Raw genomic sequence first — 144,179 nt, 5'->3', positions numbered from 1 at the left:
TGATTAACTAACCAAATCAGATTCTGTCAGTGAGGTTTCAGGGAAGGAGAAAGGACAAGGGAGAGAAGGAGGAGGAAAGAAAAGAAAAAAAGGTAGTAGTGGAATGGATGACAAACAAGGAAGAGGCAAGCAACAGATCACAGATGCAGACTGGGGCAGATCCCCCAGGCATAAGGTAAGGACACTTGGGCCCACTCTTCTCTTACTTTCAGACTAAACACACCAGCTTTTTCATACACAAGGGCTTGGGTTACGACTTAAATTAGCCAATGGTAAAGTGAATTTACTGCTGGTATGTGGCAGGATGCCACATCAGCATTTTCTAAGGTGCACCATAGGCATTTTGAAAGTAACAATCACAACTAGCACACTAAGTATCTGATACCATCAAAGAACAGGAGCAGTTATCAATACCATAAAGAACAGGGCAGTTTACTACAACGTGATTCGACCTATGACAGAGTTGTTCTTAAAGGAACGGGGGAACAGAGAACAAAGGATTAGACAGAGGCTGATTTGGGACCTTGAGCATCCCCAAGACATGCTCTCTCATTCTAAAAGTTTTCTTAATATATTCCTTTTCTCTTTTTAGTCTTTGGTTTTGCTGATGTTTTTTGTCAATTCATGGTTTCTTTTTGAATTTGAGAATCCTTTCATTTCCTCCTTTCCCCTGATCAAACCATCTCAGAGACCTGAAGTCTCTGCAGATAACGGGACGACAACAGCTGCTGAGTTCAGTTCACAATTAGCCTCAAAACCTACACACCACACTTTCTGAGCCCTCTCCCTATCTACTCCAAAACAAAGTCAAAGCTGAATATCAAAACAAGTCTGGGAACCTAAATCACAAAGGGAAATGAAGTAAGTGAAAAATTGCTTCCCACAGTTATCACAGTTTCAGAAAAGACAAACATTGCATTTTTCCAAGAAACTTGATTTCAGAGAGAATGAAGAACAACCACAGTTATCAAAGGTATGAGGAAGGGTCAAGGAAGAGAGAAAAACACATGTGTTCCCTTTCCCTTGAGAACAAGGAAGAGATGGAGAAACATACTGTCCACATAGGAGTGGGATGCTAAGCATCCTCTAAAAATAACAATGCAGTCATACTCTTGCCACAGGGAAAGGTCAGTGATAGGCTGTACATATGCACTCTTCAGCTGAAAATTAAAAAAAAAACAGGCTACACCAGATACAATGTGATTCTATTTAGACAAAGTTACTCACACATACACAAATACTCCCATCCCCCCATCACTGTATCTAGACGTGTAGAAAACGTACCTACAGAGCCAGTACCTGTGGCTCATACCTGTAATCCTAACTCAGGAGGCAAAGATCTGAGGATCACCATTTGAAGGCAGTTGGAGCAGAAAAGTCTGTAAGACTCTTATCTCCAATTATCAAGCAAAAAGCTGGAACTGTAGGCATGGCTCAGCCATGAGAAAGGGAGGCCTTGAGTTCAAGCCCCAAACTAACCAAACAAACAAACAAACAAAAAGAAATAAACTTACAAGAAAACAACTTAGGCTTTTCTTATACCATTTTGGTTTGTTTGCACCTCTATAATTATTTTTCATATATACTGTGTGTGCACACACGCACATGCATGTGCTGCACACCAGTCCTAGGGCTTGAAGTCAGGTTGGATACTGTCCCTTAGTGTTTTCTGCTAAAGGATTGCACTCTACTATTTGAGCCACAGCTCCACTTCCAGCGTTTTTGGTGCTTAATTGACGATAAGAATCTCATGAACTTTCCTGCCCAGGATAGCTTTGAACCATGGCCCTCTAATCTCAGCCTCCAAAGTAGCAAGCATTACAGGCATGAGCCACTGGTGCCCAGATATTTACATACTTTTAAAAATATTTTTTATGACAGGCACTGGTAATTCACACATGTAATCCTAACTTCAGGAGGCTGAGATTTGAGGATCATAGTTCTAAGCCAGGCCAGGCAGGAAAGTCTGTGAGACTCTTATCTCAGATAAACTACTCAGAAAAAGCCAGAAGTGGTGTTGTGGCTCAAGTGGTAGAGTGCTAGCCTTGAGCACAAAGAGGCTCAAAGACAGTGCCCAGGCCGAGTTCAAGTCCCAGGATTGCAAAAAAATTAAAATAAAAAAATTAAAATACATACATTTTATACCATCAATTAGTTGTAGAAGGAGGTTACACTCTGATATATCCATATACTGACCTTGATCATATTCAGCCCCTCCATCACTCTCCCTCAATTCTCTCTCCACTTCCCAAACCAATCTCAACAAGCTTCATAGCTCCATTTTTGTCATGTATCTCAACTATTTTTTGACCCCCACTAGTATGCCCATCTGACAGGAACTATTTCATATTTCTATCCATTATTTTTAGTGTATGCTAATTGTAAAAAGATGTTTTTTGGGGGGGGGTCAGTTGTGGGGCCTGAACTCTGGGCCTGGGTGCTGTCCCTCAGCTCTTCAGCTCAAGGCTAGTACTCTACCACAGCACCACTTCTGACCTTTTCTGTTTATGTGGTGCTGAGGAATCGAACCCAGGGCCTCATGCATGCAAGCACTTTACCACTGAGCCACCTTCCCAGCCCTGTTTGTTTTTTTGTTGGTTGTGGGGCTTGAACTCTGGGCCTGGGCACTGTCCCTGAGCTCTTCAGCTCAAGGTGAACGCTCTACCACTTGAGCCACAGCGCCACTTCTGGCTATTTCTGAGTAGTTATCTGAGATAAGAGTCTCACAGACTTTCCTGCCTGGGCTGACTTTGAACATGATACTCACATCTCAGCCTCCTAAGTAGCTAGGATTACAGGCGTGAGCCACCAGTGCCCAGCTATAAAAAGGGGTTTTACCCATAGAGTTTCACATGTGCACATACAGCTTTTTGCTGTTGTTTCTTCTGTGCCAGTCTTGGGGCTTAAACTCGGGATTTAGGTGCTGTCCTTGAGCTTTTATGCTCAAGGTTAGCATTTTATCACTTAAGCTATAGCTCTACTTCAGCTTTTTGGTGATTAATTAGAGATAAAGAATCTCATGACTTTTCCTGCCTGGACTGGCTTTGAACCACAATCTTCAGATCTCAGCCTCCAGTGTAGCTAGGATTACAGGTACGAGCCACCAGTGCTCAGCCTTATACAGTATTTTAATAAGATTAACTCCCTGGCTTATCTTCACCTTCCTCATCCCCTATACCTAATATTCAACAGGTCTCAGTAAGTTTCATTTTGCCATCTTTGCTCAGATTCAATATACTGTTCACTCTCTAACATTTTCTCCTTACCTTGTACTACCCTCAAATGGTCCCACAATTACAAAACATGTTCTATATATCATATACCTTTTAATATAATTTTAAAATTCCTTACATTATTTCATTTTTGGTGCTAGAAACTGAACCCAGGGCTTCACAGATCCCAAGCACACATTCCACTACTCAGCTATAACCCCATTCCCATTTAGACATTTGTATAATCATGTTAAAATCGTACTATTAAACAGCAGGACTAAGGATGAACTCATGCAACAATGATACTCACTTGACACTATGTTGGAAATGAACTATACAACTCAGGGGGGAAGGGAGTAGAAAGGGGTAAGCAAGAGAAAATGAAAAGGGGGTGGCAGTGTTTAAAAAGAAATGATTCATTACCTTACTTATCTAACTGCAACCTCTCAGCTCATCACTTTTATTTTAAAAAAATCGTACTTTTGTGATACTTCAAATAATTACTTTATAGTCATTTTGTTTCCTTTTATGTCTTTTGTTCTTGATGCTAGAGATGGAACCCAGGCCCTCTCACACATGCTAGGCACATGTCCTACCATAGTTGGTGCCCTTTTCTTCATGCTCCAAAAGTATTTGGGAAGCACCTTCAGAATTCTACTCATCATCGTATATCATCAGTTTCTCTTGCTGGACAAATTCTTGCACACTAGACATATCCTTTAGTTGACAAGTGCCCTGCTCTGAGATGAGTTGTAGGATTACTGTGGCAACTACTATTTATCAAGACCCAGAAAGTCAAAGGCATTGAATGTCTTGAATGTCTTGAATGTCTTGAATGTTCCTGAATGTCTTGCCAATCTACGAACTGAACAGATTCTACGAGGAACATAAGTGATTGCTCAATATAATTTATTGTACAAAGAGCACAGAAACAAAACTACTTAGGTAACGTATTTCCAGAATCTAATGATGCTAAGAAGTTGATAAAAATAGGCTAAAATAATAGCATTACTAGGATGAAGAGATTACTTAACCCAGGAGGTTCAGAAAAGCCTCCAAAGAGGCAGACATTCAAAGAAGGAATTTTATATACTATGGATATTATATATAATACACACTGTATAATTTTTATAACATCACTGCCCATTTTCTCAGAGTCTCCCTACATAGTCCCAGTTGGCCTTGAACTCTTATTCCTGCCTCTGCCTCCTAAGGAAAAGGGTTACAGGCATGAACCACTAACTACCATATCTAGCTCATAATACTCCTTCTAAGTAGTTTTCAGTAAAGGAAAATAAAATTTACTCTGATGATCCACTAGGGTTACAAGCTTCAGAAACAGCTGGGATTAAAATCTAGGTCTGCCTGAATCTAAGCTGAGATTTTCTACAAGTGGACTTCCCTATCTCCCAAATGCTAGCCTTGGCTCATTCCATTCCCTTTAGCTAGAACTCTTTTTGAGGAAATTTCTCCACCTTTCTCTACAATTCACAGGTAAATTCTCTGATAAACCCAAGTAGAAAGAGGGTTTCACTCTGAATAGTTACCAATTTGCTTTTGATCATGACAACTATCACCTGGTAGAAAGAAATACATGCAATTCTGCCTGGCTAGGGCAGTGTCCATTTACTAGGCCTGACATATCCCAACCCATCTCCCACTCCCTAAGCCTACATAAACACATGTTCTCAATACCTACCGGAGGAGTTAAAAGCAAATAAAGAATTACAGGAAGTTCAGTGGGCATAATGAGATGCCTGAGACCCTTTGAAGTTTTGTCAGGACTCTAGGACCGAAGAATGATGCCACTGTTGGATTATTTTTGAACAACAGGCCCACGGACAGCCAAGAAAAGGGGGTAGAACAAATGCTAATCATGAGAAAGTGGAATGCACACTGACCTGCTTTAAGCTGGCTTTTCATAAGCTGTGTCTGTGTCCCCTCCCCACAGTCAAAGAGCCAGCATTCTCCCTCACACCGAAGGACCACAGCAGAGGCACCCCGGGTTGGGGATGGATATGCTGCTCCCGTCCCAAGAAATGTCACATCCATAGACATCTTCCACCCTGAAACAGAAAAATCATTGGGGATTATTTCAAGTCACTGTACCAAACACAAAATGCTCAAGATTTGCTGTTATCAGTTTTTGTGTGTGTGTGCTAAGGACTGACTCTACTGCCTTATCCCTGCTGAACATATATACGTTCCACCACTCAAACCTTACTTTCCAGTTTTAACATTGAAAGGGTGAGGAGGGTGAGAAAGGGGGGCTTTAGGGTTTGAACCTAGGACCTCACATATGCTAGGCATGTACTCAACCACCACACTGCATCTCAAGCTTAAATAAAGCTAAAACAGTATGTCACGAAGCCTTACATAACTGCTCACATTTACACACACACACACACACACACACACACACACACACACACAGAAACAGAAACAGCTAAATCTAATCCATTAAAAATTACAGTTGGCAACAGTGGCTGATGCCTATAATCCTTACTCCTTACTCAAGAGGCTGAGATCTGTTGGCTTAAGGTTCAAAGCTAGCCCAGGCAGAAGAGAGACTCCATCTCCAAAATAATCGGTCAAAAGCTGGAGGACTGGGAATGTGGCTTAGTGGTAGAGTGCTTGCATGCACAAAGCCCTGGGTTCTATTCCTCAGCACTAAATAAACAGAAAAACTGGAAGTGGTGCTGTGGCTCAAGTGGCAGAGTGCTATCTTTGAGCAAAAAGAAGCTCAGGGACAGTGCTCAGGCCGAGTTCAAGCTCCAGGACTGGCAAAAACAAAACATCTAGTTATCCCCAATGAACTTCCTGTAATTCCTTATTTGCTTTTCACTCCTCTGATAAGTATTGAGAACATGTGTTTATGTAGGCTTAGGGAGTGGCAGATGGGTTGAGTCAAGGGGTAAAGCACTAGTTAAGCAAGTAAACTGAGCATTAGGAGGCTCTGAGTTCAAACCCGGTACTGGGGAAAAACACAGCAAGAGAGGCTGGGGGCTTAGTATTAGAGCACTTTCTGGCAGGCTCAAAACCACAGATTCAATCCCTAGCACTGCAAACAAACTATACTTGAATTCCAACCATCTGACACTCTCAGAAAGGTAAACCATGGAGACAGTTTTTAGATCAGTATTTGTCAATGATATGGAAGACAAGACCAAACTGGTGGAGAACAGGAGGTTTTCAGGGAAGCAAAACCACTGTGTACAGACATAAACATAATTACACATTGGTTAATTGTACAACACAATGACATAAGCTTTAATTAGTGTGTCGATATTGGCTTGTCAACTTTTACCCCACTAATCCAAGATGTTCACAATGTCATTCAGTGGTAGAGGACTTGCCTAGCATTCACAAGCCCCTGGATTCTATCCTCAGCACTGGGGAAAAAATCAGAATGTCTCTCTCTATATAATATATATATGTGTATTATATATATATATATAATACATTGGAGATGGGAAACCCTTGTGAAGGCAAAAGGGCCATTTATATAAAAGTCGAAGGACAAAAACATAACAGTGGACTGGGCATTGGTATATTCCTAGCAATTTAGGAGACTGAGATCTGAGGATCAGGTTCAAAGCCAGCCTGAGCAAAAAAGTCAATGAGATTTTCATCTCTAACCAGCAAAAAGCCAGAAGTACAGCAGTGCCCCAAGTGGTAGAGTGCTAGCTTTGAGTGAAAAGGCCAAGCAAATGCACAAAGCCCAGAATTCAAGTTCCAGTATTGGCACATGCACACAAAAACATAATAGCAGGAAAAATTATTTGTACTCCTTATGACAAGGAACTAATATTCCTTAAAAAGTTTATGCAAAAGGGATTGGAACTGTGGCTCAGAGCACTAGCCAATGAGCAAATGCTTCAAGTACTGAGTCAAGTCCCAGTCTTGGACCAAAAAAAGTTTATGCAAAGGCATTCAGGAAACAACAAAAAAAGCCAGTTTGCTGACAACTATAATCCTAGCTATTATGGATGCTGAGATCTGAGTACTCATTGAGGTTTGGAGCCACCCTGGGGACAGCAGACAAATCTATGAGACTCCAATCTGCAATTAACCAGCAAAGTTAGAACTAGAGGCATGGCTCAAGTGGTAAAGGGCCTAGAGCAAAAAATGCCAAAGAATGAGGATCTGAGTCCAAGTCCTACTACCAGCATTAAAGAAATGATGTAAGCCAGGCACCGGTGGCTCACACCTATAATCTTAGCTACTCAAGAGGATCACAGTTCAAAGCCAGCCCAGGCAGGAAAGTCTATGAGACTCTTATCTCCAGTTCACCACCGGAAAACCGGAAGTGGTACTATGGCTCAGGTGGTAGAGTGCTCACCTTGAGCTGAAGAGCTCAGCGACAGTGCCCAGGCCCAGAGTTCAAGTCTCACATCTGACAAAAACACAAACAAAAAAAAATGATGTAAAAAGAAAATAGAAAATTTGTCAAATGACAGAAGAAATCAAATGGCCAATAATTATAAAAAGTGGTCAGTTCTTAGGTATTTAGAAGAGACACCATTTCTTACACACGAGCTGGCAAATGTAAATGAAGTACTATTAGCCAGTACTACCCACCTTGAAGAGAAATCAGCAAATGTATGCTCTCAAAAGCTACTAATGGGGGAGGTGTGACTATGTCCTGGGAGAATAATTTGGTATTAAGTATCACTAATGTAGCCAGGCACCAGTGGTTCATATCTGTAATCCTAGCTACTTAGGAGGCTGAAATCTTAGGATCCAGGTTTGAAGCCAGCCTGGGCTTGGCTCTGCAAGACTCTTATCTCCACTAATCTACCAAAAAAAACCTGAAGTGGAGAGCTGTGGCTTAAGTGGTAGACTCACAGTCTTGAGCAAAAGCAGCTTAGGGACAGCTTCCAGGCCCTGAGTAAAAGCCCCAAGACTAGCACCAAAAAAAAAAAAAAAAAAGTTAATGATGCTATTGCTAACAAAGCCAGCAATCTCATTTTTGGGAACCTGCTCTGCAGAAATGAAAGAATCTATACACAATAATGTCTAACCGTTCTCTTATGTGTATTAAAATATAGGAGTAATCTAAACAGATGCCAACAGGGAAATGGTATCGTACATTTCTAGTATTATTTATTTCATTAACTACCCTGCAGTTAATACATATTCAGGTTTGCAATTATGAGTGGGAAAAGCTACAGATGTCTATGATATAATCTCATTTTTCTAACAGTGCCTCAACCCCTTCACTTATGTAAAAGATAAAGTCTGATATGAAAAATGGATATACCCCATATTCTTAATACCTGGCATCTCCCAGCTGATTAGGATGATAAGGAAGCAGGCAGGAGAGGAACTATTAACTTTTTGAGATATTTAACTTTTTTCCTAGGTAATACTGATGGTATTTTTTTAATTTGCCATAGGACAAACACGCTTTCTCTAAAAGGACCTCTAGTTCTTTTGCTCTGGTTATTTTTCAAATAGGGTCTAGGGTCTTACTTTTTGCCTGGGTGGGCCTGAATCACGATCCTATTTATATTTCCTGGTCTCTGGGATGACAACTATATGCTAAGCTCAAGAAGGAGTCTACTATGAACTTTATGGGCCTGGAGTTGTGATCCTCCTGATCTCGATCTCCTCAAGCAGCTAGAACTAGACCTGTGAGCCACCATCAGTTCAAACACGAATTTCTAACTACATGTCACCTAGCCTTTGTTCCCATTTTGGGAAACAATAAGCTTCCTACACACTTTGCCCCACGCACTCCTCACAAACCCCATGGCACATCTTAACCTGAACCAAGCTCTGAGGTTATTGCTGTTGTCCTTCCTGTGTTACTCTGCTTTCACTCTCAGATCAACATCCTCTGACAATTAAGTAGTTTAAAGTGCAAAGGCTTTAGAGGCTTCCTTACTGAGTGAGAATGAACAGAATGAGGAATAAAATGTATAACACTAACACTTGTAAATACTAAAACAGAATCACTTTGCAAGATCAGTGGTGGGGAACACTGGAGCCTATCAGAATTACCTGGAGAGCTTTTAAAACTCGTGATTAGGCCCCATCCAGCCTAGAACAATTCTCATCCCAGAACATACCAGAAATGTTTTGATCATTTCAAAAAGTGGTAAGGAGGCCCTTCCCCTGTAACTCTAACATGGAGTATGATTTAACAACTAGAGACAGGCCAATGGAGAGAGATAATCTCTGAATAAAGCAACCTAAACTCACTAGTCCATCATACAGAAGAAATCAGATTTTTCCATTGCCACACACTCATCACTGAACTTCAACTCATGAGTTACCAACTCTTGAGCAATCTTGATTCACTGATACCCCAACACTACCCCAATTCTTGGAGCCAAGAATACTTGGTGAGTGGGAGGAGATACTTCAATGAAGAACACATTGTTTGGCTGTGTTTTTTTGATAGTACCATCTAATAGTAGTCATGGCAAGATCCATTATTTCACTAGGCACTGCCAAAAGATGTTGTTTTACAGGTATTAGCTGGCATCCTTGTCTGATTCCCTGACCAGTTATTAGGTTACCCCGCAGAATTTGTACATAAAAGGTCCACTAAGAGAGATGTTAATGCCTGATGATACCCCCCCCCCCAAAAAATTCACAGTAAGCTTCCATGAACTTTTCTTTGCAAAAAGAACAACCAGACCCTGAGAAAGCCTCTGTTAGTTTATTAAAAGAATTCACAAGGGTGGAAAAAGCAATTTATCTAGGCTGTAGGAAACCACAGGATGGCTTAGTTTTTCAACAAGGTCAAGGGAAAAGATTATCATCCAAATATTGTATATGTAGCTTGTCTGGATCCTGATTTGGACGAAATGATGAGAAGCAGGGAAGAAACAACTGGGCAAATGTAAATGCTGACTGGATATACCTGTAAACGCTGACTAGACAATCATGTGTGATGACTTTATGTCTTAGAAACATTACTTAATGGATGAAATGGCATATATTTGATTTGCTTTAGAGTAACAGTGGGGGTGAAGATTTGGGAATTCAATATACTATTCTTTTACCATATGTTTGAAAGTTTCCATGATCAAAGGTTTAAAAAAAAACCCAATAAAATAACAAACCTTTCCACCAGGTTGGGAAAGAAGTAGAAATTAATCACTGGGTGCATGTTTTGTGACATGCACCATTCTACGTAGAGCAATTACAAATGAGCTAACCAGATCAGGTTAGGTCGCTGGGTTTAGGGATTAAAGAAAAAACAAACAAAAACACCACCACCAAGACCCTGCTGCTGGCTTTCTCCAGACCGTGCTACGAAGTGCACATTCGTGGTCACGGTCCTGTCGTTTGCCATCGGGGTCCGCGATTCTCGGTCCTGGGTGCAGCAGAACTGGTAGCCCGGTGGCCGGGGCGCTGCAGCCTTTGGAAGGCTCCCCGGGGGCTCGCGTGGCCGTCGGGTGGAGAAGCGGCACGGAGTTCGCGGCCAGGCCGCGTCGGCCCCGCAATCACCCGCTAGCGGAGGGAAGGCAGACGCTGCCGTCCTCCATTTTAGAGCGGAAAGACCCGTGGCCTGCAGGAGGGAGAAGGAGGGAACCGAGGCGGAGCTCGGCCTCCGGCCGCCGGCGAGCCCGGGCTCCGGGGAGGCCGTGCAGCGTCCGCCTGAGGCGGGATGGGAGGCCGAGGCCTAGGGCGGCGGGCCAGGCGCATCCTCGCTCCCGCGCTCCCCGGGCCTGGCTCCTCCGCGTCCGGGCCCCGCCGACCGGCGAGTCTCGCCGAAGCGCGCCCGCCCCCCGCCAGCGCCCGGCTCCACTCACCCTCTCCCCGAGGCCCGGGCAGGAGCCGAGGGAGGAGCAGGCCCGTTCCGAGGCCCGGCAGTCCGCGGGGTGGCGTCGCGCGCGACCGGAAGTGCGCCGCCGGCGGCCCATACGGCCGCTCTAGGAGACGCGGGAGGTCCGCACTCTATGGTGCCCACCTGGGGAGAGGGAAGGCGCTCCCAGGAGGAGTCCCGCAGAGGCCTGCAGGTGCGCTCCTGCTTCCCGGCTCGCTGCCTGGTGGTGGCTTGAACCTGTGATGGCCAAAGTGGCTGCACCAGGAAGGAGAGCGCTTACTCTTCCGCATTTTGTTTTCCAGATGAGACTGTTTTGCTCCTACAGGTGTTCCTGTAATTTGGGGTTGAGATGAGTCTTTCAGTCACTACATCTGAAAGTGTGAGCTGGTCGTGTCTATAAAGGAAAGTGCCCTGGATTTTGAGGGAGAGTTCATTACCAGCATGACCTCTATGAGCCGCTGCCCTCTTTGCACTTACATTAGCATTTGGCTGAAACGTGAAGCTGGCATCGGTCAAGATGCACTGAACTCATTAACTGACATGTGGAATTGCAATCTCATTGTACAACTACATCATCATCATCATCATCATACAGCTGATAGTGCTGTATTCACTCATAGCCTTGCAAACACATAGTAATAGAAACCTGTGTGAAAAGTCGTGTATTGTGTAGGCACATGGGGTTCAAACCACAAAGGAAAGAAAGAACTTTGCTTTGTTTTTTGGAAGTAGGGTCTCCAGGTATAGCCCCAGCCTAACTTCAAACTGACGATCCTCTTGCCTTAGCTTTCCAGGTGTTGGGATTCCAGGTGTATACCACCACACTGTTTAGGTGTGGGATAATTTTTTAAAAATTGTTTGTGGAGGTTATTGAAATTATCAGAAAGGAGCCAGGCACCAGTGACTCACGCCTATAATTCTAGCTACTCAGGAGGGTGAGATCTGAGGATCAAGGTTCAAAGCCAGCCTGGCAGAAAAGTCCCCATGAGACTCTTATCTCCAATTAACCACTCAAAAACCGGAAATGGTGCTTGGCTCAGAGTGGTAGAGAGCTAGCCTTGAGCAAAAGAGCTCAGGGACAGCGCCCAGGTCCTGAGTTCAAGCCCCATGACTGACAGGAAAAAGAAAAAAAAGAAAACAACCCCCCCTAAACAAAAACAAAACAAAACAAAAACCCAGGAATTACTAGAAGGGAAGGATAAGAACTCCTATGCCTTCACCCCAACTTCATTAAAACAAACACTGTAATTGTTCTACTTATTGGGTTCTTCAAAGCCTTGTTTATTAAAGTATTGATTGAGTTTCAACTTTGTGGATATTATTGTTTTAGTTATTTTTGTTGGTCCTGGGACTTGAACTCAGTGCCTAGCCACTGTCCCTCTTTTTTTCTTCTTCTCCTCAAGGCTTGTGCTCTACCATTTGAGCCAAAGCTCCACTTCTGGCTTTTTTGGTGGTTTATTGGAGACAAAAGTCCCACAAACTTTGCTGCAAATCTCAGCCTCCTGAATAATTAGGATGACAGGCATGAGCCACCAGTGCCCAGCAGTAGTATTATTTTTGGTGCTGAGAAATTTGCACACTTAATCTGGGAAAGGATGTATTCAGAAACAACAATTAACAAATGGGAAAGCTAAAGGAATGCCTAAGAATTCAGGTGATGATGTCCCTAATCTCAGTACTCCAAGAGGTGATGCAGGAGGATGTTAAGTTTGAAGCCAGCCTCAAGTAAATAGTGATATCTGGTCTCAAAAAGATAGAGAAGAGAAAGAGAGAGAGAGAGAGAGAGACAGACAGACAGACAGAGACAGAGACAGAGAGACAGAGACAGAGAGAGACAGAGACACAGAGACAGAGAGACAGAGACTGAGACAGACAGAGACAGACAGACAGACAATGACAGAGAGACAGGGAGAAAGAATATGAGTTATGGCTTTAAAGCTCCCAGATTATTGAAAAGTAATCATTTCCACATGTAGAAACTCAACCCATTCCCAACAGGATAAACACAGGAAAATCCACAGACAGACCACAGCAAAATGCTGAACTCCAAAGGCAAGGGGAAAAACCTTGAAAGTATTAAATGGAGAATCATTTACCACGTACTAGTGAAACAGTGAAATAAACAGGTAATGTCTCAAAGAAACAGTGTAAACTAGAAAGCAGTAGATATGCTCAAAGGAAACAAAAAATCTCCATAGCCTGTAGCTAACAAAACTATCTTTCAAATATGAAGGCAAAAAATGAAGCCTTTTCAGCTAAAGAGAAAAAGCAAGACTTAGTTAACAAACCTGCTTTACAAGAAATATAAAAGGAAGTTCTTTCCGCTAAAAGGAAGTGGTCCCAGATGGTAATTCAAACCCACATCAAAACAAAAGGCAGCTAGCTGTAAAGGTGCATCCCTAGCAGCAGAAAGAACAAGTGTTTTTTTTTGAAAGAAGTTTCAAGCAGTGCACAGCTTTCCTGGGCTGACATAACCTACTACCAGTGTACAAAGGTCTTCCTCCTTCTAGCTGTCTAGTTTTTTGTTGTTGTTGTTGTTTTATGCCAGTCCTGGGGCTTGAACTCAAGGTCTAGGCACTATTCTTGGGTTTTTTGCTCAAAATAAGGTTTGAGTGGTGGAACATACATATGTTCAGCAGGTACAAGGCAGGTAGAGTCAGTCCTTAGCACACACAAAAAAATTGATAACAGCAAATCTTGAGCAATTTGTTTTTGATGCAGTGATTTGAAATAATCTCCAGTGGTTTTTCTGTTTCCGGGTGGAAGCTATCTATGGATGTCACCTATTACCTCCTTTACAGGAGTAGCTGACTTGGAATTAAGGAGGATGGACAATGCCTAAGACTATATGGGAAAATTGTCAATGCCAATGAAGTGCTAACATGGCAAATTTCATAACTTTATTTTCCTCTTTCAAATCATATTTGGAAATTGTTGATCATTTGATTATAAGAAATCAAGCACTTCCTATATCTGAAAAGAGTCACACACTGGGTGAGAGATTCTAAGATAATAAAAGCTAAGATATAACTCATCTTCATTTTGCATAAAATTTAGTTGAATGGACTACTATGTTAATATGTGCATTTACATAAATGAATAGCTGGCACCTTCATTAGAAATCAGTCAGAATTTTTGGTTATTGGATAGAAATTAATCTTGACTAAAGAGATTGAAAGAAGGTTAGATAGCACACAGAACTTCCAGAAAACAGGACTAGGGGCTAGGAAGGTGGCTCAGTGGTAGAGCGCTTGCCTTGCATGCATGAGGCCCTGGGTTCCATTCCTCAGTACCACATAAGCAAATAGAAAAGAGCCGGAAGTGGCACTGTGGCTCAAGTGGTAGAGCGCTAGCCTTGAGCTGAAGAGCTGAGGGACAACACCCAGGCCCAGAGTTCAGGCCCCATGACCCCCCCCCCAAAAAAAAGAAAATATGGACTAACCTAATCTTTGATAAAGGAGCCAGAAACACAGGATGGAAGAGAGCTTCAACAAATGATGCTGGCAGAATTGGCTATACATGTAGAAAACTTAAGCTAGATCCTTATATATCACCTTGTACCAGAATCAATTCCAAATGGATCAAAGACCTCAATGTAAGACCAAATGCCCTGAAAGTATTATAGGAATGGAAAGAAGAAAAACTAGGGCTCCTTGGCACAGGTCAAAACTTCCTAAGATCCAGAACCATAACAATCAAAGAAAGACTAGATAAATGGGATCGCATCGAACTGATGAGTTTCTGCATGGCAAAAGACATAGCTAGCAATATAAAAAGAAAGTCCACAGAACAGGAGATCTTTACTAGCTATGCATCAGACAAGGGCCTCATATCTAAACTAGAGCTAAAAAATTAACCTCCCCTGATAACAAATCCTCAAAGAAACAATAACCGCATTATCCCATTCCATTGTTAAGTGGGTTAAAGACCTAAAGAGAGACTTCTCTGAAGAAGAAATAAAAATGGCCAATAGACAGATGAAGAAATGCTCAACATCTCTGTCCATAAAAGAAATGCAAATCAAAATAACATTGAGATTCCACCTTACCCCAGTTAGAATGGCCATTATTAAGAAAACTAATTGAAAGGATCCGTTACATCCATGCTAGGGGACCACTCGGAGGCAGGAGAAAGATTATTACAAGGTTTATTAGAGAAGCCATATTTGCCCCAGAGAGGAGCTCATGGCAGCCTCCACTATATAGGTAGCAGCAGGGTCTGGGGGGTAGGAAGTGAGGTAGATGGGAGTTCAGGTGGGTCTGGGTGGAGAGAGGGAGGGGCCAGCTGTATGGCCTGAACTCTAGGGCAGGGAGGAGCTCAGGTCTGGGTGGAGCTGAGGACCAAAGGTGGGCATAATGCTTACACTAATAATAACAGATGATGGTGGGGATGTGGCCAAAAGGGAATGTTACTACACTGTTGGTGGGAATGTAAACTTGTTTAAGCACTCTGGAAAGCAGTATGGAGATTCCTCAAAAGACTAAACATAGAGCTTCCCTATGATCCAGCAATCCCAAATGAACACAAAACCAGCCTGTACTAAAGGCACCAGCACCACCATGTTCATTGCAACATTATTTACCATAGCTAAGATATGGAATCTACCCAGTTGGCCCTCAGTGGATGAATGGAATTGCTTCCATCAGAAAGAGTGGCTTTATCTCCTTCATAAAGATATGAAAAGGCTTGGAAAAAAGTATTAAATGAAATAAACTAGACCCAAAGAAACATTGGCTTGCATGCTTTACTTTGATTGTAATAATATGTCTATAAATCTACAACTTAATACAATAGAAAAAGACAACTACACTTGGACATGATTAATGAAACAGCACCCTAAGCATTTTCACAGTGAGAACAAAGGAGGATATTTTTAGGAGAGGATCACAATGGCTCAATAGCTATGTGCATATGAACATGTAAAATGATGCTTATTGCTGGGTGCCTATAATCCTATCTACTCAGGAGGTTGAGATCTGATGATCATGGTTTGAAGCCAGACTGGGCAGGTAAGTCCATGAAACTCTTATCTCTAATAAACTACTTAGAAAAAGCCAGAAGTGGCACTGTGGATCAAATGGTAGAGTGCTAGCCTTGAGCACAAAGAAGCTCAAGGACAGCACCCTGGCCCTGAGTTCAAATCCCAGGACCAGGAGGAAAAAAACTTATTGAAATGAACTCCAAGAAATGGAAATTTGGTGTTTTTTAAAAAATTGTACTGTTTGCAGTATTTCCTTTTTCTTTCCTGTCCTTTAGTTTATTTTTTGCCACTTTTTTATTTCTGTACCCTTTGTCTTACATATAAATTTATCTGATTTGGGGAGGGGAAGGGGAATCACAGAAATAGTGGGACAAAGGGTGAACCAATTCAGCAGTGATAGACACTGTTGGAAATGCATTTTACAACTTGGGGAAGTGGGGAGGGAGATAGGGTGGGAAAAAATGGGAGAAAATGAGGGCAGAGGCAATACTTCAAAAAGAAAGGTACTCATTAACTGAATTATAGAACTGTAACCCTTCTATACATCACCATTATAATAAAATTTAAACTTAATTGAACAAAATAAACACAAAAATATTTCATGATAACTATACCCATTTTGAACATTAAATAAAAACAAAACATGGACTAATGGAGACTATAGAAACCATAGCTAAGGCATTATCCTGGAGCCTCTTTAGGATGGTGGATACCATTCAATACTTGCCATCATTATCGGCTGCCATGAGGTTGTGAGGAGGAGGCTCTTCCTTCTATCTGCTCTGACTCCTACAGTGAAAGACAGCACATCCCAGACTCTGTAACACCATACATACAGGGGAGTCACTACAGAATTTGAATGCTGAAGGCCATGGTGGGAATGTGTCCTGATGTGTTGCAGATTTAATCCCTAATGCACAGTGTTTACAGTGGGTCTTTAAGAAATCTTGGGTCATAAATGCTTTTCACTCCTGAATATATTAGTATCTCAAGCATTGAGATTAGTGGGTCCCTGGTAAAAGGATGAGTGAAGTCCCCTTTCCTTCTCTCTTGCCCTCTGCCCTCTCCCATGGGATGGTTGATGTGGCAGGTTGCATGATTCCACGGCAAGACTAAAACTAGACTTGGATTGTTTATAAATTATCCACTGTGTGGTATTCTGTCGCAACAATGAAAATGAATGAAGGCACTTCCTGTTACTCCTTTGCATCTGCCTTAACCTATGCCTGGTCATCTTAGTAAACGATAGAAAATGCAGCCAACAGTGAGGCTAGAACTATAGGTTATAACAAACTGGTGTTTTGCTCACTTGTGTGACAATGGCTACATTTTAGCTATGTTCAAATTGTTTCTATCTGGATCTGTTCTGGTCAGAGTGTGGCCTTGTGTAAAATGCTGTACATTCAACAGCATGCCAAGGCTGGGCTGAGCCCAAGCTCCGAGGCTTCGGCTGCTGCTTCTCACCTTCTTGTCAAGGCACCTGGCAGGATGTGGGGGAAGAGCCCCAGGATGTTCTCTTCTGATTTCCTTTCTCTGTGAAATTGGAAATGAGGCAGCTGCTAAATGTGAGGATGCAGAAGGATGTCAGAAATTTGACAAGAGACATATGAGATTCAGCGGAGGAGGAATGCCAAACAGCAGGGCTTCTTAAAGTCAAGTGATTGCTGAGACAGCCAGCCTGTGGTTCTGCAGCCATACTCTGCTGCACAGGCTCTAGGTTCAGAGTTATGGAGAGTAGTTTAAACAGGATCAAGGTGTTGTCCAAGTATAGCAAGAAAGGTTTAAATACTGGCTTTGCCATTAATACCACCCTAATAACTTTTCTTTTCTTTTCTTTTTTTTGGGGGGTCCGGTCGTGGGGCCTGAACTCTGGGCCTGGGCGCTGTCCCTCAGCTCTTCAGCTCAAGGCTAGCGCTTTACCACTTGAGCCACAGCGCCACTTCCGGCTTTTTTCTTTTTGCTTACGTGGTGCTGAGGAATGGAACCCAGGGCCTCATGCATGCAAGGCAAGCACTCTACCACTAAGCCACCTTCCCAGCCCCTAATAACTTTTCAAAGTGTTGTGAGGTTTAAATGAGTAAAATAACTTGTTAAATGTCTACAACAGTGACCAACATGGGTAAGCACTCTATATTATTATATCACATCCCGCATGAAAAAAATCAAGTATTTCCTGATCTTTAAGTTTAGAGTTTTGGTATGATAGTGAAGCAAGAAGAGAGAAAAGGGGAAAGAATTCCTTTACTATTTTAATTAAAGGAGAGAACTAGACCAGGAAGTTGAACACAAGGAAATAACGGAAAAAAAAGAACACAAGGCTAAAATCTAACAATACTCCAGTTGCAGTAGCTCACACCTGTAACCTTAGCTATTCAGGAGGTTGAGATCTGAGGATTGTGGTTATAAGCCAGATGGAGCAGGAAAGTCCATTAGACTCTTACCTCCAATTGACCACCCAAACCATAAGTGGTGCTGTGGCACAAGTGGTAGAGAGCTAGCCTTGAGCACAAAAGCTCAAGAGCAGTACTCAGGCTGTGAGTTTGAGCTCCTGGACTAGCATGCACACATGCGCACCCCTCCCTCCCAACAATGCATTCCAAGAGGTCAAGCATTCTGGAGTGTGTGTGTGTGTGTGTGTTTTAAGGTTTATGGGAATATCAAGTTTTAAGTGTCCTTATACAGAGTACCTCTTAAAAATAAGGTCACCAAGCATTTTTTTATACATAGGAAAATTTTACTAAGAAAATATAAGAACACACATCTCATTACAAGTGATATATCGCAAAAAGTGAAAAAAGACGTCACACGTTTGTAGACTGGTTCTTGATTCTCGGAACCATCTGTAAGAAGGCAGTCTAGTACAATACACTCTACACAAGGTGAATGTTAGTTCCTGAACCTATTCCCACGGGCAATGACAAGACTGGTCCTTCCACCACTGTACTCAGAACATAAGGGAGAGTAAGCAAGGAGCTGCAATGCGGGGCCTCCCTGAAGTGAGGAACTCATGTTGGGATATTACACAGAGAACACAAAACTATTAGTTGTAAAAATACTGTTTTAACTTCTATTAGTTTTAAAGCTCATTAGGTAAAGTGTACATAAAACACACAGCAGGAATTTTTCCTCAATTATTTAGCTAAAATATAAGACTCTAGGAATGTATTTTCTATCATTACTTTCTAATTATTTTTACCTTCTTAAAAGGAGATGAATATGCATACACGCAATATCATTTAGAATAGACCTTAAAATACAGATGGCCATTAACACACAAGGAACCACAGTGAAAATAGCATGATATAGAGGTGTTATTGAAATTGATTTGAACAAAAATGTAAGTTATTGGTTCCAGACATATTACTTGCATTAAAAGATGGCTGTTGAGAATCTTTGGTGTAATTTACCAAGTTTAAACCCAATTCTTAATGGATACATCAAATAATGTTGGAGATGAACAAATATAAAAGGTCAATAATGTATTTATCAATGAAACACAATAAAAATCAATGAGCTGACAAAGTGCATTGAACAGGACTAAAGACGAATATTCTAAGAACTGGTGGAAAACAGGTTTTCAAATGTTCAATTGAAACCATGCTTGAAGTTCCATATAAAACTGCCTCAGAGGCTTTCCTCACTGACAGGCGTGTGAGTTAAGTAGCCTGATGCTACTCATCAGACATATTTGGTAAGTCATTAACCTCTCTGTCCTTGTCTGTGAAACAGGGTAATGGCTAAGAAAAAGAGATTATCATAATTAGATACTCCAGATACTTACAATACCTGGTACAGAGCAGGCAATACCCACACAATCTAGTTTGTTATCACTTGTCAACTCTATATGCCAAATGTATTGGTGATAATTCAATGACTATAGGGGAACAATGGTTTAGTAGAACACACACTTAACATGAGGGAAAGGAAAATGATTTTTCTAGAACATAAAGAAAACCTAATCCCAGCACTCAGGAAGCTGTGGCAGGAAGATTGTGAATTTGAGTTTAGGGTGAGCTACTATGTAAGACACTGTCTTGTGCCCCTTTCCTAAGGAAAAAAATCCACAAACCAACCAAAAACAGAAACTCCTAAGCAAAGCAAACAATAAGACAGGTGTGCACACATACATGCGCAGGCACCCAGACACAGGTGTGCGCGCGCACGCACACAGACACACACAGAAGAAATACTTTCAAAACTGCAGAGTACTTCCCTGAGTCTACAAACTTAGATGATATTTAATATATCCTTTCCAAGTAGCAACCTCAACTATTACTTGAACACAAGATTACATAGCTATGTGAAATTTATTTCTTGGCAAATCCTGTTTATTCAGAGATACTAAAGTGATTTGACTAGTGAAGACATTCTATACAATGGAACTATGAATACTGCCATACTTTTCTCTGAAGGACACAACTGTCCAAAATCTAAGAAAGGAAAACAATGTTTTAAAATCTAAGTATTCAGTGATTAGACAATCATGCAATAAGTCATGTTCTCTTTTTTAGATTCTCCTGAATTTACTTAAAAAAATTTGTTGTTGTTGTTGTTGTGGGGCCTGAACTTTAGGCCTGGGCAATGTCCCTCAGCTCTTCAGCTCAATGTGAGCACTCTATCACTTGAGCCACAGCACCACTTCCAGCTTTTTCTGCTCATGTGGTGCTGAGGAATTGAACTCAGGGCCTCATGCATGCAAGGCAAGCACTCTACCACTGAGCCACCTTCCCAGCCCCATGCATTTACTTAAATTTGAAAAGGGCATTGTTGGGATTTCTTTTTTTTCTGGGCTAACATTAAAATGTCTTATGGTAACCTCAAATGAGAAGGAAGATTTCTGTAGCAGAATTATCTTGAATATTTAAAACATTGTCACTTTAGCTTGTCGGTAGAGTGCTTCGTTTTAACATTTACATGCATTAAGAGCAAATCATCAGCTGACAATGACATTGCAGTCAGCAATGTCTGCAATAGGATACAGGTAGCCTTGTTTTGGATGGAAATATGGAATCAGTGTAAGCAAAATTCTAGTAAAGAGCTTTGAGATTTATATGAATGTTCTCAAGCATTACATATGCCCCAAAGAGCCCATTTTGGAGCTATTGGAGTGTGACAGTTATCCATAAGGGTTATCAAATAGCTTGAGAAATAAGGTACATGGCATTTGGATGAGGTATTTTTCCAAGGTAAAGCTTTTGCTATTCCATCAGTAGCTCCTTTGGGCTTTCTCAGTTCTGGGAGGAGTAACTAATGTTTCACATTCCTTAACAATCATATTTGAGTCTCAATTCATTTAGCAATTCTGCAAAAATTTCAAATCCAGAGGATGATAATTTAGGGAAAATATCAAGGATAAGCTTAGTCTTATCATTAGAAAATAACAAAATTAAAATTACACACACATACACACACACACACACACACACACACACACACACTCATTCTTTTGCAAATGAAAACTGCTAAGCTCACTTAAGCATGCTACAAATCTAAAATATGGAATTAAGTAGTACTCCATATTTTATGTATTTACACAAAGGTAGCATATTAATTTTTCTTATAACTAGCCTGAAAAAACTCAATGTAATGAAACTAGATGAGAGACCTAATTTCAGGCCTTTTCCATAGAAATGGAAACATGTATTTAAGCATTACAGTTAAAAAGTACATACCAGGGGCTGGGAAGGTGGCTCAGTGGTATAATGCTTGCCTTGCATGCATGAGGCCCTGGGTTCGATTCCTCAGCACCATATAAGCAAAAAGAAAAAAGCTGAAGAGGCTCTGTGGTTCAAGTGGTAGAGTGCTAGCCTTGAGCTGAAGAGCTGAGGGACAGCGCCCAGGCCCAGAGTTCAGGCCCCACGACTGGACCCCCCCCCCCCCCCAAAAAAGTGCATACCACATGCAGAATGCCTTTCAACTTGTTCTCTGTACTTGCCCCAAAGGCATCAGCTGGGAGTTTGTTGAAAAGAAAGCAAAAAAGAGAGGAAGGAAAGGAAGAAGGAAGGAAAGAAGGAAAGGGAGGAAGGGAGGAAGGAAGGAAATGCAGAGTTTCAAGCCAGTCTCACCCTAGCCCTGACCCTCTGTATATGAACAACATGGGTTAGGTGTCCAGATGATCTAACTTTAAAGGCCCACTCTAAGACAGTGACTGTGAGTGCAAAGAACTTGTGTGCAGAATTCCAGGGGATTCAGCTGAAAACACACATGCCAGGGCTGGGACCGTTAGAAGAGCAGTCATCTCTACTGAAAAGAAGGTTCACAGTGATTCTGAACAGCCTCCTGGTTAAGAAACCATCCTTTGAGGCAGGGTGCTAGTAATTCATACCTATAATCCTAGATACTCAAGAAGCTGAGATATGAAGATCATGGTGTAAAGCTAGCTAGTTTAGCAAAGTCTGACTCTTATCTCCAATTCACCAGCAAAATAGCTGGGGAAAGTGTAAGGCCCTTAGTTTGAGACCCAGTAACCAGCACACACACATACCCACACAGAAAATATCCTTACGCCTGATGTGGTGGTCCTATCTGGGTAATTCCAGCACTAAGGAGTCTGTGGCAGGAGGCTCACTCCTTTGAGGTTATCCTGAGTTACAGAGTGAAACCCTAACTAAAAAAAAAAAAAAAAAAGGAAAAAAATTTAAAATCCATCCTAACCAAAATCTCAAGTATATTTTTCCTTAATGTCTATTGCCTATAACCTTAACCTCATTGGTGGTCCACTTTGTTTCACAACCCAGACAGATGAGAAAAACAGGTGTGCTCACTTCCTCTCACTAAAAATCAAATGACTCCTGATTGACAGAATTCTTTTCCATCCAAAAGAGAGCTTCTGCTAGGTCAAAGTTTTCAAGAGCAGCCCAATTGGAAGTCACGGTGGTCTCTTTCTACCTTCTCAAGTTAACAGCTCCTGTCTGTACTCTTAATTAAAAACTTTAAATTCAACTTACATCCAGTTATTTATACTTGTTACATAATGTTCAGGAAAGAACATAATAAAAATAGGTAACTTTTTTAAAAAGCTAAGGAAATATAAGATTCATGTCTTACGTAAGCTGGTTACAATTAGCCTATTTTTTCACTTAAACATTTAATGACATTCATGATTACTCATACATAGTTCATAAACAAGCATCTTAGTAAAATTACTTTCAGTATATGTCCCTGACTTCAATAAGCTAAGTAAAAACAAAAACAAAAACAGGTTTCTAACCATATGCTTGTCATGTTTAACTAAAGTCAAGATTTCACAGACTATTTTCAGAGGTGATTTTGTTCTGACAAAAACATGAAAAATTAAGCTGGATGCTGGTGGCTCATGCCTGTAATCCTAGCTACTCAGGAAGCTGAGATCTGAGGTTCATGGTTCAAAGCCAGCCCAGACAGGAAAAGTCCATGAGACTCTTATCTCCAGTTAACCACCAGAAACTTGGAAGTGGCACTGTGGCTCAAGTGGTAGAGCACTAGCCTTGAGCTGAAGAGCTGAGGGACAGTGCCCAGCCCATGAGTTCAAACCCTACAACCAAACCAAACTAAACCAAACAACAAAAAAACCCATGTGTGGGGGGGGACTTTTATTTAATCAAATTTTAAATTCATTATTTTATGAAACAGATTTTTGACTTACTCATTTGTTAGATGAACTAACCCACTATGTATTCCCATACTCCAAATGGCAGTCATTTCAAGCATTCTTTGCTTAAAAAAATTATGTTCAAAATTGAAAATCAATCACTATAGGCATAAGGGAAGACAAACAACAAAAAGGAGATTTTCCCATGGAGAAGTATCAAATATGTATACTGATAGGTAACCATATTTTATTGTTGTTACTAGTCTACAATGAGCATTTAGAAATTTTGTCCACTCCAAGCATACACAGTAAGCAAACACTATCACAGTAGGCCAAACTATCAATTGTTTGGATACTTTTGAATCCTCCTTTAGATTAAGAGTGGCATTTCCTTGTCTGAAAACCTACCGTATGCAAATTAGCTCTGAAAAGTAGTAGACACAGAAAGTGCTGTCACTTTTAGTAATAATGAAGGATGGCCCCAAATGAACCCCAACATTATTTCAAGTAACAAAGATCATCACTGTTGCAATAAGGGTATAGTCTCTTTAGTTAAATACAACTCATTCACATGTGAAACAAGACTATCATTTATTTTCAAAAAGTCACATGATGTTAGACATGATATATGCATGAAGTATCATATACTCCATCAACTGGAAGGAAGTTCAAAGAATGAAACTGTGTTTTGATCATAAACAGAACTAAATTTCTAGTTGGGCAATAAGATAGTATATGTAAAACTATTAAATTTATGGTATTATTAAATAAAAGTGATATTTATACATTGTTCTTTCAAATGACTTTTATTTGCCTACAGGCAACAGTAGTAGTTCCTAAGTTCCTATTACCCTCTCATAATGTTGGTTAAACCTTGATTCAGATCTAGAAAATAAGCAAGGATTTTTTTTTTTGTATTTTTTTTCCCAGATCTGTCTACTAGAAAGGAATTTCAGCGCCTGAAGATAAAATACACACATACACACACACACACACACATATACACGTGTGTGTGTGTGTGTGTGTATTTAGATAGTGACAAATTTTCTTTACTGGCTTCTCAAAATTCTCATGCCCATGGAAGTTTCTATTTTAGTGCCCCCAAAATAAGTGAGTGAAAGATAATTACTGCAAAGAACAAATACCTTGGCAAGCATGAAGAAGAAGAGTACAAGTGAAGACAGCCACAAATACATTTTTAACATCTCTTGTAGGGGCAAACACTGAAACCAAAGCATTCCGATTATTTGACTGTAGGGTAATTCCTTGCCATCAACACATCTACCTCCAACACACATGTAATTTGTGGGGGGAAAAGTCAAGAACTTCATATGAGGAAAAATAAAACATGACATCATAAATATGAGAACATTATCTTTGCCTTAACAAAAAAAGGCAGAGTTCCCTGAAGCATGGACAGTATTGGTAGAGCGCTTCTATTCTGTTATCAGGGGAGGGCGGGATGCAGCTTCTGGCCAGGCATACACATCTGGCAGCAGGGAATCATATTCACTTCGCCATATTCTCTCTCTGATATATTTGGCCTTGTCTTCAGGTTCTGGGTATCGGAAAGCCATTTTATTAGCATACAGGTATTCTGTAACCTGTTAAAAAAAAAAAGGAAGATTACTGTGAAGGTCCTGTGTGTGATCCTATCAGAAAAGTATGTGCCATTAGAACACATGCAAATGAACTTTGAACAACGGTATTTTTATCTCTCAAGACAAAAAAATACTATTTTGACTTATTTTAAAACATTTGAAAACTTTTAAGCTTAAAAGATAAAACAAAAATCAACTGCCGTCTCATACATTTAATGTGCTTTACTCACTTCCCCTGACCCAGAGAAGAACTATTAGCATTTCTTTGATACATTTATTTCATGGATTTCAGTTCTACTGTAGGTCAGTCCAGCAGACACTTGGGTGATTTGCCCAGCCTGCCCTTCTCCACAGCCCTACTGGAAAGGTAGTCTTGGGGGACTTCTGTGTATAGGGAACTCCACTACCTAGTCAGAACCACCTGATAGGGAGAAAACCTAACCTGCATTGAACCAGATGTTTTCATTCTAGGATTCAGATTTAGAATCAGAAAACATATTATGAATCAAAGATTGGAGGCTCAAGGCAAGGTGGCTTGAGTGGATTTCTGATCTCTTCAACAAAGTCATGAGTGTCTTAGTCTTACGTCAACTGAGGAGTATAAAAAGCTTCTTCCCAGGTAGTTGTTTCATATAGTTAAGTTCTCAAAAAGAAAAACCAGTTTTAATTTTCTCCTTTGCTTCTAATTGTTACTACTCTTTTCTTTTCTTTCTTTTTTTTGGTTGGTTATGGGGCTTGAACTCAGGTCCTGAACACTATCCCTCAGCTCTTCAGCTCAAGGTAAGCGCTCTATCACTTGAGCTACAGCAGTCACTGCTGTTTTTTTGGGTGGTTTACTGGAGATAAGAGTCTCACAGACCTTCTTGCTCAGGCTGGCTTTGAACTGTGATCCTCATATCTCAGCCTCTTGAGTGGCTAGGATTACAGGTGTGAGCCACTGGTGCCCAGCTTGTTACTACTCTTAAAGTTCCTCTTCCTCCTCTTCTTTTTCTTCTTCTGGCTGTATAGAGTTTGAACTCTATACTCCAGCTTGCTAAGCAGGCACTTTAGCCACACCCCCAATCTTTTTGTATTATTTATTTTGAATAAACTCACTTTTTTTGGGAGGAGGGGTCAGTCATGGGGCTTGAACTCTGGGCCTGGATACTGTCACTGAGCTCTTCAGCTTAAGGCTAGCACTCTACCACTTAAGCCACAGGGCCATTTCCAGTTTTCTGGTGCTTAATTGGAAATAAGTCTCACAGACTCTCCTGCCTGGTCTGGCTTTGAACTGTGATCCTCAGATCTCAGTCTCCTGAGTAGCTAGGATTATAGGCATTGGCCACTGGTGCCTGGCTTCACATTTTTTAATCTAGGTGGGTCCTGGACTACAATCCCTCTAATATGCTTCTCAAGAGTTGAGATGGCAGGCACATACCACCATACCCAGCTTTTATTGGTTGAGATGGAGGGTCTCAAGGAAGTCTTGTACTGGTTGCTCTCTAACTGCTATCCTCCGGGTCTCTGCCTCCTACGTAGCTAGGATTACGTAGCTAGGATTACCACAAAGCTGCTCAGGAGGCTGAGATCTGAGGATCACGATTTGAAGCCAGTCTAGGCATGAAAATACAAGAGATTCTTATCTCCAATTAATCAACAGAAAACCTTTACTGGTGCTGTGGCTCATGGTAGTAGAGCACTAGCCTTGAGTGAAAAAGCTTGGGGACAGTGTTCAGGCTGAGTTCAAGTGCCATGGCTAACCAAATAACAAACAAACAAATAAACAGAGTCCAGGGAGAGTGCCCAGGCCCAGAGTTCAAGCTCCAGGACTAGCAAGAATAAATAAAAATTTAAAAAAATTAAAAAATATATAGTTTTCTTCCCAAGCTATAAAGATGTCCAATTTAATAAAGCAAAATATTTAGATTTGTTGAAAGGTGGCATGTCTTTAACACAAGTCAGACAGTGTTAGGGGAAAAACAAATTAAGCTTTCTCATCACAATACTGAACTTTATACATCCTGAACACTTGTGTATTTTCCTGAATGTACTATTACTCAGTGTACTATGTACATACAAATACTAAGGGTTTACTATAAAACTAAAATCTCAGGGTAGTATATTTCTTGGCAACAATCACAAGACCACTCTAAAAGGAGGAGAGAAGGCAGACTAGCAGAGGACTATGGGATGAGAACTACATGGTAGGAAATTCTTTGGGTTTTCTTTTGGCTTCTTACATCCCATACATTTAGAGCAGAGTCTCAAACATCAACAGAAACAAACAAAAGAAGCCTCAACAAATGACTTTTCTTTTGAAGTCATATGACAAAAAAGAAGTTAGCCTAACAGGACAGAATTTTTTTTTTTTTTTTTTTTTTTTTGCTGGAGAGAACAGTCTCATGGACTTTTCTGCCCAGGCTGCCTTTGAACTTATCTTCAGATCTAAGTTTCCTGAGTGGCTTAGATTAAAATTCATAAGCTACTGACTAGCACCCAGTTTGATGTTCATGATTATGAAGTAACAGGCAAAAAAAAAGGTTAATTAAAGAAATACTGATATCTAACAGTATATTATAAATTAATGCTATTTTTCCCTGTGGAAATATTTGATAACATTAAAGCATACCTTTTGTTCTTATAATTAGAATTTCTTTTTTGGGGGTGGGGGTTGGTGGGGTACTAGAACTGAACTGAGAGCCTGCACCATATCCCGTAACTAGAATTTAACTTAAAGAAAAACCATTACAGGCATGGGGATGTAGCTAAGTGATAGAGCACCTGCTTAGCATGCAGTCCCTAGGTCTGATCACCAGCATTGTGATCAACGTTAAAAAACAGAGAAGTGGCCACGTGCTGGTGGCTCATGCCTGTAATCCCAGCTCCTCAGGAGACTGAGATCTAAGGATTGTGGTTTGAAGCCAGCCCAAGCACAAAAGTCTCTGTGAGATTCTTATCTCCAATTAAATACTCAAAAACTGAAGTGGAGCTGTGGTAGAGTGCTAGCCTTGAGCAGAAGAGCTCAGGGATAGTGCCCAGGCCCTGAGTTCAAGCCCCATGACCCACCAACAAACAAAACAACAACAAAAAAAACCCCAGAGAAATAATTACAATACACCATAATATAAATGAAGCACTAATGGCCAGATATGAAAATAATTACTGACTGACATAGAAAAGTTTATTATTAAATGCAAAAGTTCAGTTAGTGTTTAAATGCATTGCAAAACTAGGCACAAGTTACTGCATGTGACACATACTTGATTACAAACAAGAAAAGAGTGAGGCTAGCCATTCTCTGCACACTTTGAAATGTTTCAAATTTATTTCTAATGACTTGTATTATTTGTGAAAGAAGATGCTATTAACATATATGTGAAGACATATAAGTCACTTACTTTAATAGCAATGTTAACAGAAACTTCCTGAATATTACCAAGTGGTGGGTAAAGTCTCCCCTGGGCTAACTCTTCATCTGTTAATTGACTTGTCAATGCCTGAAGAGAAGACAGAATTTTACTAGTGTTTAACAGAAGCATGTAGTAAAATGGAAAATTTTTAAAAATTAGAAAAAAAGATAATTAAATGCTTGTTTCTTACAGGAATATACTGGACCACTACAGGAATTAGAATTATTCACCACTAAACAATAAAGAAATTTAAAGGCTTACTGATACATTCTGCTTGGTACCCACAGAGCCTGGCATAATACCAACAGCCAATAAGAAAACAGACATTAGTATTAGTATTAACTGGAATGTTTCATAATTCCTATTGTGAAGTCTGAGGTCAGTACTCCAAACTTCAGTATTACCCATTAAATACAGAGAAAGAATTCTAGTTTACTTGTGTAATCACAACGCTACCTTCATATACATGTGTATGTGCACATGTATGCACCCACACAGGCAGATATGGATGTCTATAAAATACAGATACAGTCTAAATGCTGTGAATACAAAAGGATTCATGGTTTATAAACATCTGTTAAAATAGACAAAGTAATGGACAGTTAACTTCCTTTCCATTAATAAAGCAAATCTAACCTATTCTCTCTACTTTGAAGATCCATTCATCTTTGTAATTCATCCTTTACAAAATAAACAATATTTGAAACATTTACCTTTGCAGCTTCTAAGAAAACACTGTCACTGATATGTCGGGTTTCACAGAGAATAACAGCTAAAGCCACACCTGAAATACATTTTAAGAAATTTAGTAAAGCTACTTTACAAATGCAGAAAGGTAGCAGTGGTACTCCTTGGACACTAGGGTAAAAATGAACTATGTAACTTGTAGGTAGGAAGGGAGGAAAAAACTGGGAGAAAGCTAAGGAAGGGGTGATACTATCTAAAAAAGAAATGTACTCATTACCTGAATTATGAAACAGTTACCCCTCTGCACATCACCTTCATAATAACAATACAAATATTTCTTTAAAAAAGAGATCTTAGAAGAAAAAAAATTACAAATGGTGCCAAACTACTATTACAGCAAATAAATGCCTATTCACCAAATCACAATCTCAGAAGAAAACATAATCTGAGTTAAATTCACATTAAATTATCTGTATTAACTTACAATTCTTATCCACTAAAGAAATAACTTTAGTTTGTGTATGTGTATGAAAAACCCCCCACAAGTTTCCACAGACTATTCCTAACCCTCCATTACTTGTTCAATAGAGGCGACTACTTCAAATTCTTTTAGCTTATTATTTTAAGATTTCTCACCCTTAACTAACTTGGTTATATTGTGGGGTTGGAGGTGGGGGCTAGAGACCATCACTTTTTTTTTGTGATATTTAGTTTTCTTTCCTATTTCCAGCCTTTTCTTTCTTCCCAATACAATAGGTTCAGTCTATGTTCAATGTTTATATTATGATCTCATATGTGATTCACAACTGAGCCATGTGTTAACATTGTATCATGATTATTGCCTTCTTTTTCAAAACTTGTTTCCCCTGACGTTAATTATTGCCCTCTTACTCCATTTACTTTGACTTTTTTTGTGCTTAGCATTTTATTTCATTCTTCAGTTTTCTAAACCATCTTCTATCTTGGATAGCTGGTATTCCCTCTTCTGTTAGAGCTCCAATTTGGTCAGGTGATCCTCCATTCCAACTGGGGATTGTCATTTTGGAAACTCTTTTAGCAGCATGGGAACTGTTTCTTTCAGAATCATTTCCGAATTCCCCTTCTTCCTCTCAGTGTTTTGTTACTCTCTGGCAGGGCAGGCTCTTTGGTGTTTGTCTAAAAATCTGCTTGTGGGAGATGTATTATTTGAAACCTTGCCTTTCTGGTATGTCTATTTACATCTTTCTACTTAGTCCATATTCTGGGTTTGGAACTCTGGTTTGAAAATTTCCTGCAGGACTTTGAGGTGGTACCTAGCGTCCAGTGCTAGTGACAAATCCAATGTTCATCTGAGCCTAAAGCCTCATCAGACAACTGTGTTTTGTTTTTACATCTACAAGTATGCAGGAGCTTGACTTTTGTATCTGATGTTCCAGGATTTCATAGTACCGTTCCTTGAGGTGTATTTCAACTATATTTGATACTCAGTGGTGGGTCCTTCCAATGTAATTTCCTCTTGAGTAGCTGAGATTATAGGCATGAGCCATCAGTACCTAACACCATTCATTAGTTTTTCTTGTGTTTTCCTGCTAGTTCACACACCCTCTCATAATAGTTTAATTCCACATAATGGAAAAAGCTTTGTTGTGCATTTAATCTCTACGTTTTTAAAAAAAACTACCTCATCACTGTTCTGTTCTCTGTAAACCACATGGGTTCTGATTTGCCACACATTCTCAAGTTCCTGTGTTCATGACTTCTTATATCTCAGAGCTTCTATCTGGGATGATATTCTTTCTGCCTAAGTAGCATGATTTCTTTGCCTTTCATACAAGTCTGGAGGTGGTGAATTCTGTTTTTTATTTTTCTGAATATGTCTTCAATTTGCCTTAATTTTTGAGAAACGCTGTCACTGAGCAATGAATTCTGGGCTGGCATGTATTTCCTGTAAGCAAGCCACAACAGACCATCCCACCGCCTTTTGGCAGCTTACTGCTGTAGGGGATAATGTCCATCTCACAGCTGCCCCTTTGGAGGAAATGCTTCTACTCTGGGAGCTCATGCTATGATTTTTATAAGCCTCACAATGAGATTCAGAAGTGTTGATTGCTTGCAGAGGTTTCTGTAAGTTTCTTGGATAGCTACGATCATTTATCAGTTCTGACATACTCTCAGCTAGGAGGTATGCATTGTTTTTGACTCACTGTCACTTTCTTCTACGATTTTAATTAAAAAATACAATTAAAGATGTATTCTTATCTGTTTTTCTGTACTTCCCTTTTTATCTGCTTCATTCTGCCTTCGTTTTTTTTCTAACATAACCTCCTCCACTTGATTCTCTTTGATCCAATCTGCTATAAACCTCAGTCACTCAATTCTTGATCTATATTAGTATTCTTTTTCAATTCTACAACTGTGACTTTTTTTTCTTAACCCAGGGCGGTCTGGAACTCACCTTCCTTATTAATAACAAGCATGTGCCGTGCACCGCTGACCATTTTTGACTTTTGACTGAAGTTTTCAAGTTTGGCTTTTATTGACATGAACACAATAAAGATAGTTGTTTTATAGCACTTACATGTAAAGTTTCAACATAGTTGTTTTTATTGTGGTTTCTACTGGGTTTGGTTTATATCGTCATGTCTCTTCAAATGACTTATTAGTCTTTTATGTTTAACAGGGGTTGTATTTGCAGATTTCCTTTTTGAAAATTTTAGAATAGATTTAATTTAGGATAACAGGGTTAAAAGTAAAGAGAAATAGAAGAGAACCATTTCCTGTTCCCTATGCAGGAAATGGGAATTCAAACTCTGCAACTTTATTAATACAAATCGTTCAAGAACTAAGATAGTGTGTTTCAGAGATTTTTGTTGGTTTCTGCTGGGCACTGGCAATCCAGAAGCTTTGGGTTTTCTGGATGAGCCTCTGTTGCTGTCAAGCACACCTGCATTCCAAAGTGCTGGGTTTTTGTTTTGTTTTGGTTTTAGTTGGTTGTGGGGCTTGAACTCTGGGCCTGGGTGCTGTCCCTCAGCTCTTCAGCTCAAGGTGAGTGCTCTACCATTTGAGCCACATCGCCACTTCTGGTTTTCTGAGTGGTTTACTGGAAAAAAGAGTTCTCACAGACTTTACTGTGGGGGTGCCTTTGAACTGCAATCCTCAGATCTCAGCCTCCTGAGTAGCTAGGATTACAGGCTTGAGCCACCAGTGTCCAGCTCAAAGTGCTGTTTTGTAGGCTTTCAGCCAACGTTGGGAGAATGTTCTCCAGAATCTTCTTTGACAGGTGTCAGATTTGGATGAGGTGCCAGTATTTTCCATGACAATAGTTTTGCCTCCAGGCCACTTAACTTCCTAACCAATGAATATGTAATACAAAACTGCTTCAAATGCTGGCTCACTTAACTAGAGTTCTCTCCCTAATCCTTTTTCTTCAATTCACTCTAAACAGCAAGTGGGCATGTGTTCTAAGCTAGGAGACATTATGCAAGTCAACAAGTCATTCTTTATCAATCGTAATATTTCAGGACACAAGTCCCCCCCCTAATCTTTTATTAAGAGTCAACTTATAATTTCCTTCCTTCCTTCCTTCCTTCCTTCCTTCCTTCCTTCCTTCCTTCCTTCCTTCCTTCCTTCCTTCCTTCCTTCCTTCCTTCCTTCCTTCCTTCCTTCCTTCCTTCCTTCCTTCCTTCCTTCCTTCCTTCCTTCCTTCCATCAGTCCTGGGGCTTGAACTCAGACTGGGTGCTATCCTTAAGCTTTGTTGCTCAAGCTTACTGCTCTACCATTTGGAGCCACAGCTCCACCTCTAACTTTCTGGTGATTAACTGGAGATAAGAGTCTCATGTGGGGCTGGGAAGGTGGCTCAGTGGTAGAGCGCTTGCCTTGCATGCCTGAGGCCCTGGGTTCGATTCCTCAGCACCACATAAGCAAAAAGAAAAAAGCCGGAAATGGCGCTGTGGCTCAAGTGGTAGAGCGCTAGCCTTGAGCTGAAGGACAGCGCCCAGGCCCAGAGTTCAGGCCCCATGACCGCCCCCCCCCCCCAAAAAAAAAGAGTCTCATGGACATTCCTGCCTGGACTGAGTTCAAATTATGATTCTCAGATCTCAGCCTCCTGGGTAGTAAGGATTACAGGTGTGAGCCACCAGTGCCGGGAACCTTTTGACTTTTTAAAGGTTGTTCTTGTTTTTCACTTGATTCAGTTGTTACCAGTAACTAGATGGGCAATTCCAACATTATCAGAGCTGAGGTTTTAAATTTCTTCATATAAAGACCCAAAGCCAAGTCTCCTACTTGTAGGTCTATTTTTAGCTGCACTACCAGATGACTTTTCATATTGGTATTTGTAATGCTAATAATTTTAATAAAGTTAGGATTTTAAAAATATTGTATAGAAATAATCAGATGCCAGATTTTATGACACAAAAATGGCATGCTAAAAATCAACCTTCATACCATGGAAATCCTATTAAGTACAATCAGATTGCTTTTGTCATTTCTAGACAGAAATCATTGATGATGAAAGAGTTTCTATTGTAGATGTCAGGTGCCAACAGAAAATCATAGCTACAGAGGGAGAAGGTAATATACAAAAGCACAAGGATATTCACAAGCTAAATAGCTTATTGATTTACAAATACTAGAAGTACTTTAAAAAAAAAAAAAAGAACAGCTATGGATGAAAGGAAGAAATGCCATAGAAGTCTCTAACATTATCAGATAAAAAAGATTAGACAAGGCAGCCAGCCACTGGTGGCTCATGCCTGTAATCCTAGCTACTCAGGAGGCTGACATCTGAGGATCACAGTTCAAATCCAGCCTGGGTAAGAAAGTTGGTGAGACTCGTATCTCCATTAAGTGGCACTGTGGCTCAAAGTGGTAGAGCACTAGCCTTCAGAAAAAGAGCTGGGTCCTGGAGTTCAGAACAAAAAAGACAAGGCAACAATGTGAATTAACATTTAAAAGTTAAGCTGGGTGCTTGTGGCTCATCTCCATATTACTGGCTACTCAGAAGGCTGCCATCTGAGGATCTCAGTTTGAAGCCAGCCTGGGGCAGGAAAATCCATGAGATATTTATCTCCAATTAACCAGAAAAAAAGCAGGAAGTAGAGCTAGGTTAAATGGTAGAGTACCAGCCTGAAGCAAAAAACTAAAGAGGGTGCCCAGGCCCTGAGTTCAAACCCCACTAGTAGCACCAAATAAATAAATAATGTCAATATAGTAGCAGAGAACTCCAAATGCAACCATGGTTTGACATAAATTCCATAGGAAAAGATGAAGAGATGTTTCTATAGTGAAATTATTCTGTCATAGACATGTATGATAATGGCAATAAACTCAAACTTAGATGCATCCCACAATGATTTTAGAAATTTAAAAAGAAAGATTATGGGAAAGGAAAAACCCTTAGACATGTAAAGGAAGAAGAATCTCATTGGCTAGATTTCCCATCATCTCTGCTGGACTTAACTAAAAGTGAAACCAAAGGAAAGTCACCAAGAGTGTGAGGACACTGACTGTGACTTTACAAATCTCTGCTTAAACTGTCAAGTCAGAGGACAAAATAACATCATTTTCAGACTTGTAGAAATTCAGAAAGTGTTTGTGTTTTTCAAGCTTGTTCAAAGATATACACATTGCATTCACAGAAGACAGAGAATGGAGTAGCATAGTCCACCATGTAGAAGAGAGAAGAAGGGATAGAAGAAATAGTTAGCTGCAGACTAAAATCAGTAAGAAAGGAAGAGAGCTGACAAGAAATGAAAGTTCCTTACATTTCATACACTTGAAAGAGTTTAAGTCTCAGAAACTTAGTGATACAGAATTATGTGTTAGTATATTTATCAAATTACCAGTCTAATTGGAGATTATATTAGTATTATTATGAAATTTTCTGTTCTTATAAATCATGATTTTGAATAATCACAATCCATAGGCAAAGCACAAAAAACAGTAAAACACAAAGTCAAAACCTTTGTCCCCATCACTAGGGAGGTGGAGGCAGGAAGACTGGGAGTTTGAAACGAACCGAGACTAACGAAGATGGGTGAGACTCTTGACTCAAAAAAATATTAGCTACCAATGAGAAGAACGCTAAACAACAGATTTTATTTTGCATTTTGCAAACTGTGAAAACTGCTATCATAATCTCTAAGTAGGTTATATAAAGATAAAAGTAAATAGAGTCTAGAGAGCTCAAAGTAGTAAGACAAAGTGAGCAGACAGGGAAGAGAGGCAATAGAAGGTCTGTGTGCACTGTGACCTATAGTTCAGAGGCAAGTTCCTATGTACGGTGGATTTAGAAGAATCTGGACAAAGGGAATTAAGTGGATGTGACTGATTTTTTTCCGACCAGAAAAAGTCAGAGCAAACCACTGACAGGAGTTTCCTGTGAGAACTGTGATAAGGAGGTAGCAAAGGAAACACAGAGGGGTAAGCAATTTTATGCCATTCTGTTCCTCTGCATTTAATGAACCATGTACCATTTCAATTCTATAATAAAAACAAGTTTGGTTAATGCTATGAATGAATATCCTGAGAAAAAAGAACAAGCCGACTTGCTAAATTGAGTTTCCCTGTATAGTCATAATAAAATTCTTTGAACACTGTGGCTCATTTGAACCTTAAGTGCCAAAAAAATTCCATTAAGCACTTTCATGTAATTGACTACTGACTTGTAACATAAATAATGGGGGCATTTACCTGGAAAAATATATACATTGTTCCCTTGGCCTGGTGTGAAGACTCTTCCATCTTGGAGTTTTACTGGCCCAAATGGACTGCCACTGGCAAACAAACATCTTCCCTGTTGATGACGTTAAATAGTATCAGCTTTGTTACTTAAAATAATATCAGCTTTGCTACTAATGAAATCAAACCATTTCAACTTTGTTCCTTTACATGCATGAGAAAACTAAGGTGAATTCAGAGCTAAATCCTGTTGTCAATTACACAAATAGTTACCCAGAAACAGGTATCATTTATTATATAACATATCTTCCTATCAAAATCCTTCTATTGGAATGAGGCTGGTTTTATGCAGAGAATGCATTCAAATAAAATTGAATGATGCTCATTAATCAACTTTTAAAACCCTGAAACTTCTATTTTCTTTGTAAAATTAAAATGATTAGTAAAATTAAAATGGTGTATAAATATAATTCCAAATAATAAAGATTGATACAAACACCTGTAAAGGAAGGGGGAAATTTCAAAATTAATTACTATCATGTATGCTACATCTGTTATTTTGGGTTCTGTACCAAGAGCTTTACAGGTGTTACCCAAGTTAATTTAACTCTCATGGAAGATCTTCTGTGCTTGTTATTATTTTCATTTCATTGATTAAAAGTTGGGCACCAATGGCTCAAATATGTAATTCTAGCTGCTCAGAAAACTGAAATCTGAGGACAGTGATTCAAAGCCAGCCTCAGTCGACTCTTATTTCCAATTAGCCACCAAAAAGCCAGAAGTAGAGGAGCGGCTCAAGTGGTAGAGTACCTGGTCTGAGTGAAAAAGCTAAGAAAGAACACGAGGCCTAGAGTCCCAGTTCAAGCACATAAAATAATATAAAATCAGAAACTAAGGCTGAAATATTTTTAGATACTTCATGAATGTTACACTACAAAGATATAGCTCCCCTCAGGAATCAGTTTATATATGAGGCATGTGGTGTCATCACACCACAGGAAAAGAGTAGCATAGGCCTGTACTGCAGCACTCAAGAAGCTGGGGCAAGCAGATCCCAAATACCAGGCTGCAGTGAGACCTGTTGCAAAAACAAAAACAAAAAACCAGGAGAAAAGAACAAAGAAAAGGCTTTCAACTTCTTATATTCATCTGATCTTAGTACTAGGATTTATAATGGCATATAATAAATGTTATTTGCATCTTCATGATTCCTAAATGCCCCCAAAATCTTTTATGTATTAAATATTTCCTCTCCCCCCAAATAAGTCAGAGCCAGGAAAAATAACATTGCTCAAACAGTATAATTTTATCTTAGAATGATAAAGAGTAACTGAAATAACTACTATCACTTAAGAATTTACTAAAATAACAATATCTACAGGTTAGGCTAAAAGATCATGTATAGAAAATTGAAGTATCTCCAAACAACACTATAGAACCAACTGCCACAATACCTGATCATGTAACATTTTCAGTGTTTATATATTGCTTTGTTTTCTCCTTTTCTCAAACCTGAAAATTAACATTATACCTTAAGACTAATGAGTATTCTTTGTTGTATAGCCTGGACAACAAAGCAGTATCTGCAAAATGTTAAAAACAAAGTATCTCAGGAGGACCCATTGCAACAATGAGAGATGTACAAGTCCTTATGTCGAAAAACGAGCTTTACAACTTTGGGGGGGAGGGACGGGGGGGAGGGGGGGAAGGATACGAAGGGACGGGAAGGGGAAACAAAGCAGGAGGCTACAATGCTTGATAAGAAATGTGCTCATTATCTTACCCATGTAATTGTAACCCCTCTGTACAGTATTTTCACAATAAAAATATATTAAAAAAAATAAAGATGTAAAAACACACAAAAAAAAACCAAAATATCTGCCAAATTTTACTTCTAAGCAAAGTGAAAATATACTTTGAAGTGAAGGTAAAATAAGAAAAAATTCAGGAGAATTCAGACTTAAGAAGTTCTGGTAGGAACTTGTAGGAGGAAAATTGATCTTAGAGACATAGATAGAAGGAATATATATCAAGAGATTTAAATATAGGTGAGTCTAAATGAAAATTTTCTCTATAAAAATAAGTGTCTTTTGACTTTAAAACACACAGAGAAGCAACAGTAATACAGACAGCCTGGGGGCATTAAGATGGAGTTGTAAAGTAGCAGCTTTCCAGAATCAGTTCAAGCAATCAATATCAGACTTTGGTGACCCAAGGATGCATGTGGCACTCTCTAGCAAAACCACTAAGTGCAAGAACGTGTAAGTAATAATCTAATAGAAAATAACAGATTCAATGAGTCATATGATTATCATTGACTAATACCTCTGTAAGTGTATAGGCCTCTTCAGGTGTGCACTCAGCCTTAGTGGTAGGATTACTTAATGCAAATATTACAGGTCTTTCATTAATAGACGCCATGGCTTTGATTACATCAGGAGTAAAAAGCCTGCCAGCACCTGCAACTCCTGTAACATATAGGAAAAATCAAGCTCAGCACAAGTGTAAGAAAGCAATTCTTACCAACAACATTTCTACAATACCTTCACCATTACAAAGCCATAGAAACTCTCATCATAAAAGATAGCGATTTTTGAGGGCTGGGAAGTTGGCTAGGGGTAGAGTGTTTGCCCTCGCATTCATGAAGCCCTGGGCTCGATTCCTCAGGTACCACAAAAGCCAGAAGTGGCACTGTGGCTCAAGTGGTAGGGCACTAGCCTTGAGCTGAAGAGCTGTAGGACAGTGCCCAGGCCCCCACAACTGACGAAAAATAAAATAAAATAGTAGATTTTTGAATACAAAATTGGAGTGAATACTATGGGAAAACAATCAAAAATCTGAAAAGAAAAGTAATGAAATACTGAAATGTTCACTTAGATATCTGGGTACCACACGCACAGTATATCAAGGGAAATTAAAAGGAAAAAGAGGATTAGATTATTTCCCTCATTTTCTCTGGATAAAACCTGTCACAATATGCATGAGCCTTTAGGACATTGAGCCAAGTAAAATGGTCCACTTATCGGAAGTACCAAGAACTGTCATATTCTCAGAGGAAGAAAGAGCGATGGTGGCTGGCGCGGCTGGGACATGCAATTACTGTCTAATGAGTATAGAAGTACATGTTTATAAGATGCAAAGAGTTCTGGAGACTGGCTGTCCAATAGTGGGAACATACTTAACACTGCTGAACAACACATTTAAGAAAGGTTAGAATGACAAAATTTGTGTTATTTTAAAACAGAAGATAAAAATAAAATGTCTTAAAATCTTTTTTTTCTTTTTGTGTGTATCAACACTGGGGCTTAAACTCAGCCTGGGTTCTGCCCCTTAGCTTTTTTGTTTAAAGATAGTGCTCTACCACTTGAGCGACAGCTCGATTTCTGGATTTTTGGTACTTAATTGGAAATAAGTCTTAGGGACTTTGCTACCAAGGCTGGCTTTAAACTGCAATCCTCAGATCTCAGCCTCCTTAAATAGCTAGGATTATAGTCATGAGTCACTAGCATTACAGGTTTTAAAATCTTAAAACTGTTAAATTATGTAGCACTCATTACAGATCATCTCGAGTAATCAATTTCTGATACAGTTGTGTTTACCTTTTAGCAATCCCCTATAAATCTGAGTCACAATACCAAACCATGAGGATACAAGTGAATATAATGTAGCTGGGTGAATCCAGTCATACTAATAAACCTATTTACTTCAAAGTCCAAGATCAGGAGGATCATGGGCCTGGTGATGCACATTTGTGATCCTAGCTACATGTGAGGCCATAGATAGGGATATAATGGTCTAAGGCCAGCTGAAGCAAAACACAAAGCACTACTTGAAAATGAACTACAATAAAAAAGGACTGAGACAAGACTTCAGTGGTAGACTACTTTGCAAGCACAAGGCCCTGAGTTCAAACCCCAATACTAATCCCCTAAGGAGAAAAATACAGGCAGATTATAGATTTTTGTTTTTGTTTTTTTTTAGGTCCGGTTGTGGGGCCTGAACTCTGGGCCTGGCTGCTGTCCCTCAGCATTTCAGCTCAAGGCTAGCGCTTTACCACTTGAGCCACGGTGCCACTTCCGGCTTTTTTCTTTTTGCTTATGTGGTGCTGAGGAATCGAGCTCAGGGTCTCATGCATACAAGGCAAGCACTCTACCACTGAGCCACCTTCCCAGCCCCTATAGTTTGTTTTTTAAAGCAATAGAAAAATCAAAGAACCTTCAACAGGTGCTCTGATAAGGGCAGAAAGGAAAAACACCTAGGCCATGGTGAGAGTCTAGAGATAAGCAGATGCCTTAACTGAGCACGTTTTCCCCCCCAAAATTTTCTTTTCATTTTCTTGACCCTGCAGAAACAATGACTAGATTTATGGGTTTCCACACTGAGTTTGGAGAGGAATGTGACTAGAGGACTGTTAGATGCCTTCTCACTATACAATGCAAGTGTCCTTTTTAGTGAAGAAACTTTTCCCAATGTCAGGAACTTATTGTTGATGACTGTGTGTTACTGTTTGATGTTCAGCAGGGCTCCTCCATAAAAAGCATTAAAATCGGGCTGGGAAGGTGGCTCAGTGGTAGAGTGCTTGCCTTGCATGCATGAGGCCCTGGGTTCGATTCCTCAGCACCACATAAGCAAAAAGAAAAAAGCCGGAAGTAGCACTGTGGCTCAAGTGGTAGAGCGCTAGCCTTGAGCTGAAGAGCTGAGGGACAGAGCCCAGACCCAGAGTTCAGGCCTCCACGACCGGACCCAAAAAAAAAAAAAAAAAAGCATTAAAATCATAAGCAAGATTGTCCAGTCAAACTTATAGCTAACCCAGGAAATCAAATAACCATATCTTTTGCTGCTGAGAACTTAAGTGCTATGTTGATAAGAGTCCAAAGCCAACAATTCCATTCCTATCTCAAAACACACTCAATGTTTTCAAGTTTTGTCACAAACACAAAGCTGACACTGCACTGTATTTTCATGGTAAGGTTGGACAAATAATCTTGGTCTGTTTAAGATTTTCAAGCCTGACAGTCATAATAACTTTAAAAGCAAAGCAGTAGGAGAAGTGGGAAAACATGTATATATCCATAATCCCAGCTACCTGGGAAGCTGAGGCAGTGGATCACTTAAGCCCAGGATGTAGAGGCCAGTCTGAGCAACATTAAAAGAGACCCTTCAATCCTCACTCTCCCCTATTCTCTCAATGCAGGGCTTCATTATGTAACTCAGGTTGGCCTGGAACTCATAATCCTCTTGCCTCAGTCTCCTGAGTGCTGGGTTATCTCTTAAGAGATAAAGAGAGAATATACATGCAACTCATGGTTAACTATATAGCTTTTAACACTTAAAAGTATAAATACTATTTTCTTTCTTCCCCTACTCAGTCTTGGGGCTTGAACACTGATCCTGTGTGCTATCTCTGAGCTTTGAGCCACAGCAGCACTTGCAGATTTTTCTGAGTAGTTTATTGGAGATAAGAGTCTTGCAGATTTTCCTGCCTGGGCTGGCTTTGAACCATGATTCTCAGATCTCAGCTTCCTGAGTAGCTAGGATTACAGGCATGAGCCAAAGGTGCCCAGCAAATGACATCTCTTGAAAAGAGTTTTCATGCATGGCAACAAAACTCTCTCTCTCTCTCTCTCTCTCACACACACACACACACACACAATACATTGTCAGTTCTCTGTATCCATGGGGTTCTACATATGTGGAATATTGGAGGAGAAAAATTGTCTGTAACAACATGTGCAGACCTTTTCTTGTCACTTTTCCTAAGCAATACGGTCCAACAGCTATTTGCAGAGCAGTTACATTGAATAAAGTATGGTAAGTAATCTAGAGAGAAGTGACACGTGAGGACGAGTGCAGAGATTGTATGCAGATACTGCACCATTCAAGATCAGGCTTTGGAATCTGCAGTGGGCCCTGGAACAAGCCCTCACAAACACTGAGAGACAACTGTATGTGCCAAAGGCTAGGTGAAATGTCAACTGATTTTTATTTATCCTATATAGCAGTTATAACCAGTAACAGAATTAGCAACAGTGTTACTTATCAGCAACTTTACTTACCAATTATAGCTGAAGGTTTCAGTACATTTACTGCATCTTCAAAAGTATCAGGGACGTACTCTGGGACTGGGTGAGCAAATGGTTCCTGATGGGAATCTATGTTAGCACTTCGCCCCTAAAGTTTTTGAATTAAACAAAAAACAGTATTTTATAATAAGTACATCTTAAAGATTAAGTGAAAAGACACACGCATTTTAGAAAAGCAAATGATAATATAACAAATATACAATCACTTTCTGCCAAATGGATGAACGAACTTCTGAAGTGAAGCGGTAAGTGGGTTGGCTGGCTGACTGCAGCTCTATGTTGAAGATTGAACCCTGGGCCTTGTGTGTACTAGGTGAAAGCTCTACCACTGGCATACTTCTCTAGCTTCTCTACTTTTTCTAAAGTAAGGCCTCTCAGTAGCTCAGATCACATTTTTCTACCAGATAAATTCAGGTCAATTAGATCTGTCACCAAATGAATTTCAGGAAAAATCCTTTGGGATTTCAGAGCTTCAGATAGATATCCTGGACTACTACTGCCAAGAGTTTATAGAAATAGGAACAGAGCATTCTGGCACCAGATGGCTAAATTAAAAAGTAGTGCCTTTCTACCTAAATCCCAGCTTTAAAACAAAAGCACCATCAGGCTAAAACAATGAAAAAATTCTCAAAGATTTAAAGCAGAAAAAAATCCACAGGGATGGGGGGATGGGGTGGGGGCAGGAATTCAGAATGAGAAACCCATCATCCTTACCACAGTCAAAGAAAAGCTCCCCTTAAATGTGAACTTTTCAACCAGAACTCCAAATATCCCCAGAACGAGAAAATGCTGGGAAAACAGCAGACCATGACTACTTGGCTGAGAAGTTAATTAAAGGCTTAAATACAACCTCAAAGGATCCAGTGACCCAAACACTGGCCTCTTTGGCCTGCCCCAGGATTACCAAAACTTCTCTACATGGAGACTTAACGGAAAACACTCCAAGTCTCAAAATGGTTGGCAGTGATCAGGACCATCAGCAGGGATGAGAAGCCAAGCCCACAGGTCAAGGTACTTGCACATCCCAAAGGAAATACAAACTCCAAACCTACAGATGAACAGAGAATCCTCCCACTAGTACCAGAGAAACCCACTGTAGTTACCAATTCTGCATTCATTCTACATTACAACGAAGACTGCAAGACATTTCATGAAACCTACCATGGCAGAATGAAGCATGAAACTGCATACTAATAAATACCTCTTCCTCTAACAACTTCCTTAAAACGTGAGGCCTTAAAATCTTCTCGTTTTGGTGCTGATCCTGGGGCTAAAACTGAGGGCCTGGGCACTGTCCCTAGGCTTTCCTTTTGCTATCATTTGAGCCACAATTCCACATGCAGCTTTTTGATGGTTAATTTTTTTGGTGATAAAAGTCTCACAGACTTTCCTATCCAAGCTGGCTTTGACCCATGATGCTCAGATCTCAGTTACTCAGTAATCTCAGGATTACAGGCATGAGCTACTGGTACTCTTCAAATGTTAACATTTTATACACCAGCAAGTTTGGAAGTCACAGCTGTCCTGGAAAATAGCATTTTCAGGGGGTTAGAGAACAAGATTCAAAAAGTAGACTGCCATTTGAATTCTATCTCCATTGCATACCAGCTGATCACTTTGGAAAAGTTCCTGACCATTTTCAAATTCAGTTTCTATGACTGCTGCTAAGCTTCACAGGAAGCAAGCCAGCAAACAAACAAAGCTCCAGGATTTTCAGAAGGACTCATGGAGAAAATGCATATAAAGTCCTTGACCAGTATACTTCAAACTACTGTTACTTCCAATTATGAGTAATTTAAGTCTCAAGTTCCATCATTTGTATACTATGATTTCTTTGTTTCTTGTTTTAATAGATTACTGGGAATGAAGAAGAAGAAATTTCAGCACTGGCCCAAAGTACACTGAGATAGCTTGCTTTGTAATATGAATGGCAAGTAACACTAGGGTCATTATAATGTGGACAAGTGAAAATAGAACTTTGTGTACTGGACAGTCTAACCTCTCAAAACAGTTTTATTTCAGTATGTCACCCAGTTCAAGCTAATGAAAATAATCTAGGGACTCCTCTCTAGTCCCCTCTCCAAGTAAAGGTTTTTCTATTTTCTTTCCATTTTCCTTCCACTTTCAAATAAAGTTGTTTTGTTTACCTTAAAAAAATAAGCCAATAAGCTGGGCACTGGTGGCTCACACCTATAATCCTAGCTACTCAGGAGGCTGAGATCTGAGGATCATGGTTCAAAGCCAGCTTGGGCAGGAAAGTCTGTGAGACTCATATACAGTTAACCACCAGAAAACCAGAAGTAGAACTGTGGCTCATAGTGGTAGAGCACTAGTCTTGCGTAGAAAAGTGCTCAAGACCAGTCCTAAGGCCCTGAGTTCAAGACTCATGACAAAAAAAAAAAGCTAATAAAAGGTGGTGAGGTAATTGATGGGGAGAGCTCTTTACTACCCATAAACTGATTTCAGGAATACATGCCTTACTTTCTGGGAGAGTGTGCACTGAGTTTTATTATATTGCTATAGGGGATTATGATGCCCAAAGTGTTCAATAATTTCTGCTCAAAAGCCAGAACTGGCTTATGTCTGTAATCTCAGCTATTCAGGAGGCTGAGATCTGAGGATCAGTTTGAAGCCAGCCAGGCTATGAAAGTCCGTGAAGACTCTTATCTCCAAATAACCTCAAAAAGCCAGAAGTCGGGCTGGGAAAGTGGCTCAGTGGTAGAGCGCTTGCCTTGCATGCCTGAGGCCCTGGGTTCGATTCCCCAGCACCACATAAGCAAAAAGGAAAAAAGCCAGAAGTGGCGTTGTGGCTCAAGTAGTAGAGCGCTAGCCTTGAGCTGAAGAGCTGAGGGACAGCGCCCAGGCAGAGAGTTCAGGCCCCACGACCGCACCCCGCTTCCCCCCCCACCCCAAAAAAAGCCAGGAGTGGACCTATGGCTCAAGTGATGAGTGCCTTGAGGAGAAAAGCCCAGGACAGTGCCCATGCCCAGAGTTCAAGCCCTAGGACCGCCCATTCCTCCCCTCCCCCCACCTGCCAAAACCCCCCAATAATTCCTGCCCAACTATTAGCTGGAACACTAAGATGTTCTACGTTCCTTGAGGGCTCAGTGAGTAACTAAGAAGTAGAGCTTGTGCCTAGCACACATGTACAAGGCCTTGGGCTGAAACCCAATCATTATCTTCACATGCAATTTAGTTTTAGAGCAGCCAAATACAATCATATATAATACATGTAAAGTCATACTACAATGTCTGGCACATTTCAACCTACTGTTACTTTAAACCATGTTACTTTAAACTTTAAGCCTGAAGATTTTTCATCTTTGTTTTCTCAAGACCTAGAGGACAAGCTGGGCACTTTTGTCTCACCCACCATCACACATGCATGTGTGCACGCACGTGCATGTGCACACACACACACATACATACACACACACACGCGCGCACACACACACGCACACACACACACACACACACACAGAACCTGGGGACAAAGCAAGAATGATTAAGTCTTCTGCCAACACAGATGATATGATTTGCATATGAAACAAGAGTCCTTATGAAAGACAATGAGACTTGAGGATCGGTGTCAGGAAGGTCCACAGAGTATGCACATGCAGTTTGGATAGTCCAGTGAGATACATGATTTGAAGAAATGGTAATATTTTTAAAAATCCAACTAAAATATCAGAATGATACTCTTTTGAGTTTTTAAGTCTGGAACTTTACCTTAACCAATAGACCACTCTTGTCAAACATCCAGATTTTCTTTTGTGCCTCTTCTTCGGAGAGGCCATTTTCCACCATAGACATTACGATCAGATTTGCAATTCCAAGAGCAGCCTGCCCAACAAAACACAGGGTTAAAAACAAAAGACTAGCATCCAATGTAAATGTTTGATTAATTTATATATGAAAGATTAGAGGGCTGAGAATGTGGCTTAGTGGTACAGTGCTTGCCTTGCATGCGTGAGGCCCTGGGTTTGATTCCTCAGTACCACATAAAACAGAGGAAAAAAAAAAGCTGAAGTGGTACTATGGCAAATGGTACAGTGCACAATGGTACCTTGCAGAAAAGAAGCTCAGAGACAGTGCCCAGGTACTGATTTCAAGCCCCACAACAGGCAAAAAAAAAAAAAGATTAAGTAATATTTGGTTTATTCTTCTTTATAAAGTACACAAAAATTAAGTCATGATTATTCTCTCTAAACATTTTAAATTACATATTTTGTAAAAGGTGCTGAAGTCTGGCATTGGTGGCTCACATCTGTAATCCTAGCTCCTCAGGAGGCTGAGAGCTGAGGATCATGGTTCAAAGCCAGCCCTGAGACTGTGAGCTTTATTGCTCAGGACAGTGCTCTACCATGTGAACTACCGCTCCACTTTCCATGAGACTCTTATCTCCAATTAGTCACTTCCCTCCCAAAAAAGGTGGAAGTGGAAGCTGTGGCTCAGGTGGTAGAGTATTAGCAATGGGCCAAAAAGCTAAAGAACAGTACCCAGCTGATGAATTCATGCCCTTGTATCGGCACAAAACAAAAAGCCAACAAAATGAAAAAGAGGTACTGAATTCATACCCCCAACTTCTTTATTATAAACATCAATTCTGAAGAACATTAGTTTTAAGTTTTAACAAGCTTACAACACTCACCTCTCCTGCTCCAAGAAATAGGATTTTATGCTCTGAGATTGGCTTATTGATAACTTTTTGGGCTGCAAGAAGACCTGCAAGAGCAACTGCAGCTGTCCCTATAAAGAAAAACAAATTTAATTTTTTAACGTATATTATAAATGTTTAAAATGTAAGAATCAGAAACTTAGCTTCCCTTTTTTACCTTGAATATCATCATTGAAGGTACAATATTTTTCTCGATATTTTCTTAAGAACCTGAATGCATTGTGATTTCCAAAGTCTTCAAACTGAATGAGTATGTTCCGTCCATATCTAAAAACAAGAAAACTCATAATGGTAAGTATTGAAAATACTACTGTTAAACAGATTTTCTAATATGTTCTTTCTTCTCTCTCTCTCTCTCATTCTTTCTCTTCCAATGCCTCCCCTTCACACACTTTCCTTCCTTCCCCCTCCCTCTCTCTCCTCCCTTTTCCTTTCTTGTGGTAGCACTAGGGTTTGATTCAGAGACTTGTTTTCTAGGCTGGCTAGACACTGCTGAGCCACACCTTTAGCCCTGTTTTTCACTATCATTAGTTTTAGAAAGAATCTAGTTTCCCATCCAGGCTCCTAGGCTTATGTCTGAGCCACAATGTGCCTATTGGAGGCTTCTTTTGTGGCTGGAATTACAGGCATGTGCCCCACAGCCAGTTTTCTTCCAAGGACATGGGGTGTCATCAACTTTTCTGCCCACGTTGGCCTTCCAGTCTCCACTCATAAGTGGGCAACAAGTTAAACAGAGACTTCTTAAGAGGATGAAGTAAAACTGACCAATAGAATAGACACATGAAAAAATGCTCAACATCTCTGGCCATAAAGGAAACACAAACCAAAACAACACTGTTTGTGGGTAGGGATGGTAGGGAAAAACTGGGAGAGAACAAGTGAAGGGGTGATATTGTTCAAAAAGAAATGCACTCTTTACCTGACCTATGTGACCATAACCCCACTGTATATCACCTTTATAGTAACAATAAAAAGTTAAAAAAGAAAAACCACTGAGATTCCATCTCATCCCAGTCAGAATACAAATGACAACAGAGGCTGGGACACATGTGGGAGAAAAGGAGCCCTTACTGCTGGTGGGAAGGTAAACTGATACAACCACTGTGGAAAACAGCTTGAAGATTTCTAAAGAAAACTAAACACAGAACTACCCAGTGATCCAGCAACACCATTTATCCAAAAGATTACAAATCCAGGATACAGTAAAGCTATTTACACATTTGCACAACCATGCTCATTGCTGTACTCTTCCCTATAACCAAAATATGGATAGCCCAAATGCTCCTTACTGGATGAATGGACCAAAAATGTGGTATGTATATATGTATATATATATATATTATATATTTATATATAATGAAATTTTACCCATCCATTAGAAAGAATATGACATCATTTGCAAAGAAATGGATAGTGCCAACTAGATTTGAGCAATCTCTGAATACATGTGTGGTTGGTGGAGAAGAGTCAAAGACAGCACCAATATCAAAAGTTTGTCTATAGGGTGAATATAAGCACTATTGACAGTGGTGGGGAATATGGAAGTAGGGTGTTTGGAAAGGGGAAGAATCCAGTTTAAGACACGAAAATGTATATATAAGATGTAGGGCACCAGAATCAAATACAGTGAAAACAGGGGTTATACTACAGGGGAAGAACATACAAAAGTAACAAAAAGAACAAAAATCACATAGTACATTAAAAACAACAGCAACAAAGATAAAACCTCATGTGTCCCTATCTTGGGGTTCATTTCACTTAGCATCATCTTATATGGTCATATATACATAGCTTTTGACCTTTTCTGCTTGTCCTAGATGTATACTAGTTATTGCAAATAAGGGAAACCATGGGACCTATGTTTCTTTGGGCCTGGCTTACTTCACTTAATATAATTTTTTTCTAAGTCTTTCCATTTCCTAACAAATGGGGCAGTGCCATTCTATATATCATATTTTCTTGATCAATTAATCTACTGAGGGGCATCTGGTTGGTTCCATATCTTGGCTATGGTGAATAATGCTGCGATAAACATATTGTGCTGGTAGCTTTAGTATGGCCTTGTTTGTGATCGTTTGGGTAAATGCCCCAAAGTGGGATTGCTGGGTCACAGGGGAGCTCTATGTGGAATCTTTTGATTCTCGTACCCGGCACCCTATATATACATTTTTCTAATTTGGAGAGGGGAAGGGAAATAACAAAATGCTGAAACAAGAATATAGGTGGACCTATTATAACAATGATATATACAAGACACTATGTTGAAAACGAACTTTACAACTGGGCGGGGGGGAGGCAGAGGTTGGGGAGGTAGAAGGGAAGGTTATGGTAGGGAAAAAACAAAGGAGGGGGTAACAATGCTCGATAGGAAATGTACTCATTACCTTACTCATGTAACTGTAACCCCATTGTAAGTATCTTTACAATAAAAAATTTATATTAAAAAAAAAGACATGAAAATAGAGTAGCAACAGAATATCTCAACTGAAGATTCCAGATGTTAAGAGATGCAGAACTATGGAAGTGAGCTGACATGGGTTTGGAAGTCCCATGTCTAGAGGTCCTAACAAATATGTGTCAAGTGTGTGTGTGTGTCAAGTGTGTGTATGTGTGTGTGTGTGTGTTTGCAGTTCAGGCATATAGCTCTTGCCTAGCAAGTATGCAGCCCTGGGATTTAATCCCTAGCAAGATATTCAGTTTACATAGCTCAAAAACAAGACTATGTATTCATCCAGTCTGAATGAAAAAGAGTAAGAAAAGCCAGTGAAAATGGCAGAAGAAAAGAGAAAGTTAGAAGAGCAAGTAAAGATTTCCTAGTAGTCAAGGGGAAAAAGTGAGAACACAGGAGGCAAGATAAACTGGTTGGACACTACAAAGAGGTTGAAAGGAGCACTAAACGGTCTGAGAATTTACAACACAAAAATGCAGGAGAGCCTGAGTAGTGGACTCAACTGGTAGTCCTAGGCCAACAAAGGATGCAGATGTGAGTGTCTGCCAGGAGAGGTGAGTGTAGGTTCTTCAGATGTCTGAAAAAACTCCAGAAGGCAAGGCAGAACAGAACTACTACCGACTACTGGCCCATCTCATTGAATGGTTAAAAATCCAAGTCCTTGAATTTTGAATCTTGATCTGCTTATCTTCATAGGACATAAAGAAATATAAAACAAATTATAGCCCCTCTCCACAGTTAAAGGTGCCTTTATATCTATGACATACTTACAACTTTTAAACTTACCTATCAGTAATTGCTTTCATAAACTCATCAATCAGATCATCATAAAGCTGCGAACGATCTCGTTTCTGATATAAGCCCATGTAAAATGGATCTTTTAATAGTGCCTATAAAAGAAACCAGTGGAAAATAAATCATTTTAGGGGCTGGGAAGGTGGCTCAGTGGTAGAGCGCTTGCCTTGCATGCATGAGGCCCTGGGTTCGATTCTTCAGCACCACATAAGCAAAAAGAAAAAAAAGCCGGAAGTGGCGCTGTGGCTCAAGTAGTAGAGCACTAGCCTTGAGCTGAAGAGCTGAGGGACAGCGCCCAGGCCCAGAGTTCAGGCCCCACGACAGGACCTCCCCCCCCACAAAAAAAAGAAAGAAAAAGAAAACATTTTATTACATTATTAAACATACAAAACTTGTAATCCTTCTAGAAAGTACAAATAGCTTAATTTTCTATTGTTTGTATGAATATTGGTGTGTGTTCTGGACTTGAACTGAGGGCCTCACACTCTTGCTTGGCTTATTTGCTCAGAGCTGGTACTCTACTATTTAAATCATAGTTCTACTCCTGGCTTTTTACAGGTTAATTAGAAATAAAGTCTCATAGACTTCTACTTGGGCTCTAAACTGTGATGATTAGACCTCAGACTAATGAGAGGAGTTAGGAATACAGTCATGAGTCACCAGCACCCAGCCAGAATGTAATTTTTAAGAATTCCAAGAGGAAGATCAAAGATATGTATGACTCACTTTGTTGTCAGTCCCCACGTCAATACACACAGGCAAGCATCTCTCAGGACGTATTCCTGCGCAAGCGGTATAGAGGCAAAGCTTTCCTACTGGAATTCCCATTCCATAGACACCCAAATCTCCAAGACCCAGAATTCTCTCGCCATCAGTCACCACAACAGCCTTAATTACAAATAAGACAAAATAAAACACAGCAAATTACATTTACTCAATAATGAGGCATTAAAGAAATGCATTTTTATTTTTTCATGTATTTTCACTCTCACTTTTAAAAATAGTTCTCAGTTAACTTCCAATGTAAACCTATGAAGCACACTTAATCTAGGATATCTGCCTATTTTGATATATTAATTTAAAAAAGTTATGCTAAATGCAATGGCTCACACCTATAATCCTAACTAGTAGGGAAGTAGAGATGGAGAATTGTGGTCTGACGCCAGCTTGGGTAAAAGATTTTTTTTTAATTTTAATTTTTTTCTCTTATTAATTGGATTTATTTTTTATTTATGTGGTACTGAGGAATGCATTGTGCATACTAGGCAACAATTCTACCACTAAGTCACATTTCTTGCTCCAAAGGTAAAAGGTTTTCAAGACTCCACATCAACCAACAAAAAGCTGGATGTGGTGGAGCATGCCTGTCACCCCAACTACATGGGAAGCATAAATAGGATTATAGTCCAGGCCCCCAGACATAAATATGAATCCCTTTCTCAAAATATAACCAAAAGCAAAATAGGACTGGAGGCATGGCTCAAGTGGCAGAGCATCTGCATATAAAGCTCTCCAGAGTATGGGGATGGAGAGGAGGTGGTATTAACTAGATTTGACTTCCCTGGCTTTGGCTTGTAAACAGAATGATTCTGACTGAAGGATCAATATTTAAATACCAAAGACTTTCAGGAAGATTAATATGAGAGAAGTGAACAAAATTCTCTCAAAGAAGAGATTACCATAATAAAAAATTAAGTTTAGAAACTAATAGTGTCCTACAACAATATAATAACAACACAAATAAGAAAAGCACTATTAAGAGTAAAGGAGAAAAAGATGTAGGATTAAAAACTACATACCTACATATAAAAATTTAAGACAATATCCTGAGTTCATTTATTTTATCAATTTTTTCTAGATTATCTGAACTAATGATTCTCCATCTGTATCTACTTGGTAAGGAAGGCAGAGGCAATAAAAGCAAGTAAGATTACTGCCTATAATAAACACAAAAGCCTACCAAAAGGTAGCAGGTAGTGTGTGTGTGTGTGTGTGTGTGTGTGTACAAGTGTGCACGTGCACTGGTACTGGGACTTGAACTCAAAGCAGGTAGTGTGTGTGTGTACAAGTGTGCACGTGCACTGGTACTGGGACTTGAACTCAAAGCCTTGGCCTTTCTTTCCCTTAGCTAATTTTGCTTAAGACTGTCACTCTACAACTTAAGCCACACTTCTACGTTCAGCTTTTTGCTGGCTAATTGAAGATAAAAGTCTTGGATTTATCTGCTTGGGCAGAATTCGAACTATGCAGATTCTCAGATCTGTTTTCTGAGCAGCTACGATTATAGGCATGAGCCACCAGTACCCCACCAAAGATCTTGAAGTACGCTATTATATTTTATTCCATGAAAAACAGCCATATTGACCAGGGGTTTTATATTGCTACATTTAACTCTTGCTTTAAAAAGTATTTATTGCAGAATAACAGTTTTCATGGCATTTTAATCTATTTTTCTTTACCTAAAGTAATTAGTGAGGAGTAGGATACTGGAGTGTTAGTGACTGTTCAGGTTTGCCTTTTGAAAAGCTTCAATTTTATTCTTAGAGTGACATCAAACACCAGTAAAACATTTTACAACTATTACTATTACCCATCTCTGCCTGTCACAAAGTATAAGTCTGCATGTACAAGTGCATATATCAGAGCAACAATGAAAAGCTGTTCTTGGATATTTAGAGGTAACTTACAAGGACAAAGAAAACATTGTGAAAAGGAGGGTTGTGCTATTAGTACCTTAACATGATTTTCTGGCCAGTTATCCACAATTGATCTAACATGACCTCTGTCTGAGATTGAAATAAATAATCCCCTGCAACAGAACAAAAACACCTTTGCATTTCATGACAGTTTTGTTTGTTTCTAAGTTCTTGTCCATAACTGGAATTCTTAGATATTTTAATAAAACAAGACATAGTATATTTCCCAAACAGATTTAACTATGTCACATTGCTTTGTTTCCAACACTTTTCAACTACTTCAAATTGTAATTATATTGTTTACATAGTAGCTAAAACAAAGACTATTATTAAATGATGGAATCATTTTACCAAGAATTGTATCTGTATCACATGGACAAATAAACTTAATACTCTTCCAGTAAAAAATAATAAAGGCAGACCACCAAATATAAGGAAGCAGAATATTGTGAAGCAAACTACTACTAAAACTCACTGAAACTGAAAAGTGAAAAAGATGACACAGTTGAAGCATCAGGAAGAAGTGAAAAATTGTTTAAATTTATTACTATTACAATTTAACAAATCAAAAGTATATGTTTATCATCTTTAACACACTGTTTTGAAGTATACATTGTTAAGGACAGGTAAGGAAAGTTAAAACATAGCATACTGTTCTGAGATCATCTAGATTTCAAAAAGGGCAGAGGAAGAGGAAGAAAAAGAAGGGCAGAGAGAAAACGTAGGATCCAGAGTTGTCAGGCAGCAATGGTCCCCGTGGACTCCACCGCTTCTGAACTAATCCTTGTATTTACTTTGTTCAGTGGCATCGGAACTGTGGCATCATTACTGTAGCCCAAATCAGTATTGTCTCAGCAGTTGTTCTCAGGGTATATAATCATCTGATGAGCTTTTAAAAAAAAGTCAAGTCCAGCTGGAGTGGAGCTGTGACTCAGTGATAGAAAGCAACCCTTGAGCACAAAATCTCAGGGACAGTGCCTAGGCCTTAAGTTCAAGCCCCAGGATTGGCTCAGATAAAAGATCTTAATGATAATGATGGGAAATCTGCCACCAGAATTAAGATCCTTTTGTGGGGAAAGTAAAGATATTAAAAAAAGACACAATTCCTTAAAGAAGAATAGGCATAAACTGCTAATTTTTTCCAATTTGTAAAACTTTTTTTGAATTGTGTTGCTTGCACAAAAATAAAAGATATGAACATACAGGGTTTTTACCAATCTCTTTTAACCCACATTAAGCTTTTGTAAAATATATATAGCTGAGATAAAACTATTAACCCAGAAAAATCTAGGTGCTACCGAATTATTGTTCTTACACATTCATATATTTATATATTTATACATATATATGTATATATTTTTAATAAGCCTTACTTAGGTCTTCTAAAGATGTGCCCATACTGGGAACAGGCAAGACCAACTGTGGGTGTGTATACAATTGGCATTAGACTTTCAATATCATCCTGTAGTATTCGGTAAAACAGTTTCTCGTTTCTTTCTTGTATTCCCATTATATAAATGTATCTGAAATTAAGAACAAAAATGAGTCAGCCTTCATCACATTAAAAAAAAAACTGGCTTTCAAAAGTTAACCTTAGGGCTGGGAAGTTGGCTCAGTGGTAGAGCGCTTGCCTTGCATGCCTGAGGCCCTGGGTTTGATTCCTCAGAACCACATAAGCAAAAAAGAAAAAACCCGGAAGTGGTGCTGTGACTCAAGTGGTAGAGCGCTAGCCTTGAGCTAAAGAGCTGAGGGACAGCGCCCAGACCCAGAGTTCAGGCCCCACGACCGGACCCCCCCAAAAGTTAACCTTAATGTCTAAAAGTAAGCTTACCTCCCCATCTACGTACCCACCAAAGTATACCCAAACTATAAATTTATAACTACTTTGTACTTAACTATAAATTAGCAAAAATATATGCACTTAAATGGTAGATGACAATGAAGAAAACAAGAGACACACAGCTCAAGTTTGCCAACCCTTGCAGAGAGTAAGGCTCTGTACAACACTCTTTAAAAATGCAAAGAGCACCATGGGGCCTTACCCTTACAGAAGGAACCATCAAGAAGGCTGATATGTGAATCAGGAAGCAAAATGAAGTAAAACTTATCCAAATATTGACTAAACATTAACTGTGCCAGGCACTATTCTGAATTCCAACGACATAAAAAGTTATCCCTTCTGAGAAGCTTACAATCCAGTGGAGTTTTAAGCATTGTAAGAGCTACACGGAGTACATAGGTACGGATATATAATCAACTTCTTTTACAAAATAAAGTTCTATAATGAAGAACAGTTAATACTGGCTTGAAAACCAGTTCTGATTTTGAATTAAGTGTGTCTAAAACAGTCTTATTATCTTTCCTTCCATATTTTTTGTTCTATCTTCAGATCAGTGGGAAACCTAAAGTCAGTCTCAGATCAGTGGGAAACCTAAAGTCAGTCTATTCTTCATTTCTTCCCCTCTTATCCTCCCCTTCCCTAATCCAGCAAATCACCAGGGCCTACAGAGTATCTACCTACCCAGTATCTCTCAAATACATTCATTTCCTTCTACCACATTCATTTGAAGCCACCATCATTTCTCATCTGCACTTCCACAAGAATCTTCTAACCAGTCTTCTTCCCTAGTTGAATCCACTCTGTCCCAGGCATCAGTAGCTCATTAGGAGGCTGAGATCTGAGGATCACATTTCAAAGTCAGCCCTGGCAAGAAAGTCCATGAGACTCCTATCTCCAATTAACCACCAAAAAATTGGGAGGGAAGCTGTGGTTCGAATGGTAGAGAGCTAGCTTTAGCCACAAAAGATCAGGGACAGTGTGCAGGCCCTAAATTCAAGCCTAAGGGCTAGTGCAGTCACACACAAAAACATTTACTGTCATCATTTCTATTCTCCTTAAGTGGTTTTCAGTACAGTAAAATAAAATATAGTAAATAAAATCAAGCTGCTATAACACTTAGTAAGATCTCTGTTTACATCCCAGCCTCACTTTTTTCTGTATTGGTTTGAGTCTTCATTTCCTCAACTATACCACAACTCTGACCCTGGAGATGCTGTACCTGATGATCACCTCTGCAGGTGTAATCCCATTGTCATGTCTTCTAATGCAGCCACTCGCAATACATACATACACACATGCATACATGCATACATACATGTCAGACTTTCCTATGTTCAGGTTGCACAATACCCTACTCTCTTCTTCATTCAACTTTGCATTAATTTTACACTATCATGAAGTTAAAAAAATCATACTCTGAGCCATCATGAGGGCTATGTATACATTGGAAGGTGTATGTAAATTACATGCAAATATGACGCCATTTTATACAAAGAACTGGAGCATATATTGATTTTAGTATGGGGAGAGGAAAGGGGAATCCGGGATCCAATCCCCTGTGGAGAGAGGCGTGACTGCACTCTGAATTAAAAATGTTCCTGTAGCATCATATCTGGATGCTGGGCAGCTGTAGAGAGCCACAGCTGTCACTCATGCAATCAGGAGGGTCAATAATCAGTACTCTACAGTGGACTGTGATGCTAGGCTATGATATGTGATAGGTTGAGCGCACTGAATACATCTTCAAATTGTAATACTTTCAATTCATGATCAGTTTATGTAACTCCATCATAAGCTGACTTACAATGACTTACATTGTAAGTTATACTTGTATTATTTCCCAGAGCTAGCAAAGTGACATCTGACTAGTATGAAAAGATTCAGTGAATAAATAAGAAGAGAACCATTCAACCATAAATTGTATGTTCTACATAGCTCCTGGGGGGCAGAAATGACTTCAAAAGATAGTAATTAAAGGGAAGAAGATTCCTGCCAACTATAGGGAACTAATGAACTGGGCTATTAAGATGGAAGCGATAGCAGAAGTGTTAAGGAAAGAACACATGGCCCATCAGGCATGTGACAGAGAGAAGTTGTACAATTTTTGGACTTCCTTGCTGTTATCACTTTTACACACTCACACACATTCTCTCCCTCTTCCAGCTTTTCCTTTCCTTTTTATTTTGTACTAGTGCTGGTGCTTGAACTAATGTCCTCACACTCTTGCTTCTTTTTTTCCCCACTTAAAGCTAGCACTCAATCATTTGAGCCACATCCTCAATTCTAGCTTTTTGCTGGTTAATTGGAGATAAGAGTCTTTCGGATTTGTCTGGCCAGGCTGGTTTCGAACTTGGATCCTTAGATCTCGGCCTCTTGAGCGGCTAGGATTATTGGTGCGAGCCTCTGGCACTGGTTCCTGCTCAAGATTATGAAAGCTCAGAAATGACAAAAAGCCTTTATTCAACTCTGTGATCACAACCCTTCATCAGTTAGCTGGTGCTATGATACCTTTACTTTCTAGTTGTTGAGGGATCTGGATTTCTAGCTCTTTAATCACTTTGTTTCTTTCTGGTCAATCACATCCCTTCCAGCTCATCTTCACTCCCCACTCTGGATCTTAGGACCAGTTTTCTCATTCGGTCTGTCACTGCTGTTATCATTTACAAACTTTCACATCTTTGTATTACTGCGTTATTCTTCCACAGTGTCTTTCTCTCCCAACAGAGAGTGAACACCCTGATGGAAGTACTCAACTGTATCCCCTAGCACAGAAGTGCCCGGAATGAATTAGAGAGTAAATAAAACAATATAGCTCTTGTTCCAGCCCAGCAAACTCTTAAGCCCAAATCAACGTCGTATTTCTACTCATCTAACCATGCTCAGCTTCACATCATATCCTGGTAGTTCTTCCTAACCCCTTGCCAACTCTATCCAGCCACAGTCATTCTAAATCTTAGCTGACTTTCATATCTGTGTCAAAAAAAAATCAAGGTATCAGGTACGATGAGACCTCATAAACTCCAGTTCAAGCATCACTTCCCCAGAGATTCTGATTTCCTGACTTGGGCCAGGTTCCCTCTGAATGTGCATTTGTCTCAAGGTATTTCACACTAAAAACAGAGTGTAACTGTTTTGAGCATCTAGAATGCAAGGTTATACATTACTGGATTTGAATGTGTTTGCCACATATCACGTGCTAGAACCTGAATCCCCAAATGTCCGCAGTATTTGGAGATGGAGCCTTTGGGAGGTAATTGGGTCATGAGGATTTTGCCTTTGTGAATGGATCAATCCTTTCATAGATTAGTGGGTTATGATAGTGTAGATTTGTTATCAGGAGTGGGTCTAGTTAAAAAGCCAGCTTGTGAAGCATCATGGCTCAAGTGGCAGAGTACTTGCCTAGCAAGCACGAGTCCCCAAGTTCAAATTCCTTTACTGACATAGAATAACAAATAAATTAAAATTAATAGAATTTTAAAAAGCCAGTTTGGCCATCTTTTGTGAGCCCACTCCGTGATGTCCCATATCACCTGAACGCTTTGCAGTCTCCACAAAGAAGGCCCTCAGCAGTTGCAGCCCCTCATCCTTTGTCTTCTCAGTCTCCAGAACTCTATCACCCACTTTACACACACAGAGATCACTTTGTGATATACAAGATCACTTCTTATACACATGCAAATGATACAAGTCATGAAATAAAATGGTGTAAATTGGATGCTGTTTCTTGCTTTTATTGTTATCATAAAAACTGACTCCTATTAAGTTTTATAATAGTGAACATGAGGGAATAACTCACTAAAGTAGCAGTCACGCCAGGTGCTAGTGGTAGAGCACTCGCCCTGAGCTGAATCGCTGAGGGACAGAGCCCAAGCCGAGTTCAAGCCCATAACCGACAAAAAAAAAAAAAGAAAGAAAGCAGAGATCAAGAGGTTCCTGGTTTGAATCCAGGGCAGAAAAGTCTGTAAGATTCCATCTCCAAATCAGTAAAAAGCCAGGCTGGAGGTGTGGCTCAAATGGTAGAGTGCCAGCCGAGCAAGTTAGGAAGGAAAAGGAAAAGGAAAAGAAGGAAGAGAGGGAGAGAAAGGAAAAAAGGACTAGTCAACTGGACTAGAGATGTGGCCCAAATAATAGTGTTTACCTAGCAAGATGGGGCCCTAAGTTCAAACCTTAGTCCTGCCACACAAAAAAAGTAGTCAACTGATTAAAAAAATCAAACATTATTAGATTATATATTTTTCATGCCCTATCAGCAATATTAGTCCCAAATTTTCTCATCAGAATAACAATAAAAAAACCAAAAATATCAATCAACTCTTACTTTTCCAAAGGGCTGGTCATTTTTTTCAAGTTTTTATGAAATCGTAAGGCTTGGATATCTTGTGTCTCTATTTTAGGAGGTAAAAGTCCTTGAAGACCAAGCATTTGTCGTTCCTGTAATGTAAATGCCATTCCCTAAAAGAAAAAAAATGCAAGGATGAAGGTTATTTACTCTAGTACCAATAGCATTGTCCTTTAAAATGTCATCTAACTGCAAATTTAAAAATCAACAAAATCCATTTGCTAAGATTTTCAGAATTTATAAGATCCGTAATATCCAGGATTGATGAAACTGGAAAAAATTACTCTCATAAATACAATTACTGGAAATCTAACCTAGGCTTTTGGAAGACAGTTTTGAAGTGCTCTTCAAATTTTAATGAAGATTTTCTTCTGTTAAACAATATGATCACTAGTCATCTCAGACAAATAGACACAGGACAAAAAAGCACATATAGAAGTTAGTGACACTGTGTCTAGTTCTCTTGGCTGTTACAAATTTACTACAAGTACACCAATTATGCTGTAAGGAACCTATGATATATTCATACCATGAAATACCATTATAATAGCTAATGTGTATGTGTGTATATATATATATATGTACAGTATTAGATCTTCGAGACACACTGTTAAGAAAAAAGCTGTAAATCAAAGTACACTCCTGTTAACCCATTTTATGTTCAGAAAAACTCACACAAAACTATATATTCTACACAGATGCAGGTAACATATTATAAATTAAACCAATAAAATATAATTAAAATCAATAATGTCAGAAGAAAATCTTCTATTTCCATTTTTCAACTGCGGAGCAAATTCTTTCGTTAAAAAAAATGGTGTCAGCAATTGCTGTTGTATAAATTCCTGGAAATCCTTTCCTCCATAAGGGGAAAGACACACTGGCCAAATGATCAGGGTCAACTGCTTTTCAGAACCCTGGAAATTAACCAAAGGCTATACCTTTCCTATTCCAAAGTAGCCTTGAAAACCAATGACCATTGAAAATGAACAGCCTGGGAATGAGTCAATGCAGTAGGAAGAAAGGACTGGAGCTTTTGCAAAGTCCTATGCCCAGGGCAATGTTATGATTTGACCTGTCTGATGTTTTCTTGTAGATCGCTTCTATAGTGCTGCTTTACCTTGCCTGTCTCATAGCTCACTGGGTGCTAACAGGGTTCTAATCTCCAAAGAGCTTGGAAAATAATCACAGGCAATATGTCAGTATGGCAGCTGCATGGATGACACAGGAAGTAGACAATAAACTAACCAAAAAGCTGAGCAGGAAAAGCTTATGGAACCGGATGCCCGTAGGGTGGGGCTTTGAAAAGCTGGAAGGTATTCTGGGCAATCCATATGGCACGAGCTATGGCCCTGTCCAGGAAATACTGGAGAGGCCTAAGCTCCCACCTCTGGCTAAGCCTCAGGCTCTGTGCAAGGAGGATGTGAAGGCTGATATGTCATCACAAATTTAGGCAGCTAAGTGCTAGAGGTATATCTGAACACATACATACACACAGACTGTGGAAGACTGACTGGTTCTAGTTCAGGTTCTAGACATTTAACTCTCTAATCACAAGCTGACCACCAAACTAACCACAGAGAGACTTCACCATATACACATAGTAGGCATAAAGACTTAAAAGAAATAGTTCAGGGGCTGGGAAGGTGGCTCAGTGGTAGGCACTTGCATGCCTGAGGCCCTGGGTTCAATTCCTCAGCACCACATAAGCAAAAAGAAAAAAGCCGGAAGTGGTGCTGTGGCTCAAGTGGTAGAGTGCTAGCCTTGAGCTGAAGAGCTGAGGGACAGTGCCCAGGCCCAGAGTTCAGGCCTCATGACCGGACACCCCACCCTCAAAAAAAAAGAAATAGTTCAGGAATACCACTGTAGGAAGCCAGAAATTATAGTGCTTGCCTGTAATCCCAGCACTTGGGAGGATGAGGCAGGATCGTAAGTATCAAGTTCCTATTAAAAAAAAAAAAGAGGGAGGCCCTGCAGGGATTTAAGGGAGCAGGGCAGAAGAGGAGGAAGGGGGAAAAAAAACTCCCACAACTTACTTGCACTTAGTATCTGCAAGGCCTTGGAGCTCCCTGCATAATGCTGGGTTTGCAGGCTTGTAAGTTACAGGACCATGGGGGCTTCCTGTCGCATTAGCAGTGTCCTGCAAGGACCCCTGACAGGCCAGAATGTGGATCTGAAGGTGAAGCTAAAGCTGCAATGAAGATGCCAGCAAGTACTATCTTCTGAAGAAAGCTGCAGGCAGCATGCAAGGCCACAGGGGAGGGGGAGGGGAGACACCCAGGCCCCCCGGGATGCCACATCATACCCAGTGTGCACTGGATGAAGGGTTTGCTATCTGTCTTGTTGAGTCTTGCTTTGGTCCAAGCCCTCCTTTTTATCTTCTATTTCTGTCTTTTGAAACAGTTAGATTCGTTTGCCATTGTATACTTTGGGAGTATGTGACTTTCAGAGAAGCTCACAGCTGTGTTTGTTCTGGGTCCTAAAGGAGGCTTTGGACATGGACTTTGAAGCAATGTTAGGATAAGTAAAACTTCAGACTCTTGGAGACAGAATGCACCTTGCACTGTGAGATAAACTTATGAGGTTTTTGAGATCAGGGCAGAATGCTTTAGCTTAGACCTTACGTGACCCTCAAAGGCCCAGGTGCTGAAGGTTTATTCCCTGGAGTGATGCTAGTGGGTGGCAGAGTGCTAGAGAGACAGGGCCTTTTGGAAGGTCTTCAAGTCACTGGGTAAATGGCCATGACAGACAATGGCACATTGGCATCTTTTTCCTGACCCATGAAGAGAACAGCTTTGCTCCATTCTGTGCTCTCTGCCATGATGTGGTCCCAAAGCAGGACCTGAGTGTTCATGAGTGTGTGTGTGTGTGTGTGTGTGTGTGTGTGTGTGTGTGTGTGTGTGTGTGTGTGTGTGTGTGTGTGTGTGTGTGTGTGTGTGTGTGTGTGTGTGTGTGTGTGTGTGTGTGTGTGTGTGTGTGTGTGTGTGTGTGTGTGTGTGCACGTGCTGTTCCTAGGACTTGAACTTAGGACCTGAGCACTGTTCCTGAAACTTCTGGAACTATGAGCCAAAATATAGCTTTTCTTATTTAGGTTGATCATCTCAGGTGTTTTTGAAGCATGCTAGTGGGTAATTAAGAGGCCTTTCTTTTCCTTCTATGTGAAGTTAGAATAATCTGTCTGGGACCAGGAAATTGCCAAATACTTACAAAACTGCTAACATGACTTACAGTGCCAAAATTGGAACTAGTACTCCTCAATAGTAGAGTAATGACTTATTAAAATACAACATCACCTAAAGAGAATACTAGGGCATAGTGCATCTTTACAGTTTCCCTTTTTATATGTAACAATATAGAGGAAGACCTGAGGTCTGCCCTAGTCCATTAGGCTGGTATAACAAACATAATATTGGGAAGTTTAGAAACAAAATTTTACTCCTTACAATTTCAAAGACAGGAAAGTAGTAGAGCTGTGGCTCAAAGTGGTAGAGCACTATCCTTGAAGAAAAGAGCTCAGGACAGCAACCAGGCCCTGAGTTCAAGCCCCCTGACTGACAGAAAAAACAAACACAATTCACATTATCCAAGATAGGGAAGTGTCAATGAGTCAGTAGATTTAGTGACTGGGGAGGAACCATTCCTCAGGGAAGACATCTTGTTTTCTCCATGCACTGGAAGGATAACTCTCTTGGGATGTGTGTGTGTGTGCACATGCACACGTGCATGTGGCACATGCGTTATTCCTAGGACTTGAACTTAGGACCTGAGCACTGTTCCTGTGTGTGTATGTGTGTGTACGCATGCACATGCTGTTCCTAGGATTTGAACTTAGGACCTGAGCACTGTTCCTGAGTGTGTGTGTGTGTGTGTGCACGTGCTGTTCCTAGGACTTGAACTTAGGACCTGAGCGCTGTTCCTGAGTGTGTGTGTGTGTGTGTGTGTGTGTGTGTGCGTGCGTGCGCACGTGCTGTTCCTAGGACTTGAACTTAGGCCCTGAGCATGGCTGCTGACCATTTTGTTCAAAGATAGCACTCCACCATTTGAGTTTTACTTCCAGCTTCTTGGTGCTTAATTGGAGATAGGAGTCTCACAGACTTTTCTGCCTGGGCTGGCTTCAAACTGAGATCCTCAGATCTCCACCGTATGACTAGTTTGCAATATTGGCATGAACCACCGGCATCTGGATGGGTCACTTTCTGAAGGACATTAAAATCCCATGTGGAACCTCCATGAACTAGCTACTATATACAAATATAGAACTGCCAATACCATCAGTTTCAGGGGATAAAATTTTCAATGTATGAATTTTGAAGGGACAACATTTACACCATTAGCTATAGGTTCAAAGAGATTATCACTAGAGTCATGATTATAAAGCCAGCAAAGGGTCAAAGACTGGTGGGACTCCCAATAGTCTCTCTAGTTCCAAATCTATCTACTAAACTAATATGCAGCCATAATATTACATTAAGCATCATGGAAATATATTCCTATTTTTCCTAGTGGTAAAATGGCATATGAAATTATACACTACAATTTAAATCCTGAATTTTATGGAGATGATACTAAAATGAAAACAGATGATGATATACTGAAGCGATAGTCATATTTACTAATCATATTATTTGTGTAAGTAAACTAACTCAAATTTTTCTTCTGCTTTGTAACTATTAGAGAAGTTGAACAAACAAAACAAAACACCCACAGAGGTGGGAATTAGAAAACAAAAGCTCTAGACAAGATACAAAAGGAGCAAGTCCTTAAATATCCTGGGGCTGACTTTCCCTAATCCACAGAGCACTTAACACTTCTCCAATTAAATTAATGATTTGAATACTGAGTGCTTTTAGTTCTAGCAATCTACAGTTTTGTTATTCCAAATGAAGTCCTTTAAGATACAAAGCTCTGGCTAAAATAAACTAGAACCTGTAGTAGGATCCCTTCACAGCCTTACATCTTTTTTTTGTGTGTGTGTGTGTGTGTATGTGTGTGTTTACATTTATATTTTTCCCCATTCAATCCTTTTGGCTGAAATACATTCATATATTATTTGGCTTTTTTTTTTGGGGGGGGGGTCCGGTCGTGGGGCCTGAAGTCTAGGCTTGGGTACTGTCCCTCAGCTCTTCAGCTCAAGGCTAGCGCTTTACCACTTGAGCCACAGCGCCACTTCTGGCTTTTTTCTTTTTGCTTATGTGGTGCTGAGGAATCGAACCCAGGGCCTCAGGCATGCAAGGAAAGCACTCTACCACTGAGCTACCTTCCCAGCCCTTATTTGGCCTTCTTTATCCTCCCCTCTTATTATGAAACCTTCCTGTCATTCAAGTCAAACTTCTACTCCTTTACTAATACCCCACCTCCAGTTGTCATTTTGCTGTGGAATTTTATCTTCTTCATTAGAGTTCTCTTTTAAAATTTCATTTCATCATAAATCTGGCATGTGAGATTTTAATTGCTCTGTCACAGTTTTCTCTTCTTCAGTCAATGGTGACAACTCCAGGTCTGTATGCTTTTGTAGTTCTTTTTTTTTTGGGTCCGGTCGTGGGGCCTGAACTCTGCGCCTGGGTACTGTCCCTCAGCTCTGCAGCTCAAGGCTAGTGCTCTACCACTTGAGCCACAGCACCACTTCCGGCTTTTTGCTTATGTGGTGCTGAGGAATTGAACCCAGGGCCTTGAGCATGCAAAGCAAGCGCTCTACCACTGAGCCACCTTCCCAGCCCGCTTTTGTAGTTCTTGTATCATGGTCATGGTCTTATTCAAAGTAGTACAAATGCGGCTCTTAGTCTCTTTCTGCTCAACAACGACTGGCTTAAAACGTGCATACAAGGTTTGATATCAAGACTTTAAGGCTGTCAATTCCTTTAAAAGGGTAACTGGATTTTTCTTGCCTGCTGAATCAGGGTGATTAGCCTTGATTTCATAGTCCAGCCTGTACTGAATGTAATCCAGGTCAGAATCAGCTTTCTGGAACATCAGTTCCAGCTTACTGACCTCCACCTCCATGTTTAATAGTTCCACAGCCTTACATCTTGACAATGATATTTTGCTTAAAAGAAATGTTTATTATTATTATGGGAGCAACTGGAAAAATAAAGAATTTAAATGGCAGGAGAAATTTGAGAATTACTGACTGTTGTTAATAGTGTTCCATTTCTTTCTTAATTTCAGAAGGACTCCTACAGAACCAACACATAACATTATCAACCAAAACTCTGGCTTCTCTCTTGCAGCCAATTCAAAGAATAGAGGAGTTGAAAGAAAATGAAGAACATTTGGGGTGGGAGGGGGGAGAGGGAGGAGCGGGAGGCGTTGGGGAGGCTATGTACATAACTGGAGCTGGCCCATCCTGTCATCACACAAATAGTTTTACAGTTGTAATCATAATAGCCTCCATTTAAAATGCCTAGGATTTCCTGTCTGATGGAGGGATCATTAATGCACAAAATAAGATGTCACTTAGTACCTTTACAAGCTTTAAGTCTGTGCTAAAAATGATATTAAATTATTATATATTTGCTGCACTAGGTTTCCATTAAGGGCTATAAAGCAGTTCTAGAACTCCACAACAGGGGTGGTTATACAACAGTGAATGTAATGTAAATGAATGACACATTTTTAATGCTAAACAGTTATTACAAGCATTATCACAAGTATACCTTTAATACAGAGGGATTACAGACACATCAAAAAGGTTCAGAATTCAATCTTGCCTTTTTACTAATTATAGTAGCAACAAACTCTTTAAAATAAGACACATAAATACCTAAGAAGTTATTAATTCAGTTTACAGTCTGTGAAGCACAAACCTGATTTCTTAACATGGTATGTCTCCAAGGAATCCTTGACCTGTAAATTGAAAATCCTTTTATAGAAGTACTATATAATGCATTTAGGTTATCCTCCTAGAAATTTCTCACTTAATATACTTTATATATTCCTTATAGCCACTAAATCCCTGCAATAGGTTTTAAGTAAAATAAGTAAACAATAAATAAAAACAGCACATTTAAGAAATGTCTACTAAACCCAAGATATTGACAAAGACATAAAGTATTTGAACTGTACTACCTCCAATGGAACCTAAATCAAGAAGAGATAAATTCATGGAAACATAAATAACAGCTAAATACAAAATAACCATATAGATTACTTGCCATAGAAACAGGAAGATAAAATTAGTTAAGAGTTTCAGAGCAGCGAGCAACCATTGCAGTCTACTGCAGTGTGAAATACCCCTACTAGTTGTGAGTATATGTTGATGGGATTGAATGCAGGGTCTCAAGCATTGTAAGAAAATGGGCCACCACTGAATTCCATTCTCAGGCCTGGATTTGGAATGAACTGCATGTTGAAGAGCAAGCAAAATCTGTAAAGTGAGGCAAAAACAAGAGGGGGATAAAGATACCGTTGATTAAGCTTCATGTAAGTCACTAGGTATATGCTGAGTCTGTGCAAAGTACCAGAAATGCAAAGATGTAGTCTTCGGTGTGATCTCTGGACACATTTCCTCTTGTTGGCCTAAACTATGCTAACTAAGCATGTCAAAGACTTTATTTTACTCAGTACCCAGAAAATATCATTAAGGGGGAACTAATTATTCTTGTCAATTTTCAGATGACTTCAGGTAAGTTAAGAGAACGTATATAGATGCCCAGTCACATAGCAAAAAAGAGCTGGAACCAGAAGCCGGCTGTAAAGATGAAAAACCAACCCTCTTAACTATTCTATTTAACAACTTAGCATGGCAGTTCATACCTGTAATCCTACCACATAGGATGCTAAGGCAGGAGGATCACAAATTCAAGGCCAGTCTGGGCTACATGGTAAAACACTGTTTCAGAAAAAAAAAAAAAAAAAGAAACTACTCACAGTCATTATATTTACTACCTAATATTGCCATTAAAAATAGAGAAATCTGCTGCTGAGTCCAACTAAAAAAAAATAAAAAATAGATAAACTCATGACTGGGTCTTAACATTTCCTATCACTTCTATCCTAGGAATGGTAATAGAGTTAAGCCAGGCACTGGTGGTTCGTGCCTATAATCCTAAAAGCTGAAATCTGAGGATCATAGTGCAAAGTCAGCCTAGTCAGGAAAGTCCACGAGACTCTTATCTCTAATAAACTACCAAAAACCCAGAAGTGGAGCTGGGCTCAAGTGTCAGAGACTAGTCTTGAGTACAAAAGCTCAAGGACAGTGCTCCCTGGACCAGCACAACGAAATAAAAATAAAAAAAAAAGTCAAAGGACTTTTGTCTTTGAAGCCATTACCCATTCATTGAGCAAAATTGTTATGTGAGAGGATTTTTGTTTAGTAAGCTGGGTGGAGGCTCCTTTCATAATTTTGACCCCACCCTTCAAAGACCTAACTGGTTGGCCCATACTGAGTATGCTACAAGCTCAGTAAATGTAAAAATACTTTATCTTGCCCAAGAAAAACAACCAGAAAAACCCAGCACAAAACCTGGTTGCAGTGCTATTCATAGTTGGTGGTATTTTGCTTCGCAGTTGAGTCTTTTCTGTTAGCTAAAGTTGTGAGTATGAAATTTAGGAGACATAAAGTAGCTATGTTTTTTTTCAAAGGGAATATGAAAAGTTTATGTAAAGAAAGCAAATGGCGCTGAAAACTTTCAGTATAAAGCTATCAAATACCTATCAGTTTTCCTTATCAAACCTTTATCAGAAGGAAGGAAAGTCTGCGCTGGCATGGATGTTACCAACCTTGTTCGTTCTTGGGTTCAACATGAGTGGCTTGCCTTTCTCTTTCCGGTGCAGACGACGGCATGCCAAAGTACACGGAGAGGTGGCTACTCTTAACCGGGAAAACATGTTTTCTTTCACCTTCAGAGAAAGCAAATAAACCAGTGAGGAAACAAAGAACTGCATGTGCATTGGCTCTCCGTTTTCAAAAGCAAGTTTAGAATGCTCATCTTTCCCTGAGAGACCATGCTGTTTCAGAACACATTTATACTTCCACAGACTGTAGCAATTGTATCAAGGCAGGGATGGTGGAGGCAAGCTCAATTTTCTTCATAACACTCTTAAGTTCCTGGGCCATTAACCACAGCTACTATTTACACCTATCATATGCCAGAATCTGTGCCAAACATATAACTTCTTTTTTAACATGTAACTTCTTATTGCACCCGTGTGGTGAGGTATATGTCTTCATGTGAGAAAATATATAAATATAAATAGAGATGTTAAGAAACAAATGAACATTTAATGAACGTCAAGGAGAGTGTATTTTGGTTTTGTTTTTTTCCTTTTTTGGTCCTGGGGCTTGCCTAGATGCTGGCCTTGAGCTTCTTTTACTTAGGGCTAACACTCTACTACTTGAGCCACAGCACCACTTCCATTTTTATTTCTGAGTAGTTTATTGGAGGTAAGAATCTCACAGATTTTTCTGCCCAAGCTGGCTTCAAACCAGGATCTTCAGATCACAGCCTCCTGAGTAGCTAGGATTATAGGAGTAAGCCACCAGCACCAGGCAGGAGTTTTAATGAGTCCTGGCTCCACTTGAGCAAAAAAGCTGAACAAGAACTCAAACCCCCGAGTTCAGGCCCCAGTACTGGACAAAACAAAACAGTGTGGGAGTTCAGTTTGGAAGTAGGAAAAAAATGACAGGAAAACTAAAATACACACATTTTGGGCCAAAAAGCTATCAAAAAATCTTAATCTAGACATTTGTTTATTGGTGCCAGTACTGGGGCTTGAACTCAGGACTTTGGGCTTTTCTTTGCATTTTTGCTCTACTATTTGAGCCACTGCCCTACTTTTGTCATTTTGCTGGATATAGAGTCTCGTGGATTTTCCTTCCTGGGCTGGCTTCAAACTACCTGAGACTATCTCCAATCAACCACCAGAAAACCAGAAGTGGCGCTGTGGCTAAAGTGGTAGAGTGCTAGCCTTGAGCTGAAGAGCTCAGGGACAGAGCCCAGGCACAGAGTTCAAGACCCATGACCAACAAGAAAAAGAAAAAGAAAAAAAAAAAGAAGAAGAAAATTCATGTATTTTAAAATCAACTGTTTTAAAGGAAATGATTCACAGACATTGATATTTTTATTGAGGTGAGGTTTCACTATATATTCTAGACTGGCATTGAACTCAAGATCCTCCTGTTTCAGCTTCCTTGGCTACCAGGCCTGGCTTCAAAGCTCTTAACATTTCACTGTTGCCACTTCTATCTACTTCCAAAATACCTTCATAACACAAAAGGAAACATATTTCCATTACAGATATTCCTCATGCCTCCTTCCCAACTGTATTTATGGATTTGCCTCTTCTAGATATTTCATATAAATGCATTGCTTAATACAACCACTTACAGTATCAAGAATCAAGACATGAGCCAGGAGCTGGTGGCTTGCACCTACAATCCTAGCTACTCATGAGGCTGAGCTCTGAGATAAGAGTTTGAAACCAGCCAGGGCAGAAAAGTCTGTGAGTCTCTCATTTTCAACTAACTAGATAAAACAAACAGGAAAAAACAGGAGCAGAGGTGTGGCTCAAGCAGCAGAACCCCAACCTGAGTAAAAACAGTAAGGAAGAGCATAAGGCCTGGAGTTCAAGCCTCATATTGGCATATCCTGTCCCCTCTCCCCCAAATCTAGAAATACTACAAAACAAGTGACCTATTTTGTCAAAAATATTAATGCCACAAAAGACAAAGAACTATTGCAATTCATCAAAATTTATTTTTTTTATTTTATTTTTTTTGTGAACACACTGTACAGAGGGGTTACAATTACATGGGCAGGATAATGCATACATTTCTTATCGAGCATTGCAGCCTCCTCCTTTGTTTACCCTTCACATCCCTTCCCAGCCTCCCCCCTCCCCCCCCCCCCAATCCTCCCCGCCTCCCCCCGCCCAATTCACCAAAATTTAATAGATGATAACTAAGTACAAAACTTGACCATGGACTAGACTACATTATTGGGGAAAAATTGTTTTTTAATAAAGAGTATGACTGAGAAAATTTAAATGTTGAAGACAGTAGAGATTATATTGTATGTAATTTAAAATTTTCTGAATTTGATAATCATATAAAATATATTCTTGCTCTCAATGTACACTACAGGGTAGTATACATCATATCTCATATATGTTATATAATATATATTATATATAATTTGAAATGTTACATATTATATTATACATTATATCATATATCTGTTACATATTACATATTATATACATAATATATATAACATATATGTGCATATGTAACCTGTCTTTCAAAGTGATTTGGAAATAGACTTTAAGAGAGAAATAAATACAATCAAATACACATATTAAATGGAAGGACAAAGGGTGAACAAATTCAGCAATGGTACTCATTGGACATTATGTTGTAGATGAATTATACAACTTATGGGTGGGGATGGAAGGGAAAAACTGGGAGAGAGTGAGGGAAGGGGTGACACTGTCCAATAAGAAATGTACTCTTTAATTAACTGTAACCCTTCTGTACATTACTTTTATAATAACAATAAAAATTTAAAATAACATCCCATAAAAAAGAAATGTTCTCTTTTTTTTTTTGTCTTTTCTTTTTTGGTACTGGGGATCGAACCCAGGATGTTGCACTTGCTAGGCAAGCACTTTGCCACTGAGCTACATCCCAGCCCAAGAAATGTTCTCTTTACCTGACATATAACTATAACCCCTCTGTATATCACCTTTATAGTAAAAATTAAAATAAAAAATACGTATATTAGACTATGTTTATAAAACCAAATCCAAAATATAGTTTAACCAACTGAAGGAAATCCCTAAGCCTGTAGGTACTGTGGCTTACAGACATAATCCCATTTACTCCCAGCTACTCAGACACAAAGACTAAAAGGATAGCGGGTCAATAAAGTTAGGAAGAACCACCCCAACAAATAAGCTAGGTATGCCGGCCAATGATCTCAGCTGTACAGGATGCATTAAGTATGCTGGCCAATGATCTCAGCTGTACAGGATGCATTAAGTATGCTGGCCAATGATCTCAGCTGTACAGGATGCATTAAGTATGCTGGCCAATGATCTCAGCTGTAAAGGATGCATTAAGTATGCTGGCCAATGATCTCAGCTGTACAGGATGCATTAAGTATGCTGGCCAATGATCTCAGCTGTACAGGATGCATTAAGTATGCTGGCCAATGATCTCAGCTGTACAGGATGCATTAAGTATGCTGGCCAATGATCTCAGCTGTACAGGAGGCAAAATCTTGATTTGAGGTCAGCAAAAAAAAAAAAAAAAAAGACTATCAAAATAATTAACTTAAAAGCAAAAGAGCTAGAGGTGTAATTCAAGTGGTAGAGCATCTATCTAGCAGATAAGAAATCAAAGTCCTCCACCAAAAATATCTCTGAAGAGCAGTCTTTTAAAGATTTTTTTTTTTTGGGTCCGGTCAGGGGGCCTGAACTCTGGGCCTGGGCACTGTCCCTCAGCTCTTCAGCTTAAGGCTAGCACTCTACCACTTGAGCCACAGCGCCAGTTCAGGCTTTTTTTTCCTTTTTGCTTATGTGGTGCTGGGGAATCGAACCCAGGGCCTCATGCATGCAAGGCAAGCACTCTACCACTGAGCCACCTTCCCAGCCCAAGAGCAGTCTTTTAAAGGAAGATTTTAAAATAAGCTTTTTTAAATTTCCCCATGTCCAGATTTATACAAAAGTTACAAAAATAGTATAGAATTGTTATATAGTTTCCCCCCTTCTCATGTTTCCATAGGAGAATCTGACACAATAGGTTTTCTAATGAAGAAAAATGTTCACTATACTTTAGATATCATCCTCAGACAAGTCCTTGGCTTCAAAGCGGCTCAGCTGTATTGTTTTATGAAAAAAACAATATTGTGTTATGGGAGTGGCATTTGGCACTCAACGATGGGCTTGTGGCTTGTTTTTGTTCAGTCCTTGACCCAAGAAAGGTCTTTACATTTTTATATGGTTGCATGCACAAACATCCATGCCCAGAGATGCTTGTGGCACACAATGATAAAGTAGTGACTCACTAGTCATCACCAAAAAATGTTGCTGCCCAGAATAATAAAGGCTACAGATTCCTGTGATCTGAAAAGCACAATGTCTGCTACCTGTGTTTTACACGCACATGCACGCATGCACACATGCACATAACACCCACATACCACACCCAGGTCTGGATGATAGTGGCATTATTTCCGAATTAGTTCTATAAGTATATCAATTCATAGATCAGCAACCAAGCGATGTTTTGTGTATGTGGTGGTACTGGGATTGAACTCATGGTTTTGTTCTCTTGATTAGCTTTTTCACTGAAGGCTAGTGCTCTTCCACTTAAGCCACACCTCCACTTCCAGCTTTTCTCTATTCACTTGAGATACAACTGTTCTGTTTGGGTTGCTCTGGAACCTCAGATCACAGCCTCCTGAGGAGACAGGAATTCAGGCATGTGCTCAAATAAACAACTCAAAAAAATTTTTTTTCATCAAGGTCTTTTTAGCAGCCCAGTCTGGCAGCAAATTCAAGATCCTAGCAAACTGTCAGATGCTTATCAGTAATTTTCTCTTTCTTTGAGTCCATGGTGATTATAAAGTGACTGCAACAGAAAACAAGTCAGATCTAAAAAGGGTAATAAGGAGGTAAGGTGGGAGACTTTTTATCAATTTGCAAAATTCAGTAAAAGTACCTCTTAGATTGCCTCTTACATATTCATACAAACACTTCAGACAATAATTCTGTGAGGCCTCTCTCCTACTATCCTGCCCATTTCTGTGACCAGACAGAAATGCAAGGGTTTAGGATTAAGCAATTCTCCAGCAGAGAGCAATGGAGTGTCTTATAATTGAATTCAATTCTGATCCTGTCTCCAATGAACACAGGGTTGAGGGCTCGGCCTCACAAAGCTGCCTGTACTTCAGCTGTCACCCATACTTCTAACCAACCAGCTTATGTATCTGGGTTCCACCAAGGGGTCTGACCATTTGCTGGGACAGTTCACAAAACTCAAGGAAAAATACGACTATGCCTATGATTTTTATTATAAAGTATATATAGAAAGGATACTGATCAATAGCTAGATGATGAGATACACGGGGCAAAGTCTATGGGAGGGAGTAGAGCACACCAGCGCTTTCGTGTGTTTGGAGAGGAGAAGCTCAAGAAATCCTGTTCTAGAGTGTACTAACAATGCCCTTTCCTGAAGTCAAGGGTGAGGCTGAGCCTTCACTAAGACCTTCACAGAGATTAGCCCTGTGAACTTCCCAAGGGGAACTACCCCCAACTGACCTCTTTTGCATTAACTGAGACGGTCAAAAGGAGTCATCATGAATAATAAAGGACACTCCTGCCACTCACAAAACTCTTAAAAGAGGTTTAGCTTTGTGCCAGAACAGGAACAAAACCCAAACTTTTCATCCAATACTTCAATATATAATTATGACCCAAATAGCCTTTATAGAACTTCCTTCCCAAAACAGAACAGCAATACACACACACACACACACACACAATCAAGTATATAAACCTTAAATTTAGTGGTACTTTCCTCTGAGTGGCTTTACATATATATACAGTCTGATCTTGAATCACAACTACAGCTACTACAAATATTAGACATTATCTACTTTAATCCTCTGGTCTTTTCTCCCTACTACTTTAAAGCTCTTAAATGAGAGAAGGAAAGGGTCAGAGGCAGAAAATGACATGTCCGATTTCACTTACCTGTCCCAAATTTTTCAGCCCTTGAGATTGTGTTGTGCTTCTTTATTCCATGTGTCTCCTCCCTTCCCTTCCTTCCTTTCAACGTTCCATTTTTCAAGGCAACATTTCAATGATTACCTAATTTCCCAAACTTAAATTCTGGGTTTGGTTTTTTTTTTGGAGGGGGGAGGGTGGTACTTAAGGTTTGTTGTTTTTGTTTTGTTCCATTCCTAGGCCTTGTCTGGGCACTGTCCCTGAGTTGTTCTGCTCAAGGCTTGTACTCTACCACTTGAGCACAGCTCCACTTCCAGTTTTTCTGGTAGTGAGTTGGAGATAAGTATCTTTCCTGGGCTAGCTTGGAACCTCAATCCTCAGATCTCAGCCTCCTGAGTAGCTAGAACTACAGGCATGAGCCACCAGCACCCAGCTCACTTCAATTTTTCTATCTACATTTCTACTGGACTTAAAACAATCACCTGTACATGTTTTGTAACTTAAAATTCCAATTTTGGCTAGACGTTCTGCTCAAGGCTTGTACTCTACCACTTGAGCACAGCTCCACTTCCAGTTTTTCTGGTAGTGAGTTGGAGATAAGTATCTTTCCTGGGCTAGCTTGGAACCTCAATCCTCAGATCTCAGCCTCCTGAGTAGCTAGAACTACAGGCATGAGCCACCAGCACCCAGCTCACTTCAATTTTTCTATCTACATTTCTACTGGACTTAAAACAATCACCTGTACATGTTTTGTAACTTAAAATTCCAATTTTGGCTAGACAAAGGTGTCTTATGTCTGTAATCCTAGCTATTCAAGAGACTAAAATCTGAGGATTGTGGTTTGAAGCCAGACAGCCAGAGGCAGACAAATCCTTGAGATTCTTACTCCTAATGAACCAAAAAGCCAGAAGTGGGAGGGCTGCTCAAGTGGTAGAAAGCACAAGGCCCTGATTTCAACTTCTAGTACTAGTACATGCATGCACATGTGCACACACAACACCCATACACACACACACACACACACACACACACACACACACACACACACACACACACCCGTTTCACTAAACAGATTTTTTTCAAGACTCTTCCATGACTTCAGTATCGTAGTTTTAAGTCTGCCTAGATCTACAGGCTGTAGCCTAAAAGCAATTTTTTCCATTAGTGTCTGCTCTAAATGGGCGGAATTCTAAACCGAACTTCAAGGGTTTAGGATTCTACTTACTGTGTGGTTTCCCAGTTCATCTAATATTGGTTGCTAAAGATGAACAGGACCTGGGGAATCAGTTTCTATCTCCTGTAGAGCAATAAACACTTTGGACCCTAGGTGGAATTTATTGTTCTCTAGCTACCCAAGGGTTATCTGTCTTCAGCTCCAACTCATTGCTAGAGGCTCTTTATTTCCTGCATGAAGTTATTTCCCTTCGGTGCTTTCAAAGTTGGCTCTGTGTTCCTATTTCACTTCTATTATGCTTGAAGAGAAGGAAAGGGGTTTTGTTTTGATTTGTTTTTGTGCTAGTCCTGGGGCTTGAACTTAGGGCCTGGGCTTGAGCCTAGCTGCTGTTAGCTTTTCCTGCTCAAGACTGATCTTCTACTACAGCTCTACTTCAAGTTTTTTTGGTGATTAAAGATGAGTCTCATAGACTTTCCTACTTGGGCTGGCTTAAAAAAAAAATTAATAGGAATCACTGAACAAGGAAGGGTTTCACTATGCTATTTCCATACATGTCAACTATGTATTTTGCTCAACCTCACCCACTCTCTCCAACTCCACTCCCTCTTAATACAATTTTAATAGATTTCATTGTACTATTTTCATACATGTGAGTAAACTAAGCAACCACATTCATCCTCATTCACCTTCTTGGTTAGCCTTACTCAACCCCAAGGGTGCTCAACTCCTCACAAAAGCCTGTTTTACAGAAAGGAAGATTCTAATATATGACTAATCACCTACCTGAAAGTGGAAGTTGATTCACTCCTCTCTATGTTGTAATTCTTTAGTCATCTACAGTGCACATGCCAGGATCAGAATGAGAACTACAGTACTGCTCTCAAACTCCTACTTAAACCTGTAGCCATCCATGCCTGGATCGCACTTGCAGAATGTACATTGAACAGAATTTATCATATCTATTACCATGAAAGTCCTTTGGCTTTTTTTTTTTTTTTTTTTGGTCCAGTCATGGGGCCTGAACTCTGGGCCTAGGTGCTGTCCCTCAGCTCTTCAGCTCAAGGCTAGCGCTCTACCACTTGAGTCACAGCGCCACTTCTGGCTTTTTTTTTCTTTTTGCTTATGTGGTGCTGAGGAATCGAACCCAGGACCTCAGGCATGCAAGGCAAGCGCTCTACCACTGAGCCACCTTCCCAGCCCCTTTGGCTTCTTTTGTAGAAGTTTTTTAAAAAATAAAACCTATGAACATAAACAAAAAAACTCCAAACAACCTGATATCCTTTTCATTCTTGTTTTTAAATTCAAAAATATACATCACCATAGGCTTCCTAAGATATTTAAATTTTTGTTGTTTTTTTTTGAGACAGGTGCTAGCTATATAACAAAGGTTTGCCTTGAACTTTGTTGGTGGTGGTCATGGGGCTTGAAATCGGGGCCTGAGATTTTTGGCTCAATGCTAGCACTCTACTACTTTGAGCCATGGCTCCAGTTCCAGTTTTCTGATGGTTAATTGCAGATAAATGCTCATAGACTTTCTTTCCTGGGCTGGCTTCAAACTAATTCTCAGGTTTCAGCCTCCTGAGTAGTTAGGCTTACAGGCAGGTGCCACCAGTGCCCAGCTTGGCCTTAACAAGGGTTGAATTCAGAGGCCTGATACTAGCTTGGCTTGCTTGCTTACCTCTGGTACTCTACCATTTGAACCATGTCTCTAGCCTGTATTTTTGCTGTTTTATAAAAAATAGTCCTGAGGACTTTCTGCAATCAAATTTCAATCTTCCATATCTCTGAGAAGCTAGAATTACAGATGTGAGGCAACAGCAGCTCCCAAGCTGCTCTTGAACTCAAGCTCTTGCTGCTTCTACCTCCTGAGGGTTAGGACTGCAGGTGTTGACAAGCAAGGTCCCAGCTACCCCCAAGGTTTTTCACAATTTCTTTGTGCCTAGGACTCTTTTTTAATTAATTAATTTGTACATGTGGTACCAAGGAATTGAACCTAGGGCCTCAGGCATGCTAGGCAAGCACTTTACCAATAACCACATTCCTGGCCCTGGTGCCTAGGAATCTACACTACCTCAATCTAACAGTAATTTGATGTCAATTGATTACATATAATTCAGAAGAAAAAACAGGGATAGAGGCGCTGCTTTGAGCAAACTCTAGTGATTCTATTTAGACAGGGAGTTTGCTTTATAAGAGATTCCTCACTGATGTGTTCAAATAGTGAGTGCTGCAGCACAGTTTTAGATTTCAAGTAATTCAAATTTGGCTTCGGTAGCTGTTTTTAGGGTGGTATTGCATGGAAGATCTCTATCCTTTCCTTTTCAGTTATTAAGGTACCACAGAAGGTATGAGCGGCTGGTTCTAGGCATAGGAATTCTGTATATGCCAAGTTTCTACAACTAGAAAAATAATAATTAGCCCAATAACACATTACTAATAATACTAGTTACAGCAAAGTAGTAAAAAAAATGTACTAAACTTTCTTTCTGCCCACACCCCAAAAGATGGCTACAATAGTATTAACAGGAGAAGTCAGGTGCAAGTGGCTCATGCTTATAATCCTAGCTGCTCAGAAGGCTGAGATCCTAGGATCACAGCTCAAAGCCAGCCTGGGCAGGAAAGCCCACGACTTTTATCTCCAATTAACCAGCACAAAACAAAACAAAAACACACACACAAAATCCCTAACCCCCCTCCAAAAAAAACCCACAAAAAACAGAAACAGAATGGCAGCTCAAGTGGTAGCATGCTAACTTTGAGCAAAAAAGCTCAGGGAAAGCCATTGCCCAAGGCTGTAAGTTCAAGACCCAGGACAGGCACACACACACACACACACAAAACAACAACAACAAAAATAAAACAGAAGAGATGACACTTGGTTGAGTGGAAAAAAAAACCCCTAAATGATTCTACCATTTTAAAAACATGTTAAAAAAGAATGATATGTGCGGTTCTACCATGAAAAGTGAGCATTGTTTACCACAATAAAAACTTTGGCACCAAAAAAATTAGATTAGCACTACCACAATATACTGGTGAGGTAAGCAAACCTAAAACAATGTGGAATACATCATAAATAAAAGAGGATCTGAAAAAAAAAAACCAACTCATATTTTGATGAAATGAGAATGGGTCTAACAATGTCTTGATAATAGAGGACTTTCTTTGAGTTCAAGTTCCAGAAAAGTCTTACTTCCCTTAGATAATTGGTCCTTGATTTCCCTTGATTGTGCTCATATTTGATTTGTTTTTGCTTATATTTAATACCTTTATTAGGTTTATGTGTTTTCTGCTACTTTTGTTAGGATAAATTCCACACATCTAACATGGTTTTGGGTCTATATAAGCTTTGTGTTAGCTGTATTCAGGGCTGCTGGTCTTTGAGAAGAGTCCACCAGCAGTCCCTCCAACTCTCCAATAAAGACTGGCAATTTGGCCTTTTAAGTGGTGGCTTCTCTGTTTCTCACAACTGAATTCCTCTACAACACTGCAATTAGAAATTAAGATCAGTATTTATTTTGATACATGAAACTTTTACTTTCAGTTCTTGGTTAAAAATCTTTCTCTTATCAAATGCTGAATTTCATCTTTCTAACCTTTGACTGAGACACCTATGATGCCCAAATTAGAGAATTTAGGTAAAAGCACCATAATTAACGAGTTGAGGTGGTAAAACCATTCAAATTAATAGAGAACTTGATTGTATTATTGATAGATATTAAAATATTTTAGATAGATATTAAAATAATTCTCACAGCATCTTTAAAACAGATATAATTCTAAAAGAAAACGTAAGGAAAACAGTCTGTTAAGATTAAAACTCAGGACAGTTACAAACAGTGGTGGTCTCATGGAAGCACAATAGAAAGGGAGGCACCTAACACCCCACTTTTTTTTACAGATAAAACTAAAACAAATGAGCAAAGCAGAAACAGAAAACAAAAGAAGGTGAGCACTCTAATTTTGGTAAGTATGCAAAATAAAATTGCTTACTATGATTTATGGGACACACCTCATTTCTCACCCAGTAAGGCCACTGCCCTTCACCCTGCCTGGCGCTTTACAACTGTGAGCACTGATAACAGGAGGGCTCTTGAACTGAGAGCCATGGAACTGCCTCTCAGTGGTGTTTACAAGCAGGATTGTTAGGACTGAAACTGTTAGGCCACTGGCTGATACAGACTACTCTATTCTCCCAGAGTGTCTGGGGGATGTAGGGACAGACAGGTGGCCAATCCCTCGAGGGGAGAGAGAGGCACTGTTCACTAAGGTGAAGTCATGAGTTGGGTAACTGCACAAGCTTTGCAGTTAGATAAGACTTGAATGTGAATCTTAACTCAGCTAATTACTACTTTAGAATCAGCTGTCACCCACATGTTCCCAAATGATCTGAGTTGGTGTTGCTCTGGGAAAGGTTTTCACCAACGTATGACCAAATGAGGAGAAACTAGTCCTATTCATCATACTAAACTTATTCTTTGTTTTTATGGGGTTTGTTGTTTGTCTTGTTTCTGTTTGTTGGTTATAGGGCTTGAACTCAGGGCCTAGGTGCAGTCCTGAGCTTTTTGCTTAAGACCAGCATTCTACCACTTTGATCCACAGAGCCACCTCCAGTTTTCTGGTGGTTAACTGGAGTTAAAGAGTCTCACAGACTTTCCTGCTTTGAACCACGATCCTCAGATCTCAGCTGCCTAAATAGCTAGGATTACACTCATGAGCTACCAGTGCCTGTTGTTTTTATGTTTGTTAGGACTCTTTTTCCTTTTTGTTGTTAAAAAGAAAAGTGAGTGAGTGTGTGAGTATGTGTGTGTGTATGTGCTGGTTCTGGAGCTTGAACTCAGGGCCTGAGTGCTGTTCCTGAGTTTTGTTTGTGTAAGGTCCATTCCTGGATGGTGAACAGACCCCGTCCAATACCTGCGTTACCTAGGCGACTGGCACACCTGGAAGAGGTCACATCTGCATCCGCTGAGATCACATCTGAATTTGATATGGCCACACCTTTCTCTGCCCATACCCTAGATAAGGCCTAGCCCAGGCCCAGATGCTCTCTTTTCTAGCTCTTTCCCAGCTCTCTCTCTTTCTCAGGTCTTTCCCAGGCCTTTTCCAGCCACGTGGAGTGCCAACCTGGCCTGGTCCCAGCAGGTCTACTGAATAAACCTACCCCTTACCTGAATACCATGTGCGTGGTGCTGTTCTTGCTCAGCTACCTCTTTTTAAAAACCTAACAGTTTGCTCAAAGCTAGCACTTTACTACTTGAGCCACAGCTCCACTTCTAGCTTTTTTGGTAGTTCATTAGGGATAAGAGTCTTATGGACTTTTCTGCCTGGGCTGGGTTTGAACTGCCATCCTCAGATTTCAGCCTCCCAAGTAGCTATAATAAGAGGTATGAGGTATATGTGTGTGTGTGTGTGTGTGTGTGTGTGTGTGTGTGTGTGTGTGTGTGTGTGTGTGTGTGTGTGTGTTTGGGGGGGCAGTCTTGGAGCTTGAACTCAAGGCCTGGGTACTGTCCCTGAGCTTCTTTTGCTCAAGGCTAGCATTCTACCACCTGAGGTACAGCACCACTTTGGGCTTTTTCTGTGTATGTGGTACTGATGAATTGAACCCAGGGCTTCATGCATGCTAGGCAAGTACTCTACCACTTAGCCACATTCCCAATCCTAAAGTATCTTATCTTTTAAGAAAGGATGGGGCAACAGATTGCAGTAGTCCTTACAGTCATTAATCTTCACAGAATTAAAAGTTGGCAATCTCCCATCTGGTCCCAATGTCCTTCTACACACACACTTCAAAAGCTTGTCCATGGAGGATAGGGGAAAACAGTCCTAATAGTCAGTGTCATAAGTGAAAATGGAACTAAGATATTGAGGGGATGAGTGGGGTTGGGAGAGATGGGGAGAAGGATGAGGGGGAGGTACTCTGTACTCGTACACTGACATGTTGAACTGAAAACCCTCTAAACTAAAAATAAAATTATAATTAAAAAAAACTTGTCTGCAAAGTGCAATCTGAGATCCACTCCATTGTCTCATTTTCTCCACCAAAGAGAGAGGGGACTTTTAAAGACTTTTGTATAGCGCTAACATACAAAATTACCAAGTACCTCTGAAACTTGCCAGCAAGTTCAAGTTAGAATTTTAAGTTAACATAAAACTTAGTATGAGGGAGAAGAGATGACTTTGCATAAGATACACTATACATATAAGTGAGTGTGTTAAACTGAAACCCACTCATACAACCATTTGAAGATAATATTAGTAATATAAAAATGGAATCTCATGAAATTAAATACAAATTATGCATGAACATCATGACAGTGAGGTTTTAGCCTTAAAATACCCTCTGAGAAAGCAATAGAGAGGGTTATCTGAGTAAAATATAATATATGCATACTTATAATAATACCTATATTTATATATGGTGAAAACCCTTTGTGCAATTAAAATACACACACAGAGAAAGTAAAATAAGGCTCTGTTGAAGGTGTGGTGGTACCAGCCTGAGCACTAAGGGCTAATGAAGAGGGTGAATGTCAAAGTAGTTTGTTTGCATGCATGAAAACAGCACAATGAAACCTGTCAAAACTGGTTTAAGAAGGGGAAGAGGGAGGTTTGCAAATGAGGTTGATCAAGATACATTATATACACTTGTGAAAATGTTGCAATGAACTCCCTTTGTACAAGTAATGTATGCTAATGATTTTTAAACCCTCTGGAATGAATTTTTTCTTATGATTTTTAAAAGTTTTCTATCAGTATGCCAAAAAAAAAAAAAAACACAAGCAAGCTTTTTCTCAGTAACATCTACTGAGCAGGAATGTGTTGTTCATCTCAAGAGGATGAAGAACTTCTACAAAAACATTACCCAGCATTTCCTACAAATGCATGAGACAGCATTATGTCTGCATTTTCAGGCCTCTATGTTTAACTTTCAAGGCTTTCTAACTACCACAAAAGATTCAGGTACAGGTGACAAATCCGTGCTCAACGGTGACTAATTAAAGGCCTAATATTTGAACTTTTTCCCCCTGAATTTATTTCTTCTGCAAGCCATGTAACACATTTGTGGTATATAATCAGCTATCTAGATTTATTATTTGATTTCTAGGGAAATGACTTGCTCTAACTTCCAGAATATTTTGAAAACAAAAATTTGTTACATGACTATTACTCTGCAATTAGCTGAAGGACTGGTATGATGCTTTTAAGGAACATAGATGGTTTATAAAGAGAAAGGGCAGCGCTATAAAGTTAATATTGTCTGAGTTTGAATCCAGGCTCTCACTTGAAAAAAAAAAAATGTGGTCTTGGGCAAATTACTAAGTCTTCCAAAGCCTCCGTTTCTTCGGTTGCATACTGAGAGATAAGAACAGTACAATCTCAAAAAGGTTATCCAGACATAATCCATTTAGGGAACACTGCCCAGCCCATCACCAACAACAGCTGCCCAATGACTGCCAACACTAACAGAAATAACAATGCTCTTCACTGCCTTGCTCACAAGTGACTGGCACAGACACTAATAAAGCAATCCACAGATGAAGATGATAAGACGTGCTGTATAGGCACACTTCGGTTGTTGTGATCACGTTTCTAAACCACAAGGAACCTCAATTTTCTAGAATTATCTTTGGAACCACCCCCCCCCCCCAAAGAAACTAAGTCTCAAGTCACAACACCAGGCAGAGTTGGTTACTAAGAAACACCTGTCAATCCTGATCCCCACATGCCATTTCATAAGAATGGACAGGACCCTGCCCATCCTGGAAGTTTCCAGCCTGCGGCAACTCTTTCTTTTCAAATGAGGAACACACGCGCCCTCACCTCGGCCGAACACCAGATGCTTCCAAAGGGGATAACGAGCCACAAAATGTCTTTAACTGGCACGAGCGGAAAGCAGGATGCTCGTGACTTGGAAGGCACCAGGCTCTGGACTCCGGGTCGGGGTGGCAGGGGCGCCCCGGCGCCAGCGCGCGGGGGAACCGAGAATGCGCGTCCCAAAAGCATGCATCGGGCAGAGCCCGGGGCGCTGGCACCCAGGACCGAGGGGGGTTGGGGGGACCCCTGTCCTTCCCCCCACCCCGGTGCCCATCCGCACGCGTGGAGGCCGCACGGGGCTCGCGGGGCCGGTGTGGGAAGGCCGGCGCGCACTCTGCGCCCCGCGCCCCGCGCCCGGAGCCCCGCGCGCCGCCGTGCCTGGAGGCCCGCACTGCGCGCCGCACCCCAGCCTTACCGCGTCTCACCCGCGACAGGTGGTGGTGCACCCGGAGAGGTCCGCGGCCCTGCCTGCCGCCCGCCCGCCCGCCCGCCCGTCCGTCCGTCCGTCCCGCGATGTTCAGCCTCGGCGCCGCCCGGCCTTGCTCCCTCCGCCGAGCTTCCCGAAGCCGGCGCCAGCTCAGGCTCGCTGTGGCGAGGGCGGCCCCACACTCGCCGAGGTAGCCAGGAAAGCAGCGCAGCCCGGCGCGGCCATGGGCGGACGGACGGGCGCACGGGCCAATGGGAGGCGGGCGGGCCGGGGTGGGCGGGGCTCCGCCTCAGGCCGCGCGGCCTGGCGGCCCAGGCTCGGGCTTCCTCGGCATCACCTTCCTCCGCCCGGTTCCTGGAGGTTAACTGTCTTGGGGCCGCCTGCGCGCCCGTGCGGACGTGACCCCGAGGGCAGGTGAAGTGCCGAACAGAGCAAGAGCAGCTCTGATGTGCACAGCTCCATTAAAGAACGGAAGGCCGGCTTTACTGCAGACCCCCGCCCCGAACTTGCCCGCGTCCACCCGCGTGGGGAGAGGGGGGGGGGGGGAATGGGGAAGCGCAGAGTGGTGCGTTCGCGCGAGAAGACGTTCTGCGCATGCGCGGACCGGGCTGTCCCGGGTACCAATCTCGAGTCCCGGGAAGAAAGCCGTGAACCAGGATGTGGGTCTGACCTGGACCACCCACGGATGGAGAGCAGGCAGGCGACAAAGGCCAGAGCTGGACCTCAGGCTGGAGAATGGAAAGGAGGCAGAGGGAACACCCAGGAAATGCGAGGACTTCTGTTTCGGAGCGGCTTTTATGGTCGTGGGCACGACTCTCTGTTCTACAAAATTCGATGCCGTTCTCCACGGCTCCTGGCAGAGTTACTGACGCACAGGGAGTTAGCTGACCATCCATGCCTTCACCACCGCTATAAATAGATATTATATGTCCTCCCCGAGAAAAAGCACTGCAACAGTAAGTCATATTCCTAAAGGGAGCAGGACCCATACCTTCCCACATCTGTGCCCAACTACGATCAGGGCTGTGCAGGGCATTTCTTCATTCTTATTTCAGAAACATTATCACCAGAAGTTTTTTACTGCCATCGAATTTGTATCCTTTTTTAGTGCTGTTAGTATACATCAGCTGGACAAAGAGGGTCTCATTGTAACATTTCCACTATGTATACAATGTACCCTGAGCAATCTCTCTTGTCCATTACTCTTCCTCTCTTCCTTCCCCTTTCCTAAAACAATGTCAAGGTTTCACCGTGCTATTTCCATACATGCAAATAAACTATTTCTAAAATAACCATCCTAATCCGCCCTATTAGGCTTCCTAATTTTGTATACCTTAAAAGCAACGGATGACAATTGCTTTTTTTTTTTTTTTTTTTTAAATAAAGGCCTATGTAGTAAGCAAGAGGCAAGACTTTGAATAAGGAAACTAAAACTGATACAAGTGTAGGATAGAGAAAACTAAAGTAGAGAAAAGTGAATTGTCTGACAATTATGTAAATCCTAGAACAACTACATTAGGGAACATGGAAAGGTGGAGCAAGTGAGGGAACCCTGCAGTTAGATGATAAATGATAGGTATGGCTGCTATAGTAACCACTGCAGTAGAAAAGGAGCTATAAATATGCATGACCTAAAATAACCCTACTTACCAGAAACTTTCAAGATCTGGCAAACTTCAAAAATTCAAGTCTTTATAAATGCTTTCTTTAGAAGAAGTGAAGTTCTTTTGTCTTTTAAGAGGCAGTTTGTCCTGTATTTAGACATATACCAGGTTGAAGGACTGCAGAGCGCTGTTATGGTTGAGACTTATTTCGATTAAATTAGGTGAGTTTAATCTTTGTTAAATGAAGTTTCTGCTAATGTCGAGGAGATAGACACCTGTTTGCCTGATCTACTCTGATTCACAGATTCCTTCTCCATACCTGCAGTGATTAGTCAAAGGGTTTCCAGTGAGAAATCACTGCTGAAGGGGAAAGGATAAAGGAAAGCAGAGGGTGAATAATTTTTAAATGCATTTTGGAAGAGAACGACTAAGGTTGAAATGGACTACAACTATAAAAATAAACAATGAAACCTGTTGAAATTGTTTTCACAAGAGCTAAGAGGAAGGAGAGGTGATAGAGGGTATGATTAATTGGGATGTATTATAAATGTGTGGAAATGTAATATTGAAAAACCCCTTGTGTAATTAAGATCAGCTGATACTAAAATGCTAAAAAGAAAATAAAACAGTTTGTTACTAGAAACAATATGACCTAGTTTTTCTGCCACTATTAAACATACACATAGTCACCATAAATACAGTACTTTGCCTTTGATCTCAAAGTGTAGGTGGGGAGCTGGGCGTGCCTATACACTGGGAGGCTAAAGTAGGAGGATCTGTTGAGCCCGGAAGTTCAAAGCCAGCTGGGCAACATAGCAAGAACTCATCTTAAAAAGGGGGTCAGAGGAGCATGGGTTTTCCCCACCCGGAGAAAACCAATTCACCAGTGGGAACTAACTGGTGTTCTATAATTTAACTTAGTTAAGAGGATGTATTCCTAAAGATAGTATCAGACCCCACAGTTTGAAGGCTCAGTCCAGCAAGACTATCCCTCTGAAGAGGGGAGTTGTAGGGAAGGAAAGAGAGAAAATTATATATATTGCCTTCATTTGTGGCTTTCATAAACAGTGCTGTTCCTGCAGATCCTGTTATAACCGCACAGATGAAAGCTACTGGGTGGGTCTTGAAGGACAGTCTCAAATTTAGTTGACATTTTGTTCCATCCCACTTTTTTTTTTGTCACAAAGTTTTAGAGCCATGACATCCTTCAAGGGGCCATAAGATAACAAGCAAGTGTGGTCCTGCTCTTTAATAGTATTGGAAGATAGAAGGGCCAAGGTTTCTTGTTAATGCCCCTGCACTCAGGAAGAGTTAATATAACAACATATTCATTTTAGGTAACAAGTATGACTGACACTCTCTGTCTCTCTCTTTCCCTCCCTCCACATATTATTATATATAATGTATATATTATTATATGGTATATAATATATGTAGTATATGTGTAACAATATAATATATGCTATAGTATATACAACATATTATATGTTATGTTGAGGATCTAAGAATGAGAGGATTAAAAAAAATTGTAACTAGCCCAATGCCAGTGGTTTACACCTGTAATCCTCAGGAGGCTGAGCTCTGAAGATCATAGTTCAAAGCCAGTCCACGCAGAAAAATCCCTGAGACTCTTATCTCTAATTAACCACTCAAAAACTGGAAGTGGAACTGTAGCTCAAAGTGCTGGAGCACTAGCCTTGAGCAAAAAAGAGCTCAGGGACAGTACCCAGGCCCTGAGTTCAATCCCCACATCTGACAAAAAAAAAATTATGACTAGTCAATATGATTAATTAGTGGCAATACAATGCCTAAAACTCTTTTGCTGGTTTCTATAGGCAAGAATTACACTGAGGAATAGAACTTCTGGGATAAGGAAAATGGCCATTATTTTGCAAGTGATGACAAATTTTCTCGATGATTGAAAACAGATGTGTGGAAAGTAACACATATTTTACACACAATGACTATCCCAAGCTTAAAAAACACAAACACACACAGACACAGACACAGACACACACACACACACACACACACACACACACACGTACTGCACACTATTGAATCATGCCTGTAATTCTAGCTACTCAGGAGGCGGGGATCTAAGGATTGAGTTCCAAAATCAGCCCTGGCAGGAAAGGCCATGGAACTTTTTTTTTTTTTCAATTGTGCGGTTTGGACTCAGGGAATACACACTTTGTGCTCAAGGCTAGCACTATACCACTTGAGCCACAGCTCCACTTCTGGATTTCTGCCCCAGCTGGTTTCAAACCGCGATCCTCAGAACTCAGCCTCCCTAGTAGCTAGGATTACAGGCATGAGACACCAGTGCCCAGCCATGAGACTCTTCTCTCCAATTAACAAAAGAGCTCAGGGACAGTGCTCATGCCACAAGTTCAAGCCCATGAGCACCAAAAAATAAATAACACATACATATAAGTAGATATATGTATAGATATTTTGTGCCAGTACTGAGGGTTAAGATTCAAAGGCAGCCCAACCAGGCAGAAAAGTCTGTGAGATTCTTTTCTCCAATTAACCAGCAAAAAGCTGGAAGTGAAAGTGTGGCTATAAGCCAAGCAAAAGCAGAGCCCTGAGTTCAGGCCCCTGTACCAGCACAAATAAAATAATAACATAAAGCAGTATATATGACATTTATCTCAAGAGTGACACCTCTTTGCCAGCCTTTCTCAAGCTTAAAGAAAGATGTTTATATCAGTCAGCATGAAATCAGAGCAGCTTTATTTTATCCAAATACTGCAATGCATTTCCTTCAGGAAAATCCGTACTGTTGTGGTTGAGGGGATGATGGAAGTCGTTCTCTGTAATGAGGGAGTGTATGAATGGAATTGTGCATTACCTGTATCAGTAGCAAGTGCAGATAGACTGTGCTAACTGCATCTTTAGATTTCCCCTATTCGATTTGCCTTAGCCCAGAAAGCATTAATAATGAATTCTGACTGTACCACTGGGAATTATCCTGTAATAAATTAAGATCATTAAAAATTCAAACTCTTTAAAAATAGAAGAGAAAGTAAACAAGATAGTTGAGGGTATTGCTGTTAGATACACTGCAGAAACAAACCTCCTGACAGTCTAGTCTGGAAGCGAGACACCAAAGCTTTTGGTATAGGTAAGTAGTATCATTAAGAAACAGTAATGTTTTCTAAAAATACAATGAAGCACTGTGGGTGGTAATTATCTCAAAAGGGGGAAAAACAACTAACAATTCCCTGTGTAATTAAAATAAATTTAACATTGCTGGCTGCCTGAAAAGTATATAATACTATAATAAGCAGTGTCTTTTTTATAAAAGATATTTTCAGGAAAGTTCTAGAAATTTCTGTGAAGAACAAAAAAGTGAATATCTTAGGCTATGTGTGTGTATGTGTGTGTGTGTACATGCTAGGTTTGAACCTAGAACCTGGCTTCTGTTAAATATACATTCTACAGCTTCTGTAGACTCATTAGTAATAGAAAAATCTTAATTCTTTAAGAAAATTAGTGCTTTGATGTTTATGGATAATATTGTAATACAATTATCCCCCATCACCACACACCCAGGACTCATTAGATCAGCTTAAAGCAAAAGTTGACTGGTCACCCTAGCACTGTGGAGTAACCTCTTTACTTTATGAAAGTACCTCAATCTTCTAAGCTTGCCCCCCCTCCAATCTTCCCGAGCTGTTGTCTACCTGGTATTACTTATTCTAACATGCAGTCCTGGCTTCCTCGTTACATGTGTGTCCTGAGTACAATCACTGCCCTGCTACCACCCGGGCTTGTTAGAAAACCTAACCAGACTCCTGCATCAGGACTCACACTGTACTATTACACCCAGATGGTTTAACATGCATTAAAACGTTGAGAAGCATGGAGAGCCTCTTACGGTCTGAATTCTGGAAATGCACATTGCTATGAATACTTTCACGTACAGGATAGCAGAATTTTAGGATACTTCCTTTGCCTCCAGGAACATCCGGGGCCAGGGCTGATGGACATGGCTCAGAAGTAGAGCATTTGACTGGCATGCACAAAACCCTAGTTTCAATTTCTGGCACTGGAATAAAAATCCTCATGCCAACATGCAGTTGTTCTTTTTACCTATGCCAAAAAGTATGTTAGTTAGGTTTGAATCACAAGCAGTACTTCATTATTCATTCACAAAATGTATCATACATTGAATCAGGCACCAGTGAGAATGTTTACACCACATTGGATGGGTTCAAATCCTCTGGTGATGTATTTTTTTGGAGGGAAGATCCAGAGAATGCTTACCTTGATGATCAAAATAGTGTTTCTGGAATAACTCCCCACAGATACTTCCAGATACTGGGGGTCATTTGAACTCAGGGCTTTACTCATATTAGTTAAGCACTCTACCACTTGCATGATGCCAATAGCCCTGTAGAGTTCCTGGGATCTTGAAAGAATCTCTAATTGACCACACAGGCTTTGGGATGTTTAAGCTTGAATATCTACTTCTGAGATCATGTCCCTTGGAGCTGGTGAGGGATATCTTTCTATAAAGACTTCAAAATTCCCTGACCAAGAGACATGCTATAACAGATAGTAATTTTTTGTGTGTGTGTGTAGATCGTGGAGCTTGAACTCTGGGCTTGGGCGCTATCCCTCAGCTCTTCAGCTCTCTTCAGCTCAAGGCGAGCGCTCTACCGCTTGAGCCACAGCGCCACTTCTGGTTTTCTAGTGGTTTATTAGAGATAAGAGTCTCACGGACTTTCCTTGCCCGGGCTGGCTTTGAACCATGATCCTCAGATCTCAGCCTCCTGAGTAGCTAGGATTACAGATGTGAGCCACCGGCGCCCAGCTAACAGATAGTAATTTAATGGCACCAAAATGGATGGCTTTGGTTCATTATATATTTTCCTACTCAGCAGCAAATGGTGAGTCCACTGGCCCATGAAAATTAAAACTCTAAAAATGATTGACAACATTGTATTGAATAAATCATCCGTTTCACAAACCACCTCCAAAGTACCTTTTGATTTTAGACTTACTAGAGCTCTGAAGTGCTTTCTGAAACAAATTGCCTCCCACACCAAAGTGCAAAGGCCTAAGAATTCTTTCTGATGTTCTTCCTACTGACAGTGGTTTCCTCAAGAATGTCTGAGGGACCCCAGGACCTCCCTGGAGGCTTGGTTCAATTCCAGTAGCTCACTTTAGGACTTAGTCATCATGAGATCTGTGCCAGCCAGTCCCAGCAATTAGCAGGCATCCAAAGAAAGGGATAGCCTTCTTCTTTCATCTCCTTTTTTCACCGCATCCTCCTCTCCTCCTCCTCTTCCTCCTCTTCCTCTTTTTCCTCCTCCTTCTCCTCCTTCTTCTTCTTCCTCTTTTTGCACGTTAGCTGAAATTATACTTGTAGAGTATACAGAACACAAGTTAAGTGATTATTTATAAAAAAGACTACTTTGCAAAAAGAATGAATTCCAACTTATGAAGATCACAAAATGGTGTGAATAGAATCTGTTGTTTATATCTTTGTGTCAGCAATAAAAGTAACAGACATAAGCAGCTTTACTCATATAATGCAGATCACAGATTCTGTGTGCTGTGCTATCTGTGTGTGTGTGTGAGGGGTATGTGTGTGTGTGCTGCATACACATGCACACGTGCATTTGTGTGTGTGCATGCGTATGTGTTGGGGGCTGGCCCAAGTTCTCCCAGATCTGTCTCCCTAGTAGCTAGATTTATAGATCTGCGCCACCATTCCCTGGGCCTACATGACTTTTTGTGCTGGCATTTATTTATTTGTTTGTTTGCTTGTTTATTTGTTTTGATGCCAGTACTAGGGCTTGAACTGAGGATCTCACATACTTGCTTAACTTTTTCCACTCAAGACTGGTGCTCTACCATTTGAAACACACCTCCACTTCTGGCATTTTTCTGGTTAATTGGAGAAAAGAATCACTCAGATTTGTCTGTCTGGGCTGACTTAGAACCTCAACCCTCAGATCTCAGCCCCTTGAGTGGCTAGGATTACAGGCATGAGTATTACTGGCATCCCAGTTCAGAGATTCTTAACCTCTTGTGTGAAGATACCATTGGCATCCTAGATGTACCACTGATGATACCTGGATGTACCTGGAAGATATCATTGGCGTCTACGATGTACTCAGGATGGTTTTGAAAATGCATGCAACAAGTTATGTAGAATAACCACAAAATCCAGTTACAATGAAATCAAGTTACCAGCGTAATTTTTAAATCCCAAATTTGTGGTATAATAATCTATATGCAATATTACAATGCATTAAATAAAAATCTAATGGCAGGTCTAAAAGCTGGCCTTCGACTTATTTTGAAATATTTGTAACAACTGCCAAGTGATTTGAAAACTCTCTGATTTCTACTCATTCTGGTGGTTTGTTTGCCCATATTTATAACTGAAGAAATATTAAATGACAGGTAGAAACTAGTTGGGTTTTTTTTTAAGTGTCTTGTTCCCAATCATGGTTCATACAATCCTGGTGATAAGGAACCCTTGTACTAAGTGGTTATCCGTTTTTATCTAAGTTCAGCTAAGAACCTTGTTTTTACCTGTCAGCAATTTGTGCATTCCACTTGTGTTGCTGAAAACATTTCCTGTAGTAATTTCTTTAGTCTTTCTTCAATATGAAGGTTATGTGGAGACATTCTCCCCCAAGAGGTAGAGGTTGTGACTTTCATTAGATGATTTCAGTTTATTGAGTGAGCTTCTCCTGGAGCAGCATTTCCTGGTTGTCCAGTCGTTGGAGGACCCATATCATGACACAAAGTATTAACTGATTAACATGGTTGCTTTAGGTGGAAAACTGACTGAAGTTCTCACCCTGGATGGCTTGGAAATTTGTCTGACTCGCCTTCTGTTCCTTGTAAAGAGGAATTTAGTCACATCTCCTACACCAAGAGCACATGTTGTTAGCCAGGTAAAGAAAGTGATTTATAGCTGCGTGTCTGTGGCTGACACCTGTAATCATAGCTGCTCAGGAGGCTGAGATCTGAGGATCATGGTTTGAAGCCCAGGCAGGAAAGTCTGTGAGATCCTTATCTTTAATTAAGTACCAAAAAGCTGGAAATGGAACTGTAGCTCAGAATGGTAGAATGCCAGCACAAGACTTGAGTGAAAAAGCTAAGGGACAGGTTCCTGAGTTCAAGTCCTAGTATCAGAACAAACAAACAAAGCATTATGTTCATTGTGAGGAAATAAAAAAAGGAAACAAAACTATTTTCTAGGTATAGATTCCATAACTCTTGCCCCATTGTGTACTGAATAGAGTAGAAAGAAGAAGTGAAAGGAACATGCAAGTTCATCTTTATCCAAATGGCAAAGCCTGACTTGCCTTCATATTGTCAAGCATTTCCACTTCCTCCTGTGAACTCAGCCTCCTGCATCTCAGGCAAATTGACTCTACTAAATTGCTTGTAACTTGGGCACCAGTAGCTCATGCCTGTAATCCTAAGTACTCAGGAGCCTGAGTTCTAAGAAGCACCAGCAGAACAGTCCATGAGACTTTTTTTCTTTTTGCCACTGCTGGCCAAAAAACTCATGGCCTGGGCACTGTCCCTGAGATTCTTTTGCTCAAGGTTAGCACTCTACCACTTGAGCCACAGCACCACTTCTAGCTTTTCCCATTTATGTTCTGAGGAATCAAACCTAGGGCTTCATGCATTGCATACTAGGCAAGTGCTCTACCACAAAGCCACATTCCCAGCCCCCATAAGACTCTGGAAAGAACTGGAAGACTCTGAAAGAACTGGAAACCCAGAGAGTTGGAGACAAAGAGCAAATGTGTAGTGGTGGTGGTGGGGGGAGTGGGCAGGCAGAACTCAGTGTGATACAGTGTCCTAGTGAAGATGACCTTATTTATTTAGTGTGCCCATACTGGGGTCTGAACTCAGGGCGGGGATGCAAGACACTCCTCTGACTGAGCTACAGCTCCACTTCCTACTTTTTGATGGTTCACTGGAGATGAGTTTTAGGGACTTATCTCGAATTAACCACCAAGAAACTGGAAGTAGAGGTGTGGCTCAAGTGGCAGAGTGCCAGCCTTGAGCAGAAAAAAAGTCACTTGAAAGCAATGAAGCCCTGGGTTCAAGCTGCAATATTGGCATATAAACAACAACAACAAAATCAGCCAAAAATACTGCAAAAGTTTCTCCTCCCAAATACCCATCAGAGAGTGATTGAATAAACAAAATCTAGTCATTTAATACCATTAAATATGATTTAGCTTTAGAAAGGAAAGATATTCAGACACATCCACAACATGGATGAACTTTTTTTGTTTTTTGTTTTGCACTCTGGGCCTAGGCACTGTCCCTGAGCTCTTCAGCTCAAGGCTAGTGCTCTACCACTTGAGCCACAGCACAATTTCTGGTTTTCTGGTGGTTTATTGGCGATCAGAGTCTCATGGACTTTCCTGCCCAGGCTGGCTTTGAACCGAGATCCTCAGATCCCAGCCTCCTAAGTAGCTAGGATTACAGGCATGAGCTATCAGTGCCCAGATTGGATGAACTTTGGAAACATTGTGATAAGTGAAATCAGCCAGCCACAAAAGACAAAAAAAGGGTAAGTTAATGATTCTATTTCTATGGGGCTTCTGGGATGGTCAGATTCACAGAGGCAGAAAGGAGGAGGATGGTCGCCAGAGGTTGTTGCTTTATGGGAATAGTTTATGTTTTGCCAAAATGATTGTACAACAATGTGAATGTACTTCACACTAACGAAATGTACACCTAAAACTAGCTAAAATAGTGAATTTTATATATGTAGGTTTTACTGTAATTAATAATTATTTTAATGGAGTAAAAAGGCTCAGGGGAAAAAATAGATGTGTCAATTAGGAAAACATTTAAGCTCTTAGGGTGTAATTTCAAAAGCTACTTGGAGGCTGTGTGCCTGTGGCTCATGCTTATAATACTAGCTACTCAGGAGGCTGAAATCTGAGGATCACAGTTTGAGCTCATCCCAGGTAGACAAGCCTGAGAAGCTCTTATCTCCAATCAATCACCAAAAAGCTGGAAGTGGAGGTATTGCTCAATTGGTAGAATGTCAGTCTTTTTTTTTAAGTTGTATAAACAGATTTTATTCAGGAATAATTGCAACAAGGGAAAAGTGAAATAATCTCAGTTCTGAAGACAGCAAGGAAAAATAGGGTAAATAGTCATCTTATATTTTTAAGTGGTGGTACTGGGATTTGAACTCAGGGCCTCTTGCTTATTAGGCAAGCACTCGACCACTAAGCCATAGTCCCAGCCTAGAGTGTTGGTCTTAAGCAAAAATGTCAATCGAGAGTTCACTCCCTGAATTCGAATCCCACTATTACCCCCCACCCCATACAGTAAAAGCAATTAGCTAGAGGGAAAAGTCAGATTGCAGCAGGTTGAGAAGCAAGTATGTGGTAAGGCGGCTGAGGAAGACTCTCCTGAGAACTTTGGAGAAGCAGGAGACAAGGCAGGTCCTGTAAAGGGGCTTGTGGGACCAGGGGGATTAGGAAGGGGTGGCTGAAGAGGATTGAAGCTAGAAAGAAGTAAGATGGGACAGATCAAAGTCCTGAGGGAGGGGAGCCGGGAATGTGTCTTAGTGATAGAGTGCTTGCCTAGCATGCATGCAGCCCTGGGTTCCATTCCTCAGTACCTCACACTCAGAAAAAGCTGGAAGTGGTGCTGTGGCTCATGTGGTAGAGTGCTAGCCTTGAGCAAAAGGAGCTCAGGGACAGTGCCCAGGTTCTGAGTTTAAGCCCCAGGACTGGCAAAAAAAAAAAAAGTCCTGAGGGAGGATGAGGACAGCTTACCCCTAACAGAGAAACAGCTACTGTGCAGAGTAAGGGAGGGTGTGGATGGTAAGGAGGTAAGGTGTGTGTGTGTGTGTAGATCTCAGGGCTTTCTCCATGACCCTGAGCAGGGAAAAGAGATAGTAGGGACCTAGCCGTGGTTGGCAGTCATGATTTATAATCCTTTGCTGTAAGCCTGAGAAACTGTTCTCTGGCTGATAAATACAAGGGCAAGTCCGATTGCACCATTGAACCAAGCTTGGGGTGTTGTTAGGGGAGGGGTGGTTATCACAGTAACAACAGGGTTAATATGATGAGTTAAAGATGTTGGGGTCACTTGAGGAGCTGGGGGTGGATAAGGAAATTAATAAAAGATTGAGAGACAATAAAAAGAGCCTCAGAGTGATGTTTCAAAAGGTCAAGGCAGTGTTAGGAATGAAAGAACTGGAAACCCAGAGAGTTGGAGACAAAGAGCAAATGTGTAGTGGTGGTGGTGGGGGGAGTGGGCAGGCAGAACTCAGTGTGATACAGTGTCCTAGTGAAGATGACCTTATTTATTTAGTGTGCCCATACTGGGGTCTGAACTCAGGGCGGGGATGCAAGACACTCCTCTGACTGAGCTACAGCTCCACTTCCTACTTTTTGATGGTTCACTGGAGATGAGTTTTAGGGACTTTTCTACCAGGGCTGTCTTCAAATCTTGATCCTCAGATTGCAGTTTCCTGAACTTGCTAGGATTGCAGACGTGAGCCACCAGTATCTGGTAGTCACTGGCTTTTATGTGAGTTGGGATGGGAAGTGAGACTGTGAGCCACATGGGTGACGGAACATTCTCACAGATGTTCATTTGCATGTGTCCCAAGTCAAACCCAAGGTATTTTACCCCATGAGATATACAACAATGTCGCTTCAGCAAATGTTACTTCTCTATGTCCACAATGTCATGATGACATAATGAGGCTGAGTCAAGATACTTGGTTTTCCTTTCTGCTTGAGCATTTACTAGCGACAAACTACTGCAGTTCTCTCAATATCTCTCATAAAACGTAGTGAGGTAGTGCAAGCCTATAATCCCGGCACACAGGAAGCTGAGGCAGGAGAAGCAAGAGTTCAAGACCAGCCTGAGTTACATAATGAGAACTTGTCTCAACATTACAATATCAAAGATATCTTCAGGCTTGTTCAAAAGGCCAAGCTAAATGGGCATGTGAAAGTACCTAAGCATATAAGTAGAAATATAATTTTCATCAGAAATATGTTTCAACAGAATCTAAAGATGGTTTTTCTTTCATCTCTCTTCATAAATTTATTACTGGGCACTGGGGCTCACACCTGTTATCCTAACTACTAAGGAGGCTGAGATCTGAGGATTGTGGTTTGAAGGCAGCCTGCAGGAAAGTCTGAGAAACTCTTATCTACAATTAACTACCAAAAACCTGGAAGTGGAGGTGTGACTCAAGTGGTAGAGCAACAATCTTGAGTGAAAAACCAAGCAAGAGCACAAGTCTCTGAATTCAAGCCCCAGTACTGGGGTTTGCAAGCACACACACACACACACACACACACACACTTATCACTAAGACCCATTTCCCACTCTTTACATTGTCTTCTCAAGTCTGTACTAATTACCATACCTCCTAACTAGAAGTGTTTCTGTCTTTCTCCTCTTCCAACGCTTGTCCATCTTACAGATGACTGCCCAACTTATCTTTCTCATGCCATGTCAAGATAATGAAAAGAGGTACTAAACTTCAGATCAGGCACTAGAGAAGCATTTTATTTCTTCCATTTCAAGTTCTTCATCTTTCTGGAGTCTGAGAGAGGTGAGATGCAAAGCTAGGACTAGTAAGAAGCCAGTACAAATTAGTAGAGATGGAGGCTTCCTCTGGGGACTTGGAATGAGCCACCATCTGGCTATATAGATGGAGCACACATCTATGTGGTTCACTTGAAGATTAAAAGTACTTATTCTCCAGGACTTCACACAGCTCCCAGAACACAGTAGGATTGGGTAGAGATGAGGAATTTTTTTTCATAAGTCTAAAGTCCATTATTTCTCTTCCCTACCACTCCCTTCTCCACCCTGCCCTGTTCCCTCTCCTCCTGTCTTCTAGGTCCAGGATCACATTTCACACCGATGGATCCATTTGATTTCCACCTTGTTCTGTTCCCTCACTTAATTGCCCCCCCCACCTTAAGGTGTATTAATTTCACCCTCTGTAGTTGTGCTGTGTGTGTGTGTGTGTGTAATTACTGGAGCTTGAACTTAAGGCTCCGGACTTTCCCTTGGCTTTTTTGCTCAAGACTGGCACTCTACCCCTTAAGCTATAAATCTGCTTTCAGCAGATTGGTTAATTGGAGATAAGAGTCTCAGGGACTTTCCTGCACAGACTGGCTTCAAACCATAATCCTCAAATCTTAGCCTCCTGTGAGGCTAGGATGATAAGTGTGAGCTGCCAGCTGCAGCAGTGGGTCTTTTGTGAGTCCCAGCGATGTATAAGAGGCACTAACTCAGAATGTTTGCCAGCTATGTGAGTGAATTCCTCTATTCACGCCTCTGGATCTGGAAAGGGCCTCGTGCTGTCCCTGAGTCCAATAGTCATCGTTCTCACAACGGAATCCCCTCTGTACCCTTTGTACTCACCACTCTGACAGGACACAGCAAAGAACCTGTCTACAGTGTCCGTGTGAGCTCATTGTTGATTCATTAGCACGAGCTGTTGGGTGACTCATCACCTGCTCTGAGAACCAGCTTCCCAAGATCTCAGCACAAAGCTTCCATCAGCCTTGCAAAGCCTCTAATCTAATCTTGGCCTTCATTTACTGGGACCTTGAATATGCAGTTTACCCTTCCAGCTTCACTTCCTCCCCCAACTCACAGAGAATGCAAACTGGTTCCTTCGCTGAAGTGCCTAGCAAGCATTACAGTTATCTGGAATACAATTCACTTGGATTTTTAATTCAAGCTCATCATGCATAGATTGACCTCTGGACTGAAAGTATGATTGGATGAGAAATCATTAACATAATTTCTTGACAAAATATAGGCAAATGCAAAAGGTTTATAACATTGAAGCTCTTAAACCATGATAAATGTTTGTTGAGTATATTTATCAACAGACTTAATAAATATTCAGCCAGGCTCCAGGGGCTCACACCTGTAATCCTAGCTACTGAGATGTGAGGATCATGGTTCTAAGCCAGCCCGAGCAGGAAAGTCCATGAGAATCTTATTTCCAACTTACCAGTAAAATGCTGAAAGTGAAGGTATGGCTCAAACCAGCCTTGAGCCAAAAAAGCCAAGTGAGAACACAAGGCCCTGAGTTCCAGCCGCAGTAATTGAAGGGGATAATAAAATTGTGTGTAGGAAGAGGTGACGAGGGCTCTGGAGGAAGTTCACAGAAGTGCCAAGAGCAAGGAAGCACTTCACTCCAGTAGCGGAAATCAAGGAAGGCTTGCATAGCAATCATTCTATGTGAGCCTAGAAAGATGTGGAAGGTTCTGAGAGCTAGATATGTGGTTCAAATTGAAAGTCAGAGTTTCTGGTGGGCAACTCTAAGACTGGACTGCCAGGTAAGGATCCAGCATATGGGCACCTTTGACACCATGCTAATTTGAACTTGGTCTCTGTTCTGTGAGCAATAAAAAGTTACTGAAAAGGTTTCTTTCAGGGAGAGGGGAAGAGACAGGATGACAATAATGACATGATTGAAATGTGCTTTATATCATGGTGGCACATGCCTGTAATAACAGCACTCAGGAAGCAGGGCGATTAAGAGTTCTAGGCCAGCCTGGATTACATCATGAAATCCTATCTCCAAAACCAACCAAGCAAGCAATCTATATATTTGCCAGTCCTGGGGCTTGAACTCAGGCCTTGGGCTCATCTCTGAGTTTCTTTTTGCTCAAGGCTATTGCTCTACCACTTGATCCACAATGCTGCTTCTGGCTTTTTCTGAGTAGTTTGTTGGAGATAAAAGTCTCACAGACTTTTCTGCCCTGGCTGGCTTTAAATCTGGGTCCTCAGATCTCATCCTCTGCTGAGTAGCTAGAATTGCAGGTGTGAGCCACTAGCATCCAGCTGAGAAAGTCACTTTGAGCCACAAAACTTGTTTCTTTTTAAGTGTATGCAAATGGATAGTGCTCCTTCTTTGGCTGGACATCCTGGGAGAGTCTCAGCAAATATGCACATAAATGTGTGGTAAAGAGCAGTGCTAGTTTTGAACTGTTCTGGGCTGAAAGCCAGGCTAGAAGGAAGATGGAGATGGGGTTGATCAACTTCCTTTTGGAAACAAGTTTCTCAAGCCCTTCAGACTATGTCCTTTGGACTCCAACGTCTAGTTTGTTTATAAGTAAGCACGAATTGCTACACCATGAGGGTAACTACAAAACCCTTCTTAGAATAAAGAATGGTTTGGGGCTGGGAAGGTGGCTCAGTGGTAGAGCGCTTGCCTTGCATGCATGAGGCCCTGGTTCGATTCCTCAGCACCACATAAGCAGAAAAAAGCTGGAAGTGGCACTGTGCTTCAAGTGGTAGAGCACTAGCCTTGAGCTGAAGAGCTGAGGGATAGCGCCTAGGCCTGGAGGTCAAGCCCCATGAGTGAAAGAAAGAAAGCAAGAAAGCAAGCAAGAAAGAAGTCAAGAAAGAAAGAAAGAAAGAAAGGGCAAAAAGAAAAAAAAAGAAAAAAGAACGGTCAACACATGGATTTCATTAGGGCTCTGTTGGTAAACTTGAATGAGGAACAAAACCCTGGGTTGGTCCCTGGAGATTGCGGTGCTGGGAGAGGAGGAGGAGGAGGCTCAGGACAGAAAAGAGCTACAGGCCACACAGACAAAGATCTTTGAGGCTTCCTCACCTAGAAATAGACCTGCTCCCCAATCATGGAGAAGCCAGGAAGAAAGCAGCCTTGGTGTGTGGAAACGTGATAGGTTCTGCTTTGGACTGGCTGTATTGAAAATGCTAGCTCAAGGAGGACAGACTGGTCACACAGAGTCAGATTGGCGGACTTTGTGGTTAAGCTGACATCAGATGCAAGTAAGATCTCCACCTGGAAGCATGTTCTGGCTGACAGGAAGAGGAGGGGAAATGGAGGCAGGAGAGATCAGGAAAAATGAGGCTAGGGTAGCAGGAGTCAGGAACTCAAGAGACAAACAACTATATTAATGAATAGTTCAGTTAAAAGCACACAGGCACTATTTTGTTTGCTCTAAACCTTACATTCTCTCATAAGCTGTAATGTTTAGTTGAAAATAAAAATATGAAAAGAGAGAAAGAACAGATCTTCTGACCCTATCTGCTTGCCAGAATAATCAGTGGATTCTGAGAATTGAGCAAGAATATCTTATCTAGAAGAAAGACACTTATCCTGGGGTGGGGAGAACAAACATCTCTCTCTCTCTCTCTCTCTCACACACACACACACACACACACAAAATAGTGTTTACAAAGAAAATAGCTATTTCAAGAATGGGCATGTGCTTTGAAGGGAGCATGTGGCAGTATTTATTCTTTGTTTGAAAGGCTGCTCAAACATCTATGTCACAACAATTCATAATTAATGAATGAACTAACTTTGAAATCTCAGCGTCCAGTCCAGTACTCGGGGCTCATGTCTGTAATCCTAGCTACTAGGGAGGTAGGATCTGAGAATCATGGTTTGAAGCCAGTCCAGGTAGGAAAGTCTAGGAAATACTCAAATCCAATTAACCACCAAAAGGACAGAAATGGAGATGATGTTCCAGTGACTTTATAGTAGGAACAGCTATGTTCTTTGGCTGAGAAGAAATTTCTGACAGAGCCAGTTGTATGTTCTCAAGTAGCTGATGCTTACTTTTCTAGGGAAGGCTTTCTTGGAGGTTAAGAAATTCTGGCTTTCTTCAGTAAATGGTACTGGCAAAATTGGTTAACTACTTGTAGAAAACTAAAGCTAGATCCTTATATATCACCCTGCACCAGAATCAACTCCACATGGATCAAAGACCTCCGAGTCAAAGCAGACACTCTGAAAACATTACAGGATGGAACAGGAGAAACCCTAGGTCTCCTTGGCACAGGCTGAAATTTTCTTAATAGAGACCTAGAAACACAACAAATCCAAGAAAGGTTGAACAAATGGGATTTCATGAAATTGCAGAGCTTCTGCATGGCAAAGGACATAGCTAGCAAGATCAACAGAAAGCCTACAGATTGGGAGAAGATCTTCACTAGCCATACAACGGACAAGGATCTCATATCTAAAATATACCTGAAACTCAAAAAATTAAATCCCCCAACAACAAATCTTCAAAGAAACAACTGCCCAATAAATCAGTGGGCTAAAGACTTAAAGAGAAACTTCTCTGAAGAGGAAAGAAGGATGGCCAATAGGCACATGAAGAAATGCTCAACTTCTCTAGCCATAAAAGAAATGCAAATCAAAACAACATTGAGATACCACCTCAACCCATAATCAATAACTCTAATAACAACAACTGCATTGTTGGTGGGAGTGTAAACTTGTTCAACCACTTTGGAAAGCAGTATGGAGGTTCCTCAAAAGACTCCACATAGAGCTCCCCTATGATCCAGCAATCCCACTTTTGGGCATTTACCCACATGATCACAAACAAGACCATACTAAAGCTACCAGCACAACTATGTTTATTGCAGCATTATTTACCATAGTTAATATCTGGAACCAACCCAGATGCCCCTCAGTAGATGAATGGATCAAGAAAATGTGGTATATATACACAATGGAATTCTATGCCTCCATCAGAAAGAATGACATTGCCCCATTTGTTAGGAAATGGAAAGACTTGGAAAAAATTATATTAAGTGAAGTAAGCCAGGCCCAAAGGAACATAGGTCCCATGGTTTCCCTTATTTGCAATAACTAGTATATGTCTGAGTCAAGCAGAAAAGGTCAGATAAGCTGATGTTAGGGAAATGAACCCCAAGATATGTATTCAAATGTTTTTTTTTCTTTCATGCGATTGTTTCTAACACATTTATAAGATTATTTCTTTGTTGCTTTGTATGTCCCTCCCCCATGGTATAACCCCTGCTTTCACTGTATTTGATGTTATAATTTGTGGAGGGGAAGGGAAAAAACAAATCGTTTAAATAGGGATACAGGTGGACCCATTGCAACAATGAGACGTACACGTCGTTATGTCAAAAACGAACTTTACAACTTTGGTGGGGGGGGAGGAGGATTGGGTGGGGAAAAGGGAGGATGGGATGGGAAGGGGAAAAAAGGAGGAGGCTACAATGCTTGATAAGAAATGTACTCATTATCTTGCCCATGTAATTGTAACCCCTCTGTACAGTATTTTCACAATTTAAAAAAATTCTGGCCTTCTTTTTGTGTGTATATATGTGTGTGCGCGCACATGTGTGTACATGCACACACACATGCCAGAACTGGGATGAAGTCAGGACCTGCCTGTTAGCTTTTTCCACTCAAGGCTGGCACTGTACTGCTTGAGCCACATTCCACTTCTGGCTTTTTAATTAGTTAATTGGAGATCAGAAACTCCTGGGTTTTCCTTTCTAGGCTGGCTTCAAACTATAATTCTCAGACCATGAATAACTAGGATTACAGGCATGAGCCACCAGTGCCTGGCCAAGAAGCTCTTACTTCTTTAATGGAGCAATGAACCCATTCAGCAAGCGGACTTGGAAACAAGGAAAGCTGAGACAAGGAAAGCTGAGCTGTGGTGTCTGGCGTGACTCTTTCGGAAAACAAGTTCCCAGGCTCCCTCTCTCCCTCCTCCATCCACTCCAGATTGTTCAGACACAATGTCTTGCATTAGTCAGCTGGCTTTTAACCAGCTCCTCCAGAATCCTGGCTTCACGTACTCCAGAACACTCCCCTAGAGGGAGAGTCCACCACCGGGCCTCACCTCCCTGTAACTGATACGTTTTTCTCTTCCCTTGCTTCTGTCCTCCCTAATTTACTGAGAACCCAGTAAGATATATAAGCCCAAAGATACCTTCGTGCATTCCTGTAGTTCCTGACCCAGAGGACTTAACAATCCAGGACATAAAATTTTATGTTCTTTAAGACATAAGATTTCTATGCATTTCACCATGGCATGAGGATAGAAGAAACTGGAAAGTGCAGTAAGATAGGGTCACTTACCACTGAGGAAAGTCAGAAGACCCGGGGGAGGAGACATTTCCACTGAATGCAGAAAGAAGGAAGATGAGCTGGAGATGTAGTTGAGGGGTAGAGTATGTGCTTTGCACGTACAAGGCTGCGAGTCTGATCCCCAGCACTGGAGAGAAACAAAACGACAGTTTAAACATGCAAAGATAAAGATTTCAACCATATTATACCAAGTGTATACATTTAATTATTCTCATGTTTTGAAGTCTCTTTTCTTCCCTTCTTTCCCTCTTTTCTTCCCTTCTTTCCCTCTTTGCTTCCTTCCTTCCCTTTCTTTTCTCTTTCCCTTTTCCCTTCCTTTCCCTTTTCCCTTTTTCCTTTCCTTTTCTTTTCTTTCCTTCCTTCCTTTCTTTCCACCACCTCCTCCTCCTCCTTCTTTCCCTTCTTCCCCACTCCTTCTCCACTCCCTTCCTATTCCCTCCCTCCACCCACCCTCCTTCCTTCCTTTCCTTCTTCCTTTTTTCCTTTCTTCCTTCCTTTCTCTCTTTCTTTTGTTCTTTCTTCTTTCTCTTTCTTTCCAAGTACTGGGACTTGAACTCTTTACCTGACCCTTTTGCTCATTGACTAGTGTTCTACCAACTGAGCCACATCTGAGACTAAGATATAGGCTCATTTCTGAGTGTTGAAGTCACTGGTGAGACATTGGAAAAGGTGAGTGCTGAACTGCTGTCTATGTGTGTGTCCTCACACCTGTGAGCACATGTGAAACCTTGTCTCAACCCCTGTGTAGCCTAGACTGGCCTCGAAATTGAGACCCTGCTGCCTTTGTCTCCCCAGTGCTGGAGTTACAGGAGTGGTCACCACGCACAACCAACACTTAGAACTATAACTCATTTCTTTTGTTTTGTTTTCTGGTACTGAGGCTTGAACTCAGGGCCTAGGTAGTAGGTGCTCAAGGCTGGACCCTACCACTTGAGCCACAGCTTCACTATCAGCTTTTTGCTGGTTAAGTGGAGTCTCTCAAATTTATCTGCCTAAATTTAACTTTGAACCTTGATCTTCAGATCTCAGCCTCCTGAGTAGCTAAGATTATAGGCATGAGCTGCTGGCACTGGCTTCATAACTCACTGTTAATAATCCACCACCACTACCCCCTACTTCAGAATCAGAGAATTGCCCACTGTCAGTGTTAGCTTGCTGACTGCTGGATGGTCATGCCATAGAACCAATGCAGATATCTTTCTGATAGCTGCCTGGATGGACCCAATCATCCTTATAGCCATTCAATATGTATTCCAATGCTGAAAGTTGAAGCTTTATAATATCTGGGATGACAGCTTTAATCATATATCCAAGCTTCTTATAGGGAAATTGGATTTAATACATCTTAGGTGACACACAGGAAACAAAATCATTAAATCACAATGCTGACAAATACAGCCTGTGGCAATGTTTTCATTGGTCTCTAGTGGCTGAGATATCTCCTCCACAAACTTTACTGTATTAAACATAGGATTAATTTCTACCAGAGGTTATAGTATTTGGCTTAAAGCAACTTGCTAAAGTGATATGATGGTAATAGTTCTCAGGATAGTGGTACTAAAGTAAAAATAAAATAATAATAATAGCTCCATTGTGGAAATAAAAGGTTTCTAATCCTTTGAAGAGTCCATAGAGGGTGGGGATTGGGGATGAGGGAATTTTACTGGCAAATGAAATGAATGCCTAAATTAATAAACTTGCTGATGTAAGTTGCAGAGAGGAAAGACTATTCTTTCTGGAATCATTTCTACAGATCATTAAGGAGCAAAGGGGTAGGGTTTTTGTTTGTTTTTGCAAATGGAAACAAATGACAGCAAAATGGAGATCATACCATCTGTACAACCTACTCATTTTAAGCAAGGTAATCTGAGACAACTCTCCCCCACAATGCTAAGTGGTTTGCCCCAAATCAGTAGTCTCTTGTGTATGTGGTGTATGTGTATGTGCGCATGTGAGTGTGTGTGTGTATGTGTGTGTGCGCATGTGCGCATGTGCTTGCGCACATGTGCATGCTCATGCATGCGCACTAGACTTGGAGGCTTGGATTCAGATCTGAGTGCTATTGCTGAGCTTTTTGATCAAGGCTAGCAGTCTACCACTTGAGCCACAGCTCCACTTCTGGCTTTTTTGGGTGGCTAATTGGATGTAAGAGTCTCATGGACTTTCCTTCCCAGGCTGGCTTCAAACTGTGATCCTCAAATCTCAGCCTTCTGAGTAGCTAGGATTACATTGAAAATGACACCAAATCATTTGGGAATTTAAATTTGGATAATTGAAGTTGAGGATGGCATTATGCAAAGATGATAGGTGAAGAAGGATGGCTGAAGAAACTGAATCTGAGTTCTTCTTGAGATAGATTGGTCCTGTATTTCCAAGATTCTCATTTCTATGAGTGCGTCTGAGAATCAATAAATGTTGGTAAGGATAGTGCATGGCTAATTTTATGCATCCACTTGACTGGGCCAGGGGATGCCCAGATAGCTATTTAAACATTGTTTCTAGGTCTCTGTTGGGGGCATTTGTGGAAGAGATTAGCATTGTGTTAGCTGACTGAGAGAAGCAGATGGTTTCTCTCAGTGTGAGTGGCCCATCATTCAATCATTTGGGGGGCCTAACTAGGACAAAAAAGAGCAAGAAGGGTGTGTTTGCTCTCTGACCGCTTGAGCTGAAACACTATCTTCTTTCCTTAGTGTTCCTAGTTCTTAGGGTTTCAGCCATGATTGCAATCTAGATCATCACCTCTCTGGCTCAGAGGACTTTAGATTATACTATTAGCTCTCTTGAGTCCATGGACCTCTTTATCCTCCACAATCGTGTGAACCAATACTTGATTATTCATTATATGTTATTATAATTATGTATTATATATAATAAAGCACAGTATGTACTATTATATCCTTTTATGTAGACTATATTTTATATTATGTATAAATAGCAAATAATTATACTTATTACCAAATACGTTATTAATAAATATATTTATAACCATACTTATAAATAAATACAAAATTATATATTATATCTAGTTAGGATCCAAGAGCAGATATATATCATATTTATATGCATATATGTGTGTGTATTTCTTAGATATATACATATCCCTTAATGGTTTCTTTTCCTAATGAGCTTTTAATTAATGAGTAGTGTATTATTTTATTATTAATAGATAATTTCATCATAGAGAAGGAAAAATCCATCTATAATTGGATTGGATTTTTTCTTTTTACTTGCAGATGTGAGAAATGGATAAGGTTTGAGTGTCTGTTTGGGGAGGCAGAAGTATGTACCTTTGCAGCATCCCTGAGTTTTTCTAGAATGAGGTCTCTAGAAAGGATTCTTCTAGAATTTTTCTAGAATGAGGCTGTCTTCTTGGCCTAGAAGAGCTGGAAGTGAGGCGTGGCGTGGCATGTCAAGCCAGAGGGGCATGCAATGGAACAGAACTATCACGGTAAGTTTGGGCTCTTGACTTCTGGCTCTGGAAGTACTGGGTCCATATCCTGATTTGGGGCCTAGAAAATCCTTACCTTACAAAGTAAAAGCAAGTGTGGCTACAAACCTTTCCCCCATGAGGTAACTAGCTATTTTCAACCTCCAAACGGCAGGGTATTTTGTTTACTTTGTCATTCTGCAACCCTGTAATGTAGGATGCTCTTTACATAATTAAAGAAAAGACAGACAACACAGAGTTGCATTTATCATCATGCAGCATATCTTTCTGAAGAAATAATTACTATCATTTCTATTTGGTGTTAGCTTTTGTTGTTGTTGTTGTTGGTTGTGGGGCTTTATCTCTGGGCCTGGGTGCTGTGCTCTATCACTTGAACCACAGCACCACTTCCGGTTTTCTGGTGGTTAATTGGAGGTAAGGGTCTCATGGACTTTCTTGCCCAGGCCGAGTTTGAACCATGATCCTCAAATCTCAGCCTCCTGAGAAGCTAGAATTGATGTTAGCTTTTTGAGACAGAGTCTTACTGTGCAGTTGAGGTTAGCCTCAGCTAGGCAGCCTAGGTGAATCTGGAACTTGGGATACGTCTGTCTCTGTCTCCTGATTGCTAGGATTACAGAATGTATCACCATATCCAGTGAATGAAGAATGCCTTGTTACTAGTGAAGACTATCTTGTCACTAACCTTGGAAGCTCTTTAACTGTAGTCAACTAGGTTCTAACAAAAATAGAGCAGCCTAGCTGAGAGGTTCCATTTTTTTTAAATAGTACCCATCCTTTTGAACCTGGCAGTGGCCAATGTTCTCAGTCCCTAGCTACTGCTGTCTCCTACAATGCTTTCTTATGGGAAGCAGTGCCAGCCAAGAATCACTTTGCTGTAACTCACCAAGGTGGGCATCTTTAAACTGCACAGGGATGTTGCTTCAAAATCTGGGCGAGGAACAATGACATCTGTTGAGGTTGTTTTGGAAAGGGGGAAAAGAGAGATGAGGGAGAGAGTTGGAGAAGGTAAATTTGATCAGGGTACCTTGCAGGTATATGTGCCCATGGTAACACAAGATCCTCTTGTATAACTAACAGATGCTAATAAAAATTTATTATCCAGCCAGGTGCTGGTGGCTCATGTCTGTAACCCTAGCTACTCCAGAGGCTGAAATCTAAGAATTGAGGTTTGAAGCCATCCTGGGCAGAAAAGTCTGTTAAGACTCTCATTACCAACAAAACTAGCAAAAACAAACCAAAAGTAAAGGCATAGTTCAAGGGGTAAAGTGCCAGCTCTGAGTGAAAAAGCTAAGGGAGAGTGCCCAGGGCCTAAATTCCAGCTTCAGTACAGGCAAAAGAAAATAGATGAGAAGTTTGAGGGTAGCTTCTGAATGCTGTGTTTGAAGTCAATTTAGAAACTAAGTTACTGAAAGCCAAAAGTGGCTATCAGGAAAGTTCATCACTAAAAAGGAAATCTCACCTTCGTGTTGTGTTGCTAAACCCCCAAACTACAGGACTAGCTTAAGTGATTTATCTTGACATTTGACATGATCCTTTAAATAGTGCAAATAAAAATAATTGACTTGTCTTTTCTAAGCTAGGATGAAATTGGAACATTTCTGAACAAGTAATATTATGATTTGTTCCTGATACTTACTCTAGGAACTAGCCCTGAAAGACATGGGTGAAATATTTAATTCAAGGAGCTCTTTGCTAGCTGAGAAGTTCATTCCATCAAGGGTTCCAATAAATAGGGATTGCAAGCATGGGACTATGATCTGCCGGGAATATGGAGAGGACCCGGCTACAGCACAATTTTGCAGTTAACACATTGTACCCTGTAATTATCATGTCAACTATCCAGCTGGAAAAGTTCCTGCAGACATTAAATTCTTACCTTGAAACAAACAAACAAACAAAAAAAGCCAGTAAACTCATGCCTGTAATCCTAGCTACTCAGGAGGCTGAGACCTGAGGATTGAAGTTTGAAGCCAGCCTGGGCAGGAAAAGTCCATGAACCTTTTATCTTCAATTAGCCACCAAAAAGCCCAAAGTGAAGCTGTAGTTCAAGTGGTAGACTGCCAGCCTTGAGTGAAAAAGCTAAAGGACAGTATCCGGGCCCTGAATTCAAGTCCTAGTACCTACACCAGAATAAACAAAAACAACAAACGAGCAAGTGACTTCTAACAATATCTCAAATTCTCCCCTAAGTGATTTTTTTTCTTAGTCTTCAACTGACATATATGCGTTTGTTTCCTGAATTATAAACAACGGTAACTTCCCCCCCTTCAATGCTAAAAAAAAAAATGAATTGTACACCTAAATGAATGAACGATGTGGTATTTTGGGCCATGTAACCCTGGAATTCCTGGGTTAAAGCCCTGATTCTCCAGTATAGCAGAAGGCAGCTGTAATACAGTGTCTGTAATGACATAACTGAGTTCATAGAATAGGTTCTAATTAAGTGTGACTGATGGCTTTATAAAAAGAGGAAAATTGGACATAGAAAGAAGAGCATGTGAGGACAAGCTGAAGAGAGAAGTCCTGGAAGAAACCAATCCTGCTGACATCTTGAGCTGAGATGTCTTAACTGTGGAAATACAAGAAGATAAAATTCTGTGGTTTAAGCCAGCCAGCCATGATGTCTGGGCTTCAGTACCTAAACAGTTATTTAAACATTACCCTGGATGTTTCTGTGAAGACTTTTTTTTCGAGCAGATTAGGCCCCTCAGTTGACTGAGTCAAGCTGATTATTCTCCATCTTGTAGGTGGACCTCACCTAATCAGTTGAAGACCTGAGGACAACAAAGAATGTCTCTTTCCCCCTCCAACCAGGAAGAAGAAATTCTGCAGGTGGACTTTGGACTTGGATTGCAACTCTTCCTGGAATCTCCAGACCTTAGAATCATTTCATTATTCTCTCTGTCTTTCTTTGTCTCCTCTGAAACTAATGTTGAAATTTAATCTCCATAGTGTGACATTAAGAGAATGCTTAATTTGAACAGTGTTTAAGGGTGTGACCTTTGGGAAATGAACAGGATTAGACAAGGTTGCAGAGTGGAGCCTCCATTATCCAATACTGGCGGCTTCATCTGAAGAGAGAGCAAGGGCTGACTGCGGGTGGCTCTCGCCTGTAATCTTAGCTACTCGAGAGGCTAAGATACAAGGATGGCGTTAGAAACCAGCCCAATCAGGGAAGTCTGTAATATTCTAATCTTCATTAACCAACAAAACCTGGAAGTAGAGCTGTGGCTCAAGTGGTATAGCACTAAGAGAGAGAGAGAGAGAGAGAGAGAGAGAGAGAGAAGGGCCAGGGACACCATCCAGGTCCTGAATTCAAGCCTCAGGATCAGCAACAATGAGACAGAGACAGAGACAAAGACAGACAGACAGACACAGACAGACAGACACCACACACACACACACACACACACACACACACACACACCAGGCTTCTATGTCCCCTCAGGCCACAAGAAGGCCATCTCTAGATGCATCCATTTTTATCATAGACCAGAGCAATTACTAAAAAATAAACCTCAGACTATGGTATTGTTATAACAACAGACAGTAGACTCTTTCTGTATGTACACACATCTTTTTGGTCTGTTTCTTTGAATAGCCCTGATGAACAGCCAGCCCAAGGCAGACAGAGAACTCCCAAGACCAAAGAGATGGAAGCCCAGAGGGTGCCCAGAGCTGAGGGCGTGGCCTGGATCCAGAAAGCTGTAGTGTCCTGGACACAGCCGGAGACCTTGGGGCACATGTTGGGCGCTGAGAACTGTGATGAGTCTGGATCAGAAGGGAGGCCTGTGCACTGAGAATGGTGAGAATGTGGCCTTGGGGGAGGGCAAGCCTCCTGTGGCATCACTTCAAGGCCTTGGGAGGAGCATCATGCGAAGATAAGCACTGGGCACCCAAGGCCTGAAAATGGAGCAGCGGGGACAGGACCTGTGATGTGGCCTACGGTAGGACAGAGGACACCGTGCTGACCACTGATTGGACAGGGCCAGGACTAGTGTTCCGGAAGCTCACAAGGCTAGGAAGGCTCTGTTTGCTGATGTCCAGTGGGCTGCTTTCATGAGATTTCTATAGACATCTACTTCGGGCAGGAGTCAAACCGGATTAAGATTATGAAGCAGTCTCTGGAAAGAGGATGATCCCTACAAAGAACATACACTAAATCGAATTAACCTTTGACAGCCTGCTGGTGACCTACTTTGCCAGTCCACTTAAATGAGAGACAGCAGCAGTCACCATATACAGTCTTGGCAAGCGTTTGTTGAACAAATCTATAGGCACATAAATCAAATGAACAAATATTTGCCAGATGGGCGATAAGTGACTTCATGGGAATTAACATCTGATTTAGTGGCTTGATTTAGTTGTGCGTGTGTGTGTGTGTGTCTTGAACTCAGGGCCTGAGCGCTGTCCCTGAGCCTCTTTGTGCTAGCACTCTACCATTTGACCCATATAGCTACTTCTGTGTTTTGACTGGTTAATTGGAGATAAGAGTCTCAGGGACTTTTCTGCCTCAGCTAGCTTGGAATGGTGATCTTTAATTCTTAGCCTCTTGGAGTAGGTAGGATTACAGGTGTGAGCCACCAGTGCCCGGCATTTTTTTTTTTTTCTTTTTTGGGATAGTATTTCTCTATGTAGCCCAGGCAGGATTTTGTCATGGGGCTTGAACTCTGGGCCTGAGTGGTGTCCTTCAGCTCTTCAGCTCAAGGCGAGCACTCTACCACTTGACCTACAGTGCCACTTCTGGTTTTCTGGTGGTTTATTGGAGATAAAAGTTTCTCGGACTCTTCTGCCCAGGCTGGCTTTGAACCGCAATCCTCAGATCTCAGCCTCCCGAGTAGTTAGGATTACAGGCGGGAGCCACCGGCACCGAGCTCCCAGGTAGGTCTTGAACTGGAGATTCTTCTTCCTCAGATTCCTGAGTGCCACCACACCTGGGTCTTTTTCAAGGATAATCAAAGACAACAGGAAAATCTGAAAGCAGAACTGTCTTTCTCTCTTGATTTCCAATTGAAGCAATGTAGTCTCCACTTCTGAGAATCTTCATCACTTTCTCAGTTCATCTCTGTAGGTTATGAGCCCTTCGCCTTAAGGAACTGGCTGGCTACACTGAGAAAAATCTCAACTCACAACGAGTTTATTTTTCAATACCAGGACCTCACACATGCTAGCAAGTGCTCTACCACAGAGCTACATCCCCAGCCCTAAATGTAAAACTTGAACACAGGAAAAATAGGAAATGATTCTTAATTTATATTTGTTTTAAAATACAATTCCCAGGAACTTAATATTAAAAATCCTTTTTTTTTTTTTTTTTGCCAGTTGTGGGGCTTGTACTCTGGGAGCTGTCCATGAGCTTTTCAGCTTAAGGTGAGCACTCTGCCACTTGAGCCACAGTGCCACTTCTGATTTTCTGGTGGTTAATGGAAGGTAAGAGTCTCACAGACTTTCCTGCCCAGGCTGGCTTTGAACCATGATCCTCCGATCTCAGCTTCCTGAGTAGGTAGGATTACAGGCCACTGGCGCCTGGCTTACTCCTATTGTTTTTGCAGGGTAGTGATCTTTACACAACCTCTCTAGAAACCTGTTTACTGAATGTTGTTTCTCTTTATTGACATACTGGCTACAGCCTAGCTGCACAGCAAGGCACAGCTCCCAGATGGTGGGATAGAACTGTCAAGCTTTGGAACCTGTCCTGATAAACCGGGTCTATTTTCATTGCTCAAGTTATCAGAAACTTCCACTTGGAGGCCAGGTGTTGGTGGCTCATGCCTGTAATCCTAATTACTCAGGAGGCTGAGATCTGAGCGCTGGTATTCGAAGTCAGCCTAGGCAGGAAAATCTATGAGACTCTTATGTCCAATTAACCACCCCCAAACCAAAGGCGAAGCTGTGGCTCAAGTAGTAGAGCATCAGCCTTGAGTGAAAAGCCAAGTAAGACTGTGAGGTCCTGGGTTCAAGCCCGAGCACTAGCACAAAAAAAGAAAATGGAAAAAAAGGAAGGAAGAAAGGAAGGAAGGAAGGAAGGAAGGAAGGAAGGAAGGAAAAAAGACCCACTTTGAGTATGTGATGCTTTTTAAAATTTTATTTGTCAAACATTTTAGGTAGAAGATGTGTGCTGGCTGGATGTGGAGGGAGGGAGAAGTGAAATCATGTCACAAAGGGCTTTAGTGAAGATTTTTCTGGAAAGATAAAAGCTTTCCATTCCATATGGGTTTGGGATCTCCTTGCCTAAAGCAATTTTAGCAAAATTGCTGTAACTCAAACACATATTATCAAATCACATGATGAAGACAAACAGTTCACAGACAGGCCCTTGTCAGGGAACAGCATTGGGAGGAGAAATGATTGGTCTCTTTGTATTTGCAATGGCTGATCGTATTCAAGCTTGGGTTAAATTCAGAGACAGGGTGCTTACCAGGATGACTGTTATAATGAGCGGCCTAGTATCCAGCAAATGCCATTAGTAAAATAATGCTGTACCCTCAAGTAACACCTAACGGGCTGAGGTATGGCTTAAGTACAGAGTACTTAAGCCTAGCAATCTGAAGCCCTGAGTTCAGATCCCAGCACCCTAATTGTGTGCTTTGGGGTCCATATGCATGATGGGACAGGTTGTAATTTCACAGCTTGATGAAGTGCTGTGCTTCTGGGTTGGAGAGGGATACCTGGTCATCATCGGCAAAGAGAAAGTCCTGCCACTGTTAGGACTTGCCTAGTGGTTGGAGAATCATCAGGGTAATTGTTTACCGGAAGCCATTCCAGAATGTTCTTGTCCCAGGGAGTGGCTGTGCAGATCTTCACACAGTGACTGGCCATCTTTTACTCAACAGAGACAGTTTACTGTTATAAATAGGTTAATATCCCTGCCTCCCCCAATGAAATTAGTACTAAATAAAATTTACTTAAGCTGTAATGCCTTTGATTAGCTGTTGGGAAATAAGAAAATGTACTATTTTAGCCAGCTAATTCCTCATAATTGCTATCTTGCTTCTGCAGAATTAAATTCAAGTTAGCAATGCCTCAAACGAATGCTTGCTTCTGGTAAATGAAGATTCGCTGAAAGTCTGCTGAGGATCTTAAGCATTCAGAGAATGAATGGTGAATCACTTACTAAAAAGCTTTCCATTCATCAAACACTGGGTCCACTGGTTTGGATGCAGCCCGACAAAGACTGCATCATCACTGGGCTGCCCAAAGGCTCAGAGAGCAGTATCAGGGTACAAACTCCCAGGGAATGATTGCTAGGCAAGCTGGCTTTAGAAAAGCCTTCATGAAATATAAAGTGCCTGAACAGAAATGGAGCCAGCTGTTAGATTTAGGCAGGTTGTTAGGTATAGTGGTTCACATCTGCTATCCCAGTTTTGCAAGAGGCAGAGATGAGTAGGATTGCAGTTCCAAGGCTAGCTGAGGCAAAAAAGTTAGCAAGATCATATCTCAATCAATAAACTGGGCTTGGCAGCGTATGCCTATGGCCTTAATTACAAAGGGAAGCTTCAGAAGGAGGATCATGATCTGACAAATCCTGGGCATCAACGTGAGACCCTGTGTAAGAAATAACTAAAGAGGAGTCTTTAATTCCCATTTCCTTCCTAGGGAGTAAGATGTGTTTCTCTCTCTTTCTCTCTGTGTTAATCTTGTTATACTAAAAAAAATCTCCCACTCTCTCCAAATCCTGGAAAGCTGAAATCCTCCTAGCCATCCAGCTCAGTTCACTGTTTTCATTACTCTCTCTTTCCTCCTATTAAACTCTTTGCTTTGCCATTTAAAAAAAAACCAAACAATACAACAACAACAAACAATAATTTAAAAAAAGAGAAAGGGCTGGAGGCATGGCACCAAGTCTCGAGTTCAAAAATAGATCTAAAGAGGATTTGGAGTGTGGGGTTGTCTAACAAGAGCTGGAAGAAGGTAGTTATGAAGGGCATTGCCTAATCTAGAATACGAAATGTGGAGAGAATGTAGACCTGTAGGGTAATGAAAGGAGCTGCCTTTGAGGAAAGTCTGAATATGTCTACAGTTGGGAAGATAAGAGAAGGAATACAAGATGGGAGTTTGTGAGGTGGCCAGGCAGCGCTGTGGCCAGGCTGGGACCCCGGCAAGCCTACATGCCCATCTGGAACCTATTTATTCCATTTGTGATGAGGAGCCCCGGAAGGGGTAGCATGGTTCTCTGTTCCAGAAAGATGGACTGAGAAAAAGTGGCTGGATATCAGGCAGTTACTGCAGGGATCTTAGAAGGGCCTGAACCACAGCCATATTCTTAGAGGGGAGCAGACTTGAATCAGGATAGAGGAAGGAAAACCTCAAAGCAAAGATGACTCCTTAATGATGTGTACCCTTAAATATACATGAAGTCGATGTTAATGTGCGTCATTCCGATGGTGACAATTTTATGTGTCAACTGGTCTGGGCTAAGGTGACTAGAGGCTGGGGCAAACATTTTTCAGGAGGTTTCTGTGAGAGTATTCTGGGATGTGGTCAGCATTTCAGTTGGTAGACTTTGTGGGCAGCAGATAACCCTCCATAATCCAGGAGGCCTTCATCCAGTCAGCTGAAGGCTTGAATGGCAAAAAGACTGACCTTCCCTGAGAAGCAGGAACTTGGCCAGCGACACTCTGTGGACTTGGCCTGCTGCTGGCCCTGGGCCTCTGGGCTGCTGGCTGCCCCAGCAGATTTTGGGTTTGCCAAGCTTCCTCAAGTGCATGAGCCAAGTTCTTAAAATCGATCTCTGTCTTTCTCTTCCTCTCTCTTTGTCTCTCAACTTCTGTATCTGTGGGTTCTGTATCCAAGCTTTCTACCAACTCAGAATCGAAAGTGCTTGGTAAAAGTATCAAGCTGGACTTGGTGACTCAAGCCTATAATCCTTGTGGGCAGTAGTGATCCGGGGATTGAAGTTGAAGGTCATCCCGGGCAAAAAGAAACTTGTGAGCCTCCCTCTCAACCAAAGGCTAGGCGTGGGAGCGTGTGCCTGTCATCACCAGCAACATGAGAAAGCCCAAGTAGGAGTATCAAAGCCTAGCAGGCACAAAGCAAGACGCTACCTCAAAAATTACCCATGCAAAAATGGGTTAGAGGCATGTAGTAGAGCACCTGCCTAACAAATGCTAGCCCCTGAATTCACTGTCCTGTACTGCCAAAGAAAATGTCTATATTGGACATATACAGATCTTTTTTTCCCCTTGCTGCTATTCATTAGACAATATAGCTTATCAACTGTTTACACAGTATTTATATTGCACTAGATGTTATAAATCATCTAGAGTTTACTGAAAGTGTATGAGAAGACATACACAGGTTATGTAAATATCAGACTGTTTTGTTCTATTTTTTAAATTATATAATTCCCTTTTATCTCTTCTATTATGTAACCATTTTGTCTAGATTTTCAATTATTTTGGGAATTTTAATGCATATTTTTCTTTAAAAATTTTATTGTAAAGGTGATGTACAGAGGGGTTATAATTACATAAGTAAGGTCGTAAGTACATTTCTTTTTGAACCCCCTCCCTCGTTTTCTTCCACTTCCCCCCAACAACTATCCCCCAAGTTGAAAGTTCATTCTAAACATAGTGTCTAGTTGCATTGGTTCATCCTTTGTCCCACCATTTCTGTGATTCCCATCCCTTCCCCAAATCAGATAAACTTATATACAAGACAAAGGGTACAGAGATAAAAAAAAAAAAAAAAAAACAGTGACAACAAACCAAAGAGAAAAGAAAGAACTGCAAACAGTACACTAAAAGAACCTCTCCTTTCCATTTCTTGGAGTTATCAGACCATTTTATATAAGAGGGTTTGGAATCTACAGTGTCTGAAACTCCTCTTCTTGAATGGAAGATGGTAAGTGGTGACTGGATGTATGCATGTCTGTTTCTAATAAAACCTAATGACCCTGAGAAGCTGGGTGCTGGTGGCTCACACTTGTAATCCTAGTAGCTCAGGAGGTTGAGACCTGAGGATCACAGTTTGAAGCTAGCCCAATGGGAAAGTCCACAAGACCCTTTATTTTCAATTAACCAGCAAAAAGCCAGAAGTGGGGGTTTGGCTCAAGTGCTAGAGCATTAGCCTTGAATGGAAAAATCAATCAAGAGCACAAGGCCTTGAGTTCAAGCCCTAGTACCAGCACAATAAACACACACACACACACACACACACACACACACACACACGGAGCTAGTGTGCCACTGTTCACATCACACAACCTCCCTGCCTTGTATCATGCACAATGGTGTTACCTGGCCTGCTTGTACTGGTCAGTGATAGCCATATGACACTGAGGGTCAGGAGCAGGGAGAAGCTGGAGCCTCAGAGCTGAGCTTTCCTCTCAGATGTCCACCCTGCAGTGCTCCGACACCTCTGGGTTTGTGTTTTGCCTCTCCTTATTCCTGGCTCTGATTGTATAGAACAAACATGGTCATGATCATTGGATGGAGAGAGGAGCCCTTGGTCCTTGGTCTACCGACCTGTGATCCACCTCTTTAAGGTCAGGGGTTATAGAGTTAAGATTAGGGGTTATAGAGTCGTTAATCTTATATTTATTTTGATATCCCCTAAGCTTCAGTGCTGGGCAGAGAGTCAAGGACCTAGAAGATTCTCAATAAATGTTTAATGAATGAATAAATATTTGTCTAATGACAGAGGCAATTAAGCCAAATAAGAAGCAAATAAACACTGGGACTGTAAATAATCAGTCTCCTAGCAGAAAGTTAGCCAGGTTGAAAGAGTATTTGTGGTATAAATGTGTCTAGAGAAGATTTGCCCCAAAGAAAGGCAGGAAAGCTCTTGTGTGTGGAAGAATGGAATGTGTAGATTACAACCAAAACGTTTCCAGCTTGTAATCAAAACCAAACCCTGACGCTTTGGCCTTGAAACAAATACATGGTATAATGCAAAAATACCAATGGTGGAAAATACTTGATTAAACAACATTCCAAACTCTCCCTGGAGGGGCTGGGAAGGTGGCTCATTGGTAGAGCGCTTGCCTTGCATGCCTGGGGCCCTGAGTTCGATTCCTCAGCACCACATAAGCAAAAAGAAAAAAGTCGGAAGTGGTACTGTAGCTCAAGTGATAGAATGCTAACCTTGAGCTGAAGAGCTGAGGGACAGAGCCCAGGCCCAGAGTTCAGGCCCCATGACCGGACCAAAAAAAGAAAAAAAAAAACTCTCCCTGGATGCCATTCATGAAAGAAAATTTTAAAATATCATTTAATATATATATTTCCTCCTTTTTAAAAGAAAGGATATTAATGTCACTATTGTAAGATTTGGGGTTGCTAGGTTACATAATTATATTGTATTAAATGAATTTTTTGTTCACCAAGGAAAAGCTTTTTTACTCTCTTTCTGAGGAATAATTTATGTGTACTCTAAATCAATACATGTTTAGGGGGAGGTGAATTCTCAGCATAGCATGTGTTTTGTCTGTCATCCTAGTAGGGATGGGAAGCCTATAGTAGGTCGATCGTGGCTCAGGTGCGCACCGGGGTGAGAAATGAGATCCTATTCTAAAAAGTACCAGTGAGCAAACAACTGTAGAAGCGTGGCTTCGCAATGGAGTGCCAGCCTAGCAAGCAGGAGGCCTTGAGCTCAAACCCTAATACTGCCACCAAAAATTAAGAAAAAAGGGAAATCTTTCCCTAGGGGTAAATGGCTGGTAAAGCCAAAGAGGCAGCTGAGCACTGAGATCCCAGGTTCGAGCCTGGGAATGACTTGCACCTGCGGGGCTGGGTGGAGGAAATCACAGACAGCGGGGGCCATGGTTGTCAGTGGCCCTGTCTTCTTCAGCGCTGTGGGCTGATCAGTCCTCCTCTGATGTCAAGCGCCCGCAGTGGGCAGAAATCGGAAACAAAGCTGTGGGAATCTTTAAAAGTTTGCAAAACTGTATCGTTTGGCATGAATCTGTAGCCATTGTCAGGGGCAGATGGACCACAAAGGGTTCTATTGTGTATTTATCCACTCTGTTTGGGTTCATCTTCAAGAACTAAGGCAGCTCGCCGTGGGCTGGAGGCTGGCTTAAAGGACAACCCCACTGTGGAATTAGCTACGTTTGCCTTTCCTCAGGACAGGCGGAGAGAGAAGCCAGCCACCCGTGCTCTGCCTTTGCCTAGCTCAGGTAAAACGGCCCAGAATCTTTTCCGGGTTCTATTCTATCTCTGTAGTGTAACACAGCCATGCTATAGATTTGACCAGCTGAAAAATGTCTAGCGAAGTTTACGATTATTGTTTGGAAACAGGAATACTGATAATGTTATGGGGATAATTAATTACTCAAGTAGGAAAGGCTTTTAAGTTTGAGCTGCATTGTTTTTTGTTTGTTTGTCTTGAAACAAAGCCCAGGCTAGGCTGTAACTCCTGATCTTTCTGCCTCAGCCTCTCAAGTACCGGGATTATAGGTGTATGCTACTCGACCTGATGAACTTTTCTTTCTTTCTCTCTCTCTTTTTAAGCTCTCGTTTACATTGACTTTATACTAAATTTATTTCTGGGCCATATGTGTCTCTGAGAGTGTCTTTTTCTTCTGTGCCATCTCTTCTGGTTTAGGGGCAACTTGTTCCTTTTCAGAGTGGGTCATCTCCATGTGGTGGGGCACTGCTTGTGTGTGGACTCATGCGCCCATGGGTTCAGCAAGGAGAGTTGACACCTTGGATACATGGCCCTGGATGTGTTCAGTGAGCAGAGAGTCTACAGTGGCCGAGTGTGGTGGCACATGCCTGTAATCCTTACACTCAGGAGCCTGATACAGGGGGATCATGAGTTGGAGTGAGACTATCTTGAAAAAATAAAAAGGAAAGAGAATGAATCTACAGTAAGCTTCAAGATTATCATCTCCCCTCTCTCCTTCTCTTTTTCCCTCCCTCCCTCTCTCCCTCCTTTTCTCCCCTCCTCCCCCTGCTGGTACTGGGGCTTGGACTGAGGGCCTTGTGCTCATGCTTAGCCTCTTCCTGCTCTACTGCTGGCTAACTGGAGAGAAGTCTCAATGATTGTTTTTTTCCCCTCTCAGGCTGGCTTTGAACCACAATCCTCAGAAAATCCTAAGTAGCTAGGTGTGGGCCAGCAAAAATTCCATGCTCTCTTCAGGCCACTGAGATTCTGTGCCAACGCTACCTGCTGGGGATGGCCTGGCACACGTACACTGCTTGTGTAAATTGACAGTTTTCAGATATGTGCTGCATTTGGGGCCATGCATGCTTTAATGGCCTGGGAAGTTTCCTGCCACCTCCTCCACTTGCTTGCTGGGCAGGTGCTATTCAGACGAATGGGCCATGCCTCCAGCCCTTTTTCTGTACTATTTTTGTTGTGGTTTTAAATTCTTGGCCTGAGCGCTGTCCCTGAGCTTTTGTGCTCGAGGCTAACACTCTATTGCTTGAGCCACAGCTCCACTTCTAACTTTTTGGTGATTAATTGATGAAGAATCCCACCAGCTTTCCTGCCCACTGGCTTCAAACCACGATCCTCAGATCTCAGCCTCCTGAGTAGCTAGGATTACAGGTGTGAGCCACTAGCACCTGGCTGTGCACTGGTTATTTTTGAGATAGGGTCTCACTTCCTGCCAAGGTGCAGGCCTGGACTAGACCTTCCTGTTTGAGGCTTTGGGTCATCGCTGGGATAACCACTGTGCAGTATCAGGCTCAGTTTTTGTTGTTGGTGTTTTTCCATTGAGATGGAGTCTCTCAGACTTTTCTACCCAGGCTGGCCTTGAACCTTGAATCTCCCATTCTCAGCCTCCTAAGTAGCTAAGATGACAGGTATGAGATATTGGCATGGCTCCTGGCACCAGTTCTTAAGAGAAAATGAAGATTGGCGCCTCTTGATTTGCATGATGGAGTCTCACGGGTCAGATGAGCAATGAGTCCGCGTTGGACATCAGCTCAGGCCTGAGGCCACAGGAAGAGACGGAGAAGTTCTTTTTGATTGCAGTTCTAATAACGAATGTCAAGTAATACAGTCAGAAAAAAATGGAGGCAGAACAGCCATGCGGGAGGGAGGAACAGGGAGATGGCGAGCGTTAGTAGAACTGTATCACACAGGGGGAACAGCAGGGGCACCAGGAGCATCAGCTTCCACAGACCAAAGCAGAGATGAGCCCAGCCCTCCACGCCCCCCGCCCCGCTCATCTCCCCGTTTCATGGCTTGCATTTTATTTAAGATCGGAAGCAAAAAGATCATTGCTTTCATATTCAAACAAACTCAGGAAGCCAGGAGCTGCTGCTACCCGTCCACGGCCTGGCTGGCCTCCAGCTCCCACAGCAGCTGCCTCCTCCCAGGCCTTTGTATCTGTGTCCATGCTGAGCCCTATCTGTGCAGCCCCAGACCACGTGCCATGGAGCTGGGCTTCCCTGAGCCGCCGCCCTTGAACTCTGGAGCTCTTTATCAGCCCTGGTTGGCCAGAGGTCTGCCTCCAGCCGTCTTAAGTCCTCGTCAGGAGGGCATTCCGCCTGCTGGTGCCACCTGCCGAGCATTCTGCATTGGGACAGGATCTCAGTGAACACTTGAAAAAAAAAGCATGTGGAAGTCTTGCACACGGCTCAAACCCATCATCCCTGCTATGCAGGAGCCTGAGAGCTGAGGAGATGAGTTCAAGCTGGGGCAGAAAAGTCTGTGAGACTTTGATCTCCAATGAACCAGCAAAACATCAAAGTAGAGGTATGGCTCAAGTGGGAAGCACCAGCCTTAAGTGAAAAAGCTAAGCAGAGAATTCCAGGCCCCGAGTTCAAGCCCAAGTACTGGCATGATACGTGTACACACACACACACACACACACACACACACACACACACACACACAAAGAATGAATGTATAAGAAGGCATTATCTTTGGTAGAGGATGCAACCAATCCAATTTTTCCTTCCTTCTTTTCCTTCCTCCCTCTCTTCCTTCTTTATTTTCTTTCTTTGGGGGATACGTGCTGGTACTCATGAGCCTTGAACATGCTCGGCAAGTGCTCTACGATGGGGCCATCTCCAGCCCCCGTTTCCTTCTCTTACTCTACGATTTGCAGTGCTGAGGATGGAAGCCAGGGCCTTGCACATGTCCAGCAAGTGCTCCACCACTGAGCTCCGCTCCCCAGCCTCCACTGTGGTTGAGAAGTGAAAAATCAAGACAGGGCTGAAATCCCCGTCTTCAGACACATCCCTGGTGAACGGGGCACGTTCAAACAGGAGGTGTCTCTGACGGCTCTGACACTAAAGAGAAGCCATTTTGGTGGGTGATTGTCATTTGCCCCTATTTCCAGTGCACTGTTGATAGATTGAGTCGGCCCCTGGCCTTTCCAGCAGCCATGCAGGCCCCACGCCAATTCCCCTGTGGATATTGAGAATGAAAATAGAGCCATTGAATAACTCCATTAAAGGATTGTGGTATGTCACTTTAAAGAGCAGGTGTCACTGGTGTAGCGAGAGTGAGATGTTGTGAAAGGTCCTAGCCCTGTAGTTCAGAACTGTGCAGCGGCCCAAGGCCACATAAGGCGAATCTTGGGTTGTCTTGGGCATGGTGCTCTGATTTAGGGTCTCCTCAAATAGGTACGGTGTCTGGGACACGGTGGGAGTGGGGGGGGGGGGTCACCTGCCGTCCCTTTGCCCTGTGAGAAGTGTTGAGGGAGCCCAGACCAGCCTCCACTAGACTGGGTCCAACACTGGCCCTCATTGCCTTTGGGGCTTTAAGCCGAACAGGTACGCTACTCTGCACAATATTTCCCCCCGTTTTGCAATAGAAAAGACACGACTTCTCTGTATTCAGACTTGAATACCCAGTGCCAGTACAAAGCAGGGCCCTTAATTGTCTCCCTGTACCTGCGGAGGAAGCTGGGCGTAGAACTCAGTGGCAGAGTACTTACCTAGCATGCAGGGCCCTGGGTGTGATCCCTGGTGCCATAAATAAATATAACAAAACAACAACAACAATAATAATTAATGATGATGATGATAAGCAGCAGCAGCAACTCTGGGCCTCTCAGGAGCCCAAGAATTATTTGTATTCGATAAAACTTGGCCTGGACAAGAGAGTCATCTGTCTTTGATTTTTCCCATGGTTCATTTCCAAAGCTAAAAACAAAACAAAACAAAAAAAAAAACTAGAAAAAAGAAAAAAGAAGAATAGGCCTCTGCTTTGATCCCCAGTACTATAAAATAAATAATAACAACAACAGTGATGATGATGATGATAATAATAATAACACTAGAACGGCCCCTCTGTTGCTGCCCACGCAGGCCGTTTCAGTTCTGCTCAGTGAGGCTCTGCAGACTCCTGTCACGCTGCTGACTTCCCTCTTCCACCCTCTGTGCCTAAAATACTTTTACCCAGTTTCTGGGTCATGCTGGATCCCTGCTTGAACTGCATGGATCGGTGTATGGATTCTGTCTAGACTGACACACAACCTGCCTGGTTGTTTTGTGCTGGTACTGGGTCTTGAACTCATGGCCTGGCCACTGTGCCTGAGCTTTTTGCTCAAGGCTGGTGCTCTACCACTTGAGCTACAACTCGGCTTCTAGCTTTTTGCTGGTTCATCGGCATCTCACAGACTTCCCTGCCAGGGAGGCTTTGAACCTCGATCCTCCGGATCCTCAGATCTCAGCCTTCTGAGTAGTAGCTAGAATTACAGGTGTGAGCCACCAGCACCTGGTTCCATCTTATTTTCTTGAAAAGATGAAAACAGATTTGCAAGATTGGAACTTGTCAAGTCTCTATGAAAACTCTGTTGTTTATGGATAGGTCTTCATCCCTGGCTGTCTCCCAGCTAGAGACAAACAGGAGATGCCTCTCTTCCCCCAGAGCCACCCTCCTCCCTGCCCCCTCCTTCCCACCGCCTCCTCCATCCACCCCTACTCCTGCTGGCCCCCTTGGAGTCTTCCCATTACAGGGTCATTATTGACGTGGCCCACACTCAGGACTCCTGGACCTCTGTGTTCAAGTACCTCCTGTCAACAGCACCCAAGAAGCCCGCACGCCTTTGCCTGACCTTGCTTTCCCTTCCAGTCTATTTATTCCCTTCCTTTCGCAGCGAGATGGCTCAGCTTCCTCTTTCTTCCTCGTGCTCCATGGGTTGGCAGTCCAGCTTCCTGTTCTGTCACTCTGTTGAAATTGAATCCTAAGAAGTCAACTGTGGCGTCCTTGAGCCCCAAACCACAGATGCTTTTGTTTCAGCTTTGTTTTTCTTATTTTCTTGGCAGCATCCACTTTCTCTCCCTTCCTCTGATGCATTGTGTGTGTGTGTGTGTGTGTGTGTGTGTTGCGCGCGCATGCGTGCATGGGTGTGGCAACACTGGGCTTCAGTCAGGACTTGGGTGTTGTCCCATTGCTCCCACCCACCACACACATACACTTGAAGGCTGGTGTTCTACTATTTGAGCCGCAGCTCCACTTCTGGTTTATTTCTTTGTTTATTCTGGTGGTTAATTGGAGATAAGAGTTTCATGGACTCTTCCTCCCTCGGTTGGCTTTGAACTGCAGTCCTTAGACGTCAGCCTCCTGAGTAGCTAGGATTATAGGTGTGAGCCTGTACTTCTTCGGTATATATATATATACCCATTTATTTCCTAACTGGATTTTCCAAACTGCTCCATTGCATGGCTGTGGATGAGGAACCCAAACACCAGCAGTACACTTGTCACTAATTGACTAAATAATCCTTGGCAAAGTAATCACTCTGTGCCTCAGTTTCCCCAACCTTAGAATGGGTCTGGTAGGAAGCAGTCTTATCTCAGTTTGTTGTGAGGATTGAGATGGGAGCATCCATGTGATGTGAATGCAATGTCAATGTCAGGCACACAGAAAATGCTATTTGTTACCATTACAACGAGCCACTGTCTTTGGAGACATTTTCTTTTACTACATATTGCTTCCATTGCCCAACACAGAGCTAGACAATAAATAATTATCCCTAGTTAGACATTTACAGGGCTCAGAGAGCCCAGGGAAGGAAGGAAAATGGAAGTCTGGCTTTTCCCTCTCTCCATACCATGACTTGGATTCAAGGCCTTTCACTCACTAGGCCTTTTGCTTAAGGCTGGTGCTCTACCATTTGAGCCATGCTTCTAGCCTGACCTGGTGATACTGGAGATAAAGCCTTGAGGACTCTTCTGCCCAGAATTGGCTTCGAACCACGATCCTTTGCTCTCAACTTCCTGTGCAGCCAGGATTACAGGTGTGAGCCAACAGTGACCAACTTCCAGCTTTTTTCTATATTGTTGTTGTTTTTCACCAAACCATTTAAGTGATTGAGAGTTTAAACCGCTCCTTTCTGGATGTTTAATGCTTGTTGTCCAGGAAGGGACGACAAGGGCTTAAACTCTAGCTGTGGGGGGTGACAATCCCAGCGAGGTCTGCTTGGCTTCGAACACGACGTCCCATCTGCGGCTTACACGCCGCTCTCCGCGGGGAATACAGTCTTCTGTCCCCGAGGAGGCTGCGGCCCTGGAAGCCGAGTCCTGGCGCCATGGCGCCATCTCGTGGCCGCTCTGGGGTACGACGCGGGCAGCGCCGTGTTCTACGGTGTGGGCAAAGGTCCTCAGCGCTGCGTCCCTTTCTGGAGAAAAGTGTGAGTGGGGTTGGCCTGGAGGGAAGAATAAGGGGAAGGCACTGTAAGGTGTGTGTGTGTGTGTGTGCACGTATGTGTGTGTGAGTAGATCCCTCAGCATAGTGTGGGCACGAGAATCTTCTGCTCCTCTACAAGATCCTTCTCCCTGGAGGGCAATTCCCTCCGGACCCGCGCTGCCCCGCCCCTCCCCCATGTTGAACTCAATTTCCAGTGCTGTGCATGGAGGCAGTTTTCTAGAAACACCTGTGTCGCCTTCTCATTTCCCCCTTTCGGATGTCAAGAAATCAGGGCTGGGAAGATTTAGCCGAGTCATCAGATTTGGCGCCCAGCTGAACAGCAGCCCTCCTCCCGGGACCAGCCCGCACCTCCCGGGACCAGCCCGCACCCCCCGCCCGTCCCGTCCCGCAGCAGCCCCTCAGGGGCAGCCAGCACCGCGCAGGTAAGGGCCGCGCAGCCCGGGGCCATCCGCACCCTGGGGGAAGTGGAGGCGCCGTGGTTTGCCCTTGTGTTGCTGAGGTCAGAGGGATTTGGCGGAGGATGGGGTGCTAGGTGATCTTCTCTGAAGCGGATCTGATCTCTCTGTTCTCAGGCTGTGTGCCTTGATCGATAGTTGTGCTATGGAGCACACGGTCAGCAAAGTTAGGCCAGTGTTGGATGCTTTGGACGGAAGCATCTGCAGGCGGGGTCAGCACCCAGGGTGTAAGCTCCCAACAGAGTTGATTAAAGGAACAGACTGAGCCAGGTGAGGGTGGCCCTCACCGAGCTGCTCAGGAGGCAGAGATGGGAGGATCACTGGTTTGAGGCCAAACATAACACGAAATAGCCACGTTTGAAAGACCTCCATGCCAACAGAAGAAGCTGGGGTGGTAGTGTGTGCCTGACACCCCAGCTGCTACAGTGCACAGCATACATAGGAGGATTGAGGTCTGGGAAGGCCAGGCAAAAATCAAGACCTTATCTCAAAAGTCACCGGAACAAAAAGAGATAAAGGCATGGCTTGAGTGGTAGAGCTCCTGTCTAGTTAGCATGAAGTCACGAGTTCAAACTCCAGTATTACCTAAAAGAAAAGAATAGAATGTGGACTAGGGCAGCCTCCTCTTGTAATCTGAAGAGACTGAGGTAGGAGGATCAAACATTGAAGGCTGCTGAGCGCTGGTGACTCACACCTGTAATGCTGCTCATGAGGCTGAGATCAGAGATGGAGGCTCAAAGCCAGCCCGGGCAGGCCCTGAGTTCAAGCCCCACAATAGACAAAAAAAGCTGAAGGCCATCTTGTGCAATTTACAGCGTCTCAAAATTTAAAAAAAAATACCAAAATTGCTGAGGATATAGTTCAGTGGTAGAACTGCTCCTTGCTCCTGTCCACAAAGGATAGATTTGGAGTCTTGAACTGCTCTCATTCACTGCTGTTTGACTAAACTTATTCGAAGCCCCTCTTTTTTTTTCCTCTAAAAGGAAGCAAATGAAACCTGCCTCTCAACAGCAAGTAAGAATTCAATGAAATAGGGTAAAAGCTCTCTTATTTGAAATTCAGGCTGGCTGAAGTTTTAGAGCAAATGAAGAAGTTGTTTGAAGCTGAGAATCATAAAAGATAATACATACATCAAATATTTTGTGTTGAAATATAGCATCTCCCTATCTGACTTCTGGGCATGGCTTTTTTTCTCTGAACATGTATCTTCTAGTTGACTTTTAAGTTGTTTTCCTTACAACAAGCCACACATCATGTCTTACCTGTGGGGATTAGTATTGCTTGCTTTAAACAGAGTAAGAGTTTACACACATGTGATGTCACTTAAAGAAACATTCCAAGTCCAAAAGTTATTCCAAGCCAGTCCTTGGTGGTTCATGCTTGCAATCCTAGCTATGCAGAAAGTGGATATCCAGAGGATCATGTTTCTAAGCCAGACTGAGCAGAAAAGTCGTGAGATTTTTATCTCCAAGTTAACAAGCAAAAGTTTGGGCTGGGTGTTTGGCTCCAGTGTAGAATACCAGCTGAACACATAAGCTGAGAGAATGCAAGACATTGAATTCAAACCTGGTACCAGAGGTGGGGGGGGGGGGGGGGGGAGGGAGGAGGGGAAGGAAGGAGGAAAGGGGAAGGGGAGGGGAAAAGAGAGGGGGGGGAGAGATCATTCCAAATTTCCAGGATTGTGTTTATCCAAGATTGTGTTTATATGTTTAGCATTCCATGTGCTTTCTGAAAAACAACGACCTTTCTCTGTATTCTCAGTCTTTGAGTTCTGTTTTCTCAGACTAGGTAACAGGGCTGATGGTGCTGGGTGGTAGAACCCTTGCCTAGCATTGCAGGAGCCTTGCATTCCATCAGTCAACCCAGGGGCCTGTCAGTCTCAGACACAATCCCAGGTCCAGCACCTCCTGCTGAGCATGTCACATTGGGGCAGCCAGGCCCGGTGTGTGGTGTGCTGTCATCACAGCAGTAGCTGGTAGCAGGTGCAGTGCTTAACCTGCCACTGGCTACACTGATCTCATCTCACATGCCTTTCCCTGTGCTGTGGCGATAGTGTATAACCCACAGCCTGACATGGAAAATGCCCCTCTCATAACTGATAGCAATTTTTGGAGTTATTATCAGCCCTATGTCCGCATTCGAAGTCTGTTTCTTCCCTCATTTTGCAGATGAGAAAAGATCTGAATGTGTATAATTTGGGCCTTACTGAATTTGTACCAATAACAAAAGGATTAGTGATGAGAAACCTAGTATTTTGAGCCCAGAAGGATTTGCATCGGCAACTCCTGCCATAAAGGACACACGGAGTCATTGTAAACTTACATCTTTTCTTTGGGACACAGTAGGACTGTACTGTGTTCTTCCAGGGATGGGGCTGGGGAAAGCCGAAAGCCAGGGCCTGAGCAGAAGAGAACCCATCAACCATTGTGCACGAATGTGTGTGTGGGGGGGGGCACCTCCACACTTTCCTAAACATTATAAAGTTGTCTACCAAGCTTGTAGCAATGGCACACACACCTGTAATCCTAGCTACTTGGGAGGCAGAGGGAGGGAGGATCATGGCTTGAGTTCAGCGGAAAGTCAAGAGCCCCCCTCTCAGTGCTCTGTGCCTGTCACCCCAGCTGTGTGAGAAACTGACAGAGGAGGCTTCTGATCCAGGCTGGTCAGGACAAAATGGAAGACCCTGTCCCCAAATAACTAAAACCGAAGGGCTCCAGGAGGTGGCACAAGGAAGAGCAAAGCCCCAGTATCACCACCAAAAACCCTGCCCCCCCCCAAAGGAATATTCAGGCCCCTGACATTCAGAATGTCAGTCCCTGACATTCTGGTCAAGTAGTTCTGGGGCAGGCGTAAGAGTCTATAACATGTATCAGGAGTGCTGATATAAGAGAGCCCTCCCACAAAAAACAACACGAAAAACCTTGTGAGAGTTTTTGTTTCATTTACATCAAAGACCAGGTTGAGCCCTGAGAGGTAATCAGTGCGGACAATGGAGATCGCAGTCCCCTAGTTTTTAATCTTGTGATGGGAGGTTGGGAGGTGGTGCAAGAGCAGATGGTGAAGATGGAGAGAGATGGAGATGGAGCCTGTGTGTGTGTGTGTGTGTGTGTGTGTGTGTGTGTGTGTGTGTGTGTGTGTGTGTGAGTGTGTAGCTGCTTAGGCTGAATTTTCCATGAAGAGTGGTTCAGCTCTTCTTGACTTTGCCCTGCTGGAGAGCCTAGAATTCTAGATCTGCTTATTAAGATTGCTGTGACTGGACTGGGAATGTAGCTTAGTGGTAGAGTGCTTGCCTAGCATGCATGAAGCTCTGGCTTCGATTCCTCAGTACCACATAAACAGAAAAAGCCAGAAGTGGTACTGTGGCTCAAGTAGTAAAGTGCTAGCCTTGAGCAAAAGAAGCTCAGGGACAGTGCCCCTGAGATCAAGCCCCAGGACCAGAGAAAGGAAGAAAGAAAGAAAGAAAGAAAGAAAGAAAGAAAGAAAGAAAGAAAGAAAGAAAGAAAGAAAGAAAGAAGGAAAGAAGGAAAGAAAGAAGGAGTTAGGAAAGAAGGAAGGAATTAGGAAAGAAGGAAGGAAGGAGGAAGGAAAGAAAGAAAGAAAGAAGAAGGCAAGGAGGGAAAGAAAGTAAAGAAAGAAAGAGAAACCAAGGAAGCAGGCCATTCTCCCCAGCCAACAGCAGCTCCAGGACTCATTTCTTCTGCCTTGGAGCAGAGATGCCAGCTGTTTTCCAGTGAGCCTGGAGGTTGGGGGGAAGGAATATTTTCATGGACCTCTACAGTGTCATCTTACAAGGAGAACATGGCTGAATAGGGCAGTGGAGGTTGGGGAGATGGCAGGAAAACAAGATCTCTTACCCACCTCCAGGTCACAGGGAGTTAAATGAGCCAAAGGGCAGCTGTTTCAAGAGATCTGGGTTCTGACAGGCAGGAACATGGCCCAGTTTCCCCAGGACTTTCTTGACATTAGCACTGAAAGTCTGGGGTCCCAGGAACCACTCCCCTCCAGCTTGGATAACCAAGGCTTGGATAAAACAAGTCACCCTAGTTCAGTGACTGCCCATTGGATTGCTGATACCACCTCCAAAGATGATGGCAGCCTTGATCTGAGCAGCCAGGGTGCTGGGTATTGAACTCTAGCTGCTATTCTCCAAGGTTTGCCTTTGATCACCACTGACTTTTTCTGTGACTGTCCTATCAGCAAAGTACAAGAAATCACCCTACCAAATTCAGCACTGATATCCTTCACATTTGGACCCTAGCTCAGTGCTTTGTGTAGCAATGTCATGGCTGTTTGTGGCTCATATGATGATTCTGATTTGGGATTTTTTTTTTAGTTCCATGGACAACTCACAGAGAATCCTGGACCAGCCCCTTCCCATCCCAACTTCCCAGCCCAAGAAGAAAAGAACACCGATTCTGTCCTTCTTTTCTAAGGTTTGAAACAAAATGTAATGAACAAATGTGCTTTCCTGGGAGTCCTGCAGGACGAGTATCTACCCAACTGGCAGGTGCCTGCAGCACCGAGGCTGGTGCTGGTGGCTCATGTCTATAATCCTAGACTTTCAACAGGCTGAGATTTGAGCATCCTGGTTCAAAACCATCCTGGGCAGACACATCTGAGAGACTCCTATCTCTGATTAATCAGCAAAGAAAAGCCAAAAGTTGGAGTTGTAAGTCAAGTGGTAGAACACCATCCTTGATTAAAAAAAAAAAAAAAGCGGAGAGAGAATGTGATATCTTGAGTTTAAACACTGGCAGAGAGGCTGGGCGCCGATGGCTCACACCTGTAATCCTAGCTACTCAGAAGGCTGAGATCTGAGGATCCTGGTTCAAAGCCAGCCTGGGGAAGAAAGTCTGTGAGACTCTTATTTCCAATAAACCACTAGAAAACCGGAAGTGGCTCCGTGGCTCAAATGGTAGAGCCTCGCCTTGAGCTGAAGAGCTGAGGGACAGCGCCCAGGCCCAGAGTTCAAGCCTCACGACCAACAACAAAAACAAACAAACACAAACAAACAAAACACTGGCAGAGAAATAGCCAGATCAGGATCCGGTGCTATAGCCCTTCTTACTAAAGATGGGGTGTGTTGGCAGTGGCTTTTCGCTTATCTGGGTCTTCATGGTCTTGAGTCCATCTCTAGTATGGGTCGCTGTGTTCTGTGTTTTGGAGAACACCAGGGCCTTCCTGGAGACCGAGATCATTGCTCACATGGACCGTGGCTGGCACCATCTCTTGCTGTGCGGTGGCTTAGATAGAGTTCAGTCTTTGAAGAACACATTTGTGCTTCCGACACACAATGTTTCCCAATGTGTGCTGTTTATGCATTTCTCTTCGGGATCTCGGTGGCTCAGATGTGTGCAATCTCTAGAGATGGGACCACCTTTAAGTGCCTTGAAATGGCTGTGGCTGTGTAGCACACGTGTGTGGCTCTGCTCTGCCAGTGGTGTCACATTCATTTTATTCGGTGGCTGCGGAAGATGACGGCCGAGAATGGACGCTTGGGATTACCATCTGGTGGCGTGGGGATTGGGGGGAAAATGTCAGTCTGACTGTAGAGAGTTCAAGGGGGAACAGGAGGAGAGGGTGCAGAAAGCAAGGCCATAGAGACATGGCATTCATGGTGTTTAGCTACAAAGAGGAGCTGAAAAACGAGAGGGAAGAAGAGTATCAAGGGAGCTCTTTGCTTTGAGTTGGGATGAGCACTGTGAAAGGATTCATATTTTCAGCCTCTATCAGCCCCTTAGAGTGTCCTCCATCTTCCTAAGGGTGTATATGTGGGGGAAGAGGTCCTGGGGCTTGAACTCAGGGCCTGGACACTGTCCCGGAGGTTTTTGTTTTACTCAAGGCTAGCGTGCTACCACTTGAGCCACATCTCTCTACTTGTTGGTTTTTGATGGTTAATTAGAGATGAATGTCATGGACTTTCTCACTAGGACTTCAAACTGTGATCCTCAGATCTCAGCCTCCTGAGTAGCTAGGATCACAGGCATGAGCCACCAGCACCGAGCTCTTCCCAAATTTTATCTCTCTCATTGTAATTATAGAGCATCTCTTCCCATAATTCCCCCAGCTCCACCTTAACACCAGCCCTGAAGTCATTTTCCCCCAATCCTTTGCCTTTAGCAATTCCTTTATGATGTGCATCAAGTAATGTATCTTTCCAACGAAAATCAGGCATCCTTAGACACTGAGAGGGTAGTTCAGTGGTCAAGTGTGGGCTTAGCATACATAAAGTTCTGGGTTTGATCCTCAGCACCACACACACACACACACACACACACACACACACAATTTTAGTGATAGGATTTTTCTTCAAGCGAAGGAAGATGTGGCAGGGCTTGGGTTCAGATTATGACTCTGACCTCTCCCAAATTAATACATTATTGACTTCCCTTCAGGTCTCTTGGAAACTGCAATTCCAGAATCAGGAGCCTTTGAAGAAGGCGTTTTTCACACTGGCAGAGAAAGCTCGTGATCCCAACGCCAAAAAGCGCCATCTGGCAATGAAAGGCCTGGGCACCATGGCTTGCGAAGCCCCAGACCAGGTAGTGGAGGGAGGTGGAGCGCAGAGGGGCCTTCCTGACCCTCCCCAGCCATAATCTCAGGTGGAACCTAGCTTCGAGGAACAGCGCATGGGTAGAACTTCACAGCATCTATGGGTCAACCATGTTAGCCCAATACTGTTCCTTCCTGAGGCCCAGGGTCTTCCGCCAAGGTCGTCAGGCAGACATGAGCTTCTGCAGTTATGGGCCTGAGGTCTCTTCTTTCTTGCTGGCAGACTGCTCACACGTGTTGGCTGCAGCTGAGTCTGATACCAGGTGAAGAAGTCACAAGAAAGACATGAATTTTGTCAGACTCTGTTAGTGTGGAAGTGAGTCCCAGGGTCTGTCCACACTGGAGAAGAGCAGAGGGGAGAGCATGTGACTCAGGGTTGTGAGGGGCCATCTTTCCCCTGGAGTATTAGCTGTGGAAAACAACGACGGTGAACACTGCCCTCCTGGGGGAGTCGAAGAGGCTTGCTCATAATTTACATTTGTTTAGTAAGAGACATTTTGTCACATTGCTTCCATTAGCATCTGCCAGTGTCAGAACCATCTCATGGTCTTGCTATTATACATAAGGGACTTAATGCTCCAGGCCCTTGGATGACCTTGACCTGTCCATTTCCTTGAAATGCCCGCCCAACTCACCTGCCCAGACCCCACATTCCAGGTTACCCTCTCATAAAAGACCTAGCTGGGCTCTCAGGTTGGGTTTAGAGCACCATTTGTGTTTTGATGAGAGTTGGTGGGAGGTCCTAAAGATACTGGTCTCCTGGTCCTAGACTTGCTTTATCAAAACCCAAGAGAAGGGCTGGGAAGGTGACTCAGTGGTAGAGCGCTTGCCTTGCATGCATGAGGCCCTGGGTTCGATTCCTCAGCACTACATAAGCAGAAAAAGCCGGAAGTGGTTCAAGTGGCTCAAGTGGTAGAGCGCTAGCCATGAGCTGAAGAGCGTCGAGGCCCAGAGTTCAAGCCCCACCGACCAAACCCCCCCCCAAAACAAAAAACCACGAGAAGCCATTCTTAGGCTACGAATGGTTTTGTTCACAGGTGAGGAAGTACAAGAAAATGATGCTCGACCTGCTGGTGTATGGACTGTACGACCCTGTGAGTTTAGAAGTCATCTACGAGAGCGTGAAGGCCCTGACCATCATCCTGGGAAAGATCCAGGGCAAATGTCTGGGCTCCTTCTTCATAGACATCACCCTGCAGACCCGGACTCTACTAGATGATGTGAGTGAGATGATCACTAAAATTCTAGAGGATTCAGGTCACGTGGGCTGGGAAACGAGAGGCCCCACATAGAATGCTGCTTAGGGACCTCTTACCATGTTCCATACACCAGGCTGGCACTTTATACTGACAATCTCATCACCCTGGGAAGTGGCTACGGGGGTTCACTGTATGCGTGTCATCACCTAGGACCGCCCCAGGGTCCCAGAGTCTGTAAATGGCTCTCCAAGTAGACTCTCTGGATTCAGCGTCTGCGCTATTAACCGCTGAATGACAAGACCAGTTGAGCAGGAAGTGCGTGGGTTAGTGTTTAGTCTGGGACCTTGAGGATTGGGGGTTTGCAGCTGCAATCTACTGCATCGCCCTGCTGCCGTTCTGTCTGTTCTGTCTCTGTGTTTACCCTAGAACAGCTCGCTCCAGCTCCTCATCCCCCCACTCTCCGTGGAGCCACAGGGCCCGAGTGGGATGAATGGATGAAAGCTGTTGAGATTATGAAAGGCAGGGCTGATCAGAAGCTGCTAGACTTCCTTCCTGTCCTCCAGAACCAATTTTTCTCTTTTGAATGTCCACCTTTCATCTTTGGGGAGAGGACAGGAAGGTGTCCACCAGGCCATCTGGGAATGCCACCAAATGCCTGGAGGACTTGTCCTTACACCTCTCTGGAATGTCAGGTGAACATCAGGCCTGAATGACTAGTTTCAGCCACTTTTTAAAACCTACTTGCCTGTGATTAATTAATTAATTGGTTAATGAATATCTGCCGAGATTCAGGCTTAAATTCAGAATCAGGGTGCTGTCCTTAGTTTTTTTGTTTTTTTAACCTTGTCAAGGCTGGTACTCTACCACTTGAGCCACAGCTCTGCTTCTGGCTTTTTGGCTGATTAATTGGAGATAAGAGTCTCACCGATTTTGTCTGCCTGGGCTGGCTTTGAACTGTGATCCTTAGATCTCAGCCTCCTGAGTAATTAGGAGTATAGGGGTAAGCCACTAGTGTTTTTTGTTTGTTTGTTTTGTTTTTGGTTGTTGTTGCTTTTTGATTTAATTAGAGCCTGTAGAACAAGGAATTTCTCGTGCAGGGCTGTTAGCCCCTGACTGAGCCTGTCAGCTGTGCTTACCATGTATGTTCAACTGGATGCCTATAACCTGCATTCCTGTCATCTGCAGTCCCGTGCATGGCTGCACTAAGGGAGGGCTTTGAAGGGAGCAAGCTCTCTCTCACAGTGTTAGCTGAGTTGTACATACACATAAGCATTTGACAGCACAATGAACAAAGTACAGCCTGGAGGCAGATTCTGTATGTGTACATATGCTAAAAGTATTGCAGATACTTCACACATTAAACAGCGGGCCTCAGTCCTGCCGAGTCTTTGTGATCCCAGCTCTACATGCTTTTCTCCTAACAGAGGAGGCCCTCACCAGCCCTGTTTCCTCTGGCTTGCCTGGTGCTGCGTTGGACCAGGAAACAATGACAGAAAATCTATGTAGCAAGTCAGGAAACCAGCTTTCTGTGCTGCCTGACTGTCTGATAAGGAGATGCTGGGCTAGCTGCTGAAGTGCCCTGGTCTTTAGTCTCTATTGGGGGGCAGGGTGGAGAAGAGAGATAAGATAGATCAGTGGAAGAGAATGGGAGGGTGGAGCCCAAGGCCATGGGCTTAGGAACACACCAACCAATCAGACAAAAGCTGGGAGAGTAGGGAGAGTTGTCAGGGGAAGAAATACAATCCTGATTTCCATCGCAGATGAAATAAATTCACACCAAAAAGTACAGAGAGGTGACCCGGTAAACATATTGGGACTAATAAATAAGGGGCTGCTCAAGTACATTCTAATACAAGTTAAAAAAAAAAAAAAAAAACCAACCTAACTCAATCCAATGTAGCCCAACCCAATCCAATCCAATCCAATCCAATGCAACCCAATTTAGCCCAACCCAATTCAATCCAATCCATTCAACCCAACCCAACCTGAACAAACTCAAGACAACTCAAACCAAACCAAAACAAGAACAAAACAAAAGAATGTCAAATCCTCCAGGTACTGACAAAGGCTAAGCTCCTGGATAGGTTGGTAGGAGATCTGAGTTGCATCGCATCTGTGGAATGGCGCGAGTGTAAGGAGGAGGAAAAGCCCATCATGCGATGCGTACTTAAGAATGATGACGCTGTTGTTCTGTTGGCCTAACCCACAGGACAATGACGGTGTGAGATACTCCGCCTTCGTTTTATTTGGGCAATTGGCCGCATTTGCTGGGAAGAAGTGGAAGAATTTCTTTACCAATCAGGTGAAGCAGACGCAAGATTCCCTCCTAACCCATTTACAGGATAGAAACCCTCATGTGGCTAAGGTAAGACTGTGATCCTCCAGCCGACTCCATGAAGCTTCTGAGCTCTTCCTAGTGGGGAATGGTGCAGTCTTGCAGAGGTCAGATGTGGATGCCTCGGGTTCCTGTCAGTTAGAAATTGGAAGTTGTGCTGGGAATGGTGATGCACACCTGTAATCTTAGTACTCAGGAGGAAAAGGCAGGAGGATTTTGAGTTAGGGGCCACCCTGGGTTATATAGCAAGACCCTGTCTCAAAAAACCAAAGCAAACAAAAGGAGTAGTCAGTAGTTTAGCCATGTGGGTGGTGGGGAAGGTGCCTTCTCATGTAGCATCTCTTCCAGAGCCAGGGGCTTCACATCCATCCCTTCCCACTCCACCCGCCCAATCCAGCACCTGCCCGTGCTAGAAAAACTCAGGTTGGCAGAGGATGGAGAGGGAGCAGGTTGGATCAGTGGGGGAAGGGGTTGTAGCAGCTCATCTAACAGGGAGAGACTTGTTCATCTGCAGAGCCTGGCATAGATTTCTCATTCGTGGATTCTCCATGCCTTGTGCAACTTCTGTGTTAGTCTCTGAGCATGATGAATCCTCACAGGGCTGGATCAACTGCAGCCTATTTTGGACTGGGCTCAGAAAGGCTTCTGTGAAACTCTGTGTGTGTGTGTGTGAGAGAGAGAGAGAGAGAGAGAGAGAGAGAGAGAGAGAGAGAGAGAGAGAGAGAGAGAGAGAGAGAGAGAGAGGAGAAACAGAGACAGAGGCAGAGACAAAGACAGAAACAGAGGGACAGAGAGAGACAGAGATTACATTTAAGATTTAAGGGTATTACCTGGAAGGTTTAGGTTTGCAAACTGCCTCACCATAGATTGGGGTGCAGTCTTGCTGGTATTTTCTCCAGAGCAGGATGACAGTCTTCCTTTCCTCAGGCATGCAAAACAACTTTTCAAGCCTGTTCTCCATATCTGAGACTGAAGAAGGACTGCACCTTCCAAGGTGAAGAAGATCAAAGGAACTCCAAACTCTGCTGGCAGCTGGTGAGCAGGCCAGGGCAGGAGAGAATTCTCTTCCGATCTCTGACACAGAAGGTGGCCAAAGCCCACCAGGGCGTTACCCCCCCAGACACACAGTGAATGACTTTCCATGGTCATTGACCCATCATGCACTGCCATGGTGAGATGCCTGGACGATTATGCACACGGCTCTTGGCAGATCTGGTTTAGGTTAGGAGTTGCACGCAGGTGACACAGCCACCACCTTGCCCGCCTGTGCTTATCCTGAAGGCTTCCCCCGTCTTCCCCTCACATGTACCTTTGCTAATGTTTTTCAGAGCCACTATCATCCAGAGCTCCTGCAGTTCTTCTACGCCAATAAAATACTCTAAGCGCAGAGAGGCAGGACAATGGTTCCACATAAGAATCTGCCAGGGACATCCGGGTCCCTCTGTCTGTTTTGTCTTGTTGGATATCCCTTTTGCTTGCTTTTTAGGATTGTATCAGAAAAGAAGGAGTCAGGTGGGCAAAGGAGGGGGAAAAATAACACCACTGAGTCGTGTACCCATACCCAGAATAAAATATTAGGTTTTTTTTCCCCTCATCTCTCAATTTCTCCCCACCCAAACTTGACCAGAAATTTCCTTTCTTTAAAAATATTGAAAAATATTGAAGATATTAAAAATATTGTAAGTTCAATGCTTAATTCTCAGCCACTTTCTTCTTCAGTTCATCCCTGTGGGCTAACTTGGATTCCTAAGGCTTGATTTCTCATCGGAGATTTAATTTCTGATCAAACTTGACCGGGAGGTGCTCACTTTCCTTTAAAATATTGAAAGCATCTGTAGGTTCAACCCTTATTTCTCAGCCACTTTCTTCTTAAAAGTTTATCCCTGTTCTAGCTTAGCAGAATAATTATCATCTTAACATTGCATTTGCTATTAATATTTGGCTATTTGCTGTCGATAGCTATTCTGGCCAAGATTTATTTCAAGCTGGCCAAGGGGGCAAACACATGGCTTGCAGTGATTATATTTAGGAGTTTCTCATCGTCTTTAAAAGTCATTGTTTTCAAGATCATCTTAAAGAGAACCAACCAAAAAATGTCAATGTATTGAAATTTCTTTGACGGTAATGTATGGAATAAAAATAGTAAGTAATATTTATTGATTATTATTGATTTATTAATATGTATCTACTATTTTTAGGAACTTTTCTTTTTCTTTTTTTCTTTTTGGTCATGGGGCTCAAACTCAAGGCCTGGGTACTGTTCCTAAGCTTTTTCACTCTAGGATAGTGCTCTACCACTTTGAGCTACATCACGACTTCTGGTTTTCTGGTGGTTATTTGGAGATAAAAGTCTCATGGACTTGCTTACCTCTGGCTTTGAACCACAGTCCTCAGATCTCAGCCTCCAGAGTAGCTAGCTATTGGTGCTTGGCTATCTAAGAACTCTTTACAAGTGCTTTTAGAATTCACAGCAACCCAAGACCATAGATATTCTTAACATTCTCATAAGATGAGAAAACTAAGGAGCAGTTAAGTAACTTGCCTAAGATAAATGGTGGAGCCAGAGTTAAAATCCATAGGGGGGCTGGGGCTTGATGGTGCGTACTGTAATCCCAGCCACTCAGGAGGCAGAAATAGCAGGATCATAGTTCAAGAGTATTCTGGGCTAGACCTTATCTCCAAAATAAGCAAGGCAAAGTGGTTCATGCCTGTGGCTCCTGCTACTCAGGAGGTGGAAATTGGAGAATTGTGGTCTGAGTCTAGCACATGCAAAATCTCTAGACCCTATCTGAAAAATGAAAAGCAAAAAAAAAAAAAAAGGCTCAAATGGTAGAGTGCTCACCCTTGGTGGGGGAGGGGAAGGTGGGGGGGGGTAGGGGGGTTTAGAAATGTGAATAACAAAACACACATGCAAACAGAAGTCTCGGGTGCCTCCTTCACCCAGCAGCTACAGCTGCTACAAAGGCCACCAAGTCTCCACTTTCAGCCATTTACGTGAGGTAAGCATGTGTTTTCATTAACCATTTATTGCCTGATATACTCATGTATCATGACCAGTCTTCATTATCTGAGGGGTTATAGCACTACTCCTTTTTGTTATTTAGAGCACATTTTATTCATTTCTATAATAAAACACACATATATAAGACTTTATATATTTAATAGTATGCTACCCTGAGACAAAGGGGAAAAATAAGTCTAATGTTTCTAAACCAGGATGGCTATTCATTTCTGTAGGATCCAATTCAACACAGTAATTTGAGATACTTTCTTCCAAAGTTAACAGCACAGCACAAAATTCTCTGAATTCAAATTATGTACATGCATATGCATGATGTATATGAATATGTATATGCAAGGCAAGTAATAGCAGTCTGTTATGTATCCATCCCAGTAATTCCAAGGGTATCCAACATTAAAAAATAAGGATTAAAAAAACCAAACCTCAAGAACAGCCCAGTGATATTCCTCTTGTGCTATCCAGCACCATTATTTTTTTCTCAGCTTCTCAATGATCATCTGGAAAGAAACCTAGAGTAACATCTGGTTTTCAAAGCGGCTGTGATGAAAGCGGGGATTGTAGAGCAGGCCTGTGGTGTTTTGTATTCACAGAGGTCTAACATGCTCTGAAGACTTGTTCCAGGGCCTAAAGGAGGGTAAGATGGATTTTTTTTAAAAAAAGCACCCTGTATTATTCATAAGATGCTTCAGCTCTGCTGGGCGCTGCTGGCTCACGCCTGTAATCCTAACCACTCAGGAGGCTGAGATCTGAAGATTGAGGGTCAAAGCCAGTAGGCAGAAAAAGGCCATGAGAATCTCATCTCTAATTAACCAGCAAAAAAAGCCAGAAGTGGAGATGTGGCTCAAGAGATAGAGTACCACCTGTGAACAGAAAAAGCTGAGGGAGAGCATGAAGCCCTGAGTTCAAGGCCCCCCTCCCCCCCCCAACACATAGACACAAACACACACAAATGCGGGGGGGGGGGGGGGGATGGAAGGAGGAAATAAGGGAGGGAGAGAGGGAAAAGGAAAAGCAGGGAAGAGAAAAGGAGAGAGAGAGAGAGAGAGAGAGAGAGAGAGGGAGAGAGTGTGTGTCTGAGACCTAACAAGTGTGTGACCAGGTTTGGTAAGAGTATGAACAGAGGCTTGTGGAATTCCAGTCAATTAACTGCTGGGGGAGAATGCTTCACACATTAAAAACACTACAGTGCATGAAATGACAGCTGTACAGGGTAGCCAGCAATTAGTTATGTAAGATATGTATTTATGCTTTTCTGAATTTCCCAAGCTTTCTGTAACAGACACGTATCACTTTTACAATAATAAAACATATGCAAGAATGCCCTGTTAAAACAAAAGTGCTGGTGGCTCAAGCCTGTCATCCTAGCTACTCAAGAGGCTGAGATCTGAGGATCGTGGTTCAAAGCCAGCAGGAAAAGTCTGTGAAATGCTTATCTCCAATTAACCACCAGAAAACTGGAAGTGGAGCTGTGGCTCAAAGTGGTAGAGGCTAGCTTTGAGCAGAAGAAAACTTAGTGACCGTGTTGAGGCCTAGAGTTAGAGCCCACAATAAATAAATAAAAATCAGTATAAGGAATGTACTTTGGGAGGCCCAGATGGCTATTGTTCACGCCCAGTTGTGTGTGTGTGTGTGTGTGTGTGTGTGTGTGTGTGTGTGTGTGTGTGTGTGTGTGTGTGTGTGTGTGTATTGCCTTTGTCCTTTTGTAACCATGTGTTTTATCCTATTGGGCACAATAACTTGTGGAGTGGCATGCTTTCCTGATAAGAAATAAAATAGATAATGGTGGAGTATCAGTCTGGGGGGTTGGGTCTTGGGTTTGAACTCAAGCCATCAGGCTTGCTAGGTGAGGCTTTTTATCACTTGAGCCACACCCTTTTCTACCTTGTTAATTATTTTTTAACAGGATCTCCATTTTTGTTCTGGCCAGTCTGGACCATGAGCCGCCTGTTTACACATCCTGCATACTGGGATGACAGACATGCACCACTGTACCCTGCTTTTTGTTGAGATGGAGTCTTTTGAACTTAAAATTAATTTAATTAAAAAATTATCTTTAAATAGTTTTACAAAGGAGCTGCCATTTAACAAAACACCTTATGAATACTTTACATCTCGATGAATTCTCTTGAATTTTTTTTTTTTTGCCAAGTTTGACTTCAAACTTTGCTCCTCTTGATAGTCAAGTACAATGAATCCGCCATCTGACAAGTTTGTTTGGTTTTTTAAAAAGTCTCTTCATGTAGTCAATGGAAGTCTTGAACTTGAGATTTCCTGCCTTTGTCTCTGATGTACTGGGATGACAGGTGGTGTGTGCCTTTAAAAAATTTTTATTTTGTCAGTCCTGGAGCTTGAGCTTGGCCTGGGCACTGTCCCTGAACTTCTTTTGCTCAAGGCTAACACTCTGCTGCTTGAGCCACAGTGCCACTTCCTGCTTTTTCTGAGTGGTTTATGCCCCTGCTTCAGGGTAGCTAGGATTACAGGCATCAGCCATTGACACCCAGCCCAGTATACCATTTTTAATCAATCCCCATTTCTTGAGGTTGGGAATTTTGACAAAAAATGAATAATAGAGCTGGAGGTGTGGTCCAGGTAGAGTATTTGTCTAGCAAGCAAGTACTAAATCCTGGGTTCAATTGCCAGCGTTACCAAAAAAAAGTCATAATTAAATGAGAATAGCAAGTTGTTTCCTACTGGATCCAGAAGTGTTTCCTGAATGCCGAGAGCAGATGCAGTGCTTTTATATCTTTCTGGAATAGGTTTGTTCATTCCAACCTAATATTCCCAACAGCTCCATTAATAACTCTGAGTTAGGTCTTTCAGGCAATCCCTTGTTAATAATTAACACCTCACCTTAGATTTCTGGATTGGACTGCTGTAATCATGTTTCTTTCAAGCTAATGAATTTCCTACAGTTTTTCACCAGCTAATGGTCCAAATGTCTCCTGGCAAGTAGAAAATGTTTTCAGAATTGTAGGTTACAAAGTTAAAAGGTCATTTTTTAAGTGACACTGCTAGAGGTACATGCTTCTGTCTCTCGTGGAGGAAGTGATGTAAAATCCAAAGCTTTCCAGCAAGGCGAGAGAAGGGGGGGGAGGGGAGAGAGAGTAGGAGAGGGGGAGGGGAGAGAGAGTAGGAGAGGGGGAGGGAGAGGGAGAGGGAGAGGGAGAGTGACCTGCTAGAAAGGGGTGGAGCCTCACTCTCCAAGCCCTGCAGCCAAACCAAAAGACTGCACTAAGATGTTAACACTAACTGGCTGTCTGGAGTGAATGTTAAGAGCCTTGTTTTCTTGTAAGATGTAGTTGAAAACCCACCTCACAAGCACTATGGCTGTCAAATGAGCTTGTGGAAACTGAGAAATGTTACTTTGCTTATTTATGTGGAAACCCTTTGACAAGAAATTCTGGGAGCCTGTTTATCGCAAGAGAAGGGTGCAATGATTGAAATAGAATTTTAACACAGACCCAATTTAAAAGAATTAAAAAATCAGCATTAAGAAAAAAAATCCTTAAAGCTGGGCACTGGTGGCTCATATCTGTAATCCTAGCTACTCAGGAGACAGAGATCTGAGGATTGAGGTTGAAAGCCAGCCCAGGCAGGAAAGTCTGTAAGACTATCATCACCAATAAACTACGCAGAAAACGCAAGAAGTAGTGCTGTGGCTCAAGTGGTAGAGTGCCAGCCTGAGCAAAAGAAATTCAGGGATAATGCCCAGGCCCTGAGTTCAAGCCCAATACCTGAAAACAACAACAACAATAACAATAACAATCCTTACAAAATCAGGAAAATATATCATTTCTCATAAAGATAGAGTTTCAGATACCAAGAACTCCCTTATATGTATAATAAGATTCAGTTCACAAATTAACATTGTATCTATTTGTCCATCTTAGTTACAACAAAATAACCTTCACAAATGTGTGAATTGTGAAAAAAACTGCAATTCCTCTTAAGAAAACTCCAGGAACTAGGTTCAAGTTTAACTCAAACATTGCCAGATGTTGGTGGCTCACACCTGTAATCCTAGCCACTCAGGAAGCTGAGATCTGACAATCACATTTGGAACCAGTCTGGGCAGACAAATCCACGAGACGTTTGCCTTCAATTAACAATCAGCAAAGGCTAGAAGTGGGGTGTGTGGCTCAAGTGGTAAAGCTCCAGCTTAAACAAAAAAGACAAGCAAGGGTTTGAGGCTCTGCATTCAAGCACAGTACACACACACACACACACACACACACACACACACACACACATACACACACCCTCTGACTCCATTAGGAGCAAAGGTACACTTGACCATGTTTGGATTTAAGTGTACTAGAAGAAGCAGAAATAAGACAACGGTTAAGTTACTAGTTGCTCATAAACCCGAGGAGAGCCAACTTCAGGATCTTCTGACTAGAAAGAAAAAATCTATATGATATGCAGAGTAATGAATTAAACTAATTAAAAGCTGGTGAGCTCATTTCACCACCTAAGAGACAAATCCAATTTCCTAAATAAAACTTTATGACTTACAGGAACAAACACAATTTCCTCTAAGCGTGGTTTATTTGTTCAGATGGCTAAACTATTTCATGTCTTATTCTTCTTTCCTCCCATTAAAGTGTAGTCAACTGACAGGAAGAATTTTCATTATGAAGGTAGTGTAACTGCAGTTTAATTTTACAAGCCCTTTGTCTTACCTGCTTTGGTCTCATACTTGGATCTTACTATTGATGAATCTTGTGCTCATTAGTTCAAGAAAAGTAATAGCTGGTCTTGCATTTTAGATTTTTTTACAAGGCTTTTTATTAAATAGGATTTCAACTTGGATGCCAAGACTTAATATCTGCCTGAGAAATCAAAACTTCGATCTTCTGTTTTCCCTAGTGTTCATACAAGACTGTTCCCAACAGGCTGTGTGAATTATGGTTCCTCAGATCTCAGCCTCTTGAGTAGCTAGAACTATAGATGTGAGCACTTGGCATGGCCTCAAATCTCTTCCATTAGGAAGTTACCATGAGCTGTTTGAACTTGGGAAGTGGGAGAAATGCTGGAAGTCAGTTTCTATACAGGCTGCCGGCATTCAGCCACACCCCAGACTCCAGCTCCAGGAACAAGCACAGAGAGCTTAATTTGGATGCCCTGAGAGTGAGGGAGACCCCAGCTGGTCCCTCCATCCTCTTCCATCTACAGCTTGAGAAACCACACAGCCTGTTGGAGACAGTCTTGTATCAACATTTGGGAAAACAGAAGATCAAAATTTTGATTTCTTAGGCAGATATTTTTTCTTGGTATGCAAGTTGAAATGCTATTTAAGAAAAAGCTTTGTAAAAAGTCCATGAGTCTCTTGACATGCCTGTCATCCTAGCTATGAAGGAAGTATAAATAAGAGGCTTGCAGTCTAGGCTGGCCTAGAAAAGACCTACTCAGAAACTAACAAAAGCAAAAAAACAAAAGCCCAGGCACGTGTGGTTCAAGGGGTAGAGCACCTGCCTAAGTTCAAACCCCAGACAGAACTGCCAAACAGAATAGAATACAAGAGAACACAATAAAATAAACAAGCAATAGGCTAAGGACATATCTCATGGTAAAGTGTTTCCTTAGCATGCGTTAGGCCCTAGGTTCAAAGCCCAGCATGGCACAATAATACAAATAAACCAATTGGCAAATGCAAAATATGAACTTTGCAGCTTGTGGGCAGGGACAGAAAGGGAAAATGGTGGGGGGGGGGGAGTGAAGGAAGGGGTGACAAAGTCCAAGGAGCACTGGACTCATTATCTGACTTAGGGAATTATAACTCCTTTGTATAACTCAATAATAATAATAATAAATTCAAAAAAGATTCCACTTCAACCTCTTCCTCTCTACCATAAATATCACCACCCACCTAGGCTTTTGGGGCACACTTCCTTGTTCTTTTCTTTTTTTCTCTAGAGGTCAGCTTTGAACATTTATTACTCAGTATGGACTTTGTGCTTGTGTTGAGTAATGGAGCAAGCCCAGAGCCTGTCCCAACAGGTCTGAAGACTGCCTACAGAACTCTATGTACCTCATGCTGTTGCCCTTTCTAGAACAATTGAATGGCATGAATTCTCTTAACAGGTATACGTTCATTTTTATTAACTCAGAATCTGCAAGAAAGCCAAGTGTGTTATTTATAACATTAGCCCACAATCTACTAGGAAGCAATTAAGATCACCACACATACCTCCTCTTCAGCAGAGCACCCTTAGTTTCTAAATTTAAGCATCTTTCTCTGACCAACTCTTTCAGCA

At 41.8% G+C, this 144,179-nt stretch overlaps 3 protein-coding genes and 1 pseudogene across 6 annotated transcripts in view; 1 reads left to right on the top strand and 3 right to left on the bottom strand.

The window, feature by feature from the left end:
* Elac1 (elaC ribonuclease Z 1) overlaps window positions 1–11,059 on the bottom strand; it is a 16,062-nt gene extending 5,003 nt beyond the window's left edge. The window contains exons 1-2 of one of the 3 annotated variants that reach the window (XM_042675368.1): window positions 10,982–11,059; window positions 5,114–5,278 (exon numbers count right to left, since the gene is read on the bottom strand). In XM_042675368.1, the coding sequence (XP_042531302.1) occupies window positions 5,114–5,270 (157 nt within the window). In that variant the 5' untranslated portion in view covers window positions 5,271–5,278; window positions 10,982–11,059. Of the gene's footprint in view, window positions 1–5,113; window positions 5,279–7,554; window positions 7,579–10,474; window positions 10,923–10,981 lie in introns of those variants that run through there. The other 2 variants (XM_042675367.1, XM_042675369.1) reach the window with 2 other exon arrangements.
* A 13,053-nt stretch (window positions 11,060–24,112) lies between these two features.
* Me2 (malic enzyme 2) lies at window positions 24,113–83,071 on the bottom strand. Its single transcript, XM_042675366.1, has 16 exons — window positions 82,836–83,071; window positions 67,483–67,602; window positions 58,744–58,877; window positions 53,959–54,108; window positions 52,623–52,698; window positions 50,616–50,777; window positions 49,881–49,984; window positions 46,803–46,912; window positions 46,619–46,716; window positions 45,697–45,810; window positions 41,941–42,055; window positions 38,210–38,352; window positions 35,897–35,999; window positions 29,250–29,320; window positions 28,525–28,623; window positions 24,113–25,150 (listed from the first exon to the last, which is right to left on the bottom strand). Exons 2-16 carry the CDS (start codon window positions 67,588–67,590, stop codon window positions 24,983–24,985), a joined length of 1,755 nt encoding a protein of 584 aa, XP_042531300.1. The 5' UTR covers window positions 67,591–67,602; window positions 82,836–83,071; the 3' UTR covers window positions 24,113–24,982.
* LOC122104440 lies at window positions 64,187–64,764 on the bottom strand (annotated as a pseudogene).
* A 41,255-nt stretch (window positions 83,072–124,326) lies between the features above and the next one.
* On the top strand, window positions 124,327–137,054 carry Mro (maestro). Of its 2 annotated transcripts, none has more exons than XM_042675171.1 (7): window positions 124,327–124,342; window positions 129,148–129,247; window positions 131,210–131,356; window positions 132,404–132,586; window positions 134,775–134,930; window positions 135,828–135,935; window positions 136,229–137,054. In XM_042675171.1, exons 2-7 carry the CDS (start codon window positions 129,152–129,154, stop codon window positions 136,280–136,282), a joined length of 744 nt encoding a protein of 247 aa, XP_042531105.1. In that variant the 5' UTR covers window positions 124,327–124,342; window positions 129,148–129,151; the 3' UTR covers window positions 136,283–137,054. The 2 variants fall into 2 exon arrangements, with proteins under 2 accessions (XP_042531105.1, XP_042531104.1); XM_042675170.1 differs by lacking the exon at window positions 124,327–124,342 and adding an exon at window positions 124,649–124,781.
* Window positions 137,055–144,179: the final 7,125 nt, after the last annotated feature.

This window comes from Dipodomys spectabilis, unplaced genomic scaffold (assembly GCF_019054845.1).
Source record: "Dipodomys spectabilis isolate Male_0828 unplaced genomic scaffold, ASM1905484v1 ptg000024l, whole genome shotgun sequence".
Lineage (NCBI taxonomy): Eukaryota > Metazoa > Chordata > Mammalia > Rodentia > Heteromyidae > Dipodomys > Dipodomys spectabilis.
Note: the sequence above shows the minus strand (reverse complement) of the source record. Positions and strands in the feature narration are given on the sequence as shown.

What these genes read in the sequence shown, in the direction of transcription:
- Me2 (XM_042675366.1), bottom strand. Translation starts at nt 67,590, where the DNA reads ATGTTTTCCCGGTTAAGAGTAGCCACCTCTCCGTGTACTTTGGCATGC. An exon ending in ATGACCAGCCCTTTGGAAAA is followed by an intron (nt 54,109 to 58,743) that starts GTAAGAGTTGAT and finishes TCTTAATTTCAG; the next exon opens with ATACATTTATATAATGGGAA. An exon ending in TTTTCTTAGAAGCTGCAAAG is followed by an intron (nt 28,624 to 29,249) that starts GTAAATGTTTCA and finishes TCTTCTCTTCAG; the next exon opens with GCATTGACAAGTCAATTAAC.
- Mro (XM_042675171.1), top strand. Translation starts at nt 129,152, where the DNA reads ATGGACAACTCACAGAGAATCCTGGACCAGCCCCTTCCCATCCCAACT. An exon ending in CTTGCGAAGCCCCAGACCAG is followed by an intron (nt 131,357 to 132,403) that starts GTAGTGGAGGGA and finishes TTTTGTTCACAG; the next exon opens with GTGAGGAAGTACAAGAAAAT. An exon ending in GAAACCCTCATGTGGCTAAG is followed by an intron (nt 134,931 to 135,827) that starts GTAAGACTGTGA and finishes TCCTTTCCTCAG; the next exon opens with GCATGCAAAACAACTTTTCA.